General features: G+C 35.1%; 4 protein-coding genes across 6 annotated transcripts; 3 read left to right on the top strand and 1 right to left on the bottom strand.

The window, feature by feature from the left end:
- The first annotated feature begins 9,876 nt into the window (after positions 1-9,876).
- On the top strand, positions 9,877-20,125 carry LOC132500417 (amine sulfotransferase-like). The gene is made up of 6 exons (XM_060115414.1): positions 9,877-10,018; positions 11,866-12,074; positions 14,736-14,862; positions 15,800-15,894; positions 18,377-18,563; positions 20,004-20,125. The coding sequence occupies exons 1-6, from the start codon at positions 9,877-9,879 to the stop codon at positions 20,123-20,125; spliced, it is 882 nt and encodes a 293-aa protein (XP_059971397.1).
- A 32,850-nt stretch (positions 20,126-52,975) lies between these two features.
- RSPH4A (radial spoke head component 4A) lies at positions 52,976-70,378 on the top strand. 2 transcript variants are annotated; one of them, XM_060114664.1, is made up of 7 exons: positions 52,976-53,810; positions 56,242-56,476; positions 61,493-62,221; positions 63,277-63,427; positions 66,359-66,390; positions 66,814-66,931; positions 68,413-68,508. In XM_060114664.1, the coding sequence occupies exons 1-7, from the start codon at positions 53,137-53,139 to the stop codon at positions 68,433-68,435; spliced, it is 1,962 nt and encodes a 653-aa protein (XP_059970647.1). In that variant the 5' UTR covers positions 52,976-53,136; the 3' UTR covers positions 68,436-68,508. The 2 variants fall into 2 exon arrangements, with proteins under 2 accessions (XP_059970647.1, XP_059970646.1); XM_060114663.1 differs by lacking the exon at positions 66,359-66,390 and having other exon boundaries at positions 68,413-70,378.
- Positions 70,379-71,504: 1,126 nt separating this feature from the next.
- On the bottom strand, positions 71,505-94,242 carry ZUP1 (zinc finger containing ubiquitin peptidase 1). 2 transcript variants are annotated; one of them, XM_060114665.1, is made up of 10 exons: positions 94,155-94,242; positions 92,112-92,684; positions 89,091-89,201; positions 87,179-87,300; positions 85,172-85,340; positions 78,181-78,369; positions 77,728-77,893; positions 74,525-74,676; positions 73,203-73,423; positions 71,505-71,712 (listed from the first exon to the last, which is right to left on the bottom strand). In XM_060114665.1, exons 2-10 carry the CDS (start codon positions 92,668-92,670, stop codon positions 71,665-71,667), a joined length of 1,737 nt encoding a protein of 578 aa, XP_059970648.1. In that variant the 5' UTR covers positions 92,671-92,684; positions 94,155-94,242; the 3' UTR covers positions 71,505-71,664. The 2 variants fall into 2 exon arrangements, with proteins under 2 accessions (XP_059970648.1, XP_059970649.1); XM_060114666.1 differs by having other exon boundaries at positions 92,559-92,684.
- A 1,118-nt stretch (positions 94,243-95,360) lies between these two features.
- KPNA5 (karyopherin subunit alpha 5) lies at positions 95,361-134,555 on the top strand. Its single transcript, XM_060114495.1, has 14 exons — positions 95,361-95,505; positions 100,386-100,519; positions 101,900-102,001; positions 102,115-102,214; positions 106,983-107,077; positions 109,262-109,393; positions 111,307-111,395; positions 117,847-117,946; positions 120,567-120,730; positions 122,755-122,833; positions 125,210-125,335; positions 125,919-126,046; positions 128,793-128,971; positions 134,172-134,555. Exons 2-14 carry the CDS (start codon positions 100,391-100,393, stop codon positions 134,357-134,359), a joined length of 1,611 nt encoding a protein of 536 aa, XP_059970478.1. The 5' UTR covers positions 95,361-95,505; positions 100,386-100,390; the 3' UTR covers positions 134,360-134,555.
- Positions 134,556-144,179: the final 9,624 nt, after the last annotated feature.

Here is a 144,179-nt window from a genome sequence, read left to right as displayed (position 1 = left end):
AAGGGATTGAAGCCTTCCTTGGATCAAGTTTTTATTTAATGAAAGGTGACAATAGAAAAGATGAAACTATGAACTCCAAAGCTACTAAGAGTTGTTCTAAGTGAGCAATACAATGTGGCTTTGCCTGGAGCAGTGGCTACGGGACAGGAGTGAGGGGAAGTGTGTTAGGAAGAGCTTGAGTTACGTTCCAAACCAGATAGTGTGTAGTGGTTGGTGGACCAGATAGTGTGTAGTGGTTGGTGGAGTCTAACAGATAAGAAACTGGACTATAACTCTACTGTCTGTGTTACTGCATCCAATGTTTGTTTCTTAGCTCATCACCCTGTAAGAAAAACTGAAGTACCAAACCCCACAGAGAACTAACAGATATTTGGCTTGGGTTGGAGAAGAGATTAAAGTGGGTTGTAGGAAGTTTTGTCCTGAGAGTGCTACCTCCTCACCCAGGTGCTGTCCATGTGCTTATCCCACTAGGTACCATTGGACACTGGAAACATCACTTGACCATGGAGCAAAATTTGACAGAATTTTCCAAAGGAAGATGAAAGATTTTCCCTTGAAGTTCATCTAGGATATAAACGAGGAGTAGAATCAATGTGAAAGAATCATATAAAAAAATCTGCTAACCAGGGAGCATATTTTAATACACATATTAATTTGTGCTGCTCATACAAATGTTAATTATACAATTTCATTACAAAACAAAGTGAATAGACTGTGATTAGATTAGTTGTCATGAGTTTGATGAATACTTTGAAATTTTGAAAATTAAAATGATTTGAGAGATAGTTTGCATTTGTAACCTATATGATAAAGGGATAGACGAAAAGCATGCAACATGAATTGTAAATGTATGGAGAGAGTTTTCTGTAGTGTGTATATTTTCTTTATATGTGATTAAATTTAGGATCAATCAAACATTAAAAATCCTTTTATTCTTTTATTTAAACCTTAAGTCTTTGGTTTGAAATCATTGTGAATGTCAAAATAGAGAAATCTCATGTAAACACAATGCATCTATTAATAATTTACCAGATCACAAAGTTTGAAAGGCGATCAAAGGTTCAAAAATGGATTAATTATTTAATGGTTCAATTATTTAACTATTTGTTTGAAAATAGTAGTTGTGTAACCAAAAGTGGGGTCTGGCTGCTCGCCGCTCAAAAGCCAATAAAGAGGTAAGGTTGGTGGAAAGGAAAGTTTGCTTTATTTCCGAGGCCTGCAACCGGGGCGGGGGGAATGTTTGTGCAAGGCCAACTGCCCCCCACTGACAATCAGGGGGCAAGACCTTTCTTTTATAGATGGTGCGAGGTGGCTACATGCAGAAACAGCACAGTCAGCTCTGATGTCATCTTGAAATCGGTCATTGGTGGTCTGACCAGTGTCATCTTGATTGTTTTAAGTACAGTTAACCTTCAGTTCCAAGGTTGGTTTGTTTCCATTTCTTGGAGGCCAATTCTCGGAACTGTGGCAGCTTGTGTCATGGCTACAGCCTGGTTATCATGTAGTTAACTTCTTCCACCTGGTAGGGTTTCAGTATCTATAAGACAGCTCAGAGGACATGGCTCAGAATATTATCTACAGCCCTTGAGGGGGAGCTAAGGGGCCTTGACTTTGCTTAATGACTACATTATTATGTGGTCTCATTTGACTGTTTTCCTTTGTTTTTGCATTTTCTCACTTCTCCGATTAAACTTATCAGAGAAGTAAAAACTTAAAGTTTTTCCACACACAAAAGGCAGATGGAGGACACGGGCAAGGACCATAGGGTACTGCTCCATTTCAGCTGTACCTATAACTGTACCCAAAGCATATTACTAACTAAACTAATTCCACCACATGGAATTTAATTTTCACATTTCATATTTGAATATTTAAGATAAATTATTTTGGTAACTAGAAAAATATAGGTGAATCTGTTTATAATTCCCAAATAGAGAAAAACTCGTGAAGCATAAAAGCAGTGGAAGAAACTTAAAAGAAAAAACTTAGGAAATTTACAATCGTAAACAGTTTAAGTGCCACTGTCCTTAATAGTCAACAAATGGAAACAACTCAATGTCCACGTACAGTTAAAAAAACAAGTCAATTATGGCATTTCAAATAAGGAAACACAGTAAGGATGCATGCATTACGACTACATGGAAAACATACATGAACCTCAGAAACATAATATTCAGTGAGAAAAACCGGGCACTTGTTGAATGATTTGCTATGTAAGATTTAAAAAACAGCAAAGTTACTCTATCGGTTAGAAGCAGAGTTGTTAGCTTTGGGGAATGGTGTAGTATCTGGACAGGTAAATGAAGGAATTCCCGGAGTGTTGGTAATATTCTTTTCTTGAGTCTTAGTGCTGGTTCCCTAGGTGTTGTTACTGAAAATTTTCATTGGGACGTGCATGTACAATTTGTGAATTTTTCTTTATTTATGTCATAATTAATAAAAATTGTGAAATAATTCCTGAACATGCAAACATTTTGTGAGACCAGACAACTAAAAGCTTGCCATTTATAGAAAATGCAAAACATTTAGTCATAATTAACAAAAGTTTAAAAATGCAGAATGCTCAATGTTAGAAAGACTAGGATGAAAAAAACATTCTCATATAGTTTTGTGGAAATGGAAATCATTTCCAATCTTCTTTATAGTAATATTGATACAGGATCAATAGTCTTAAAAATCATTATGTCCTATTATCCTGTAATTTCATTTCTAGGAAGCTTCTCAACTCCTTTCAATTAACTCAGTTTTCTGTAATTTAAATTTTACCTTCACTCCAGTTTTTTTAAACTAACATTTTTTTCCATGTCCATACAATTGGATTATTTTTTTACACAGTTAAAACATCTATTTACATATCTGTGGGAATATGAATCTGAGGTTTTCTCTCATTTTAAAAATGATTTCCCTGGCATTTGGTCAAGCACATTGTTGCAAATAAGAATAATCTACTTCTGGGCCTCCCTGGTGGCGCAGTGGTTAAGAGTCCGCCTGCCGATGCAGGGGATACGGGTTCGTGCCCCGGTCTGGGAGGATCCCATATGCCGCGGAGCGGCTGGGCCCGTGAGCCATGGCCGCTGGGCATGCGCATCCGGAGCCTGTGCTCCGCAACGGGAGAGGCCACAACAGTGAGAGGCCCACATACCGCAAAAAAAAAAAAAAAAAAGAATAATCTACTTCTGACTAGTTTATGCATAATATGATTATGATTGATAAGACTCAAGGAATCAGAAGAAATTGTCTTACCTTCCTGAAGAATTAGAACCAAAGGGTATGAAGCCATTAGGGATTCATATATTTTTTCAATTTTTTTCTCTCTCTCATCTTGGAGTTCCGTGGTCTCTCATTTCTGTGTTCTTTATGTGAAGAAGACATTCATTTTTGTGTCTCTGAAGACTAGTTGTGCTTCAGCATGATTGTAGTCAGACACTAAGTCCAAATGAAATTAGTTCAATTAACAAACAGAGATAGGCTGGTGTTGTTGAATTCACATGAAAACTTCAGGGAGAGAAACTGAATGGTATAGGTTAGGTCATTTAGCTTCTGTGAGCAGTCAACTTACGGTCAAGGGAAAATGGTCATGGAGTATAAGCACAGCACATAAAACCTTGTAGCATCCTTGAAAGGATGAGATAGATATGAAAAAAAAATTTATTAAACTTGCTATAGCTTGAATTATCCCTAAAGGGCATGTTAATGTCTTAATCCCCATTACTTCAAAATGTAACATTTTTTTGGAAATAGGGTCATTGTACATATAATTAATTATATTCAGACACTGGAGTGGTGTGTGGCCTTAATCTAATAAAACTGGTGTCCTTTTAAGAAGAAGAAAGATATGGAGTGAAATGGCCATGTGATGACAGAGGCTGAGTTTGGAGTGATGTAAGCCAAGGAATGGCAAAGATTTTCAGCAAATACCATAATCTAGAAGCTACAAGGAAGGATTCACACCTACAGTCTTCAGAGGGAGTATGGCAGTGTTTAATTTGACTCAACATGGGAATTGCTTCTTCAATTCCAACTGACAACCCTCTAGGGAATATTTTGGCAGACTGGTCAACCTATAATTATAAACCTATAAATAAGGAAAAAATAATTTAACACTGTGTGGTCACAATATTCTTCAGACTCTGGAGAAAATTGTTGAGATGAAACTCTTTTGAAATTCCAAAACTGGTCCTTTACCCATGTGCAGTTATAGAAAGCTGGCTTGATAAAATACTTTTTTTCAGAACACTGACCCTGAGAGAACAAAAATATTCTTAGGAGAAAACTTGAAGTTAACTCTTATCATGTCCTTGAAGTACAAACACAGCCCACTTTGCCTGGGACTTCAGCCTTGGGTTAATTAGTAGAACTTCAGCCAAGGGAGGAAAAAAGGGAAGAAAAAGAAGCCTTTTAAAATCAAATGTGTAAATTTGACTATTCTGACTGTTATTCATAAACTGGTAAGTTTAATTGCAATGCCTGATTCATGAAATATAAAAAGATGAAACAAAGAGATCTCTGTTTGTTTGGATGTATGTATGTCTCAGTATGTGTCTTTGTCTTTGGATAATATTGCTGAGGCTAATTTGAAAATGAGCTTTATTTAATTGGCTTAAAGAAAGGTAAGTGCTTACAAATGAAACAAATCTAAATTTACCTACTTTTATCTTCTTGCAAGAGGGAAACTAAAGATGTTTGTGTTTATTAGACACATGTCTTGTGCCACTTTGAGAAAAGAAATTGTGCTTTGGGAAAATGCATGTTTTTAGAGGTTATAGAATATGTTCTTAAATTTGCTAATCAGAGAATGCCAAGCAATTCACAATTGCTTTCTTCTTAGTTCTCACTAGAGAACAAGGGTTTTTTTTTAAGGGTTAAAAATTATAATATGTAATGAAAACTACTAAAATTATATAGGAAACATTTCAATGTGTAATGCAAGTAGGAGATACATTGCCAGCGAGAGAAGATATAAAGACTGGAAATATTTTTGTTGAGGAAAATAATGATGCCAATAATTTTGTCCTACAGTTGGCTGTTTCTGGATGGAAAAAATAAGGGTCAAATTAATATGAATCCAGAAAGTGATAAAAGGTTGTGAAAAAGGCACTTTGAGAAAAGAATTTTGTACATCATTAAGACTGAGCTCCTCATTGTCAGACTTCTGCCATTCCGGTGACCTTATAGCATGGAAATGGTCTACTCCTAAATCAGAAAATTTAAAATGAATAAACAATAGCTGTATATTTTTAAAAATCAGGGCTATGGGAAGTCCAAGATGGCTACTTGACTTTTCCTGGCTCCCTGACAAACCTCATTTTCTATTCAGTGGGTTAAAGTTTTCCCTGGCTGCAGGGCTGATGCCCTCACAATGAAAAGGAAAAGGTTAGAAAATGTGTTTCCCACTTGGAGTGTACCTTCTACAATCTCCAGTGATCAAGACATCCACTTCACTGGACAAATCATACAAGCCTTAACGAAAACTTCATGAACTTCTTGAAATTATCACTGTCACTATCATCCTCAATCATCAGCCAAGGTCAATGAAACTAATGGAAAAACTGGGCTCAAACAGAACAAAGATTAATTATATGGGATTAAATGAACTACTAAATATGACTAATTTTTATGACTCATCTGACATACTACTGGCTTCTAATCTTTGTTTTTCAGATATAAAAAAGCCCTTTTCCTCAAGCTACTCATGATTTACAACAGTTTGGTAATTTACACTTGTGTTTAAAATTAAAATATTTTTCTTTTCTTGCTGCCTGGTTCCTCCAGAAATTGGAGACTCTTGGGTTCTGAGCAACCTTATCAAGTGAATGGAAAAAACCATCTCTTGGCATGTGCAGAAATCTAGATATTCTGGTGACCTGGAAAAGAGACAAATTTGCCCAATATATATATATATATATATATATATATATATATCACAGGCAGAATCTGAAAGCAAGCCATTGGCATGGCTTTCCTGGCCTTGAAAGGCCTTTTAAAAGTCCAAACTGAGATTCCTAATGAAAAGTTCCAGTGCAGCCAATTGAAAAGAGCCTATATGAGCAATTACATTTATATGAATAATCAGGCCATGTTTATTGAAACCAGACTTATTTTGAACAAATCAGCCCTAATTTAGCTGGATTTAGTAAAAATGAGGATAATCCAGACAGAAAAATTATGTTTCAATAGTATATGTTTGTGGATATTGAAGTTTTGTATTTACTGAGGCTTTGCATTTATTATCTATGTCCAAGATGTCTCCTTGTTGCTATGTTACATTATTATAAAGTTTAATTGAATTAGTAAAAGAATATTCTAAGCTTGTTTCTAAAGCAGATCACAGTAATCTATCTTTGGTTGAAGATCAGATGCCCTGTGACCTACATCTAAGAGGATATGCATACTGGAAAAGATATCATTTAAAGGACTATCTCCAAACTAAATAAAAGGACTGTTATCAGGTACTCTTAACTAGCACATGTACAACAGAACTGAAGGGAATTGACTCCTGAATTCGTATTTCCATTTAAGAAGGGTCTCTGCATTGGACTGTCTATAGAAAAGACTGCTGACCCCAAATGACACTCACACCAGGATGAGAAGAAGACAATAGCAGTGAAAGACAGCTGACATAAAAATCTGGACCAGACCTTTAAGAACCATCCAACTAATATTTTTTAAGGGTTAAAAATTATAATATGTAATGAAAACTACTAAAATTACATAGGAAACATTTCAATGTGTAATGCAAGTAGGAGATACATTGCCAGCGAGAGAAGATATAAAGACTGGAAATATTTTTGTTGAGGAAAATAATGATGCCAATAATTTTGTCCTACAGTTGGCTGTAACAATTGCACTGTTACCAAGTGTTTGTCTTCCTATCAAATGGAAATTTATTGTTTTACTTCTAACAATACTTTTGACCCCAATGTTCAGGATGAAAAGAAAATTCTCTAGTGAAGTTGTCACAGAGTATAACTATCCATGACATGTATCACTGCTTGTTTTAAGTGCATTGCTAAAAGCACATGTACAATGCTTGTGTGACAATTAAGTACAAGTGATAAAATGTATAGCCCACACAGCATTTCCCCATTAGCATACCTCTGAGCCACTTCATGATATCTGATTCCCCCCCAGTGTGGAGAACTAGGTAAACTAGTTTCTGGAGAGTTTTTTTAATCATAAATGGGTGTTTTTGAATTTTTTCAGAAACTTTTTCTGCATCTATTGAGATGATCATATAGTTTTTATCCTTCAATCTGTTGATGTGGTGTATCACACAGATTGATTTGTGTTTTGTACAGAATGCCAAAATTAAGTAAACAGGACTCCTGTGTACCTGAAGTTCTCTAGTATTTGACTCCTTTGCTTTTTCTGGAGTAACCAGATAAGCTTAATGCCAACTTCTTACCCAATTTATTTATCCAAATTGAGCTAGCTGTTTACACCCTGGAACACTACTCATTGGCCAAAACAAACTCTGCAGGGAATATTTCTTTCTCAACCACAAGTGGGTCACTATCATCCTTAAAGTTAAATCAGAAGTGGATTTTGCTTCCTCAGTTTATCTGTAACAGTGAGTAGAAAAAGGGTAGATTTAGAGCCTTTTCAAGTCTCACCCTCTCTTCAGCATACAAATGTATTTATTTTTTTCTCCTCAATTTTCTGTTTTTCTTTCTATTCTTTCAGACTTCAGTGAATGAATAAGAGGGAGACATTAGATGTCCTATCTCTTTATCCAAGCACTTTCTTCTATATTCATCAAGGAGATACAAACAATATATGATTTGCCAATACTGAGATCCTATATGAATCTAAACTCTTTTTCTCTTGTTTATGTGACACAAAGCTCTCTAATTTTCTCTCTTCTGAGACAGTGCAAGAGAGATTAAGCTTACAAATAACAAAAAAGAGTGATGTTCAGAATGTTTCTGTGGGCTGCCTGGCACTCTTTCCTCTCTTCTCAGCATTCTGAATTTCTGAAATTGGTGTTTTTTAGGGCCTGTTTGCGGTGGCTTTGTGGGGCATCAGGAGGTATGTGACAGTGACTCACACTGTCATCCTTGGCTTTCACTTCAAGTTTGATTGTTTGTAAAGGGATTAATTGTTTCTTGACATGCAATTTAGACAAAACCATAGGTACAGCTTTTTAACAAATTCATTTTCTTGGTGTTCACAGAAATTTTTAAAAGTGCATAATGAAAATATATGCTTGCTCTAAATCTAACGTTATTAGAACTTCTGGGATCCCTCACTTATTTCACATTCAACATTTCTCAGGCATGGCTAATAAAGAAATATTTGCCTGGTCCAAATTTAAACTTAAAAAAATTATTTATTTACTTATTTATTTAGGCTGTGTTGGGTCTTCGTTATTGCGCAGAGGCTTTCTCTAGTTGTGGTGAGTGGGGGGCTACTCTTCGTTGTGGTACGCGGGCTTCTCATTGCGGTAGCTTCTCTTATTGTGGAGCATGGGCTCTAGGTGCATGGTCTTCAGTAGTTGTGGCACGTGGGCTCAGTAGTTGTGGCGCACAGGCTTAGCTGCTCTGCGACATGTAGGATCTTCCCCAACCAAGGATTAAACCCGTGTCCCCAGCATTGGCAGGCAGATTCTTAACCACTGAGCCACCAGGGAAGTCTCTGGTCCAATTTTTGAACAGGTGTATCTTTAGACAGTTTGTTTCTGATTTTTGGCTTTCATTTTTAGATTTATTTCAGAATTCTGATAAAAAACTCCTTTTGGAAAATATGACGATTACCATAAAACATCTTGCAACTATATGAGGGAACATTTACAAAATAAATGCAATTAGTATTTCTCATGCAAAACATTTCCCAGGGCTTCCCTGGTGGCGCAGTGGTTGAGAGTCCGCCTGCCGATGCAGGGGACACGGGTTCGTGCCCCGGTCTGGGAGGATCCCACATGCCGCGGAGCAGCTGGGCCCGTGAGCCATGGCCACTGAGCCTGCGCGTCCGGAGCCTGTACTCCGCAACGGGAGAGACCACAACAGAGAGAGGCCCGCGTACCGCAAAAAAAAAATAAAAATAAAAAAAATAAAAAATAAAAAACATTTCCCACAATTCATTTCAAACAGTGTATCAGATCTCAAAGCCTCAGAAGCTTCTTTCACAGACAGCAGATTATTTATGCTCCAGAAAAAAAAAAAGAAATATAAATTGTATTAATTAAAGAATTTTATATTTCTGGAACAATGAAAAAAATGTAAGAATAAAAATATAGGGCTTCCTTGGTGGCGCAGTGGTTGAGAGTCCGCCTGCCGATGCAGGGGACACGGGTTCGTGTCCCGGTCTGGGAGGATCCCACATGCCGTGGAGTGGCTGGGCCCGTGAGCCATGGCCGCTGAGCCTGCGTGTCCGGAGCCTGTGCTCCGCAACGGGAGAGGCCACAACAGTGAGAGGCCCGTGTACCGCAAAAGAAAAAAAAAAGAATAAAAATATAAAGTATTAAGAAAATATGATAAAGTGATTAAAAGCATGGACTCTGGCTAAATTGTCTGGCATCACTCTTGCAGCTGGGCCACCTTGAACAGTTTACAGAACCTCTTGTGCCTTAATTTTCTCATCTGTATATTTGGAATCATGATTATAACTCATTCATGGGGTTTTAGGAAAAGATGTTTAACCTTTTAGTATCTTAGTTTCTTAATCCTTGAAGTAGTTGTAATAACAATACCTTTAGCAACTTTGGGTTGCTGTGAAGAGTAAATGATTTAATATAGAGAAGGTGGTTTGTATGCTAAATGAGTTGATACACGTGGGACATTTTGCACATACTGAACACTCAGGAAGTGTTAGTCGTTATTATGAAATACTCAGAACTTTGAAATAATTGTATCTGTTTTTACTTGTAGGTGAATAATTATGGACAACACAGACTCATATTTATTGAACTTTAAAGGCTATTATTTTCAACGTTCTTTACTTGATCTTGACCTTATAGAACATTTAGATGACTTTGAAATTAGAGATGATGATGTGTTTTTAATTACATATCCAAAATCTGGTAAGTTTGAGGAGTGGCCACCTGTTTTAGTCCTCACCGTGGTTTGGTAATTCATGTGGACAAACGTGCCCTTTTCCAGACATTGACGGTAACCCATCTACATTTACAGAACTGTTTAGGATCACAAAAAGTTAAATAAATCTCAAATCTCTATGCATTTGAAATGCATATATTGTCATTTCTGATGGAATATATGAAGAAACCAAATATTGAACTAAGAGGAGGTACTTGGTAAATACTGACCTGTTGGCTTGGTCTGAGAATGGAAGAAAATATATTTAAAAACCTAGGAAGATTTTTGTTACCATCATGTCTCAGTCAGAACTAATTCATAGTATTCTTTTCAGTTACTCTAATTGCTTTTTATTTCCCTAGAATAATGCAATAATTTTAAACTAAAATGAATTGCTCTTAACCTTACATTCCAAAAAAAAAAGAAGACAAAAACCCAACCTTATTTTTTATATTGCACTTTTCAGAACATAGGATGATAAGATGACTGGTGCCATTGAAGCAATGTTGTACAGAATATTTAATGTGGTTCAAAGATATACTGGAGTCTAAGGCAATAAAAAAAAGTATTCCTGATTTTCATGAAAATGCTCCAGTCCCTCCCTTTTAACCTACTTTGAAACTCATGACCTTGTTTACTTTCCTCAAATTAGTAACACATTGCTTTACCCCTGAATTCTTCCACTCTCAGAACTTATGAGCACATCTGATTGAGCTATTTTTTTCCTGCATTAGATGTTAGTGGTATCTCAGTTTGCTTAGTTTTAGGTCAAGCAATGCAGTCCATAAAAGAGTCTTTTCTTTCCCATTAATCCTAGTCTAGTGTTTGGGACACAACACACCAGTCCCCAGTGCAGCTTGCTGGAATCTTGCTCATCTTGGAGGGGAGATTAGTGAGTCTCCCCAGGATTCACTATAAATTGCATCAAATCTATCACGTAGGTACATTGGTTGCGTAGTGACATTGTGAGACTTTTAGCATCTCACATCCTTTTAGAACATTGATGGCATATTCATGGACAAAAATGCAAAAATCCTAAACACAATATAAGCAAAACACATTTAACAATGTTAAAACATAAATACACTATGACAAAAGTGGGTTTATTTCAAGAGTCAAGATTGGTTTAAAAAATTATTAATGTAGTTCACCCACATTACTGAAGTATAAGAGAAAGCCTGAATTATTGTCTCAATAAAGCATTCAAAAAATTCAGCAGTCATTCATAATGAAAGCCATTAGCAAACTAAGGAGAAAAGGGAACTTCTTCAACTTGATAAAGAGAATTTACCAAAATTTCCACAATATCATGTGCAACAGTGATACAAATAAATATTACATTTAAAATCAGGAACAAGAAAAGAATGCCTGCTGTCACTACTGTTATTCAATATTGTGTGGGAAGACTTATGCTACACAATAAGTAAACAAAAAAAGTAAAAGAGGACTTGAGTTCTTAACTTGTCTTCTAAAATATAACACTCTAAGAAAGGAGACTAAGGAAAGAGAAACAAAGGTAGTCAGAGAAAATCGTGGAAACAGACTTTACTTGAAGTACAGGAAAGAGAGGAGGTGAAAGATTAATCTGAATCACTGCTATCATGGAGTCATAACGATCACAGCTCTTCAGAGTGAAAAAGAAACTGAGTCCTTGATCTTATCTTCATTAATTTTAATGTAAATGCAGACAAACAAAAAATTGGGCAAATTATTGGCATCCTTAGAGTGATTAAAAGAAATAAAAGTTTCAAATAATTTTGAGGACAGCCTTACTGTTGACATTTATAATTAAAAATTAACTCAGTGTTGAAAGCAAGATGATCTGTTTTCACAGGTACAATCTGGACTCAGCAGATATTAAGCTTGATTTATTTTGAAGGACATCGTAACAGAAGTGAACTGGTGAACACATGTGATAGAGTCCCCTTCCTGGAACACAGTATAGAGAAAATAGACCATGTCAACAGACCATCCCCTCGTCTCTTCACTTCCCACATCCCATATTATTTAGCACCGAAAGGTCTCAAGAAACGAAAAGCTAAAGTAAGTCACAGAAATAGCTTATAGACATTTTTCACAGAAAAAATTACTTTATTCAGATATTGTTTTCCAGCCCCATTCATCCACATCTTTTCAAATGTGATTACTATAGTCTTTATAATCTTGTTTTACATAATAAAAATATATACAAAATTATAAGAATATATATAAATTGGGTCACCATACATCATTGTTTGCAGTATAATTATGTAACATATAGTAAAAATAATTTTATGTCAGCATGTATAGTTCTATTTTTTAATGGTTTAGTAGGATTTTGTTGTATGACTGCACAATATTGAATGTGTGTTGATGGACAGGTAGGTGGCAGCCAATGAACATATCATATAGCAATAAACATTCTCGTAGATCTTTGCACTTTTTTGTTCTGATGAAATGCTTTCCTAAAAGTAGAATTTTCAGGTTAAAGTGTCCAAAAGTTTTGTGTTGGTACTTATTATCTATTTGCCTTCTATAATGTATCAATTCACACTTCTCAAATAGCAAGAATGACTTTTTCCTCACACACTCACCAGAGATTGTGTGCTAGGTAAAAGCAATCTCATTCTTAAGTAACTGCAACCTTTTTGTTTTTAATAAGTTTGAGCACCTTTTTGTATAGTTTGAGATCTTGAAATATCCATTATATTCTTTGCCCATTTTTCTCTAGCTTGTCTTTTATTTACTGTTTTGCAGAAGCCTTTATATGGGGGAAATATTTTCCCAATTAACAATTTACCTTTACAAATTGTTGAATGATTCTAATATTATAGAATCAACCTATCAATCTTTCTTTCATAGCTTCTGGATCTTGTGTCTTGCCAAGAAAACATTTCCCCACCAAAAAAAGGAAATATATGCAAATATACTTCAGATTTTTTCTAATTAACTTTATGTATTTATTTTTTTACATTTCACTGTAAATTATATCTGGCAACACATGTGATTTGAAATACGACTATTGCATGATATTTGCTAGGGGGTTGGCCAGTTGACCATCTATGAGTTGTTAAGTATTTAGTCTTTCCTACTAATTTGAAGTCTGCACTTTGATATACTACGTTTCCATAGTTCCTCCCTCCGACCCTGCATTCTTCATACCAAAATTGGTACGATCTGTTTAATATGTGATAGTTCTTCATATTATAACTGATAAGGCAAATTGCTATCAACTTTATTTTTAATATGTTTATTCCCTCAATAATATTTATATATTGATTAGAATTGATCAATTATATAGATTAATTCTAGGACAATCATTAGCATTGCAGTACTCCAACATTTCATCCTGCATTATTCTGATGCTCTGTTTATCAGGTTTACTTTCAAACCCACCTCATGTGCTATGTTTTTCTCTGCATGTTTTTTACACATTTTTTTTTCTGAAGTTGCAGTTTTTTATTCCTATTTTATGGATATTATGAACAGGTAATTTTTTCACAATTATTTTTTCTGTTTAGTTATAAAGTAGATGGCACTGATTTTGGTACACTATTATATTTGGCTTCCTTAATTTCTCTTATTAGTTTTATTAATTTTCCCTATATTCTCTGGAATATATTTCTTCTTAAAATAATAATACATTTTATATTCCTTTATTTTCCAATATTTGCACTTCTATTTCCTTAGTTAAAATCTTCAGAAAAAAACAGAATAATGGAGGTGATGATGAATGTTGTTCTCTTGTCTTTGTAGCATTTTCTTTTTTTTTTTTTTTGCGGTACGCGGACCTCTCACTGCTGTGGCCTCTCCCGCTGCGGAGCACAGGCTCCGGACGTGCAGGCTCAGTGGCCATGGCTCACGGGCCCAGCCGCTCCACGGCATGTGGGATCTTCCCACACAGGTGCACGAACCTGTGTCCCCTGCATTGGCAGGCGGACTCTCAACCACTGCGCCACCAGGGAAGCCCTGTAGCATTTTTAATATCTTTTCTTGGTTTTCTTTTTTTGTTTTGCTTTGTTTTGCAATTGATTTTTGAGGCACATAATGCCGAGAAATAATTTTTTTCTGTTCTTAGTTTACTTGGAGTTTTACTTTTTTTTTCTTTTTGCTGTTCAGAAAAGGTCTACTCACATAAAATGCCTTTTTTGACAAATGTGACGGTACCATGTCTCCCCTCCTCCCCAAACCTCCCTTCAATTTATAGTGAAATGAAATTCATTAATAATTTACTAATGTTCTATTTTTGGAATAAATCCTACCTGTTCATAGTTTAGTACTTGTTTTAACATACTGCAAGAAGAGTTTTGTTTTCTTTTACTCAGAAATTTTTATCTGTAATTATTTAAAAATATACTTTAATTTTTTGCGATTGCTCTATATTTTAGTATTGCTTTTATTCTAGTCTTGTAAATAAGTTTAGAAGCTTTTGGTATTTTTGCTAGGTTATCAAGTAGTTATAAATGTAAATCAACAGAATTTTTTGAAGATTTAATTAAAGTCCATTATAAGTATATCTGACCCTGTTACCTTCATAATTCCACAACATTTTTCCTTTTTCTTATGCTTTTATTGAAATTAGTTGTCTTTCCCTAAAACAGTATTTTGATTTTCCTAGATAAAATAAATTATTATGCATTCATATGATGTAATACTATGTAGATATTTAAAAATCTGTTAAGATGACCAATAATTGTTAAAATTGTTTCACTCTTCCCCCTGCAGATTGTTTACATCTATAGAAACCCCAAGGATATTTTGACTTCATATTTTCATTTTTCAAATTGGTTACTTACATTTGAACCTTCAGATAACATAGAACATTTCATGAAAAGGTTTCTAGATGGAAAAGGTAACTATTAATTCATTTCTCAGGCAACATGTTTATGAGGCAATGTTGCTGTTTAGTCAACAATTCTCAAACCTATGGAAAAAAGTTTGGGGAGATGGAGAAGGGTAATCATACAAGGGGGAATTGCACGTAAGCGGTCACTATTGTCTGTCAACTTAATCTGTCACCCAAAGACTTTTCTATCCTCAGCAGGACCACTCTGGGCATTGTCAAGGTTGCAAAGATATATTTTGACCAAATGAAAAGAGATCTACAAATGGCCTAGCAATTCAAACTGGTTAGATCCAAAGTTAGATCCAGGTGTTTCAATATAGCTAATGTTTAGATTGGGTGAAGTTTTTGTTCTCTGTCATGGTGCTTGGGTAGGCCTTATATGGCAGCTGTGAAATGTTCATTCCAGCACTGAGGAGGATTAATTGATGCAAGAGGCTTGTGGAATGTGCAATCAGGGCTCTCACTCATTTCAAAAATTATATTCAGGTTAGATAAATACTGGGTTGGCCAAAAAGTTCCTTCGGGTTTTTCTGTAACATGGCGAAAACCGAAGGAACTTTTTGGCCAACCCAATATAAATAGATAGCTAAACTTGCTCTGAACAGATCTTAAAATAGGCAACAAGAGGGGAAACAAAGACTTATGTTTTCATGTGGAGGAAGTAGGAAAATGAAGGGGCTTACCTTAAAGAAATCTTCAAAATGAATTTTTTGATATTGTTTTTTCTGAATTTCCTATTCCTTACATACACAGAGTACCTTGCAAAGGCAGGTTTCTGTGAAAACCATGTACTTGTTTGCCCAAACACCATTTTAAAAAGGTAGCATAGATCTAGTCCAGTGGTTGGTGCTTTATTTGTCTTGATGATCCAGAAAAGAAAAACTGTAGTTTGCTGTTCAATTAGTTCAATATTTTTACCTTCTTATGTATTAATTTTCCACAGTGATGGGAAGCCTTTGGTTTGATCACATCAGAGGCTGGTATGAACACAGACATGACTTCAATATTTTGTTCATGATGTATGAGGAGATGAAGAAGGTAGGAGGAGTGTTTTGTTTTTAAAATTATTCCTTTGAGACCCTTTCTTATCTTGGTTAATGAACTGCATTCTCCTAGTTATCCTTGTATCACTGTATAGACTATAACCGAAACTATGATTGTGCATAAAATTGAGAGTGGGAAGGGAGAAAGGTAGAAAAAGAGGAGTAAGAAAGAAAGGGAGAAAGAGGAGAGAGAAAAAAAGAACTAGAGTCTGTAATTGAGAGACATTAAGACAAACAGTTTGGGTATGGAGAGAAAGCAGGTAACAGAAAAGATACTATCAGAAATGTAGCAAGGGAAGTCCCCTTTGTTGTACCCCTTTGAATTCTTGTGGGTTTATACCCCCAAGTGGAATTGTTGGATGACATCGTAATTATATACTTATTTTTTTGAGGAACCACCATACTATTCATACTATTTTCCATACTGACTGCACCGTTTTATTCCTACTAGTAGTACACGAGGTATTTCTAATTACTCCACATCTTCATCAACGCTTGTTATTTTATTTATTTAAATAATAGCCATTCTAGTCCTTGTGAAGTATCTCATTGTTGGTTTTGTTTTATGTTTCCTTAGTGATTAATAATGTTGAGTATCTTTTCATGTGCTTATGCATTTTTTATATATTATCCTTGGAGAAATATATTTAAGCCTAATTCATTTTGAGTTAATTTTTGTAAATGGTATAAATAGCATACCATAGTTATTCTTTTGCGTGTAGACATTCAGTTTTCTCAAAACTATTTATTGAAAAAGCTGTCCTTTCTCCATTGAATGATCTTGGTACCCTTCTCAAAATTCATTTGATCGTATATGTGAGGGTTTCTTTCTGGGCTGTACATTCTGTTCCATTGACCTATCTGTCTGACTTTATGTCAGCACCACACTGTTTTGATAACTGTGGTTTTGTGGTAAGTTTTGAACTCAGGAGTCTGATGCCTCCAACTTTCCTCTCTGTTTTCATGATTGCTTTAGACTTTCAGGGTCCCTTGAGATTCCACATAAATTTTAGAAGAAAATGTCACTGGGATATTGATAAGGACTGCATTGAATCTGCAGATCACTTTGGGTAGTATTGATATCTTGATATTATTAAGTCTTCCAATTCATCAACATTGGATGTTGGTCCAGTTATTTGTGTCTTCTTTAATTTCTTTTGCAGTGGCTTGCAGTTCTGAGTACACAAATCTTTCACCTCTTGGTTAAGTTTATTCCTAAGTATTTTTTTCTTTTTGCTGAACTTGTAAATGGAATTAAAAAAAATTTCCATTTGGATTTTTCTTTATTATTATATAGAAAAGCACCTGACTTTTGCCTGTTGGTTTTATACTGTGCAACATTTTAAAATTTTTATATTAGTCCTAACAGTTTGTTTTGCAGAATCTTAGGGTCTTCTATGTATAAAATCATATTGTCTGTGAAGAGAAATAATTTTACTTCTTTTCCAGTTTGGATGCTGGTTATTTCTTTTTCTTACCTAATTGCTCTGGCTTGGACTTCCAGTACTATGCTGAAAAAAAATGCATTGTTCTTGATCTTTGCAAAGTATCTTCCAGTCTGTCACCATTGAGTACAATTTTAGTAGTAGGTAATTCATATATGACCTTTTAGGTGGAGGTAGTTTCCTTCTATTCTTCCTTCATTCAGTGTTTTGTCACAAAAAGGTGAAGGATATTGTCAAATGCTTTTTCTTCATCAGTTGAGATAATCATGCCGTTTCTTTATCTTTTTTCTGTAAATGTGGTATTACGTTATTGATTATCATATGTTTAACCTTGCTTGCATCACAGGAGTAAATCCCACTTGATCATGGTATATAATTCTCTTAATGTGTTGTTGGTTTATTTTGCTATTAATTTGTTGAGGATTTTTGAATTTTTATCTTGCATGATATTGGTCTTTGATTTTCTTTTCCCATAGTGTTTTTCTGGCTGTGATATCAGGATAATGCTCCTTATTGAATGAGTTTGAAAGTATTCCCTTTTTTTTCAATTTTTTGGAAGAGCTTGATGAGTGTTGGTGTTAATTCTTTAAATGCTTTGTAGAAGTCACAAAAGAAGCCATCCAGACCTGGGCTTTTCTTTATTGTGCCCATAGTATTTAATTACTTGCTTGACTCTACTCCTCATGATACTGTGGATTCTTAATGAACCCAGATAGCATGTTATTATTCTCTTAACCTTCTCCAGCATCTTGCACAGTTTTTTAAACTTATTAGGTATCCTAATAGTGTTGGTTATTTGAATGAATTGAGGTGAGTTCTCCTTATAAAATCAAACAGTAGGATGCTCTAACAGCTGACAACCAGAGCACTCATTTTCAAAGAACAAATAAGGTAGGAATACATTCTTGTCAAACTTTAGACTTAGAATAACCCCAAGCACTTTCAGTTTTCCAATATGTGATAAAGATGTTGGTCTGTAATTCATGTATTCCTTATAGGTTTAATAGACTCTTATACACACAATTTTTTCAGGATCTCAGAAGTTCTGTGCTTAAAATCAGCAATTTTCTTGAAAAAGAACTGAGTGAAGAGGACTTGGATGCTGTTGTGAACCAGGCTACATTTCAGAACATGAAGCTGAATCCACAAGCAAATTACGATGATATTCTAAAATCTGTAAACTTGACAAGAACAAATGAAGGAGATTTCCTGCGCAAAGGTGATGCTCAGTGGTTAAGAGGAGCAAAACGTTGAATGTTTTCTTGACTCCTTGGCCCCTAGATTAATTAAGGAGTGCTTCCAACATTTCTTTCCGAGCACTGCCATCTGGGGCCTAGAGAGGACCAAAGATTCTAACTGAAAATAGCCTCTAAAAGTATCCCTGGAAACAGAACCATTCTGACTTATAAATATTAGGTTCTTTCCTTCTAGTACACGTGACCCTACTCTTGAAAATTTGTTAACAAGTCTTATCTGGAGGCAAAGGATATATGTGACCAGAATAGCTGCAAGTCTTTGTTTTATTTTTCCTAGAACACCCTAGAAGTAAAGTTAACATGTATTTTGTTTTGAGAGATGGGGTTTGAACTATTGTAATTTCCTCATGTGTTAGATTTCCTTCATTGTCAAAAGTAGACTGATACCTCATTAACCTAATCTGCTATTCAATTATTCAATAATGTGTGATACATTTTTATTGTGCTCCTATAATATGCCAGAAGTTGTTAAGAAAGAAAATATTTTCCTTCTGATACTCCTTAAGCTCAAAATTTTTTTAATTTAATCTTTTAATGTACATCATTCTAAAACATAATGGGTACTTCTCTAATTTATTCATATTTTATTCCCTAAAATATTCATAAGTTAGCATTATGTGATGGGCATTGATTGATCTTAATTATCTAAAGATCTTATTGAAATTGATGTAGATATTGATATTTTTAAAAGTTATTGTTTCTTCTTTTGTCCCATGTATTATCAGCTTTCACTTCTCATTGCTCAATCAGATTACATATAAAGCATTTTTCATGCCCATAAAAGCTTGCTTACTATTCCACATTCTAACAATAACCTTTACATAAGAAAATCTGATACCTTAAAAATGCCAAATTATTAATCTTCATTGTAAAATTGTCTGAATAATGATGGTTTCAAACTTTTGTCATATAAAACTGCAGCAATGGCAGCTCTGGCCACCCTCTGTGACTTTGATTTCATTACTTGAAAACATCTGGGTCCAATTTTTTAAATGAAGTAGTATTTACCTTGAAGTGTTGGTTAAGAATTATATTCATTATAGATGTAGTTTGCCAAATGTGGTGCCTGGCACTTACTGAAATATTTTTAAATATTCTAATCTCTTCATGTATTTTAGCTTTATTTTTCCTTCTAAGGAAAGGCTATAATTTAATGCAGTGGCTGGTGGAAGTCTAATACAGAAGGAAGTGGACGATAACTCTATTTTCTGTGTTACTGCATCCTAAGATTTTTTCTTAGCTCATCCCTGTATAAGAAAAAAGTAAGGTATCAAGCCCCATGGGGAACTAACAGATAGACATTTAGCTTGCCTTGGAGAACAGATTAGAGTGGGTTGCAGGAAACTTTTGTCCTGATAGTGCTATCTCCTCACCAAGTGCTGTCCATGTGCTTATCCCACTAGGTACCATCGGAGACTGGAAACATCACTTGACCGTGGAGCAAAATGAAAGATTTGACAGAATATTCCAAATGAAGATGAAAGATTTTCCCTTGAAGTTCATCTGGGATATAAATGAGGAGTAGAATCAGTGTAAAACAATCACATAAAAAATCTACTAGCCAGAAAGCATATTTTAAATATACATACTAATTTGTGCTGCTCACATAAATGTTAATTATACGACTTTATTAATAAACAAAATGAGTAAGCTGTACTTACATTAGTTGCCATGAGTTTGATGGACATTTTGAACATTTTAAATTAAAATGATTTGAGTAATATTCGGCATTGGTAGCCAATATGACAAAAGGAAAAATAGCATGCAAAATGAATTCTGCATGTCTTTTGATTTGAGATTGAGATTTCTCAAATGATTGAGATTTCCGTTGAGTGTATTTTTTTCTTTATCTATAATTACATTTAGAATTAATCAACATTAAAAGTCCTTTATTTCTTCTAATTAAACATTAATTCTTTGGTTTAAAATCAGTATGAGTGTTGAAATAAAGAAAACACATGTAAACATATGCATCTGTTAATAATTTATGAGGTCACGAAATCTGCACTAAAGATGGAAGTTTCAAAGGTGGATTACTTCATGTTATGGTGCAATGATTTAACTATTTGGATTAAAAATAGATGTATTCATAACATATCACTCAATAAACTAATTCAAAGTGTATATAATAGTTAAATATTTAAGACAAAATCATTTTGAAGAACTAGAAAAATATAGCTGAATGAGTTTGTAATTCCCAAATGGAGAAAAACCTGTGAAGCATAAATACATTGGAAGAGGAAACACCTTTTGAAAAAATACTGGGTACCCGTCGCCTGAAGCTCCTGGAGAATTTTGTGTTCCACAGTCTCCGAAGAAAACTTGGGCGGGTATTCATCCGCTAATTGTCACGTTTTCGAGGTAGTGGAAAACAAGGGTTGGGACATGGACAGCCACTTGCAGGAGATCCGGAAGCGGCAGAAGTTACCGCGACAGCTTCTCGCGCAGCAGTTGGGAGCTGAAAGTGCTGCCAGTATTGATGCAAAGACGAGCAGAGAGAAATTGCTGAAACAAGAGAAACTTGCAGGGCTTCCTATGATACTTCTGCTCCAAATGCAAAATGTTAAGTATCAGGATGAAGGAGAGAAAGATGAAGACAAAATGGAAGAATATAAGGATGAATTAGAAATGCAGCAGTAGGGGCTTCCCTGGTGGCGCAGTGGATGAGAGTCCGCCTGCCGACGCAGGGGACATGGGTTCGTGCTCTGGTCCGGGAAGATCCCACATGCCGCGGAGTGGCTAGGCCTGTGAGCCATGACCGCTGAGCCTGCGTGTCCGGAGCCTGTGCTCTGCAACGGGAGAGGCCACAACAGTGAGAGGCCCGTGTACCACACACACACACAAAAAAAAAAAAAAAAAAAAAAATGCAATAGGAGGAAGAGAATTTGCCATATGAAGAAGAGATTTACAAAGATTCTAGTACTCTTCTTAAGGGAACACAGAGTTTAAATCCCCATAATGATTACTGCCAACATTTTGTAAACACTGAACATAGACCTCAAAATTTCATCAGAGATGTAGGTTTGGCTGACAGATTTGAAGAATACCCTAAACTGAGGGAGCTCATCAGGCTGAAGGATGAGTTAATAGATAAATTTAACACTCCTCCTATGTACTTACGAGCAGATATAGAAGTCTTTGACATCAGAGACCTAACACCCAAATTTGATGTGATTCTTCTTGAACCCCCCTTTAGAAGAATATTACAGAGAGACTGGCATCACTGCTAATGAAAAATGCTGGACTTGGGGTGATATCATGACGTTAGAAATTGATGAGATTGCAGCACCTTGATCATTTATTTTTCTCTGGTGTGGTTCTGGGAGGGATTGGACCTTGGAAGAGTGTGTTTATGCAAGTAAACATACAGATGTGAAGATACTTGTTGGATTAAAACCAATAAAAACAATCCTGGGAAGACTAAGACTTTAGATCCAAAGGCCGTCTTCCAGAGAACAAAGGAACACTGCCTTATGGGGATCAAAGGAACTGTTAAGCGTAGCACAGACAGGACTTCATTCATGCTAATGTTGACATTGACTTGATTATCACAGAAGAACCTGAAATTGGCAATATAGAAAAGCCTGTAGAAATTTTTCATATAATTGAACATTTTTGCGGTACGCGGGCCTTTCATTGCTGTGTCATCTCCCGTTGCGGAGCACAGGCTCTGGACGTGCAGGCTCAGCGGCCATGGCTCACGGGCCCAGCCGCTCCACGGCATGTGGGATCTTCCCAGACTGGGGCACGAACCCGTGTCCCCTGCATGGGCAGGCGGACTCTCAACCACTGCACCACCAGGGAAACCCCTCTCTTAGGCTTTTAATATTTTCTTGTTGAAACAATAAAAAGAGACTGCTTTTTTCTTCCTTCTTGAAAAATCTTAAATAACTCATATAATTTGACCACAGAAGAAACTGAGAGACTTGGAACAAAATCACCTCCTCCCAAATCTAAATCTGACTGGGGAGGTGGAGCTCCCAGGGGTGGGCAGGGAAGAGGTAGAACCTAGTAGGCAGACTTTACAAAGAGAAAAAAAATACTCATTATAATCTCAGTTGTGCAGCTACTGATGACTGTTAATCATACTTCCTAAAAAGCGAACAAGGACAAATATCCAAGTGCTAGAACTTTGGTATGGACTTGATCTTGGATTGACTTTCAAAACAGTTTCATGGGCTTCCCTGGTGGCGCAGTGGTTGAGAGTCCGCCTGCCGATGCAGGGGACACGGGTTCGTGCCCCGATCCCGGAAGATCCCACATGCCGCGGAGCGGCTGGGCCCGCGAGCCATGGCCGCGGAGCTTGTGTGTCCGGAGCCTGTGCTCCGCAACGGGAGAGGCCACAGCAGTGAGAGGCCCGCGTACAGCAAAAAAAAAAAAAAAAAAAAAACAAAAAAAAAAAACAGTTTCATATTCCTTAACAAAATAAAAGAATTGGAGGCAACAGAGACACCTGGTTATCAGGTACTTGGTTTAAACATTTTGGGGAATAAAGTACTTGGTGATGAGGAAATGACATGCATCTTTAAACTTGTTATGGAGAAAACAATGTAAAACAAATTACAGAGGATCCTCAACTTAAGAAGAGTGCTTGGAAAATGGAACTACCGTTGCCTTTTAAGGGACTGTTTTTCCAGATCAGTTAGTTGTGTGAGACTTTATGTTGTCATTTCTCTTTCTATACTGTAACCCATGTATTAAATGAATTTGCTGAATGAAATATTGCCATTATTGTTCTTGATAAATATATTTTTTATTTTGCATATGATTTTTCTAATGAAACTTTAAACCTTTAAAAAAATTGGAAGATACTGAAAAGAAAAAATTTAGTAAATTCACAATCATTGATACTTGAAGGCACCATCGTCCATAATAGCCAACAAATGGAAAGAATCCAATGTTCGTGACAGTAAAATGAATAAGTAAATTGTGACATTTCATAAAAGTAGAAACAGTAAGGATGAGTGAATTATACTACTTGAAAACATTCATGAATCTCAGAAACATACTACTCAGTGAAAAAAACCAGACACTGATTTCATACTTCATTATATAAGATTAAAAAATAGGTAAAATTAATTTATGGGTTTAGAAGGAGAGTTGGTTTTCTTTGGGAGATGGTATAACTGGCTAGGCAAATGAGAGCATTCCTAGGGTGTTGGTAATATTCTGCTTCTTGATCTTACTGCTGGCTCCATAGGTGTAGACACTGTGACTATACATCATGCTATGCATGTATAATTTGTGAATTTTTCTGTATTTTTTCATATATTAATAAAATTTGTGAAATAATTCACAGGCATGAAAATTTTCTGGACTACCAGATGAACAAAACCCTTGCAGTTTGGAGAAAAGATAAAACATTGGGATTCATAACTGGCAAAAGTTTAAAACCCTAGGAATGCTCAATGTTAGAGTAAGGCAAAATGAATGTTGTCTCATATAAATTGTGACAAAACTAGTTCAAGTGTTCTTTATAGCAATTTTGAAACAGGATCAAAAGTCTTAAGAATGGTCACATTCTATAATCCTGTAATTTCTTTTCTAGGAAACTTCCAAACTCCTATCTGTTAAGTCAATTTTCTGCAGTTTAAATTTTACTTTCACTACATTTCTTTTTTTCAACTAACTACTTTTCCATGTGCATGCAACTAGCTTATTTTTATTGCATAGGTAAAACATCTATTTACATCTTTGTGAAGAACACTAAATCTGAGATTTTCTCTCATTTTTGAAACTTTCTCCTTGCATTTCGGTCAAGCTACTTCTAAGCAGCTTATTCAAAATAGGGTAGTTCATTAAAATGATTCACAGAATAAGAATTTTCTTGAACTTCTTGAAGATCTAGAACCAAGAAGTATGAAGCTGTCAGGGATTCATATCTTTTTGATATTTTTTCTCTCTCTCTCTTGTCTTAGAACTTCATGGTCTCTCATCTCTGTTCTGCATGTGAAGGACACATTCTTCTCTCCCTCTGTTTCTGAAGACTGGCTTTGCTTCAGCATGGTGGCAGTCATATACTATGTCCAAAAGTAGCAGAGAAGAACAAACTTGACTCCACATGGGAGGTATTCTTTTACCTCTAAACTTTGTGCTCTGTTGCCTGTGCTTAGTCATGCTGGCTCTGCACCTTTGTCTAAAAGAATGTTGCCTATAGCCTGAGTATACATAATAGCCTTTCTCAAGGCTCTGCATCCCAGGCTTGACATTTAAACACAAAACACTTTTCATTCGTATAGAGATAAAAAGATGCAGAACAGAAAATAACATTTGCCTTGTTAAAGGTTTATAGGAACATGTGACCAGACATCTATGGACAGCTGCAAGAGCAAAGGATTATCACGTCCTCTCTGGGGTCGGGTGAGCACCAAGAAGTCTGCAATAACCAGCTGCTCTTCCTCCCCTTTTAGTATAAAAGGAGCCTGAATTCTAACTTGGGTAAGATGGTTCTTTGGGACACTGGTATGCCAACTTCTCAGTCTGCTGGCTTTCTGAATATAGTTGCTATTCCTTGTCCCAACACCTCCTCTCCATTTATTGGCTTGTTATGTTGAGCGGTATGATCTTGGACTTTGCAACACAAATTTTCTCAGTTCAAACAACAAAAAAAGATAGCTGTTGTTGAATTCAAATTCAGGAAGAGAAACTGAATGGCGTAGGGTAGGTCACCAGGCTTCCCTAAGCAGTCAACCTATGGTCCAAGCAAAATAGCCATGGAGTACAAACACAGCATATAGAAAGCTGTAATGTCCTAGAGAGGATGAGATGGACAGGGGAAAAAATCTCCTATACTTATTATGGCTGAATTATCTTCAAAGGGTATGTGTAAGTCCTAAACTCCCTTACCTCAAATGTGACATTATTTGAAATAAGGTCATTGTAGATGTAATTAGTTTTTTTTCAAATACTGGAGTAGGAAGGGCATCTAATCCAATAATACTGATGTGCTCATGAGAAGAGGAAAGACACTAGGTTAAAGACAGTCATGTGATGACAGAGGCTAAGTTTGGCATGATGCATCTATAAGCCAAAGGATGCAAACAAATGGCCGGCAAACACCAGAACCTAGAAGAGGCAAGGAAGGATTCTCTCCTACAGGTTTTAAAGAGAGTATGTCCCTACTGACATTTTGATTTTGGACTTCTAGATCCAGATTGTGAGGCAATAAATTCCTCTTGCTTTAAGCCATCTGTACGTCAGTATTTTGTTACAGCAGCCCTGGGAAACTAATACAATACCTCAACTCAATTAAATAATTGCTAGTCTAAACCACAGCCATTAGGGCAGGTTCTGGAACAAAACCAAAGGAGTCAGTAAGGTAGCATACTGCTCAGTAGCTTTGATGCATGAGATAAATATCCAAACATATGTCAGCAAAACTGTAATAGTAATTGGATATTTAAGTCCATTCTCAACACTCCTATTCAGCATAGTACTGGAAAAGCCTAGCTAGGACAATAAAGCAAGAAAAGGCAAGAAAAGATATATAGATTGGAAAATCATGTCATTTGCAAATGATATGATAGTCTATGTAGAAAATTCAAAGGGATTAACAAATCTAGATGATTTTGAAATTAGAGATGATAATGTCTTTACTATAACATGTCTAAAATCTGGTAAGTTTGAAGAGTGGGACACCTGTTTCAGTCTTCACTCTGGTTTGGTAATACACATGTACAGACGTGCCTGTTCTAGACATTGACAGTAGCCTACCCACATTTATAGGACCTTTGAGGGTCAGAAAAGAGTTAAATATATCTTGAATTTCTATGATATAAGGCCATTTGAAATGCATATGCTGTCATTTCTGCTGGCACATATGAAGAAGCTAAATACTGAGCCAACAGCTGGTATTTCATAAATGTTTAGTAGGAGATGGAACAAAATACGTTTGAAAACCCAGCAAGATTTTTATTATCAGATTATCTCAGTCAGAACTGATTCCTAATATGTCTTTCAATTACTCTAATTGTTTTATATTTCTCTATAATAATTAAATAATTTTAAATTAAAATAAATTATCCTCAAATCTTACACTGCAAAAAAAAAACCCTTATTTTTAAATTGTGCTTTTTAGAACATGGGTTGATTAGTGCCATTGAAGCAATGTTGTACTCAGTGGTTAATGTTGCTCAAAGGTACACTGGAGTTTAAGTCAACACACACACACAAAAAAAGATTATTCCTGATTTTCATGAATATGCTGCAGTCCCTATTTTTACCACCTAGTTTGAAAATTATGACCTTGTTTACTTTCCCCAAAGTAGTAACACATTGCTTTATCCCTGGAGTCTTTTACTCTGTAAATTTCTTAGCACATCTATCATTGTTTTTTTTCTGCCTAGAAGTTGGTGACATCTCAGTTTGCTTAGTTTTAGGTCAAGCATTGCAACCATAAAATCTTAAATCTTTTCTTTACCTTTAAAACTGCCCAGGTGTTTGAGACATTGCATACCAGTTCTCAGTCCAGGCTGCTGGGTTCTTACTCATCTTGGAGGGGAGATTAGTGAGTCTCCCCTGGATTCACTATAAACTGTATCAAATCTATCATGGATGTAAATCAGTTGAGTAGTGACATTTGTAAGATTGTTGACATCACACATCTTTCAGAACATTGATGGCATATTAATGAAAAAATCCTAAACCAATATTAAGCAAAACAAATCCAGCAATGTTAAAAAATACACCATGACCAAGGTGGGTTTATTTCAAGCATAAAGACTGTTTTCAACATTTACTAGTGTAGTTCACTCTTATTACTAGAATATAAGAGAAAGCCTGAATTATCATCTCATTACTGCAGAACAAGCATCCAATAAAATTCAGCAGCAATTCATAATAGAAACTACTAATAAACTAGGGAGACAAGGGAACTTCTTTAACCTGATAACAGAGCCTACCAAAACTACCACAAATATCAAATGCAATAGACATTTATAGTGAGGAACAGGACAAGGATGCCAGCTATCACTACTTTTACTCAACATCTGTAGGAAGACCTATGCTATACAATAAGGGAAAACAAAGAAGTGAAAGGGGCCTTGAGCTCTTAATTTGTCTATACTTCTAAAGGTAAAGCTCTATGAGAGCAGGCTAAGGAAAGAGAAGCAGAGGAGTCACACAAAGTCGTAAAATGAAATCTTACTTGAATTACAGTTAACGGAAAAGGAGCTGCAGGATTAATTTGAATCACTACTATCATGAAATCAGAAAAAAACACAGCCCTTCGGTGTGACAAAGGAACTAAGAGCCCTGATTTTATCTTTACTTGTTTTAAGGTGAAAATATAAACAAACAAACATCTTGGGGAAGTTCACTGGCATCCTTAGAGTGGTTAAAAGAAAGAAAAAGCTCCAAAGAATTTTGAGATGGAATGCATTACTATTGAATTATTTATTAAAAATTAGTTCGGGTTTGGAAAAAAAATTAGTTTTACAGGTACCATCTGGACTTAGCAGATATTAAGCTTGGTTTATATGGGGGACATTGTAATAGAACTGAAATCGTGGAAACACTTTACAGAGTGTGTTGATAAGTGTTGCTTTGGTGATTCAGTAGAGGTATTGAATAAAAAATCAATATACAAAATTATGTTGCATTTCTGTTGCATTGCATTTGTTGTTGCACACAACAAACAAATTAACAGAAAGAGAAGTTAAAGAAGAATCTCATTTACAATTGTATCAAAAAGAATTTTAAAAAAGAATAAAATACCTAGGAATAAATTAAACCAAGGAGGTGAGCACCTATACATTGAAAACTATAAGACATTGCTAAAAGAAATAAAAAATGACACAAAAAAAAGATATTGCATGCTAATGGACTGAAAGAATTAATAGTTTCAAAACGTCCATGCTACCAATACAATCTACCAATTCAATACAATTGAAAACTTTACTTACTTTTTTCAGAAATAGAATAACATTTCTAAAATTTGTATGAGGGCTTCCCTGGTGGCGCAGTGGTTGAGAATCTGCCTGCCAATGCAGGGGACACAGGTTCGATCCCTGCTCTGGGAAGGTCCCACATGCCGCGTAGCAACTGGGCCCGTGAGCCACAGCTACTGAGCCTGCGTGTCTGGAGGCTGTGCTCCGCAGCAAGAGAGGCTGCGGCAGTGAGAGGCCCGCGCACTGTGAGGAAGAGTGGCCCCCGCTGGCCGCAACTAGAGAAAGCCCTCGCACAGAAATGAAGACCCAACACAGCCAAAAGAATAAGTAAATAAATAAATAAATTTATTAAATAAATAAATAAATTTATTAAAAAACACTTTTTTGGTATGAAACCACAATAGCCCGCAATTGCCAAAGCAATCTTGAGAAAAAAGAGCAAAGCTGGAAGCATCACACTTCCTGTATTCAAACTATATTACAAATCTCTAATAATAAAAAATTATGGTATTGGTATAAAAACTGACACAATGATCAGTGGAACAGAACACAGAGGTCAGAGATAAACCCAGATATATATGGTCAATTAATTTATGACAAAGAAGCCAAGAATATACAATGGGGAAATGGCAGTCTATTCAATAAATGGTGATGGAAAATTGGTCAGAAGCTTCTATTTGACTTTCAGTTTTCATTCAACTACCAAATTCAGTCAAATGACTGACATAGACCACTCTGTTGTAAAGGAGAATGGAACTGGCATGGGGATCTCTTGGATCAATCAGGATTATTCCATTATTGAGCTAGACACTATTGCCAGAACACCACCAGAGATCTCTCAGTAGGAAAGAAAAGAAAGATTGCAATGAAGACAAGAACTGTTGGCTTCCACCTGCTGAATTTTTTTTTTTTTTTTTGCGGTACGCGGGCCTCTCACTGTTGTGGCCTCTCCCGTTGTGGAGCACAGGCTCCGGACGCGCAGGCTCAGCGGCCATGGCTCACGGGCCCAGCTGCTCCGCGGCATGTGGGATCTTCCCAGACTGGAGCACGAACCCGTGTTCCCTGCATCGGCAGGCAGACTCTCAACCACTGCGCCACCAGGGAAGCCCTGCTGCCGAATATTTTTAGCTAGCTTTGGTTAAAGTCTGCCCTAGACTCTCCTTTTGAGTCCAAATCACTCACCAAAAAAAAAAATATTCAAGTATCTGGCTGGCTTTGCAACGCTCTCACAATATGGCCCCCTCCAGTTCCTCCAGCCACATCTCCCAAGTTTCCCATCCCACTCCTGTCCCCATCAAGCTCCAGGGATCCTCAACTTCTACCTTTTCTGTGACCAGGCATCTCACACTTTCCATGCAAAGACAGATTGCATATACTACTTCATTTCTCTAGACTATGTTCTCCAGTTTTGCCTAGCTAGAGAACCCCTGTTTTTCATTTAAGACCCAGAACACATTTATCTTCATGTTGGAAATTCTCTGAAATTCCCCATAGGTCCTCCATAGGTCCTTGAACACAACTTCCAGCAGTTCTGTCATTGTCATTCCTTAGTTCACTTGCGCCATTACTCAGGGTGGTGTCTGACAAATAGCAACTACTCCCAAAATGTTTCTGCAGTGAGCACAGATAAAATGATATATGAGCACCTTTAAAATATACCCAAATTAACACTGTAACTGTAGACAAATGAATTATACCTTGACAGGATAAGAAAGTCACTTCTAACTGTGTACCTCTGTATTTTAAGCCAGCACCTACATTTTGTACTCCGATGATGACGTTTCACTGTGCCATTTGTATGTCTTTCTTCTTATAATTTTCATAATTTATCATACTCTGATTTATTTAGGGATCTCAGAAGTTCTGTGTTGAAGTCTGCAAACTTCAGGGAAAAGAACTGAGTGAGGAGACGATGGATGATGCTGTGAGACAGGCCACATTTCAGAACATGCCCAAAGAGCAAATTACAAAAATATTCTGAAAAGCCAGCTTGGGATAAAAAGAAGAGGCCATTTCCTTCCCAAAGGTGAAATTCAGCAGTGTATGGTTGTCTTGGTCTGTGGTACAAACGAACCAAAGTGCAAAGTGCTGGGTTTCTTGCCAGTTTCCAAAAAGTGGAGCCCTCATGGTCCCCTTCCCTTCTCTAGACAGTTTATTTTCCAATATTTCTGCCTGGTGGTCTTCATGAGACTACATTATTTGCTTCCTGAAGGCATCTGATCAGTAACCTAAAATCACCTGGTCTACTGCATGGCTCCTGAAAATCTACCAATGCTTAGAGCCGTGCTGGAGGCAAAACTGTTGTTCATTTCCTGTTTACCTTGTTGCCTCACTGACATTGGCCACAGGATCTTTTGGCCATCACTGGCTGCTCTTATACCACCTCAATGGTGTGTCCTGAACCTCCGCCTGGGGAGAATTAACAGCAAAATTTGTACTTCTTTTCTTATTGGAAGGGGCTATTACATGTTTTTCATTACACCAGAATCTCGTATCATAGAAATTTATAGTAACAGCTCATTTACTTGGTAATTGAGTGTTTAGAATAAATTCGTTGTAAAACTGATAAATATGAACATGTTAAAATATTTTTATTATTTTATACAATCATTCTAAATTATATTATGTGATCTTCTGACTTAGTACATAGAAAATGTGTAATAATAGAATTATAGACATTGATATTGCAATTATAGGGTAATATGCCTTTTTGTCAAATAGCAATAAATGTTGACTTTGACTTCTCTAAGTTAGTATTTCTTTCCTTTCCTCTCAGGTTGTCTCTTTCCCTCTTCTAGAAAATATGAAGCACTGGTAACAATGCAGCCTACCTGATGAGAGCACATATTCTTTCCTGTTTGTCCCAGCACATTCTATTGTGTTCAGGATTCTAAGGCGATTGTCAACTGCTTTGCATGTTTTGGTTTTTGAAAAAAGAAAACTTTCTGTGTTTCTATGACTTTAACAAAACCTGAAAATTAGAGACTGAAATGGCTAAGAAGAAAAATATTGATAGTAGGAGCAAAATATCTTTGTGGAAGTGAAGCATATACCCATGTTTACTTTGCAGATACACAAACACTTCTCTCTTGGGGGTTACCTGGCTGAACATAATTTGCATTGGCTTTTCCACTCCTGCACTAGGTTTTTGTTTGTGTTTTCCATTTGTTCAGTGTTTCAGTTTATTTTAGTTGTTTATTCTCAATTCAGTGTGTTTCTAAAATCAGTGCTTCTTTTCTGGCCTCTCCTATCAGCTTCTATTTGTCATGGCAATTTTGTATCTCTGTAAGTTTAGTTTAAGTCTGTCTCATACTTAAATAAGGAAAAGATGGAGTGAATTCAAGTCTGCCATTATAAACTCTGTAAATGTGGGCTGCTTTTAATAACCTCTCTGACCACCCATGTCCTCATCAGTAGATATTAGCTCAAAGATATCTGGTCTTGTCCCTTGCTTGCCCTCATCAGTAAATGTTAGCTCAATGATACATGATCCTATGGAATTTTTAAAGGACTGTAAGATACAATAACCAATGTTAGCCTGGAAAAAATTTGTGATCCTGTTTTATTATTTTTGCTTTTTCCCAGGTGGCTGACAGCTGAGTAGGGAGGCTAATTAAATCTAACAATAGTATAACTCCAATGGTAAGTTTGCCTTATTGCCATAAGCTGGCAGAGCCATGGCTATGTGGAAGAGTAACTGGGAACTTAGTGGAAATAAAAATAAAAGCGGGAAAATAATGTTTTATCCAACACTAAGTTATCATGTTCCTGTTCCCCCAAAACTTCACTGAAGCCATCTCCTTGTTTTTCTTCTCATATTCAATTGGAGACTTTAAGATCACATGAATCTGGAGCAGAATCCAAATTTCACAAGCTTTTCCACAGGAAGATGAAAGATTTCCCTTAAGTTCACCTGGGATATAAATTAAGAATAGAATTCTAAGCTCAGCACAAAAAAATTCCTATATAGCACTTTCAGAAAAAAAATACATTTAATTACAGGCTTTAATCTTTAACTGTCCTTGGATCATTTCTGAAAAACCTCAGTGAATAATAAATATTAATATAGTGTATTTACATCTTTGGCATCTGTAGCCTGTTCATTTCCAGGGATTCCTCAGTTTCAGATTAAAAGTGTATTCCTCTTACTGTTTTGGCATATAATTATGGAATACTTTTACTTTACTTTTAGTAATTCCTGAGTTCTTGAGCAAAAGAGATCATAAAATCTGATGAATTCATTATCCTGAAATAGAATTCATGTCAATTAAAAAAACACTGGCTGTGATCTTGTTCATATTTAAGATTTTAATTTTCATATAGTCAAATGAATCGATCTTTTATTTTATGGCCTTTAGCTTTTGAGATTTAATTAGAAGGATCACTATTCAAATATTTTCATGTATTTACAAATCACATGCTTATTTACTCTGGATATTATTCTTATGTTGTGAGAAAACAATTTTTTGATATAGATAACAAACTGACCCAACATCATTTATTGAATGGTCCATCATTAACTTACTGATAAAAAGAGACATTATCATTTATAAATATGTATATGTACATAATTGACTCATGTATAATGACACATTATTCTGCTGGTATACTTTTCTTTCCAAGGAATTGACATTTTAATTTAAAATAAATTATTAAACTCTCATAAGGAATAATGTTGGAATTTTAAAAATACTGTTTTACACTTAAAAAGTAATTTAAAATCTGACATCATTACAAATGAGTCTTCCCAACCAGAAATATTGTATGCTCATAATTTATTTGTATTTTCTTTCAGATCATTTGATAAAGAACTTAGTTCTTATAAAAGCCTTGCTCATTTCTTAAGTTTATTCTGAAGCATGTATAGATAGTATTTCTAGCTATTGTGAATAGGATATTTTTTCAGTTACATTTCTAACTGCTTACTTCTGCTCCCGGATTTTTGCCTGCTCCTCTATAATCTGGGTTTCTGGTATTAAATCTGGTTGAAGGAGAAGCAATGCATTTAGTCTGAGGCCAGCAGTGGAGTGGATGCCACCAGCTCCAACCATCAGATTCTGCACTCACTTGTATCACTCTGCTGATTCATGGCCAACGTAGGAAGGCTGGCTGCCTCACTTGCTTTCATTTCAATTGCTCATCACTCTGTTTATCTTTCCTAAGAAAAACAATGATTTTCATAGGTGCTGCTTTAAATTAGGATATAAAGTGCTCTGATTCTTGCATAGAAAAGAATTTCTCATCCCTTGTGTCCCACCCCTGGTTCTCCACCTCCCGTCTTTCTGAACTCCTTTGATTGAAGTGCTCGTAACTTCCACAAGTGTTGGCTTAGGAATGTTATATGTCTGGAGAGAAACGTTCCTTTTCTCCTCCTTTCTCCTTTTTTCTTCTCAAACAGTGTTTGGATTAGCAATGGAAATGAAATCTTGTGCTTAAAAAAATAAATGTTTCTTAAATTCCATATATATGTGTTAGCATACGGTATTTGTCTTTCTCTTTCTGACTTACTTCACTCTGTATGACAGACTCTAGGTCCATCCACCTCATTACAAATAGCTCAATTTCGTTTCTTTTTATGGCTGAGTAATATTCCATTGTATATATGTGCCACATCTTCTTTATCCATTCATCCGATGATGGACACTTAGGTTGTTTCCATCTCCTGGCTATTGTAAATAGAGCTGCAATGAACATTTTGGTACATGACTCAGAGTGAGAGAGTGGCATGGACATATATACACTACCAAACGTAAAATAGATAGCTAGTGGGAAGCAGCCACTGGGAAGCAGCCGCATAGCACAGGGAGACCAGCTCGGTGATTTGTGACCACCTAGAGGGGTGGGATAGGGAGGGTGGGAGGGAGGGAGACGCAAGACGGAAGAGATATGGGAACATATGTATATGTATAACTGACTCACTTTGTTATAAAGCAGAAACGAACACATCATTGTAAAGCAATTATACCCCAATAAAGATGTAAAAAATAAATAAATAAATAAATAAATAAATAAATATTGGCACCTTCTGCATACCAGAATGGAGTTAGATTTTCACATGAATTATCTCCTTTATTATTAACAAAAAATGAATGAGGTAAGTGCCACTTCATAAATAAGAAAACAAGAGGTGTAGGGAGGTGAACTAAATTTCCCAAGGGCAAATATTTAGTAAGCATTAGCATTATGATGCAAAACCTGGTCTGACTGTAGAACTGAAAACTCTTTGATATTCTTGTCTTGCCTTTTAGTTCACTTTTAAGGATTAAGTTGTTTGGGGACTGAGTTGCTATTTTAATATAATTCAAGTCTACATTTGGTTTATCCTCCTTCCACTGACTGCCCAGTAAGTATCTTTCATGAGCCCTTAAAAATGGGAGTACTTAGTTCTCCTTTTTAGAAGTGCAGATTTTAGTTCTTCATAATCTCCTGCTGCCCTAAAGTTTCAAATTCTGGCCCAAAAGCCCAGAATTGGCACATGCACCCTGAAAAGACAACTAATGATGCCTCACCTACAAAAGGACTCTTCCTCTCTAGACCTTTAGTTAATCTAGTAATTATAGTTTCCAGAGATCTAAGGGTTTTTTAAATTTAATTTTTGTACTTTACCTGTTTTTTACTGGTTTTCACCATGGGAGCATTGGCCTCTCATGACCTAATATATCCTTCTTATTCAGGAAAGAAAGTTGTTAACCCAATTTTAAAGGATGATTTGTATTAAAGTGTATTACCATAGCTACCCTCTTAGCTGCTGTAATTGACCAATTATGGTGACCACCCTCCAACTCTGAAGAGTTCGCTTGTCTATCTTTCAACTGTAGCCTTAAATGCCAACTGACACTTTGGAGTTGGAATTTCACTCTTGCTATTTTTAACCCTCAAATACATTTGCAGGAAATCATGGGTCTTAAGTGAGAGAGTGAGTCACAACCTATATAATTAAATTAGCTAGTCCAAGTGCATGACCCTAAATAGCACAAGTATTTTACCTAATTATTTCCAAAATGTGACACACTTTGTCATATAAAATCATTTGTCTGAACATGTTCCTTAAGTGCTCTCCTGTTGTCCTGTTAACATAGAAAGCACTTTTATGTGTAATTTTATTGAACTATCATGTATTCCAAGAAGAGAGGTAAACTGATGAACCTAAATTCATCTGTGGAAAAACCAAGATTTCTGATATGTAACCCTGAACAATATTTTATTATATTCCAGTTGATTAACTGGTTTAGTTGTTTCACAATATATATATGTAGATGCTCCTGTCAATATGAAAAACATATTTCTTACCATTTTTTACACAAATCATCTGAGACTTTACCTTCCCCAAATGACCCTTTGTTAGTGAGACAAAGTTCTCTTCCAAACTAAATACACATGTACTGTAACAGCAGTTTTTTGAAATTTAAGTGTATAGAAATGTCCGGGTGAGTGTGTGAAAAGACAGATTTCAAGGCTCCACCCCACAGAGATTCTAATTTCTCAGGTTTTGGGTGAGGTCCCGAAGACTGAGATTTGTGGGGGGGTCTTCAGCCGCACTTTGTGACATTGATCTATGGCTTCTTTGTATTGATCAGAAGAGCTATCTGATGTGTGTGTGTGTGTGTGTGTGTGTGTGTGTGTGTGTCTCCTAAACTTTCTGTGAAAACAGTTAACATAGTTTATTTTTTAAAAGTTCAATCAGGAACCTATAAGCATGTTGTAAAACTAACTTTATTAGGTTATGACAAGGGCAGATTCATGTCTGGTGAGAATCTGCTTTTTTGGCTGTCTTCTCTCTGTACTTCACATGACAGAAGAGGCAAGGGAGATTCCAAGGCCTTCTTTTGTAAGGATTCTAATCCCATTCATCACTTCCCAAAGGCCCTAACACCTAACATCATCACCATGGGGGTTATAATTTAATATATAAATTTGGGGGGGGACACAAACGTTCAGTCCATAGCAGTAGACTTCTTTACTGTAATTTGGCTGTGTAGGGCAGGTGGAATAAGGTGCAAGTGGGAAAGGTGGGCTGGATTTGTAGACAAAGCCCTGTGAAGAAGTTCACTGTTAACTGACCAGTTTTGAATTTGTTTATTAATTTTCCTTTTTAAATATATTTTTCATATACAGGACTTTCATCTTCCGGGTGAGAAAACTGAGGATCAGAGGTTATGTGAATTTTTTTCAAGCTCCCACCGTTAGTAGAAGAACCTATTATTCTAATTTTCACCTCTGTTTCATCAGAGCCACCTCATACATTTTCATACTGAGAAATGTGTTAAATTTTGTGGTGGACTAAAATATTCAGGATTAAATATTAAATCTTCAAATTTCCCCCCTTCTGCTCAAGCTCCCTCTGGCAGCCTCAAATTGTGTTGATTCATTATGAATTGAGCACCAATGTCAGAAAGAGAGAAATCCCAACCTCCCAATGTAAAAAATTACGTGTACACAGAGACACTTCCTATCTCAAGTAGAATCCCATAAAACTAGTTGATAATAGCAAAAAAAAAAAAAAAAAAAAAGACAAGACATTAAATACATACCTTTGAGAATGTGCCTAACCCTTTCCTTTTGTGACAGTTTTAAAGACCTTAGCACTAATCTTTACCTTTTAAAGCAAATACATTTGGTAACAGGTCCTAATTTCTTAAGGGCCTTTAGATAAATAGGCATGAATTCATCACATGCTATAAGGACGAAATTTTAATGTCAGAAGACACATCCAAATTAATATTAAGAAGTTTTAAAAATATGTATTCAAAAGTTATAGGTGGTAAATGTTCTGGATCCATATTTTCAAAATAGTCGGAGTTCCACAAGAATCGATATATTAAAGATACAACCAAATAAAATGCTTAAAATAAAAAAAGATACCACCAAATTTGGAGTATACTTCATATTCATTTAATGATTATACCACATTAAATATGTTTACACTGCTATGGTCAAAGCCAATTACCTATTTTTTAACATCTTGGGCATGTGGTAGCAGCTCACATTCCAATAATTTTCAGGTTTCTAATTGTTTATATTAAGTATCTGGTTGAGGCTGTCAATAATATGGCTTCATTTTACTTGTCCATTGAGCACCTTCATTTATGCGAAAACGTTTCCTTACCTGAAAGCTCCATGTGATTCCACCTCCAGGCCTTTCTACCTAATGTTCTTGGTGATGCACGCCAGGTAACCCTGAGAGCCTTTTTGAACTACCATGGAGTACAGGGAGGTGACTGAGGCACTTACCTTAGGTGAAGATTTAAAGAGGCACCAAAAACTCAGCAATCCAGATAAATAATATTTTAATGCAATACTTAAAAAAATAAAAATTAATGTAAAATTGATGGTAAACAAATATCCAAATTTTAAATAAGTACTGACTTTCTTTCTTGCCTCAGTGTGGCTCTGCACAGCACTATTACTTAATATTTTGATTTGATAATCCTTTACAATATTCTTGAATCTTCTTCAGCACAAAGACATTCCATTTCATACCCCCATAATGTCTACAACAAAAAAGACTGATAATAACAAGCATCAGCAAAGATATAAGGAAATGGGAATCCGCACATATGGTGGGGATGTAAATGGACAGTCTCTTTAGAAAACAGTTTGGCATTTCTACTTCTAGATGTCTACCCAAAAGGAAGGAAAACATATGTCCTCTCAAAGACTTGCTCATGAATGTTCACAGCAACATTATTCACTGTAGCAAAAAGTGGAAACAATTCAAATGTCTATCAACTAGTGGATAGACAAAATGTGGTATATCCATACCTTGGCAGCCACAAGTCTGTTCTTTATGCCTGTGAGTCTGAGAAACTTTCCTTTTAAAGCACAAAGTATAATTGGAGCTGCCTTATTTACTAAACTGATATCAAGATTTTAAATTTTATTGGGATAATCCCCATGAATAAACCTGTTTTTATTTTTGCAATCTAAGGATTACATGGATGCTAATTTACTGAAAAGATCATTACAAGAATTTTGGCCTTTAAAATTCATCAGAAAGCTTAATTTCAAAAATTCATCAGAAAGCTTAATTGCCACTGACCATATAACAAAACAGTTATGGATTTAAATACAAATAAGACAGACCACAATGGGAAGATGTATTGCTTGGGCCAACAAATACTATGTAGCTGTAAAGCACTCTCAAATGATTAATTTACTTAAAGAAGTAAATATTAACATAAACTAGTATCACTTTAATTTTTTAATGATATGAAGAGAAAGTTGTTGAGAGAGAGGATATAGCACTGTAAAAAAATAACAAAGGAGAGTGTTATTTATTAACTCTTGGTAAAAGTCGAGGAAAAATCTTGTGGCAGTCATGGCTAATTGGCCAGTTACCACCATATCCTCAGATGATCTGCTCTTGAATAAGCAGATAATTGAATCTTTTGTTTATTATTGCTAATTTATAAGCATTATTCTGGTCACTGTTAAATTATCTGGATCCTTATTTAAAACAACGTAATTTCCCATCAGATTCTCTCCAGAACACAAGCAATGCTTGAAGAACTCCTTACAGTGAGTCATGGCGTTTCTACTTTTCCTAAAATGCAGGCAGAAAGCCCAGCAGGCACATGTCAGAGATCTCTGGCAATATTTAGCAGGAATCCTCAGGATTTTACTGCTGAAACTCATATTTGTGAATAATCCAGTCTTTCTGTTGTTTCCTATGCTAGCTCTCTTTTTTTTAAAAAAAAAAACTTGGCTTAAATTATCAAGTAAAATAAATTATCCAAGTTCATGACCATATGTGTATATAATAATGAATCTACAAGGTGAACATCAATGCAACCATCGTTCAAGTGAAAAAAAAGTAGCATTCAGGGTATGCAATTTTGATTTAGTTCATCTAGGCAGTCACTTCGATTTTTGTTTTAAAACTGTATACATTTTTACTGTTCAGATAATAAGATTTACTTTATATAGTAATATTCAACCCAGTATTTTTGGCTAGAATGTAAATCTCACTGAGTTCTTCATTTCTATTCATGCATTGGGATCTCTTGTAAATCTGCTATATTATTTTTTATAGTTTCCAGTTCTGTCAAATTTTAATTTAAATTTTGTCTTTGATACCTTGAATATCATAGCATAGTAATTGAATTATTTCAGATGATTGCAGTATGTGTAATATCTTCATTCATTTCTATTGTCTTAGTTTCTGCTGTTTTTGGCTAAATTTTCTTATATCTTCAAATACTTGCATGTCTTGATTGTATGTTAGTTACTGTATACAAACATTATTTGAAGAAGTAATTTGATAATGAGGGTCCTTTTATTTTTTATTTTTTAGGGTTATTTTACTCAGCCCATCACACTCAACCTTTTCCACTGACAACAAGGGAAATACAATCTACTTAAAATATAAATACTAAGGTACTCATCAGGCATAGAAGACGATTCATCTTGTCTTCAACCTGCATCTCCAGGCAAATTTCTTGTGAGTCTATCAAGTACCAAGGACAGTGAAGTTTAATTTTTGTTGAATATGGAAAATATTTCAAGTTTCTGTGGTTTGGGACTTACTTTCACATTTTCAAAGGAATTTTCCAGCTTTTTCAGGGACATTTCTTATCTTTCCACTTGAAGTGGAAGAAATGTTCTTTTTTCCTTGAAAATTGCTCTCTTTTCCAAGATAAATTAAATCTCTCTTTCCTATGAACTTCCATTGTTCATGGTGTTTCTCTTTCCAGTTTCCCCCCTCAATAGTTTTATTAAAAATTGCATCAGAATACAACATAAAATTTACTGTTTTAATCATTTTTAGCATACAGTTCCATGCCATTAACTACACATTGTTGTGCAACCATTACCACCACCCATCTCCAGATTTTTTTTTTCATCTTGCAAAACTGAAACTCGTACTCCAAATCAGTAACTACCCATTTTCCCATCCTCCTACCCCCTGGCAACCACCATTTTATCTTATGTCACTATAAATTTTACTATACTAAGGTCTCATGTGAGTGAGTATTTAAACGTTTTTGACTGGCTTAATTCAGTTAGCATAACACCATCCCGATTCATCCATGTTGTGAAATTGCCTACATTTTGAGTGGTGAAAAATATTCCATTGTATTTATATACCACATTTTACTTATCCGTTTGTCCATGGATGGACACATGGATTGCTTCCACTTTTTGACAATTGTGAATAATGGTGTTATGAACATAAGAGTGCAACTATCTGTTTGAGTCCCTGTTTTCTGTTCTTTTGAGTACCTACCCTCACACAGAATTATTGTATTACATGGTAACTGTATTTTTAATGTTTTGAGGAACCACCATACTATTCAAACTACTCTCCATAGTGACTGCATCATTTTGTATTCCCACTAAACAGTGCATGATGGTTCCAATTTCTCTACATTCTTACCAACACTTGTTATTTTTTTAATTTTTAATTTTAATTTTTTTGTAACTAGCCATCCTAACGGGTGTGAAGTGGTAGCTCATTGTGGTTTTTGACATGTATTTACCTAATGATTAGTGACGTTGAGTATCTTTTCATGTGCTTTTTGATTTACTGCATATTTTCTTTGGTAAAATATCTATGTTTAAACATATTCCTTTTTTGAGTTAATTTTTCGATATGGTGTAAGTAGGAGCCCAACTTTATACACTTTTCCATGTCGATATCCAGTTTACTCAACAGCATTTATTGAAAAGCCTGTCTTTTCCCCATCGTATGGTCTTGATTCCTTTGTCAAAATTCATTTTGCTTGATATTGTGAAAGTTTCTTTCTGGCCTCTGTATTCTGTTCCATTGATCTATTTGTCTGTCTTAATGTCAATACCACAATATTTTGATAACTGATTTGGTGGTAAGTTTTGAAATCAAGAGATCTAACGTCTCCAACTTTGTTCTTTTTCAAGAATGTTTTGGCTATTCAGAGTCTTTTGAGATTTTTACATGAATTTTATAGTAAATTATTCTATGTGCAAAAAATATTAGTGGACTACTGCATAAGATTGCATTGAATCTGTGGATCACTTTGGGTAGTATTCACATCTTGACATTATTATATCTTCCAATTTATGTACAAGGGATATTGTCTAGTTATTTGTGTTTTTTAGTTTTGTTTAGCACTATTTTGTAGTTTTCAGTATACAAGTCTTTAACCACCTTGGCTAAGTTTATTCCTAAATATTTTATTCTTTTTAATGCAATGTTAAATCGAACTGTGGATTTTTTTCTTTGGATTGTTCCTTGCTCATGTATAGAAATGCAACTGATTTTTGTTTGTTGGTTTTGCATCATGCAATTTTGTGAATTTGTTTACTGCTTCTAATAATATTTGTGTGGAATCTTTAGGTTTTACTATGTATAAAGTCATGTTGTCTGTAACCAGAGACAATTTTACTTATTCCTTTCCAACTTATGCCTTTTATTTCTTTTTCTAGCTTAATTTTTCTGGCTAGGACTTCCAGTATTATGTTAGATAGAAATGGCATGAATAGGTATCCTTGCTTTGTTCATGATCTTAGTGGAAAATCTTTCCGTCTTCAAACATTGATTATGATGTTAGCAGTAGCTATTTCGTATATGACTTTTTGTATGTAGTTTCTCCCTATTCTTTATTTTTTGAGTTTTTTTAAATCATGAAAAGGTGTTGGATATTATAAAATGCTTTTTCTCTATTGAGATGATCATGAGGTTTTCTTCCCTTTGTTCTGTAAATGTGGTATGACATTAATTAATTGATACATGTTGACCCATCTTTGTATCCCAGAAGTAAATTCTACTTGATCATGGTGCATAATCCTTTTAATATGTTGCTGGTTTGTTTTAAGGGTTGTATTAAGAATTAATATTACATGATAGATGTAGTTTGCCAAGTATGGTGCCTGGCATTTAGTAAAACATATTTAAGTTTTCAAATCTCTTCATATATTTTAAGGTTCTTTTCCCTTAAGAAATGTTATAATTTAATGGTAGTGGTTGTTGGAAATCTAACTGATAATGTAGTGGACTATAACCCTATTTTCAGTCTTACTACATCCTAAATTTTTTTCTTAGCTGATAACTGTAAAAGGAAAGTGAAGTATCAAAGCTTATGGAGAACCAACAGATATTTAGCTGGCTTGAGAACAGACTGAAGTAAGTTGGAGAAGAGATTAAAGTGGGTTGGAAGAACTTTTTTGCCCTCATAGTGCTATTTCTTACCCAGTTGTTGTTGGTGTGCTTGTCCTACTAGGTACCATCGGAGACTGGAAACATCACTTGAACGTGGAGCAAAATGAAACATTTGACAGAGTATTCCAAAGGAAGATGAAATATTTTCCCTTGAATTTCATCTGGGACATAAATGAGGCATAGAATCAATGCAAAAGAATCATAAAAATCTACTAAATTTGTGGGCATATTTTAATACATACTTCTCATGCTAATGTTGATTATAAAACTTTATTATTAAACAAAATTAGTGAGCAGTGCTTACATTCATTGCCATGAGTTTTGTAAACACTTTGAAATTTCAAACATTAAAATGATTTGGGAGATTCTCTGCATTAGTAGCCTGTAAGATAAAGGGAAAACAGAAAGCATGCAGCATGAATTGTAAATCCCTTGAGAGAGTTTTCTGTAGTGTGTACTTTTCCTTTATCTACAAATAAATTTGGGATTAAAAAGTAAAAATCCTTTCATCTTCTAAGTGAACTTTATTCTTTGGTTTTAACCAACATGAATGTCAAAATAGAGAACTCACATGAAACACATGCATCTATTTAATAATTTACCAGATCACAAAGTTTACATGAAAGAGCAGAGGTTCAAAGGTGAAATAATCATCTAATGGTTCTATCATTTAACTATTGGTTGAAAAAATACTTTTATCCATAACATCTCAGTCACTAAACTAATTCCATATGTATTTACTGGTTAAATAATTTAATATAAAATCATTTTGAATAACTAGAAAAATATAAGTGAATCTGATCATAATTCCCAAATGGGAAAAAACTTGTGAAGCATAAATCAATGGAAGAAACTTAAAGGAAAAAATTAGTAAACTTACAATCATCAACATTTCAAGTCACCACTATCCACAGCAATCAACAAAGGAAAGAACTCAATGTTTATGTACAGTGTACATTACTAAGGATGCATGAATTACAACCACATTGAAAACATACACGAATCTCCGAAACGTACTATTGAGTGGAAAAAAGGCTAGACACTTACTGCATGAAACATTACATAAGATAAAAAAATAGGTTAAAATAATCTATGGGTTTAGAAAAAGAGAAGTTACCTATAGGAGTGGTATAGTAACTGGTAAGGCAAATAACAGAATTCCTGTGGTCTTGGTAATACTCTGTTTCTTCATCTTAGTGCTGGTTCCATAGGTGTGGTCACTTTGTGAATATTTATCAGGCTACTGTGCATGTGATTAGTGATTTTCAATGTATTTTGTCATATATTAATAAAATTGGTGAAATAACTCATAAACATAATTACAATGATGTCATTATAAATAAACAGCCTTTTAGAGTATGTATGGCCATACTTCAATATTTTACTTTTTATTACCAGTACATGCTCTTTATGAAGAAACAAGAAAAGAAAAGTAGATTCGAATGTCATGCTTTTAAGGCACAGTGGAGAATGGATTACTTTTATTGAAGAATAGGTAAAGCATCATGTTTATTACACAATGACACTATAGCTAAGCTAAAAGAATAGGATATGCATTAATATAACCACACTAAGCAGTAATCACAATACTCCCAACTCAGAGGAAAGAAATGGACAGAAAAAATATAAAATTTTAAACAGAATATTTCATCTCAACAAAATCGCTTCATAAAAATAAAAGTAAAAAATGAGGCTGCAATCAAAATAAATATGCAGTGATTCATTTGTTAGCCAAGCAAAATAAGTTATTTATCGATGTTGGGTTGATTAGAGTTTGAGTAAAGCATCTAAAGAAACATGTCTATAGAAAATAAACATACCTAAGACTGTAAGCTGTCTCCCAACATCCGTGAGTCTACCCTTGTCTTTAGTAGACATATATTACAAAGAATTATTATAAATTATAATCTAGTTTGAATAAATTATAATAGAAAAGCTGTGGAAACTTTTTTCTTTCTTGTTATATAAACACATAATATTTGGGCCGCAAAACTAAAACAATTACTGGCCCATTACCGAAAAGTTTGCCTATGCCTTGTATTAGGTTCATGTATTCTTTTTTATTTAAACAGTACAATCTGTACTAACTTTATTTATTTTAATATTTAAAATGTCCCAGAATTTGTCAGTTGCAATAAGTCCAAGTTGGCTCTGGTGTGCTTTTGACATGTTTCCAGTATTCTTTCAGTTCTTTCTGATATAGGAAGATGTTCTAGGCTCATTTGTACTTTCCTTGCCCCTCCACTGCAATCAGTCATTGATTGTGACTGATTTAGGTATGCTTTAGGTATGCTCATTGCTCTGACTTCTTATTGCTTCCAGGTCCCTCAGCAGACAGACCTAGGTAATATAACATGGTACAATTTCATGTGATGATATGATGTGCTCCCAATTACTTCAATTCTTTGAGATCCAAAATGAAAAAAATGAATTGATTACTTGGAGTGAAGAAGAGGAACAAATTACGACATCACGATTATACAGGTCTTTCTAAAACGTTTCTCCATTTCACCTTTAGTTAAAATTTTGGGCAGACCATTATTGGAATAGGGCATCCCCTCCAACAGCTTAGGAAACTAAAACTTCACTGATCATTAAAAAGTTCCAAGGGCGGCTTCCCTGGTGGCGCAGTGGTTGAGAGTCCGCCTGCCAATGCAGGGGACACGGGTTCGTTCCCTGGTCAGGGAAGATCCCACATGCCGCGGAGCGGCTGTGCCCGTGAGCCATGGCCGCTGAGCCTCCGCTTCCGGAGCCTGCGCTCCGCAACAGGAGAGGCCATAGCAGTGAGAGGCCCGAGTACCGCAAAAAAAAAAAAGTTCCAAGGAAACAAAAAGTTAGTAGCATTCTTAGTTGCAGATGTACCGTATCTTTTTTTTTTTTTTTTGGTATAGAAATGAGGAAACTAAGACAATTCCTTTAATTGTAGATGTGGCACTGTCTTTTTCACTCTCATGTTATTACAGACTTGTCTAAAGAGAGATCTCAAGCATTTCTAAAGGCCCCTAAAGCATTCAATTCAATGAAAATTCCTGCTATGAAATCAGAAATTATTGGGTGAGCTATTCACCTTTGTAAGTGTTCTAATCTCTTTGATTTCTACTTTTAGGGTTGTCATTCTCACAAAATGTATTAGTGCCTTAATTCACGAACATTAGGTAAAACAAGAGATAAGATGAACATTTCCAAGCATAAATTACCCTGAGATTAAACCCTATTTCCTTATCAGTGCTGATTTGGACATTGAAGGGATTAAAGATCTCCCCTGGAATCAAATTCTGTGTTTAGTGGAAACCTGAAAATCATTATCAAAGAGAAGCTTATGTAAACATGATGACTGAGGAATGAGGAAATGTCCAAAAGAGATGTTAGGACAGATCTAAGACAAATTTCAGTTATTGCTGAATTCAGAAAAAATGGGCTGGGAGTGTGATAATTCCAACTATGTTTTTATTTCTCAATATTGCTTTGGCTATTTGAGGTCTTTTGCTGTTTCATGCAAATCTTAAGATTATGTGTTCTAGTTTTGTGAAAAATGGCTTTGGTAATTTGATAGGGATTGCATTGCAGCTGTAGATTGCTTCGGGTAGTATGGACATTTTAAAGATACTGATTCTTCCAACCCATGAGCACAGTCTATTGCTCCCTTTTATCTGTCTTCAATTTCTTCCCTTAATGTCTTATAGTTTTCAGAGTACAGTTTTTTCACCTTCTTCATTAAATTTATTCCTAGGTATTTTATTATTTTTGATGAAATTGTAAATGAGATTGTTCTTCTTCACTTTTCTTGATTATTCATTATTAGTGTATAAAATACAACAGCTTTCTGTATATTAATTTTGTATTCTGCAACATTACTGAATTTATTTATTAGTCTAATAGATTTTTGGAGCCTTTGGAGTTTTCTATGTATAATATAATATCCTCTGAAAAAAGTGAAAGTTTTACTTTTTCCCTTCCAATTTGAATGACTTTTATTTATTTTACTTGCCTAATTTGTATGGCTAGGACTTCCAATACTGTGTTGAGTAAAAGTACCAAGAGTGGGCATTCTAGTCTCATTCCTGATGATAAAGCTTCTGTAATGTCTACTTTAAAAAAAAGATAAACAAATTGGAAGGGCATCACTTAGGATCGACAACCCTGGATGTTTTTGAACAAATAATTTAAATATCAGTGATTTTATAAGACCCTTGGTACATTCCAGGGCCATAGCCACTTTTACATAGGATGGTGCAAATAAAGACATGAAAAATAAATATCAGCCCTGTGAGATAGGTATAAAAGATCTCACTAACCTTATTTCATGCCCAAGGAAGTCACTGCTGTAGCTTTCAAATACATCTTGTTGTGTGTTGGAGAGTTGCCAAAGTTAAGTAAGTATGACTACTGGTTACATGCAGTTTTCTTTAGTGTACCCAACAGTTTTGACTCTTGCTGTTTCTGGAATAACTGGATATCGTTTTCCTAATGTCAGCAAAATCTTACCCAATTTATTTATCCAAACTGAGTTACCTTCTTACACCCTAGAACAATACTCATTGGCCAAGACAAACTCTGCCGGGGATATTTCTTTCTCAACAACGAATTGATCCCTATCATCCTTAAAGTTATATCAGAAGTGGATTTTGCTTCTTCAGTGAACCTGTAACAGTGAGTAGTAAAAGGGTAGACTTAGAGCTCTTTCAAATCTCACCCCCTCTTTAGCATACAAATGAATTTACTTTTTCATCAGTTTTATATTTTTCCTTCGCTTTTTTTGAACTTCAGTGCAAGAATAAGAGAGATACAAAAGATGTCCTTTACACAATCACTTCCTCCATATTAATCAAGGAGATGCAAACAATATATATTTTGCCAGTACCCACATCCCACATGAATCTACCCCGTATCCCACTCTTTTTCTCTTGTTTCTACGATACACCAACACTTATAATTCTCTCTCTCCTGAAACAGTGCAAGACAGACTAAACATAATAAACAGCAAAAATAGAATGATGTTCAGAGTGTTTGTGTGGGCTGGCTGACACTCTTTTCTCTTTTCTCAGCATCCAGATTTTCTGGAATTGGTTTTTAAAGTCTGTGTGTGTGTGTGTGTGTGTGTGTGTGTGTGTGTGTGTGGTATTGTGGGGTGTCAGGAGGGATGTGATAGTGACTCACATTTTCATCTTTGCTTTTCTCTTCAACTATACTCCCAACTTATGACTTTTGCATTGTCCATGTTCTTCAGTATAAGTCCTTCCCTACCACATTCCACCGACTAGTTTCTCCAAGGCTTTTCCTGGAAAATTTGTGTACTAGTGTCATAATCACTCTCCACCTACCTCTATTGAAACGGTACTTGATGGCTTATCAGCCAGTCTGTTCTAACTCAGTTCTCATTAGTAGAAATTGCCTGGATTTCAGCTTGAGTGAGGAAACTCTGGCAGGTTAGTAGGGCTTAATTGGATCTTTTAACTGGGAGTCAAATAACATCCCATGAAGCCTTCTCTGGAGGTTGAGATAAAACATTCATGGAAACCAAGACAGTGCTTTATCACTTATTTTTTTGATTCTGAATTTTTAGTGTGAATGTTTGGATTGTTAAAATGCAGATTTTCGATCACAAAGGAATTTGGGAGTTTACTAGAACTGGCTTAAGAAAATAAACAAATAGAGCCAATATAACAACAGATTATCAAAGTAATGTCAACCTTGTATGATAAAAGACAGAGTCCATAAAAAACAGGGCAGTCTCCCAGAAACAGTTAGTTAGGGGGAGGCAGATGAAAGAGAGAGGCTGAGGCAACCCACTGCGTGGTCAGGCGGCCGTTGGGTGGGCGCCCTGGCCTCGACGCCTCCGCCCTGTGTGGCAGCGAGCAAGCTCCCCACCCACTCTGCTGGTTATGGTGCCCACTCTCACCAACGTGTCTGCTGGGATCCCCAGCAGCAAAGTGAAATACTCAAAGCTCTCCAGCACTGACGATGGACACATTAACTGTCAGAAGGAGACTTCACCTGCCGAAGCGAGCTTCAATCGAAAAAACGTCCAGGTGTCCTGAGATCTCCAAGTTCAAGAAAAGCCCTACTAACATTCCTTATAAGGCCACTGCCTGCGCCTCCTTACAGTTTTTGACTGGTGTTTTTCCCATTATTATGGGTTGCCTCCTGCTGGCAGGCTACATCAGCAAAGTTGGCGCCAACCGAGCCTTTCCAGTTCTGACTGTTGGCATCCTGCTGTTTCTCCCCAGATCATACCAAGGCTGTCAGGGCTACTCCTACGGTGCTTTTCCAGACTGTGATGACTAGGCCCCGCCGCAGCCAGAAGAGTCACAGATGGGGGTGAGCAGAGTTTAAGGCATTTGGAAGATGCTGTAGAAATTGATGCCTAAGGATTAAGGAATTCTGCTGTTTTGCAAATGCTTGGCAAAACTATGCATTTTTGCATAGTTGCAAACTATGCATTTTTGCATGGATTTTATAAATCCATCCCCAAAATGTTAACTGAGTTTACAATTAGCCAAACAGGAAGTTAGGAGAGGACATGCTCTATTTTTATTTTTCTGGCCCTTGCACAAGCCCATGACAAATTTTTCCACTTGGATATGTATGAGGAGGAATAGCAATGTTAATTGTATGAGGAAGTGAAAAGTTACTATGCAGAAGAAAATGTTGCCACCACCTATTTAGAGCTGAACAATTCTTTTAAATAGTCCTCATCAATAATTTTATATTGTGGAAAATGGAAAAATGCAGTACATTATGTTAAATTTCTTATTACCAAGTAATTTATTTGAAAAGTTTCTGAGTATCTTATCCCTCACACTTATCTCTAGCTTTGATTCTATGAATGATCTTGGTGAAATCAAATATCAATTTAGGAAAAATAAAAAGAACACTACAGCTGTGTTGTATGGAGGCCCCACGAGCTCTAGAGTCAGTCAGAACTCATTTAAAATCCCAGATGCAAACTTTCCAGCTGTATAACCTTGGACAAATTACTTTAATACTCTGAGATAGAGTTGGGGACTGTAATTCCTACAGTTTGGGGTTCCAGTAGGGGTCAAATAAAATATTCTATATCAACAACATAGCACATATGTGTTTTCAAAAGTGTTAATTTCTCACTGTAAAATAGGGTTCTATAGAAGACTGCACATAAAATTAACTAAGTCATAAATGAATTACATCTATTCACCTCAAGCTAACATAAGAGAGCTGGTCACCCAAGAGAACTAGACTGTTAATCTGTAAAGTTATCAATTTAAATCAGGACACAGGGTTACTTTTTATTTGTATGAGCTTCCTCTTGATTCCTATACAGGAATAGGGCAGATCCAGGCTTTGTGGTGCCTAAAGCTTATATAATTTGGAGGGGGTCTCTTAAGAAAAAGACTGCAAATTTATGAATTCAAAATTAAGTAGAGGGCATGGGAAGGGGCCTATACAACTGTGGGGTCTTGAAGCATGTTATCTACAAGAAACCCACTTTAAATATAAAGACACATATAGAATAAAATAAATGGATGGGCAAAAATACACCATGCTAACACTCATTAAAAGAAACTAGGGGTGGCTATATTAATTTCAGACAAAGACAACTTCAGAACAAGGAAAGTTACCGGAGATAAAGAAGGTCATTACATAATGATAAGGGATCAGTTCTCCAAGAAGACATAACAATCATTAATGGCTACACACCTAAAAACAGAGGGTCAAAATACATGAGGCAAATACTGATAAAGCTGCAGGGATAAATAAATGAATCCATTATTGTAGTTGGAGACTTCAACACATCTCTATCAGAATGGACAGATCCAGCAAAGAGAAAATCAATAAGTACATAGTTGAATTCAACAATACCATCAATCAACTGGCTGTAATTGACATCTATAGACTACTTCTTCCAACAATAACAGAATACACTTTCTGCTCATATGGAACATTCACCAAGATAGACCACATTCTGGGCCATAAAAGCACTTCAACAAATTTAAAGGATAAAGAAAATAAACATTAAAATCATACAATGCCTGCTCTCAGACCACAATGGAATTACACTATAAATCAATAACAGAAAAATAGCTGAAAAAATCTCAAAATATTTTGAAATAAATGAAAATGAAATTGTAACATTAAAATTTGTGGGATACAGCAAAATCAATACTTAGAGGAAAATTTATAGAATTGAATTCATATATCAGAAAAGAAGAAAGATCTAAATCACCTAAGCTTCAATTGTCTAAGCTTCCACCTCAGGGCGCTAGAAAAAAAAGAGCAAATTAAATCCAAAGTAAGCAAAAGAAGGAAATAGTATAAATTAGAGCAAAAATTAATGAAATTGAAAACAGAAAATCACCAAAACCAAAAGCTGGTTCTATGAAAAAGTCAGTCAATTAATAAGCCTCTAGCCAGGCTAAGAAAAAGAAAAAAAGGAGAGAAGATGCAATTACTAAATCGAAAATTAAAGATGTATCATCACTAGAGATCCCACGGACATTAAAAGGATAATACAAGATACTATGAACAAGTCTATGCTTGTAAATTTGATAACCTAGATAAAATGGACCAATTCCTTGAAAAACACACTCTGCCAAAACACACACACACATATATAGGCATATATATGAGGAAATTGAATCAATAATTAATCATCTTTGAAAACAGGCCCAGATGGGTTCACAGGTGAATTTGATCAATTCTCTATAATTTCTTCTAGAAAATAAAAGCAGGGGAAATACTTCTTAATTCATTCTATGAAGCCAGAATTACTCTAATAACAGAACCAGACAAAGACATTGCAGAAAAGAAAACTATTGACTAAGATCTCTCATGAATATAGATGCAAAAAACTGTTCCTTATCATGCCTTTCTTCTGGTCCTACCACCCTGCTCTGGCTTGTCAGTCCAAGAAAAAAGCCTCCATCATATCTTGTCAGCTTCAAGGGTGGAGAAAATAGAACTATGATGGGGAAAAAATGCTATCCCCCCTTCAACCCTTGTATCAATTACAAAAAATCTCCAATTTATAGTTCCAGTTTACCTTTCATTTTGTTTTTCCGAGTCTTATTCCAAGAGTTCTAATCTGGGACTCTGACTTCAAGGAGTCCCTGAACCAGAAGAAATTACATGCAACATTTGGTGTGTGCACACCCATGTGTATTTTGGGAAGGGTAAATATCCACAGCTTTGAACAAATGATTGAAGAGTTCTGTGCTTCTCCCACCAAATTGGGGGTGGGAGGTAAGTATGATGCTCTTTCATGAAATTAGAATTTATGACCAACATGTTGCTAATTGGAAGTTATATCAAGTATTAATTGGCTTATTTTAAAAGAGAGAGAGATACAGAATAGATTAACATTAAAGACTTTAATTAGGGAATTCCCTGGTGGTCCAGTGGTTAGGACTCTTCTACTCTCACTGCCCATGGTCAGGGAACTAAAAATCCCACAAGCCACGTGGCCAAAAAAATTTTGTTTTAATTGTAATCTTAAAAAAAAAGACTTTAATTTACAGTTTTTAGTCGAGGCCAGATATGGTTCCATCCGCTATACCTTCTTGATGTTGGAGATGGAATAATATGAATGAATAGTCATGATCTTAAATATTGCAAAATTATGAATTCACATTCATATTATCAAATAAAGGTTACACTATACTAATATAGCTTTAGGGTTAATTTGAATTTCAATTATTAGGAAACAGGTAACCCATGAATTGTCTATTTATATAGGGTAAGCTTCTGCACTGCCTTCTCCTTGAAGGTAATTTTCTGCCTACTCATCTGGCAGATTCCACATGAGGAAGAGCAAAAATAAGGACTTCCGTGTTTATTGTTCAAAAGTTGCCCAAGTTTGGTTGGCACAGATGAGACACCTTTGCCCTCTAAGTGAGTCTTGGACTCTGATGTTCTGCAAACTAGAGTCTCATTGTCACCTACACCTCAACATTACCAAGGTCTCCCCCTCCCTCCGTCCCTCCATCCCTCCTTTCTCTCTCCCTCCCTCCCTCTCTCTCTCTCTCTCTCTCTCTCTCTCACTCACACACACACACACACACACACACACACACACACACACACACACAAGCTCTGTAAATGTATTGTCCCTCCACTAATGCAGGACTCACTCCTCAACGTGCAACTTGAATCAAACTATCAGACCCTGAAAATCATTCCTCCGGGTCGCGGCTCCTCCTCTCTGCGCCCGACCAGTTCTCAGGTTTCCAACCGCGACTGATGGGCTGCAGATTGGATTGGCTGAGCCAGGTAGAGGAGCAGAGGCTCCACCAAATCACACATCTAGGATTTTCATCTTTCTTGGTCTCCTCCCTAGAATCCTGGCAACAGATGTGTGTTATTTCTCTTAGGGGAACGCTGCCTGGTGTTGCTATGGAGATAGGACGCTGCGACTTGCTGAGCAACTAGGACCCAGAAATCGCCTAGCAGACCTAAGCAAAGCCACTGCCTTGCGTTGCCTCCTTCCATATCTGCACGCCCCCTTCATCCAGAACTTTTTTTCTCTTGACTCCTTCCATGGAAGACTCGACCCCCCTGAAACAAAAAATAGAACACCAAGAACTTGGGGAAACAAGGCGGCCGTGGGAAGAAATGGTAACAACCTCCCAAGATCCTGAACCTGGGTTATCCGAGGCCTCAGAGTCGGAGCAGGGGCTGGAAACTGGACCTCAGTCCAAGAGCAGCCCTCCTGGGATCCCCCAGTCTGGAGCCAGCGCGCCTGTGGATGACCTCGTAGGACCAGGGGTGTCGTCTCCACCTTCCCCATCTCAGGAGCCCTCCTCCACTCCTTCTCCCCTGGCTCTGGCCGCGCAGGACCTTATGGCACCATGGCAGTCAGACAAGACCACGAGTGTGATTTCTGAAGCTGGGACAGCTCACTTTGACCATTTGGAACAATCATCTGATAAAGAAGAATCAACTCCTCATCAAACCTGCCAATCAGAGGGAAACAATTTTCATCAATCTCAGCAAACCAAATGTCACCTGTATGGACCGAGGGAGGTGAGCTACAACAACTCTAAACGGAAAGAGCTGAGATTTGACAGTTTTCAAGAAGACTCAAACAGTAACTATGATCTGGATCAGCCTGAGTCTGGGGCTTCTGAAGTGGCCCCCAGCATGCTTGAGATCGCCGTTCAGAATGCTAAGGCTTACCTACTAAAGTCCAGTAGCAAGTCGGGCTTAAATCTGTAAGTCTTGGAGGAAGGGGGCTGGGGGAGAAATTTGGCAAAGGAAAGGGGGTATGAGTATCTCTGTGTGGGGATGTGTTTCTGTGGGTGAATGGAAATATATCTGAAAAGTCTGTATGAGTGAGAGAGTGACTTAATAACTCTTTGTATCATAGGACTCAAAATAAGTCACTGGTGGAGATTCTTCTAGCTTCTTTAAAGACCCTAGGTGCACAGACATAAAATCTAGGAATTATGGAGTCTGGTGTTTGAAAGAAACCATAAAGACAGTGAAGTCCAAGCATCTCTCCAAGATGCTTGTAAAAAAGGACTGTCTACCAAAATCTAAGCATTCTAAGTGCTTATATGGCTTGGTTTTGCGTCCCCACCCAGGCCAGTGCTAGGGTGATAAATTACCTGCGTTAACCTGGAACTGTCCTGATTGAGCACTGAAAGTTCTGCATCCTGAGAAACCTCTCAGTCCTAGGCAAACCAGGAGAATTGGTCGCTACACAGGCCACCCAAAAATACATGCCATTTTATCCAGATCTCTTAAAATGTGGTGATCAATGGCCCAGGAATGTTCTGACCATCCCATTATAGCTAAAATTCAGATGTTATGGTTGAGTATAGATTTCTAGAGATTCTTGTTGCCAGGGTTACATAACAATAGAGTCAACAGAATTTTAGGGCTAGAAGGGGCTTGAGAAAACATCTAATACAATCCACTTGTTTTTTAAGTGAGGGGACTAAGTCATGGAAAAATTAATTTGCTCAAGATTTCTCTGGCTTACAGCACTCACTGACTCTTTCCTTTCCCTCACTATGCTTTAGCCACATGGCCTCTTCAGTTCCCATGCTGCTCCCTCTGCCTGAAAGGCTTCTGCCCTAAGTCTTTCTAAGTCTTTTCCTGGCTGGCTTCTCATCTTTTAGAAGTCAGCTTCCACAGAACTCTATTATAACTGCCGGTTCTTTCCTTCATAGCACGTAAGGCCATTTATAATTGTACATAGACTTATAGACTTATATTTAATGTCTGACTCTCTCACTAAAGTGCAGGCCTTCAGAGTGCAGGGACCATGTGAGTTTTGTACACCACTATATACTTAATGCCTAGCACAGTGCTATCAGCTATTTACTGAATAAAGAATGAATTAATGAATGGAAGTACAGGAAACACAGCCTGGACCTTTTGAATCTAGTTAATCCACCATGTAATTTGCTGAGATGCCTCCTGATTAATCAGCAAACATTAAATGAATGCCCACTCAATATACAGTATGTGGCAAATGTTTGTAGCTATTACTTGGCTTTTAAAAATATGAGGTATAATTTTAAAGTTTGAAGAATAAGAAACCAATGAATGTTTGATGTGAGAAATCTTCACAAAACCCAAATTAAAATATTATTTATAAATTACTGTTTTGAACTACAATTTACTTACATTTCAGGGATGTGATTTGCTGCTTAGCAGTGGATTCTATTTGAATTACTGATATAAACTTCTTGTCACAATTCCCTGGGTTAAATAACAAGCATGAATTTACAAACTTTGATAAAATGCCAAAAGAGCTCATTATAAACACTTGAAAGTTCACAATTTAAAACTGAATACAAAACAAAAAACGGGAAAATTTCATTTACTGAATGATTTTGTAATTGACCTTACTTAAATAGCTAAATTTAATTTAATTTCCAAATATTGAGTCTCTGAGGTAACAAATGAATACCTTCCATAATATTCACTATTATCTTCTAAGTGCTTTAGAGCCTGTAGTTAAAAATGGCTTTTAGTAAAGGACAACTTTAACTCCATCTCCTATATGCAGACCTTATTTGACAGCCATGAAAGCTGTTTTTTTGTTGTTGTTGCAATTAAAACAATATTTGCCTAAAATATAATATTTCACATGTTGAATAAAAAGTCTACAGAAAATAATTGCTTGCTTCTTTTTTGCCAGTCATAATATTTCTGTTCATTTATAAAAATAGCAATATTTTGAGAAAGAATATGATATTCTTCATATATAATATTTGTAAACTGGCCTTCACATTGGTTGCCCATATAATCTACATATTTTTCTCTGACATTCTTAAGATCCGTTAGATAGATACAGATATTAAAGAAAAAATAAAATAACTAACCTGGCGGTCCAGTGGTTAAGACTTCGCCTTCCAATGCAGGGTGTGCGGGTTCAATCTCTGGTCAGGAAGCTAAGATCCCATAAGCCATGCAGCACTGCCAAAAAAAAAAAAAATAGAGAACTTGCTTTGATTTATCTTATGCTCAAAGTTTTTCTTGGCAGTGGTAGAAGTTACTGTGATTTTCCCACTAAAAATCTCTGAAGTCTTCGAGTTCTTGAAGTTTCCTAAAAACCCACCGAGAATGCATGAAATGTTTTTCAAATGCTTTTGACAGGGTTATTATCTGGAATTTTCTCTTTTTGGGTAGATATGATCATCTTTCTGAAATGCTGACCAAGGTCTTAGATAAGCGTCCTGAAAATGCTGTGGACATCATTGAAAATGTTAGCCAAGAGGTGAAGATGGAACATTTTAGTATAAAACTGGATACACTCCAAAATGAGAATGAGATGCTTCCAACCTATGAAATAGCAGAGAAGCAAAAAGCTCTTTTTCTCCAGGGAAATTTAGAAGGAGCTGACCAAGAAATGGAAGATGAAATAGTAAGTCACTCCTGTAAATTTGAATAGGTCAACCTTAGGGTTTTGAGGTGAGTGGGGTGTGGCTTTAAATTCATATCCACTGCCTTTTATAGCTTACTAAATAGTATTGCAGCCTCATTTCACACCACTCATTTCCTTGGTTAGAGTTTCTTATGTTTTCACACAGTGTTTTAGTATTTCAGAGGCTTAGCTGTTTTATATGTTTGTAGGGTTAAACTGCTTGATATCAGAAAAATGTTTTCTTCATCTTTTATATTCTCCAAAGTACCTGGTACAGATCTGAGTGTGTAGCTGTTTCTTATTAAATATTTGCTGAATGACTGAATAAATGTCACATAATTTAAAATTAGGCTTTAAATCAAGTTGCATATTTTCTCCTTTAATTTACTGGAAAAATTAAAAGAACTTCTAATGTCATTTGCATTCTCTTCCAAGGCTACTTCTTCATATTGTGTCTTGACAGTATATATATTACATCAATGAGACATAATAGAAGAGGAGAGAAATAAAATATTTCTTTTAATCCCCATAGATAAATTGCTGAAAATATTTACAAAGTTGGTGACAGAGATAAAAAGGTATCATTCGAGAATAAAATCAGCTGTATTACTGAAATTTTACCTCCAAATATTTCAAATCAGTATACGCTACTGTTTCCTAAATGCCTGAATATTTGCAGTTTATTCTACTGAGTAATTTATACTGTACATCTACTGAGCTTCTATGTTCTGTTACTACTAGACTATTTAAAACTGTCCTCATACTTGCAAGTTTGATGTTTGGAGTAACATATGTTCAGAAAAGGACATGGAGTTCAGTCAAAGAAAGGAGGAGGAGTAGGGATATGCACAGTAGCTTTACCCTCTAGAGCGCCTTAGCTGTTATAGGGAGACACAAATTGACACAGTGAGATATAGAATACTCAGAAGGAACAAGTGATAGGTGTCAAGGATTTGATATTGGCTGACCTTTTCTAAAAATATCTTACTCCAAACACTTGATCATGTAGCCACATATAGTATTGACAAGTCTGGCAGCAAACAGCATGTGGGGATCCAACAGAAGGCAGGCACTCTTATGCAGGAGTTTATCAAAGAAGGTTAGACTCCAGTATGAGAATAGGGCACTGCACTATCTATAGGCATAGTATTACAAGGCAGGGGTCTGTGTTCTGAACTAGGTTTTGGGATGAGAATACAGATAAGCTGTTTTGATCCTGGAACCTGAGCCTCTTAACCAGACTCCATCAATTCCTCCTAATAAAGAGTAGGATTGGTTTTAGAGAAAGGATGAACCAAGTCATCAGATGAAGATAAAAAGTTCTACCTCAGAGAGTAGAAAGATTCAGGAACAGGAAGACAGGTAGGTCTTGGAACTCTGTCCCAGACTGATATGTTTAGAGTATTAATATTTCTATTATATTCATGTCTTTGACCACACCAGAATTCCTGTTCTTAGTCTTCAGCAGTCATTTATTCCTTCACCCATTGATTTGCAAACATACCTACTGCATGCTAGGTACTGAGATATACACATAGAAAAGACTTTTCTAACTTTACGTTGGTCACAGTCTAGTGAAAGAGGTAAAAAAGATTAAAGTTATTTGACTACTGCAGTAATAGAGATATGGTGGAAAAAACAGGGGCTTTTGAATTAGATCTGAATTTGAATCCTAGTTCAATCACTTATTCCCTGTGTGACTCTAAATGACTAAACATTTCCAAGCCTCAGGGATAATCACATGGCAACAACTTGAGGGGTAGAGGTCCTATATATAAAGGATCTGGCACATCCTAGAAACTTAATGAATAGTAGCAGTTACTACTGTGTTGTTCTGACAAGCTATGAGCAACGAACTCTGCTATTAGGATCTGGGCCATGCTGTGTAATGGCAGTGATATTTCATTTGGATCATGAAGGATAAGTAGAGGTTCACCAGGTGAAGACTATAAGGCATAAAATTCTGGGACAAAAGCACAATAAAATGTCAGGAAAGACTATTTAGCATTTGGGAAACTGACTTCAGATTTGAGGGATTTTGAGTGAAGGAAATGAAGCAAGCAAGGTGCTTTAAAGCTAGACTGCTCACCGTGTATTGATAAGAAATTGATCTCTTGCATACAGTGGGAAATTAATAGAGGTTTTTAGTAGAGAAAGCATGGTCTGACTTATGGTTTAGGAACATAACTTTGGTAGTAATGTGGAGCAGAATGAAAGAAGAAGGGTTTGAATGGGGACAAGGAAGACAGTATTAGAAGACTTCCGTGACAGGACAAGTAGTCTGGGTGGAGACTAGCATGTTAAAGAGGAGGGGATAATGCCAACAGCTTTTTAGGTGGTGGAATCAATAGGACTTTAACTAAATATGAGAGTCAAGGGAGTCAGAGGGAGCAAGGATGACTGAACTTTCTAGTTTGGGAAACTGAGTGATAGTGATATCTTTGGAAAATGTTCAAATTGAAAGTTCTCGTAGTTGGCTAGGAATAAGGTTGTGAAATGTAGGAGAAAAGTCAGAGTGAGAGAAGTAGATTTTAAAAACCACATATCACTTGGGTTGGTGTGGGAGAAATCTTCTAAGCATAAAGTGCTGAGTGATGAGATGACTGAAATTTTGAGGACACCGATATTTAGGCCTCAATTAATTAAAAAGACTAAGAAGAAATAGTTATAGAAGACAAGAGTAGGATCAGAGCGCATGGTGCAATAGATCCCAAAGAAACAGTCTTACAATCAGATGAGATTAGGATTGAAAAAAGTCATTATGATTATTTTGACACTCTATTTTTTAACTCAAGTTATAATACAAATAAGAGCAGATCATTTGTAAGAATAGCAAAGTGCTCTTAATTTCTCAGGTTCTAAAGGTTGTCTTGCCAAGTTATCCCTAGCTCAGTTAAGGTTATTTTCTACTTTCTCAAAAATGTTTTTCTAGAGTTCACTTGAGACTCTGTTTTTATTTTCCTGTACTTCTTTTTTGGAATTATTTCTGCTTTTCTCATTTTAAATCCAAAATTATTTATCATAAGTAGAAACAAGCATATAACTAAATTATGTCTTCAAATGTAGTCATGCCTGAGCATTTATCTTATCATACATTCCTTTTATTTATCCTGTATATTACACCCATATTGATTTTTATTTACCCTATATCTTACCATATCCATATTATAAATATTTATTAAGTAAATGTATGATAATATATAAAAACAAGCATAAACATATATTTATAAAATTTTTTTCTAAATATCTGTAGGTAGGTTTTGCTATATTTATTTATTTACTTGGCAAATATGGCTTTTTATTTTTAAATGTTTTCTGAATTTTATTTTTTTTTACTACAGCAGGTTCTTATTGGTTATCTATTTTATACATATTACTGTATGCTATATTTTATTATTTCAAGATAGTAAAGGGGCCACTTAAATATTTCTTATAAGGAGAGGATGTTGGACTTTTTTTTTTCCATGATAGGTTATTACAAGATATTGAATATAGTTCCCTGTGTTATACAGTAAATCCTTGTTGCTTGTCTATTTTATGCATAATAGTTTGTATCTGTTAATCCCATACTCTTAATTTATCCCTCCCCTCCCTTTCCCCTTTGGTAACCATAAATTTGTTTTCTGTGTCTGTGAGTCTGTTTCTGTTTTGTATATAGATTCATTTACATTAGTTTTTAGATTCTACATGTAAGTGATATATAATATTTGTCTTCCCCTGTCTTACTTCACTTAGTATGATATTCTCTAGGTCCATCCATGTTGCTGCAAATGGCAATAGTTCATTCTTATGGCTGAGCAGTATTCCATTGTATACACATACCACATCTTCTTAAACCAGTCGTCTGTTGATGGGAACTTGGGTTGTTTCCATGTCTTGGCTATTGTAAATAGTGCTGCTATAAACATCAGGGTGCACGTATCTTTTGCAGTTAGTGTCTTTGTTTTCTTCAGATACATACCCAGGCATGGAACTGCTGGATCATATGGTGGCTCTATTTTAAATTTTTAAAGGAATCTCCATACTGTTTTCCATAGTGGCTACATTCCCACCAACAGTGTAGGAGAGTTCCTTTTCCCCTTGTAGATTTTTTGATGATAGCTATTCTGACCAGCGTGAGGGGATACCTATTGTGGTTTTGATTTGTAGTCTCTAATAATTAGAGATTTTAAGCATCTTTTCATGTGCCTGTTGGCCATCTGTATGTCTTCTTTGGAGAAATGTCTATTTAGGTCTTCTGCCCATTTTCTGATTGGGTTGTTTGTTTTTTGATATTGAGTTGTATGAACTGTTTGTATGTTTTGGATATTGACCCCTTGTCAGCAGCATCATTTGCAAATACTTTCTCCCATTCCCTAGGTTGTCTTTATGTTTTGTTAATATTTTCTTTTGCTATGCAAAAGCTTGTAAGTTTGATTAGGTCCCATTTGTTTATTTTTGCTTTTATTTCTTTTGCCTTGGGAGACTGATCTAAGAAAATATTGCTATGATTTATGTCCAAGAATGTTTTGCCTATGTTCTCTTCTAGGAGTTTTATGGTGTTGTGACTTATATTCAGGTCTTTAAGCCATTTTCAGTTTATTTTTGTATATGGTTTGAGGGAGTGTACTAATTTCATTGATTTATATGTAGCTGTCCAGCTTTCCCAATACCACTTGCTGAAGAGACTGTCTTTTCTCCATTGTATATTCTTATCTCCTTTGTCGTGGATTAATTGGCCATGGGTGTGTGGGTTTATTTCTGGGCTCTCTATTCTCATGCCAAAACCATGCTGATTTGATTACTATAGCATTGTAGTATTGTCTGAAGTCTGGGAGGGTTATACCTCCAGCTTTGTTTTTTCCTCAGGATTGCTCTGGCAATTCTGGGTCTTCTGTAGTTCCATATAAATTTTAGAATTAATTGTTCTAGTTCTGTGAAAAATGTCATGGTTTTTAAAAATAGGGATCACATTAATGTAGACTGCAAGCAGTTCTCTTATGGATAAAATATTAATCACAGCAATTGTATTCTCAGGCAGAACACTCTCTTCCAAATGTAATGGAGTCAGCTTTTTATTTTGAACAAGCTGGAGTTGGTTTGGGCACAGATGAGACTTATCGCATATTTCTTGCCCTCAAGCAGCTTACTGACACCCACCCAATCCAAAAATGTCGTTTCTGGGGTAAGATCTTAGGTCTGGAAATGAATTATATTGTAGCTGAAGTGGAATTCCGTGAGGGAGAAGATGAAGAGGTGGAAGAGGAAGATGTACCTGAAGAGAGGGACAATGGAGACAATGAAGCTGATGAAGATGAATTACCAAGGTCCTTTTACAAGGCCCCACAGGCTATTCCAAATGAAGAAAGCAGAACAGGTGCCAACAAATATGTCTATTTTGTTTGCAATGAACCAGGAAGACCATGGGTGAAGTTACCAGCAGTTACACCTGCACAAATTGTTATTGCAAGAAAAATCAAGAAATTTTTCACCGGGCGATTGGATACCCCCATCATAAGCTACCCACCCTTCCCAGGAAATGAGAGTAATTACTTACGAGCACAAATTGCCAGAATTTCAGCAGGGACTCAGGTCAGCCCTCTAGGATTCTATCATTTTGGTGAAGAAGAAGGAGAAGAGGAGGAAGAAACAGAAGGCAGGCGAGATAGCTTTGAAGAAAACCCCGATTTTGAAGGCATCCAAGTGATTGATCTAGTGGAATCCCTATCCAATTGGGTTCATCATGTACAACATATACTCCCTCAGGTAGGGGCTTTGCAATTCTCAATCTATCATCTAGTCAGCAAATATTTATTAAATTCTGTCTACAATGCATACAATATATACAAGACAAAGGCCTTCAGACTCCAGACAATTAAAAAACCTAGTGAAAACACAGAGTACTGTATAATTGCCAAGTAGTATAGATCTGTGATTCAAATGTAAATAAAATAAATATTTCTATGGAGTATTTGACAAGTTACATAAGGATTTAGATTTAGGTGTGTTGTGAAATTATTTTTATATGTTAAATATAGATGGTACATTAATTTTGGTAGTTCTTTTATTCTATTTTTATAATACAAGGAACTTTTTTTGCCAAGAATGATAAAAGATTCTAACAAAAACAAGTAAACAGTGTTCTATAAGTTATATAGAACCTATTCTGCCAGTTGTTCTTAATAGCACTCTATATGTATTATCTCATTTAAAACTCACAACTGTATGAAAGACTAATATCCTTATTTTACAGATGAGGAAATTAAGGCAGAGGGTTTAAGAAATGTCACAGGGGGAATACAGCTAATAAACAACAGAGTCAGATGTGAATGGGCAGAATGGATTCAGAGTCCATACTCTTAATCAATCTGTTAAACTGTCTCATCTGTAGGTAGAAAATCTTCAATATACTTTGATGTACATAAGAGATATTCTTAAATACCTCTAGATGAGTTAATTAAATGAGAAATTATAAGCCCCAAACTCCATACCTAATCTTATTATCACATTTTTGTTATTAATAATAATAATAGTACCTTACCTTCACATAAATCAGTAAAATGATACCTTCTTCACAAAGGTTCTAATGATTTTAATATATAAATGTTCTGTAACTTCAAGAAGTGGGCAGATTCTTGAAATAGTACAGTCTTTGCTTAAAATAACATTGATCAAAACAGCTTTTGGTAAATATATGTTGAATGAATGATCAATATGCCACATAATGGGATGTCATGCAGATAATTACTTCAATCCAAAAGAATATTTTGATATTTTAAGGTCCTTGTTAGACTACTAAATCTTCCAATATTTATACCCAGGGTCGCTGTAATTGGTTCAACCCCATGCAAAAAAGTGAGGAGGAAGAAGCAGCAGAAGCAGAAGAAGAAGAAGAAGAAGAAAGAGAAGAGCCTGACTACATAGAACAGGAAGTAGGGCCTCCTCTCTTGACACCAATCTCTGAAGATTTAGGTAATTTTACACACTATATGTGTGTGTGTGTGTGTGTATAGGCATACATAAGTATGTACACATGTACATACAAGCAAACTTTGGAGGTATTGCGGGATAAATTCCAGACCACTGCAATAAAGTGAGTCAATAATTTTTTGGTTTCCCAGTGCATATAAAAGTTTTGTTTACACTCTACTGTTGTCTATTAAGTGTGCAATAACATTATTTCCCAAAACATGTACATACCTTAATTAAAAAATACTGTATTGTGGGGGGGATGAGAGAATTAGGTGAGGGAGATTAAGAGGTACAAACTTCTAGTTACAAAATAAATGAGTCAAGGGTATGAAATGTACAGTGTGGGGAATATAGTCCAAATAAAAAGGTCTTTGTATGGTGACATACAAAGTGGCTAAACTTGTCATGGTGATCATTTTGAAATGTATAGAAAAAAATCACTATGTTGGGGCTTCCCTGGTGGCGCAGTGGTTGAGAGTCCGCCTGCCGATGCAGGGGACACGGGTTCATGCCCCGGTCCAGGAGGATCCCACATGCCGTGGAGCGGCTGGGCCCGTGAGCCATGGCCACTGAGCCTGCGTGTCCGGAGCCTGTGCTCTGCAATGGGAGAGGCCACAACATTGAGAGGCCCGTGTACAGCAAAAAAAAAAAAAATCACTATGTTGTGTAACAGGAACTAACGTAGTGTTGTAGGTCAATTATAGTTCAAAAAAAGAAATATACATGCAAACTCAAAGAAAAAGAGATCAAACTGGAAGAAAAAAATATTGTATTGCTAAAAAATGCTAACCATCATCTGAGCCTTCAGCGACTCATAATCTTTTTACTGGTGGAGAGTCTTGCCTTGATGTTGATGGCTGTTGACTAATCAGGGTGGTGGTTGGTGAAGGTTTGGGTCTTAAAATAAGACAAGGAAGTTTACCACATTGACTCTTCCTTTCACAAACGATTTCTCAGTAGCATGCAAAGCTGTTTGATAGCATTTTACTCACAGTAGAAAACTGAAGTCAATCTTCTCAAACTCTGCCACTGCTTTATCAACTAAGTTTATATCATATTGTAAATCCTTTGTATTTGTTTCAACAATCTTCACGGCATCTTCACCAGGAGTAGATTCCATGTCCACGTCAAGAAACCACTGTCTTTGTTCATCCACATGAAGCAACTCCTTATCCATTCAAGTTTTATCATGAGATTGCAGCAATTCAGTCACATCTTCAGGCACCACTTCTAATTACAGTTCTCTTGCTATTTTCACCACATCTGCAATTACTTCCTCCAACTGAAGCTTTGATCCCCTCAAAGTCATCCAAGAGGGTTGGAATCAATGTCTTCCAAACTCCTGTTAATGTTGACATTTTGACCACTTCCCATGAATCATATATGTTCTTAATGGCATCTAGAAAGGTGAATCCTTTCCAGGTTTTTAAAATTTTTATTTGTTAAATTCTCCCATTTATTTATTTTTTCCTTCCAGTTGTAGTGATATAATTGACATACAGCACTGTATAAGTTTAAGGTTTAAGACATAATGATTTGACTAAATTACATCACAAAATGATAACCACAGTAAGTTTAGTCACCACCCATTATCTCATATAGTTAAAAAAGAAAAAAGAAAAAAAATTTTCCTTGTGATGTGACAAGAACTCTCAGGATTTACTCTATTCACACCTTTCATATATAACACACATCAGTGTTAATTATATTAATCATGTTGTACATGACATCCCTAGTACCTATTTATTAAGATGTTTGTACCTTTTGACCACCTTCCTTCAATTTCAATTCCCCCTCCAACAACCCACCATCTCCGGTAATCACAAACCTGATCTCTTTTTTTATGAGCTTTTTTGTTTGTTTTTGAAGTATAATTGACCTACAGCACAATATTAGTTCCTGGTGCACAACACAATTCACCATTGTTGGAGCAGTCAGAACACACACAATATTTATAGAATTAAGTTCTGTTTTACATGGGCATGGTTAGTGGTACCCCAAAACAATTACAATAGTAAGATTAAAGATCACAGATCACCATAACAAATACAATAATAATGAAAAAGTCTGAAATACTGAGAGAATTACCAAAATGTTACAGAGACACGAGGTGAGCAAATGCTGTTGGAAAAAATGGTGTCAACAGACTTGCTTGATGCAGGGTTGCCACAAAATTTCCATTTGTAAAAAACTCCATACCTGTTAAGCACTACAAAACAAGGTATGCCATACTATGTATGTATACAATGTAACACATATTTTTATATATATACCAAATACTCTCTCTATATTGATACTATGTATGTATATATACACAGGTATTTCCTGCTTTCAAAAGATAGCCTTACACCACTTTGCTTTTATGAGACAACTACATTAGTACCTATTTTCACTGATAGAAATCCAGAAGATGTTCTCTTTTACGAAGAAAAAAAAAAGGCAAAAATAGCGTTCAGCACTTGTTTTGCAGTGAGCAGTTATAGAAGCAGCACACACTTCAATCTGTCAGAGGGGCACCTCCAAGCTCCTTCTCCAGGAACTACACTCAGCATCTCAGCATCAAGTTGCCATAGCTTTGAACTGTGCTTGTGAGCTTCTATGCTTTATCTCAGTTAATCTTGTCAATCCATTAGCAAGATGCGTCCTAAAGTAATTGCTTCTTCGCTCTATGTCATTTCAGCTTACAAAAGGTTTCACAGGAATGCTCTACTTTTGGATAGCGGGGGAAACCTGTGTACACACACACACACACACACACACACACACACAGTACATGGTGGGAATAAAGAATGTAATGTAGCTGGCCCCACCAAGAACTGTCTAGGACAGAGGTTGCGGGAGTGCACTGCAGAGGAAGTATAAGGTGGCTCTACCTCTTAGTGGAAATGCTGATAGTTATCTTTGTTATCATTCTTGTTTTGCATTCTACAGATCATAAACACGTGACACAGTTAAAATATGAGGTACTGTTTTTGTTTTTTTTCTAATCTACTATTGCTTTCATATTCTTTTTTTCTTCCTATTCAGTTTTGGAGCATTCGTGCTTATAACCCCAGCTCTCTTTCATAATAATGATTTGGTCATCACGTATTTTTCCCTCCGCCACATAGGCCTCCTCTTGTAAAACTTATTTTCTCTGCTTTACAAATGTACACACACATATAAACACACACAAATATATATACAAATGTATACACACTTTTCTTTTCAAATTTCATTTTTCCACAACGTTCATATAATACCCTCCTGATCTTATGTTAAGCTGCTAATGTTTTAACTTTATGTCGTGTGTACTTTAAGATTTATAAATACAGCTTTTCTGTTACACAGTATATCCTTGTCTATTTAGGAGTTAAGTCTATTTTGAATTTCTCTTTGGTTTACAGAGATCCAGAATATACCGCCTTGGACAACACGGTTATCCTCAAATCTCATTCCTCAATATGCTATTGCAGTCCTTAGATCCAACCTTTGGACTGGAGCATATGCCTTTTCCAATGGCAAGTAAGTATGTAACAACTTACAAGGCTATTATTTTGATTATTTAACTTCTGGAAATTATAAGTTATCACTGGAATGTCAAGTGTGTATGGCATAAGATTAATTCAAACAACATCCATCTTATACAACAAAGCATCAAATTTAGAACATTAGAGTAATTCAGACTTCTGCCTTTTCATCTGAATTATCCAATTAATGGGGCTAAAATATGTTTTTTCTTCTGTGATTATTTGAGTAATTGATATTCATTTCATGGAGGTAATTCTAAGCAGTATTTAGTTTAAATCTCTTCACTTTTGTTGGATATCTTGATAAAAGATAATTTAAAATATGTATGATTTAGGCTACCACTTTCAAAAGAATTAGGATAAGTCCTTTAATTCCTCACCCAGAGCATACACTTTCATTTGTCTTATGCTTCCGTTTCGTACTTAATAACCTAGTGTCAGAAGCTCGGGATCTGAGCGGTCAAATGTCAGAGTAGCCATTAAAGCAACAAGCCAGAAATGAAAATGTTAAGCCTTTATAAAATCACTTACTGTGATGGTATAACCAAGTTGAAGGACTGATTCCCCCCCTCCCCCCACCCCGTTCCATTTGACCCCATGGAATGGTGGAAGGTCAGATGGGTCAGCAGAGTTGTGGGGTCATCTCAATGACAAGGAAGTCCCCACATAAGGCTCCTGCAGTTTTAAGGACCTGTGACCAGAGAAAGGTGGGGAGGGCTAGGGAAAAGTACTGGCTACTGAGTCAAGAGTAGGGGAGTGTGTCTATAAGGTCTCCCCTTCTCTCACCCAACCCTCATTAGGAAGCCTTGGCAAAGGGGCCTGAAGAAGACCTCTGCTGAAGGCCTCAGATGAAGAGGCCTGGGAATGAAGGCACCTGGGCCAGGAACACAATTGTGTTAAGAGCATGACAGGCCAGAGGGGACAGAATCCTTGACCACAACGCTCTCTTAGAGATTGCAGTGCACTGGCTATGCACCAAGTCTGAGGTGGAGAGGGCAGTTTTCCCCCAGTGAGGCCTAACTAGGTAAAGCTTTTGTAATTGCTCAAGGATGGACCTGAAAAATCACACATAGGTTGTTAACCACAAGTCCGACTTCTCACCCAGCCAAGAGTTTTCAAGGTTGGCAACTTCTTAATCCTTTCTAACTCTAAGGAAAGTATGTAATTTTTAACTTCGTTGCTTTGTTTTTTCTGAAAATAATTAAAAGATGAAAGGCTGTGGTCCAGGTGTTGGGTACATTTTGACAGGGTCTGGCCCTATGTTTTCTTAACCAGCTTAAGCAGTTTGGATCATAGTAATTCCCTGTGGTAAAAGAATCATTTAGGGATATTTCATCTCTAATGCATTTAAAATATACTGTACTGTTTTAACATTATGGGACTATGATACTCTAAGTACCTTATCCTTAGAGAAAAGGATCAATTTTTCTTACTGAAAAATTATATAATGACCTACATTTTTTTTTTAACTTACAGAAAGTTTGAAAATTTCTACATAGGCTGGGGTCATAAATATAGTCCAGACAGCTATACACCTCCAGTTCCACCACCAGTTTATCAAGAGTACCCCAGTGGACCAGAAATTACAGAAATGGATGACCCTAGTGTGGAAGAGGAGCAGGCTTTCAGGGCTGCACAAGAAGCTGCTGTAAATTCAACAGAGGAAAATGAAGAAACTGAGGAAGATGGAGATGAGGAAGATGACTATGACTAATAAAAATAAAATTAGCCCAGTCTTATGAGACTGATACACACATACTCCTTATTTGGGACTGATATATATATATATATAGAGGCAACTATTGATGTGCAAAATATCATTCCTTGAAAATATAAAATTTGGAATTTTGTATGTAGAACTATTAATATGTACTTTTAGAAAGATACTCAATGGATCTTTCAGAGGCTAAATGACATTTTCTTACATTACTGTTCTGATGGCTGCAGCTAATGGAATATGTGCCTCTATATTTTTTTCTTTTTTTTTTTTTAAGTCTCAGGTTGAATTTCTAATATGGCAAACATGGAAATACGTAACCCACAAAAGCTCCTTGGGAACTTAAATATTTTTTGAGCATCAAGGAATACTGAGACCAAAAATATTGATAATAACTAAATTAGAGCATGTGTTCTTAAGCAATCTGTGATATTGTATGCAAATACTGTGTGTATGTATATACATCTATATATATATACCCCCACTGTGGGGATAGAGTATGTAACTCCACCACCTGCTCAAAGGCTGTGGGAACATTCAAATTTTTTAACTCTTTTACTTGTTGCTTCTTAAAGAAATGTCTCAATGTAACTCTTCTTTCATCCTACAGAAATTGGTTTTATCTGATTTCAGGGAAAACAATTTGCACAGAGATGGCTAGCTGGGACATCCAAAGACTTCAAACTGATATTTTCTACCACTGCTTTTCTAAAATTAGTTATTTCCATTCACCAAAATAGTATTTTTAAGTTCTATATGTGATGTGCCAGGCACTGTGGGGCTACTGTTAAAAACTAGACATTGCTCCTGAAATCTTAGCACTTACATTCAAGGAGGGAAACATATAAAGGTAGATAATTAGAATAGCAGGTATTGTGATACAAATATTATACCATAGGACAGTGTCTTGTCAAACTCTGTGGTGAAGAACCAATTTAAAAAAAAACCCTGCTAATCCATGGCTATTATCTGTGTAAAATAGAATAAAAGTATGTCAGCAATTGTAACTTCTATAATTATCTTGTCACAGACTGGCGGTTTGCAGCTCAGCAATCTATACTTTGAGAAACGTTGCTTATCAAACACTTAGAAGGTGCATTTAACCCAAACTTGAGCAGTTCAGGAAGCATTTCTAAGTGGAAGCCCTTCTAAGAGGAGAACTAAGGGGGTAAGGGCCCTAGGCAGCACCAGCTGTGTTTCGGCGAAGGTCTTTAGGCTGAAAGGAGTGAAACTTTGAGAGTGGTGAGAGATGAAACTGGAGAGGTATGCAGGGCCCAGATTGTGTGGGATGTTTGGATTTTAACCATGAGCAATGAAGAGGACTGAACTAGAAGTCACAAAATTGCATTTGTATTTTAGAACGGTTTGGCTTCCGTGTAGAAGATGGACTGACAGAGGATCAAGACAGGGAGACCATTTAGGAGGTTATTACATTGTCTAGGTAAGAGATAATGATGGCAAGAACGAGCGTAACTGCATGGGGATAGAGTAGAAACCTGTTTACCAGTCTGGATGACAGAATATTAGAAACGATGGTTTCCAGAATTTTCCAGCTGGCAATACTATTATTATTTTTTAAGAATATGAAGTTTATGGTTTTGTCAGTTCTTGCTGTTAATACACACTAACTTTTTTTTTTAACATCTTTATTGGAGTATAATTGCTTTACAATGGTGTGTTAGTTTCTGCTTTATAACAAAGTGAATCAGCTATACATATTATTCATTCTTGGAGTGCAACTTTCTGTATTTGATGCCATAAATAATATAGAACTTCTTTCAAATAAGTTGTTCTTTTTTTTTTTTTGCGATATGTGGGCCTCTCACTGTTGTGGCCTCTCCCATTGAGGAGCACAGGCTCCAGACGCGCAGGCTCAGCGGCCATGGCTCACGGGTCCAGCCACTCTGCGGCATGTGGGATATTCCCGGACCAGGGCACGAACCCGTGTCCCATGCATCGGCAAGCGGACTCTCAACTACTGCGCCACCAGGGAAGCCCTTGTTCATTTTTTCACGGGGCAGTAGACACTTACTGCTTTTCTTTTTTGTTATTTAATATCCATTTCTTCATCTACCCGGATTTCCTTTTGAGAAATTGCCTCTGTCCCATGGCATACGGTCACATGATAATTAGATGTGCCCTCTCTGGAATCTGAAATTTGAGCAGACATTCTACCTCTGCTCCTAACCTGATTGACCCTGCTGTAAATTATGCCATATTCTAGCCCCTACTGTTGCCTTTGTTCTGGCAGAGTTCCCTAGTTACCTATGGATTCTGAGAGCTTCTGATAATTTGAATGAATTCTCTTCTGCTTAAATTGGCCAGAGTAGGATTCTAGCTTGCAACCTTACATGGCAAATCCAACATGGATCTGAAAGTTTCTTTCCTACAGGACACAATAAACACAACACTCTACATCACAGTTGTATAAGTACGAATGTAAATATTTAACAAAAGCAAATCCCTCTTTTTAGAGCTATGCCTATTAAATATTAAGGTTATTTCTAAGTAGTGAGGAGGGAATTTCATTACATATATAATAACAGAAGAAAGCAGAATGCTATAATGCTAAGAGCCTGGCGGTGAGCAGTCTGGGTTCACACTCTGGATGATGACCACTTTCTTGGGCAAATTACTAATCTCTCAGAGTTTCAGCTTCCTCACAGGCTAATAACAGTATTTGTCTCACAGAACTATTTTGGAGATTAAACTAATTAATACACACAAAATATTGAGAATACCTAACACAAGTAAGAACCCAATAAATAGTCATATGACTATAATACAAAACCAGTTTCTGAAACATGGATAAGAAATATAAAACCCACAATGCAAACAAGATATTTTATTGGAATAACTACTAAACAATGGAGTACTAAAGGTAGAATTTAGAATTTTAGAAATTAAATTATAAATGGAGTATTTAGATAATTCGTATGTTGTATTAGAAGTTTAATATCTGAATTTGGAAAATAAAGTAAAATTCCACAATCACTGAAATGCTTACTTCTTCAAGGGATCTTCTCGGCTGTAAAGACTTGAGAAGCTTGTCTCCTGGCCTTGAAAAGAAATTTTAAAAAATATTAATAGTAAGGGAGAAGTCAATTAATTAAAATATGTATTAATTTTATAATACAAAAAATCTGGAATTTTTTTCAAGATAATGAAAATTCCTTAAGGAATATTACAACTTCAAATTTAGGAAATTAGGAAAAACATTTTTAAAGCCAAGCCATTAAAAAATTAAAGAAAATTCCAGATAAAGACAAAACACAAAGAATTAAAAAGAAAATATCACCTTTTTAATGGAATAATGAATCAAAATGAAAAATCCTGGCTCAAAGTCAGAGAGGTAAAAACAGAGAGAAGGAGAGATAGAGATGGGGCTACAAGCAGAGAAACACCACCAAGGTCTCACTTTCCAAGACCAGAAAGCTAACAGCTAAATAAAATGTGCAGCTACTCCATGATATTGGGTCAGCCAAAAAAGTTCACTTGGGCTTTTCCATAACATCTTAACCCCACCTATGATGTCAAAAGTTATCTGTATATTGGTGAACAAGCATTTTGGTATTTTATAACAGTTAAAATTAACCTCTAACTTTATTCAGCCAAATTAATGATAGGGTGAAAAAAATGAATGTAGTTTTGGTATTTAAGTCATTGCAAAGAAACCTCTAATGTATCATAATTAAACTGAAGAACCTCTTCAACAGTCCTTGCCTTTATATCCCAAGTTGTGATGCTGAAAAGATTACTCTAGCTCTATCTCTCATTTCAAACAATTTTAGTCATTTCCCTCATGATCCTATTGTTCTTCATAAACACTCCTTTCTACAGCTCTATCTCTTCTCTTTAGAGGGAAACAAATGTGAAGTACTCTAATAGGGACATTTTTTTTTTCTTTAAGATTCGAGAACTGTGTATTTTCTAGACTTGATATGCTACCACATAGCTTCAGTTTATACAAGTGGAGGGTTTCCAATTCCTAGGAATTCTTCTATAATGTACTACTCATCACTTAAATGCAAGGGATAAAGAGGTAACTGTACTGAAGTTAATTTCTGGAATTGTATATATCCAATAAATAAGTGTATGTGCCCTATTAGAGTACTTCACTCTCTCAATAGTGTGATATATATATCTCCAATAGTTCATCCAACATATCCAAGTGCCTAACACAGAGCCTCAGGAATCACTAGAATCACATTTAATAAACAGTAATTATGAGACCAATATGAGTTAGAACTCCTCGGATTAAATTACCTTTTTCTTACCATATATGTTGCCATTTTTCATTACTCACCTGACATTAAAAATTAAATTATGTATTATAAAATTAAATATTTTTGTGAAGCTCCAAGTAAAATATTTGACAAAATTAGGTACCATTTGAAATTTAAAGATGTCCATTCCAGAAATTAAATGACATACAAAATATCTTTGCCAACCTAATGTTACAGAATGAGGTGTTAGGAGTTAGCTAAAAATTTTATACTCTGAAGTTCAACCTGTCCAAGCTTCACATAATAAATATTTAGATACTTACAATTTTCTCCTCTGAAGAAAGAACACCCTCTACTGCCACTATCTGGTACTGTTTATGTTTTAAATTCCCCACAAATTTCCGAAGTTGCTTGACGCTGCTAGCTTCCATGTCTTGTTTTAAGAGTTTCTGCATTTCTCGAGAAGGACATCCAGGATCAAATACTAGTAAACATAATGTTCGGTTTTTTCTCTCTTCAATTCCAACAACTGTTTGACTATGACCTATCAAAAAATCAAGTAAGAGCTATATATATATATATATGTGTGTGTGTGTGTGTGTGTGTGCGTGCATGTGTGATATCTACCTATATGTAGAGCTATATACAGATATAAGTTACTATATATACACACGCACATATATATAAAGACACACTATATACACTTTCTATATATAGTGTGTGCACATGTGTGTTTAGAATATAAATACAGTCAGTCCCTCTGACATATAGGTTATCTGAGTTCTTTCAGTTCTAAGACACTTTCAGTTTTCTTTGTTCAATTTTAGTTTTCTAAAGGCTTCATGGCAAAAAATTCTACTTTCACTATGCCATATATTTTAGTTTTTCTTTCCTAATCCCATAGTCCTTCTTATTCAAATTACCTCAGATGAATGGATTTGAAATTTACCTACTGAAGAACAAAAACTCTCATGGTTCCAAAAGGTAAACAAAAGTCAATTTATATATACTAGAACTTCAATGGGAAGGGCTTAAACTTTCTAGCTTGTATCCTAAACAATGAAATTCCTAATATTTACTTCTCCTTCCTCCAGTCAATCCAAATTATCCATTCAACAAATTTTATGAAATATCCATATGCCAGGCACTATTCCATGCAGTTAGCGATACAAAAGCAAACAAAACAAACACTTCTGCCCTCACAGAGCTTATATTCTAATAGGAAGTAATTCTTCATAAACAAGGTAAATAGGTAAAGTTTATATATATCATGTTAGATAAAGAAAAATAAAGCAGGGAAGAGGGATAGGAAATGCCATTGTTGGAGGCGGGTAGAATAATAAGATGAAATTTTTAAAAAGATGGTCAGGGAAGGCCTCACTCAAGTGAGGTAAAGCCTTGGAAAATGTAAAGGATGAACAATAAAGGGAGAGTGAACCAGGTAGCCCTGAAGATACCAAGGATATCATCCATTACTGGAATGTATTATGATGACAATATAGCTCTAAAAATCAGAGTAATGTCACAATACTCCTCTCCTCCCATTATCAGAATCTTAACATATCCTAAAGCAAAAGCCAATTACCTGTCTTATAAAAATAAATTGTCTTATAAGTTATACTTAGTATCTGTAAGTTATACTAACCTTGATGCTGAAGATAGATAGGAGGTTTAGATGTACACAGTACTTTTGGACTCCCTTCTCTCTCTGAAGAATAGTAGCTCAATATCCATTCGAATAAGCGAGGGTGTGTACCCAAAGGGCCAGTTGACTTGTGAAAGTCAACAATACGACACCTATAAAAAAAATTGACAAAATTGATTATTTAGAAATTATTAAAAAATTTTTTTTCATCAATGGAGTTATAAAACACCAAAAATTCTTGATTTAGAATTAATTTCATCATCATTTTCTTAAGAAGAAATAAAAATTATATTATTTATCTGAAAGCTGTTATTTTATGAGGAAATTATTTAAATAACTTCTAAGGTTGATGACAGATATAAAAGTTACAAAAATTTTCTGACATATAAAACTTCCATTAGTAGTAAATGAGGATCATACTTGATTTTTAAAAGTCTACATATAACCTGAGACATAGGGACTTTTACTCCAAAGTCTCTAAACCCGATGATCAATTAGAAGCCGACCTCTAATTATAATTCCTCAACAGCCATTTGAAGCTATCAAAAATATCCTAAATCTTTTTCCTGTCAGTTCTCTCAAATTTCAATAATAGACAAGAAAAGAATACCTGTAAAGATCATAAAAAACCTGTATGTACCCCCATCTATATATCTATCTATCTCTTATTTGGCAACAGACCATGGTGGTATTGCTTCCTCAAGAGGAAGTCAACCATGAATAAACCAAACTATTTTAACCAGGAGCACTATTTACACTTCTCAACAACTATTTTAAAAAAGGTCGAATATAAGTAAAAGCAATTAAAAGCTTTATTTTCACTTTAAAATATAGCACAGATATCCTATCCTTGTTTCTCTTGGCCATAAAGTTTCCAAATACACCAAGTTTAATGTTGATAACTTTCAAATGATTACTACTGAGCTTTAAATGTTGAAATGAACTTCTGGAAAAACTATCAAAAAGAACAGTGCTTTTGAGTTAGCAGTTGACTGCAGGCTTAGATTTAGAATGTGAATAGTATCCTACAGATTATAATTCACAGAGAGCAAAAGAAAGACATTTAAATAACTAGTAAGCAAATTCAGGGTATAGTAGTAAAAAGGCTTTACAAAAAACTAAACTTTTTCAGGTGCCAAGAAAACAGTTGGATACATCAGGTACTTAAAAAAAAATTTTTCCTTTCCTTAAAAATTACTTAAAAGCTCAAAACATGATATAGTATATATAATCTGAAGGTGTGAACAGACTGGCAAAAAGGAAAAGAAAAAATAAATTTAGAGGGCATTAAAATAGTCCTTTCAATTTAATAATTCAAGAAAGTTATTATATACACATTCATTTTTCTATTTAAAATTTAAGAAATATTTTAACTTCTGAATCAATTAACATGATAGAAATGATGTAAAACACTGGCTAAATTACTTAGAAACAAACATAAAAGGAAATATAGAGTCATGAAGCTTAAGGCAAACTTTCCATTAAAGACGATCATAAGCATCTATCTCCGATGCCTCTTGAAAGCCGAGGTCTGCCAATCAGCTTTTTAGTGCCTCATTCTTCACTTTAGGAACAGACAGCTAAGGATTTTTAAAAGTTAGAAGAAAGCCTTCCAAATGGAAAAGACTAAAATAAATAGACATGAAAACAATTTAACATGGAGGATACACAAAAATGCAAGGAATAGAAAAAAAGAAAATGTTGGAAAAAAAATTTACAACCATAAAAGAATATGATGCTATGAAATTACCCCTTAAAATTAAAAACATGATTGTTAAAATAAAAATTTCAATAGAGTAGTTGGGAGATAACGTTGAGTAAATTTAGATAGTAAAACAAAATCAAAGAAAGTCAAAGAAGTTCAGTGGCCAACTAACAGGAGTTTCAGAAAGAAAAATAAAGAAAATGGAGGGATCATAATTATCAAACAACAGTTAACCTCTAAGCTCTTACTACATGCCAATCATAGTCCTAAGGACATTATTATCTCATTTAATTATCACTACAACTCTATGAAGCAGTAACTATTTACATGTTCTTTTATCAATGGTGGGACTAGGACAACAAGTTAAGTCATAGAGCTAGTGGGCAGAAAGCTAGAATCAATTGTAGGCAATCTTACTTCAAAAAGTCTAAGCTCTTAACCACTATACTGAGATCTTATAGCCTACAATTCCAGATTCAAAAGGAAAAACAAATGCCCAACACAATGAATCAAAGCCCCATATCCAATGGTGAAATTTCACAGTATCAGGACTAAGAAAAGATGCAAAAAAACTTCCAGAGAAAACAAATAGGTTATACACAAAGGAACAAAAATCAGATGGCAGCTTACTTTCTCTTTAGTAATACTGATTGCTAGAAGTCAACAGAGTAACAACTTGATCTGATTTGAAAATGATTTTGAGTTAAGAATAATACAGCCACACAAACTATCACTTAGTAATAAGACTAGGTACCCTTTCTTAGAAGGCTAATAAAGGAAGTGTTCAAGCAAAAGAGAGTAATCCAAAAAAGAGAAAGACATGGAATCCAGGAAAAATCCAGGAGCCAATTCAAGAAAACAGTGAAGAAATACAACATGATTAGAGCTGTGGAAGGGATCTAGACGGCAAATAATCCAGACTAGAGCAGAGGAAAGACAGCTTCAAGAAAAAGGTGTCCAGGAATAAGGAGCACCTCAGATTTCATGTTAAGTGTAGTTTTTGGAAAAATTTGACCATGATGCAGCCAAACTGTAAAACGGAAAAGGAAAGGCAATTCTTAACTCAAAGAAAATTTTAAAAAGTTTTTCAGGAAAGATATAAAATCAGCAATGAATAATATTTACACAGTCATGATGTAAACTCTGATTTTAACTTAATAAAAACTGAGATTTAACCATATTACAAAAATTGAGGGGAAACAGATGGGAGATATAAGGAGAATGCAATAGACCATGTCTAAAAGTGACAAACCAAGAAAAAGCCATGAAAGCATATTATTTAAAAACAATGGAAGTGACAGCTGCCTCTGAGAGACAGGACTTGAGAATAGAGAAGAGCATGAAATGGGGAATGAGTTACTGGTTTTCATTTTAAGTCTTTCATTTTAATGCTACTTAAATTTTATTTTTTAACTATCCCTTTGATTAAAAAAAACCCACAATAACAAAAATTTCCCAGATATGACAATAACATTAACTTGGTTTTTTAGTGACATACTTTATCCTTAGGGAGGTCAGAAGTGTATATACTTCACATGCTCCAATCCAGGCCTTTGTTCCCTGTAACCTGTTATTAAGTTGAGAGGCACCCTGGGGATCAAAACCTTCCTTCCATGCATCTTCAATCATAGACTGAATTTTTGGAATGCAAGGAACCGACATACCTAAAATTATACAACGCAAATATGTAATATGACATTAAAGTACTGAATAATATCATTTAGCAGTACACCATACATTCTACAGGAACCTACAGTTTTTAAGCAATTATTTCTGACATCTTCTACTGTATCATTTTCTCTTCCTTCAACCAGAATTCAGGTTTTTAATGTAAATATCCACTAAAATACATCTTTATTAAGGCTATTAATTGTGCCTACTATATATTAATTCATTCCACATCAAATGTACTTTATCAGATGATAAGTTGAGTGTATCTTATTTCACATACCTTTCAAGCAATCATCATAAGCATCATTTTGCAATAATGATGAAAGCAGCATTTGGAAATTTCTGTAACCACAACCCCAACCTTTGTCACCAAAAGATGAATGAAAGTGATCCACTACTGTAGAAAGCCACACACGCCTCACATCTGTGGCAGCATTCTGATAATACCTATAAAGTGCTTCCATAATTCCTAAAGTGAAAAAGAGATTTAGAAAGTTTAGAGGGATATCATCTTTCTATGGCTGTCTCATATATTTCTAATATCAACCTCTTTCTCAAGGGCCACATCTAAATCCTGTCGATTCCATCTTCTTTATCTTTTTACTGATATAATCTTGGTTATTGTCCTGCTTATTCACTACTATGCGAGTTTCCTAATACTAGCATATTACTTATTATACTGAATTGAAACTGTTTGTTTCCTTCACTTCTGCATCTGCAGGGCCAGCACATAAAAGTACACTGCTGAATGAATGTTCTTGACCTCCCATTTTATTATACATTCTGCTAGACATCATTCTTTCTGAACCTCAGTCCTAGTCAATTTGCTCTCAATTTAAAAACTTCAATAGCTTCCTATTACCCATGGAATAGTTTTAATCCATGGTATATGAAGCCCACAGCAGGCTATCCTCTAACTTACCTTTATTTCAAACCACTCTTCTTGCCACAATTTTGGCTGTGGCCTAACTGAACACATTAAACATGATTTTGACCATGGAATTTTCATTCAATTACAATATTTACTAAGCACTTTTAATATACTTAGCACTATGCTAAGCATTGAGGATACAATATATTATGACAATATTCCTTAAAATCTCCTGGACCCAGATTATAATAAGTGCTACAGCATGAATAACAAGGTGTTAGGACAGGGTACATCTGATTCTATCCCTTTCCTCCTTCTAGTAATTCTCCCTATATTTCAAAATCTTACTGATACCTTCAGAAGCAAATGCTACAGTCTTCGTAAACACTTTTCCTGATTCCATAACCCCAAACATAAAGGTCCTCTTTTTCTGAACAATCACTACATTTTACTTGTTGTGCCTCCTAGGTACTGGTCATATTTCATGGCAGAATACTACAGTTCTTTGTGTATACTTTACAGACTCTGGGAAGCTTATTGGCAGGAAAATCTTATTTGGATAGCCCATACTTTCTCACATAGAACATGGCACCAAAAAGGCAATCACTAAATGCTTTACTTGAATAAAGATTATCCTATAGGAAAATGGGTTTTTGTCTTTAAGAAGGCAGAGTCAATAAATCAAAACAATTAAAGGAACCAAGAGTTGTAGCTGTGCCTACACTATGAAGGACAGAAATATAGACCATTATAACCATTTCCAGGGAACTTAAAAAGATGAGACACACGGTCAAGAAAAAGAACAATTAAAACGCTATATAACTGAGTACTAAATGTTGTAGCATGGAATGGGTACTCTAGGAATTCAGAGAAATTAATGTGAGATTCAGTATCATAGACTTTGATAAAGAGATCAAGATTTGAGAGACATTTAAGAGTGAGGTGGAATAATAGAAAAATAGAAAAATAAAGTAATGTACATTCTAATATACTTTGGCATAGTTATTACTAACTCAATGGTGCCTCATTGCGTAGGTAATACTGTCCTAGTAACCACATCATAGCACTTGCTTTTAAAGGAAAATTTCCGGGCTTCCCTGGTGGCGCAGTGGTTGAGAATCTGCCTGCTAATGCAGGGGACACAGGTTTGAGCCCTGGTATGGGAAGATCCCACATGCTGCGGAGCAACTGGGCCCGTGAGCCACAACTACTGAGCCTGCGCATCTGGAGCCTGTGCTCCGCAACAAGAGAGGCCACAATAGTGAGAGGCCCGCGCACCGCGATGAAGAGTGGCCTCCGCTTGCCACAACTAGAGAAAGCCCTCACAAAGAAATGAAGACCCAACACAGACAAGAATAAATAAATAAATTTAAAGGAAAATTTCCTCATAATTAAAGTTTTTTATTTCTTAGCACCTAAATGTCTTTAGATATTTTCCAAGATGAATCTACCTTCTGTTATATTCTATTCTATATAGAATATAGAATGTTAACATAATGAGACTCTTCAAATGAGAGCAGCTTCTATTAACATCTGCATAACTAACAAAAAATAACAATTTTATTTGGAAGTCTGGATTTCCTGGATCTGGATTTCTTTTTCCTTCCCAAGGTTAGGGAAGTTTTCAGAAAGCCAGTGTCTCCTGGAGGGGAGCCTTACACACGGCTGGTGTCCTGGTTTTTACGCCTGGTACCCCAGCTTTCACAGCTGCCACGCTGACGGCCTGATTCTGGTGGCCAGGAGGGCTTGCATTCCTGGGTCTCACAGGACTATGGCAATCGGGAAGACGATTCTTAGAAGGCCGTCACCTCCAGGGCACTGCACAAAAAACTGAGGCATATCCCCAAGTCCTTCTCTGAAGGCAGCCTCTTTCTTTCTCTTAGAGCTTCAGCCTGGGGGGCAAGCTTCAGGATTGGCACATATCTAGTGGACTAGGGAGCTGCTCTCAAGGAACGAAGGCTGTGGATGCCACCTTGGCATTCTCCCTCTGCCTTACTGCAGCTTACCAGTGACTTCCAGAAAAGAGCCCAAACACTTGTGTGCAACCCTGATTTTTGCGATTGTCACCCAGGGGACACTGCCATATCACCTGGTCAGCAGGCCTTATACTAGCAGTCCAATAGGACTGTATATATTTACATACTTTTGAAAGCTGTTGCAGCCACTATTGAAAACAGTATGGAGGTTCCTCAAAAAAATAAAACTAGAACTACCATGTGATCCAGCAATTTCACTGCCATATGACACAGCAAGCCAATCTGTTATCAGAAGAAAACAAAAACAATAACTTGAAAAGATATATGCACCCCTATGTTCACTGCATAATGGTTTATAATAGGCAAGATATAGACCCTAAGTGTCCACTGAAGGATGAATGGATAAAGAAATTGTGGTACACATACATACATGCAAAGAAATGTTACTCAGCCATAAAAGAGAATGAAATTTCACCATCTGCAACAACATGGATGGACCTGAAGGGTAATAATGCTTAGTAAAATAAGTCAGACAGAGAAAGACAAATACTGTATGTTATCACTTATATGGGGAATCTAAAAAATAAAACAAATGAGTATAACAAAACAGAAACAGACTCACATATATAGAGAACAAATCAGTGGTTAACCAGTGGGGAGAGAGAAGGAAAAAGGGGCAAGATAGGGGTAGGGGGTTAAGAAGTACAAAGTACTACGTATAAAATAAATAAGCTACAAGGATATATTATACAGCACAAGGAATATAGCCAATATTTTATAATAACTTTAAATAGAGTATAATCTAAAAAGTATTGAATCACTATGTCGTATACCTGAAACTAACATAATATTGTAAATCAACTGTACCCCAATAAAAAAAAATTAATGTAACAACAAAAAAAAACCAAAATGAGAAGAGATAACACACACACACACACACATACATACATACAATGGAATATTATTTAGCCACAGAACAGAATGAAATCTTGCCATTTATAACAGTGGAGGGACCTTAAGGGCATTATGCTAAGTGAAGTAAGTCAGACAGGGAAAGACTGATACTGCATGATCTCTCTTACATGTGGAATCTAAAAACACAACAACAAAACAACCACCAGCACAACAACAAAAACAAGCTCATGGATACAGGGAACAGACTGGTCTTTGCCGGAGGCAGGATGTGGGGGGATGGGAGAAATGAGTGAAGGGAGTAAAAAAAATCTTTAGCACAAAATCGATTACGTCTAAATTTCAAGGTAGCTTATAAAAAGGACACAGTATGTTACAGGGCAGTGTTCTTCAATCTTTTACAGATATATTTATTTTAAATTATACATACACTACTATATTCTCCAGTAACTCTAAAACATATGCATAAACAGAAATTAAAGGATACCATAAATTAAAGACAAGTAGAAGTTCTAATATTTTCTTCCTATATACCCTAATGCATCATATTACACATCTGCTGGGAAGTCCTATCCCGTATGGAAACTTTCTGCAGGGAGACCCTTGAAGTATAAAGACAGCCTTCAGAAACAGACCTATGGATATATGAAAATATGACATATATGTTACAAATACATGGAGACAGTACAGATTTGCTAAGTGGTACTGAGATAAACAAGCAATAACAACTTAGTATCCTAAGTATCACTATAAATAAGGGGAAAAATTAAATCCATACCTTCTCTTTCTCTCACTCAACTTTTTCTCTCCTTCCCTCTCTCTCACACAGACATATGCACAAATAAATTCCAAGTTGATTAAAAGTCAAAATATGAAAAGCAAGGTATAATTTTTTTTTTAAGTAATGGCCACTTTATTTTATTTTATATTTTTAGCAGCGCCGCTTGCGGGATCTTAGTTCCCCAACCAGGGATCAAACTTGTGCCTGCAGTGGAAGTGCGGAGTCCTAACCACTGGACCACCAGGGAATTCCTGAATATGAAAAGCAGGCATAAATTTTTCTTTTGTTCTATTTTTTTAAAATTTTAGTTTATTTTATTGAAGTACAGTTGATTTACAATGTGTTAATTTCTACTGTACAGCAAAGTGACTCAGTTATACATATAATATTCTTTTTCATATTATGGTTTATCACAGTGAGTTGATTTTTACGTGCTATAATCACTTCCAGTTGGCATAAAAAAATACCATGATCTATGTGAAGGAACTACCTTTTTAAAAAAATATATACTTTTTAAAAAAACTTTTTATTTTATATTGGAGTATAGCTGATTAACAATGTTGTGTTAGTTTCAGGTGTACAGCAAAGTGATTCAGTTATACATATACATATATCTATTCTTTTTCAAATTCTTTTCCCATTTAGGTTGTTACATAATATTGAGCAGAGTTCTCAGTGCTATACAGTAGGTCCTTGTTGGTTATCCATTTTAAGGGTATAAATATTTAAAGACAATATAAAGGGATATGTTTATGATCTCAAAGATGGGGGAGTTTCTTAAACAAGACACTTAGAATACAAATAAAGGGAAAGATTGAGAAATTCGATTATATTCAAATTTAAAATTCTGTTTAATTGAAGACACCATGTACAAAATTTAAAGGCAAATTATAGATTTGAAGAAGATATTTGCTCCTCATATAATCAATGAAGAATTAGTATCCTGAATACTTAATGGACTTCCAAAAATCAATAAGAAAAGGACAAACAACCCAAGAGAGAAGGGAAAAAGGAAGGGACTAGGTTATTTACAGAAGAAACTAACTCAGGAGTAATCGGAGAAATACAATTAAGAGATGTATCCTCCTCTCATGCCCTATTAAATGGCAAAAATTAAAAAGTGTCACGATACAAAGTATAAGTCAGAACACACTGATGCTAATGTAGATTACAACCATTTTAGAAAACAACTCCATAATACCCTTAACAAAGTTAATTATGCAAATACCCTTTAATCTAGTATTTCCAGTCTGGATGTTAGAGAAACTCTTGAGGGAGAAACCTGTTCACAAGTTTTAAGAATAAAACACTGGAAACAACCTAAGTAATACAAGGAAATTCTATACAGAAATCAGAATGAATGAAGTACAGTTATAAGAATCAATATATTTAAGCAAATCCAATTAAAGCATACATATTGTATACCAATTTACATGTAGTTTAAAATATAAAAGATTATGTATTATTATGGAAACCTACATATAAGATAAAATTATTAAAACATATGAGACTGATAAATACCAAATTCAGGATAATGATTCCCTTTGTGGAGGACAGAAATCAGAATGAATGAGGGGTACGCAAGGAGATTAAAATACATATGAAAGGGTTTACAGCTTTAAAACATTAAATTTCATAAAAACTGGGTGGTAGGAACAAAGCTGTTTCCATATAATTTGTTTTTTTTTTAAAACCATACTAATAGATATGTTAAAAAAATGTTAAAAACATCAGGAAAAATGGCATTCTTTGGAACGAGGCAGATCTGATTGTGAATACCAGCTGGGCCAATAACTAGCTGTGTAACCTTACCTTGGGAAAGTAATTTAACCTAAGTCACAATGACCTCATCCAGAAAAATCTAACAGTACACAAGATTTTTCTTTTGAGAGTTACATGATACGATATATATAAAGTATCTAAAACTGTACTGAACAATATAGTAGAAACTATTTACACGTGGCTATTTGAATACCTGAAGTGTGGCTTGTCCAAACTGAGATGCCCTGCAAAGTAAAATACACATTGGATTTTGAAGAATTGCAAAATATCCCATTAATAGTTTTTTGTTGTTGTTGTTGTTGTTGTTGTTTTGCGGTACGTGGGCCTCTCTCTGTTGTGGCCTCTCCCGTTTTGGAGCACAGGCTCCGGACGCGCAGGCTTAGCGGCCATAGCTCACGGGCCCAGCTGCTCCGCGGCATGTGGGATCTTCCCGGACCGGGGCACAAACCCGCGTCCCCTGCATCGGCAGGCGGACTCTCAACCACTGCGCCACCAAGGAAGCCCCCATTAATAGTTTTTAATACCTATTACATGTTGACATATTATGGACATGCTGGAAAAATATTAAAATTAATTTCAACTAGTCCTTTTTACTTTTTCTAATGTGACTACTGGAAATTTAAAATTATTTATGTGGCTCACATTCTATTAGACAGCAATTGTCTAGAACATAGTAAGCACTTAAAAACTTTTCTAAAAGGTTTGTTTTCAAATGTCAAATAAATTGACACAATATAAAAGTGAATTATTTTTAAGTGAATTATTTACTGTAAAAATAAAAGTTCAGGAGTTTTAAAACAACAAACAAAAAATTACTTGAACACACAGTCTCACCTAAAACTATACAAACTATGGGTTTTGAAAATTAAGCAAAATTCAAATAATTCTGATTATTACTTCAGTGATGTATGGAATATTAAAACCATAATTTGGATGTTTAAATACTCACCAGAAGTTTTTGTTTTTCCATCATCAATACCAATAGCTAGTGATTCCATCATATCAGCTTTTCTTCTATGAAATTCAGATGGATGCATTCTTCCCCTATTTACTTCTATCTCCATATTTCGTAGCTGCTGTTGTTTGTACCCTCCAGAATTATTTAAACCATATTGTCTCTATTGAACATAAAAACAAATGATTTAATTTTTATGTCCCTTTACATTAATGAGGATGGAAACTTCCCACTATTTTTTATATCTGGAAATATATTTTGAAACATTCTGGTTTATAGACTTTTATACAAGTCAACTTAAAAGATTTTTATGAAAAATAAATCACACACACAAACATCCCTAAGTTAATAATAGCCTTTCTCTACAAACAACCATCATGGCAAGAGACTTGTTTTCCTTGTAGTAGGGAAAGTATAGAATCCTGTCTTCCTACTAATGGTACTGTGAAAAGCAGATGAGTTCTGACCATACTGCTGATTTTTTCAAGACAACCTGTCCGTACTTGTTATTTGGTTCCTAGGCTAGCCTACAAAGGCCTACTTAATCCATAATTCGTTCAGGTATTCATTCTATGTAGTGCATGAACTATGTTTTTGCACACTGACAATAATATGTTAAAACAGCCCCTATGGAAAACATTTCTGAGATCTGAACAAGTAACCTGCAAACTTACATAATAAACTCCCTTAAACACTGAAAACTTTTTGTATTGATAAACGTTTCAAAATTATATAAGGCAAAGAAGACTTAGGAAAAGCCAACTTTCTTTTCTCCTCTGAATCCTGGTGGGAAAATAATTTTGCAAATAAATGAATCATGAATGAGAAAAATAGCCTAAATTAGATATTCCAAAGGAAGAATAGCCATGTCTAAGATACTGGAGAAAAAAAAGTCAGAGGTCAAATAAGTTCAGGAAGATTATGATATGTACAATGCATATTGGTATGTTAAAGGCTTTGAGAAGACCCCAAGTACACAAACCTGTTTAACTGGACACTTTCTAACCTATTCAATCATAAACCCTTTTTACTCATACATTACCCTATTAGCACATAGAAAAAGAACACTTAAAAACTCTATGAGCATTATTAGCACAGAGGACATCATAGTCTACAGCAAATTAGCTCTGAAAAAAGTAGAAAAAGCTGTTAAAATTTTTAATGCATTAAAAATATAGCAGATGCTACCAGTTTAGTTCAACAGATACCACCACTCACCTAAAAAAAATGAAGTCTCAAACATCATCAAAAAGCATTTTCCATTAAAAATGGTTCTTTCTAAATGCCTGAATTACAATCACTAAAAGAATTTAAGACTCAGGAGACATTAATTCTAAGTTTCTGTTTTAAGTACCTATACAAACACTTAAAATTCTGAGTCTCAATTTCCTAATTTTCCCCATCGACATAGGTTTATATTCAGGCTTTACCATTTATTTATTTATTTATTTTTTATTATTATTTTTTTTTCTTTTTGCGGTATGCGGGCCTCTCACTGTTGTGGCCTCTCCCGTTGCGGAGCACAGGCTCCGGACGCGCAGGCCCAGCGGCCATGGCTCACGGGCCCAGCCGCTCCGCGGCATGTGGGATCCTCCCAGACCGGGGCACGAACCCGTATCCCCTGCATCGGCAGGCGGACTCTTAACCACTGCGCCACCAGGGAGGCCCAGGCTTTACCATTTAATACTGCCAAACCCTGAGCAAGTTAAGCTACTTAAGTACTTTGTGTCTCCATTTCTTCATCTGCTGTTAAAAAAAAAAGTCTAAAATAACTTCATGGAGCAGTGAAGATTTTAAGATACTTTATACGAAGTGTTCACCCTAGTACATGACCAGAATGAGTACTTAAAAATGGTGGCTGTTATGAACTATAAAACATATATGTAAAAAAATATTTTGTATAATAAAGACAAAAATAATAGACTGAAGGCTTGATAGCATGTTTGAAAAATAAGAACTCTAACCAAACCAAAATAATATAATTGCTATTAATCTTTGTACCTGCAGGTTCTGAAATTCTTCCATTTCTTGTCTTGATTCTTCAGATCTCCTCTTTCTGTCTTCTTCTTGTTGAAGCTGTTGGGCCAATTCCAGATCTCTAGAACACTGGACTCCATCCGTACCTATTATACATTGTTAATGTTTAGAATAAAATAACTACTGAAATAAAGTCTCACTTATATGTTAATACATATTTTTTTAAAAGGAGTAAATGCTATTATTTTGCCATTTATTCATGACTATATTGTCACAGAAGCACTGAGAACAAATCTAGCAGAACTTGAACTGCTTCTGTAAGGGTATAACCTCCACTTAAATCCCTAATACTCACTGAGTGTTTAGGCTGTGACAGGCACTTCTCATTAATTATCTCATTTGGATCCTCATAACAACCTTAGGAAGTTAGGTATTATTATCTACTAAGGAAACCAGAACTTAGAGAAATTAAGTAGCACCCTTGAGTAGTGCCCCTCATTAACAAAAATAAGGCAGATTGGTTTTTAAAAGAAATACTAGGGGGGGAAAAAGGAAATAATAAAGAGGGTAAAAATATAAGTTTGCAAAGTACAGATATTAGATTGTAACTTAATTACAGTCTGACCCCCAAGCAAATAGTACAACTACGGAACATCTTGCCCTTTTTCCTCTCTACCCAGTGTCCCACAGATCCATTAGTGAGTGTCTTCTGGCCAGCATCTCCTTGACCTCCCAATTTGATGGTTTACTTATGTATCTGAATATTCTTTCTTTCCTTTCAAATCTCTCAGCCTCTGCTACATCTTCCTAATTCGTCCCTACTTCCACTGGTAGAAATATGCAATTCAAAACTGATTCTTAGCATACTTCTGAAGCTATCAACAGTGATTCACTCAGACCATATCTTTCTCTCATTACCCACTACAGGCTTACAGAAAAATTTATGTACCCATACAAAGCTTATCATAAACAAAGTAAGAACTATTAGACTCTCAACTTCAGAGATTTATTCTTCCACAGTAATTAGTAAAGAACCACCACAGTAGAGGACTGTTCCATCTTTACTCCAGTAATTCTCATCTTCGTATTAGGCTGAGTGAGCAGGTAATGCTGTCCCTGGACATCACTAAGTGGTACTCTAGGATCATTGATAATGAACACTAAAAAGATAGTGTTCATTATCAATGATCCTAAAAGATACTGATAATGAATCAAACACTAAAAGATATCTCCCTGCATTAACAGGAGATATCTATGTGCCTTAAGAAACTGAAATCCAGTAGAACACAATTGGTTTCTCTTTAGGTCTACATTACATTTCGTTTCAATGGAATTGTGAAAATCATATAGGACCTTTCCACTTCTAAGGCACCCTCATGATTACTTAATCAATGACACTATTAAAAAAATAGGGGACAGAGGAAAACTTTAGAATCTCTTATAAAACTAGTAGGTGGTAATAAAGAAACTAGAAGAGTATCTGAAAATGCACTTGAAAAACTTTTAAGTCTCATAGTTCATATTCCTTTTAAAATTATATGTGCCATATGGCAGCTTCCTAGTTCATAAACAATTTTTACTGACAAGATGCTAAATTCAACTATTTCCAGTTGCTGAAAGAATGGCCTCAACTTATAAATCAAAAAGATTTTTTAAATTGAACAATATTTCACTATCTTCTAAATACTGATGTTCTAGGTCAAAACCCTGGAGTCACACCCCTAGTTCAGTTGTTGGTCACAGTAGTTCATCCTTTATAACTTTTCTGTGAAAAAACTTCTTAAAAAAAGTTGAAGCGGTATTAGAATTTTTTAAGGGACAGATTTATTTTTAACCAGTGTGGGTTTTTTTTTTCCCTCTATAACACTAATCTAAAAAGTAGATAGTATCCTAGGAAGTAGAAATTAAATCATGACATTCTTATCTTTAAACATACCTTGTCCAAAGCTGCTTTCTTCCAAATGCAAGTCAACATGTTCTTGGAGAATATGGTAATTTGTACAGATGAGCCCACACATAGGGCAGTCATAGAGTGGTTGATTACAATCTGTATTAGAGATATAATTTAGTTGGTTTGATTTTTAAAACCTTTAAATTTTTCACCCCAAGTCAAAGACTCTACTACCCACTAACTTTATTAAATAAGTAAAAGCTCTTTGTAGTTGGATTTAAAGCAATTTTTCTACTTCTAGGGTCAACATGAAAGCCTGAGCATAAGCACAAACCTCTTACAATAAAAAAAAATATTAATAATAAACATTTAGTTCCGTAGTCAAAACAAGAAAATAAAAGTAAAAAGGAAAATCAAATGGTAAGTAGAGGCCAGTTCAGATATGGACTTTGGGGGCTGGATTCTCAGTACCCTCCAAACTGCATGGTGACGTGCAGAATTCAAGCATTCAACATAAAAGCAGGACACTGGGATCAAATGCCCTAGTTGGGAGCATGCCCAAGACAGAAGAAATGGTACCTCTACAAGACCAAGACCTGGCTGATACTGGGTACAGAAAATGTTATTATGTTATTAGGGAACTGCAAATTAAAACAAGATAACACTACACATATATTAGAATGACCAAAATCTGGACCACTGACAACACAAAATGCTGGCAAGGATGTGAGCAAGAGGAACTCTCATTCACTGCTGGTGGGAATGCAAAATGGTACAACCACTTTGGAAGGGTTTGACAGTTTCTTATAAAAATAAACACATTGTTACCATATGATCCAGAATCATGAATTCCCTTGCATTTACCCAAATGAATTGAAAATTTCTGTCCACACAAAAACCGGTACATGGACATTTATAGCAGCTTTATTCATAACTGCCAAAACCTGGAAGCAACCAAGATGTCCTTCAGTAGGTGAACAGATAAATAAACTGTGGCACATCCAAAGGAATATTATTCAACGCTAAAAAAAAAAAAAGAATGAGCTATCAGGCCATAAAAAGACATGGAGGAATCTTAAATGTACATTACTTAGTGAAATAAACCAATGTGAAAAAGCTACATACTGTATGATTCCAATTATATGACATTCTGAAAAAGGCAAAAATATGGATAGTAAAAAGATGAGTGGTTGCCAGTGGCCAGGGGGAGGGAAGGATGAATAGGTGGAACACAGAGGGTTTTTAGGGCAGTGTGACTATTCTGTATGATACTAAATACTAAATGGTGGGTTCATGTAATTATACATTCATCAAAACCTGTAGAATATACAACACCAAGAATGAACCCTAATGTAAACTATGGACTTTGAGTGATATTGATGTGTCAAGGCAGGTTCACTGATTTTAACAAACATATCACTTGGTATGGGTTGTTGAATAATGGAGAAGGTTGTGAGGATAAGGGGACAGGGGGTATATGGGTAATCTCTGTACTTTCTACTCAATTTTGCTGTGAACCTGACATTTCCCTAAAAAATAGCATTTATTAAATTTCAAAAAATGAATCTATGTACTCTCCTTAACCTTTTATAGAAATTAACTCAAATGAATCAGACTTAAATGTAAAATTCAAAACTATAAAAGTTCTAGAAGATAACGTGGGAAAGGTGACCTTGGGCCTGGCAAAGAGTTTTGATACAACACCAAAAGCACAACCCATGAAAGAAGAAATCAAGTAAGTTGAACTTCATTAAAAGTAAAAATTTCTGGGCTTCCCTGGTGGCGCAGTGGCTGAGAGTCCGCCTGCCGATGCAGGGGACATGGGTTCGTGTCCTGGTCCGGGAGGATCCCACATGCCGCGGAGCGGCTGGGCCCGTGAGCCATGGCCGCTGAGCCTACGCGTCTGGAGCCTGCGCTCCGCAGCGAGAGAGGCCACAGCGGTGAGAGGCCCGCATACCAAAAAAAAAAAGTAAAAACTTCTGTGCTGTGAAAGACACTGTTAAGAGAATGAAAAGACAAGCCTCAGACCAGGATAAAATATTTGTATAACACATTATCTGATAAAGGACTTGCATCCAAAATATATAAATTACTCTTAAAAACTCAATGGTATCAAAGAAATACATGATTCTAAATGTGTATGCACCAATAAAAGAGCCTCAAAATACAAGAAAAAAATCCTAATAGAGCTGAAAGGAAAAACAGACAAATATACAATTATAATTAGGGACTTCAACTCCCTTTCAAAAACTGGTAGAACTGCTAGACAGGAAATCAGCAAGGACATGGAAGATCTGAACACAATCAAACAACACACCCTAATTGACAAATATAGAACACTCCCCAACAACCGCAGAACACACATTTTTTCCCCAAGTGTCTATGGAACATGTGCTGAGATAGACCATATACCATACCTTAGGCCATAAAACAAGTTTCAAGAAATTCAAAAGAACTTAAACCATAAAGTTTGTTCTCTGATCATAACAGAATCAAACTAGAACTTGGTAACAAAATCAGAGTCCCAGACAGTTCAGATGCCACTGGGCTGGTGGTAAATAAAAGAATGGCCTCTGCAGGGCTTCCCTGGTGGCGCAGTGGTTGAAAGTCCGCCTGCTAATGCAGGGGACACGGGTTCGTGCCCCGGTCCGGGAAGATCCCACATGCCGCGGAGTGGCTAGGCCCGTGAGCCATGGACGCTGAGCCTGCGCGTCCAGAGCCTGTGCTGCGCAACGGGAGAGGCCACAACAGTGAGAGGCCCACATACCGCAAAAAAAAAAAAAAAAAAAAAAAAAAAAAAGAATGGCCTCTGCAAACTGTACTCTGAGTGTATTTCTCCTCAGAAAGTTCCTATAACTATTTTCAATGTAGCTGAAACATTTATTATTTGCATCAAAACTCTTTTCCATTATTGTATTTTCATATTGCAATAATGGCAAATGAACAATGTTATAAACAAATTGAAAACACATTTGTAGTGATCTCATTTACAAACCAACTTTTGGGACACCACATATTAAACTGAGACTATTGCTACTTACTTACTATATAAAACGAATACTTTACCTTCTAATGGAGTGTCTAAAAGATCGGCATGCTCTGTTTTCACATGAGTTTCCATATCTTGACTACAACCTTCTATTTTTCCACAGAATGGACATTCAGGAGGACTATACATTGCTTCATAAATTGATCCTTTAATTTTGGTTCGGTCAGACTGTTTTTCCTTACTTTTCAGGAATTTTCTAGATTCAGTTAAGTTATCTGAATAAAAGCCTTTATGTTTTAAAATACCATTGTTAGGCGGGTCTTGAGCTGAAATTTTCGGATGATTAGATGCACAAGCTGAATGAATACTTGAATTAACTTCCATTCTACACTGTAGGGTGCTGTCCTTCCTGCTATTGGAAGTTCCATACTGTACTGTATTAATCCTCTCAAAGTTTTTTTCTAGTTCATTTTGCTCAAAATGAGCAGTTTCAATATGAAAACACATTTCATCGTAATTCACACCTGACAACTTGCAAAATGGACATGTAACTTCATTTTCCATGTGAACAATTAGGTGAGCCTTCATGTCTGGTTCTGAGGTTACTGTTTCACCACATATATTGCAAGATAGCATGGTACAGCAGCTAACTAGAAAAGAATACAATATTATTTTAAGTTAGAAAGTAGGAGTTGAAGAAAATACATTTTGTAAAATGATTTCGAGCACTTATATTTGTTATTTATAACTGGATTATTTAGATGAAGAAATTTTCAATGTACTTACTGTTCCTCAAATACACAAATTTATTTATAAATCTCAACCAAAATTTCACTACTGTATTTCAAGTTTATGGTTTCGATAAAACAAAGGCGATAATAATGCAAATTAAAGTAAATAATTTTTCAAAAATTTCAAAAAGTGTGTCTCTGGACTGAGGTAGAGAAAAAATAACGTTTATAAACTTGCCCAGGTAAAATAAGTCAAGTAAGAGAAAACAAAGAGAAGAAACCTTATCAACGGATATATCTAAATAAAAAACTTTAAAATTATTAACAATGAATTGGGTAGATAAACAAATCTTTATAATAGCAGTTAACAGTTAAAGAGCTTTACATGCATCAAACCAATTCAAGCGCCATTATTATCATTCTATATGGAGGAAACCCTAGCTCCGATATGTCACCAGCGCCAGAAAATGGTTAGCCAAAATGCTAACCCAGTCACGCTCCAGAGGCTGTACTCTCCACCCAAAAAAATAAAGGCAGAGTGAGCATAATAGAAAACAGCACTGCTTCCAGAGTCAAAGAGAACTGGATTATAATCTCAGGTTTCATAATTTTAGGTGAGACATCTCATCTCTTTGAGGTTCGGTCTACAAAAAGAGTTGTACTAAATCAGCAGTCATTTCTGGGTTTTACGGACAAATAAAGTACTGGCTACTGACACAAAGGGGATTTTGCTAAGAAGTAATTTTCAAAAAGCAATCACCGTCACAACCTTTCTGCTACAGACTATCGTTCAGCTAAAAACTACTCAGAAAACAAACAGGAAATGAAAAATAAGGAAACTATTCCCATCATTTAAATAAATGTAGCTTTCTAAGAACTCCCAACTTTGTTCTTTTTTCCATTTCCCTTCAGATAAGTGAAAATAGTCTCTGATTTTAGATGAAAATTCACCCAAACCCCTAGTGGAAAGAACGTCACACGCAGAGAAATTCTACGTTCCCCGGGCTGGGACACAGCTGGACGCAGAAGGATGCGCTTCAACTCCCCAGCACTTAGATCACAAGGGGATGAGACTTACGGAGGCCGGCGAGAGGTGCCGGAGCCTACGCAAGGGTCCATGCCAGCGTCCCGGGCCAGGACAAGAAACCAGACCCGATACTAACTGGGTCAAAGCGTTGGGCCCAGAGAACCAGGGCTGGACGGTCACTTCCTACCGGCCTGGACAGCCGGCCACAGGCCGGCCACACTGCCCTGTGCTTGGCTTCCTCTTCGGATCCCGCGGCTAACGCCGTCTGGCTTGCGGGCAGAGGAGTGCGTGCGCGGCGTCGATTACCTTTCCCGGCCTAAAAGACTGAGGCAGGCCCTCTTTCTAGAGGGCCAGAGACTCACCAGAGACTCACGGTGAACCGAGAAGAGAACCAGGGACTCCGAAAAGCGTCAGCCTCCAGGAACGAATTCAAAAAAGCTCTTCTTCTACTCCCCGGAAGGGAAGGACTCCCAGCATGCACCGCCCCACGCTAATCTGGGTTGTAGTGCATTCTGGGAGTCGTAGTCTTTTTGCACCTTCCCGACAAGGTTCCAATGCCTAATTTACGAGGCGAGGGCAGGTCCTAGGGTATTACACGAATCCACAATACCCACTATCCAGGGCCTGACTGAGTAGCACTCTATTACGTTATCAATAAAGGGTTTATAATGCTACAGCGTGCCAAACTCAGAACTATGGAGGATGACAAAGACACGTTCTTGCCTCAAGGTTACAAGATAACGCTGTCTTGATCCCTGAATTAAAATTATGAAACAGCTCTTGGGATTTAAAAAATACAATAGCAGAATTTTTAAAAAGACATCAATGGAGAGCTGTAGGATAACCCAAAAAATTTCTCAGAAAAGAGAACAAAAAGAACAAGAGATGGAAAACAGGAGTTTCTTCGGGGAAGGAATCGTGTTATTTATCTTGCATATTCTGTGCCTAACACAACATGTAGAAAACAGTCTGTTTTCAATACTGCTGTGGATTACAAGGCTATATATATGTTATAATAATTTAGAGTACTTTATCTGGAGTTATTTATTTCATATATCACTGACTCCTTTTTTGTCAAAAAATCCACAGATGTTACAGAATCCAAAAATTTAAATAAATAGCTAACCGAAACGCTTGAAACAAATGAGCAGAGAATGTAGGAAGGAAGGAAATAAAGCTCCATGAGGTTAAGATTTTTATCCGTTGTGTACACTGTTGTACCTCCAATATCAAACAATGCCTGGCACAGATTATGCCCTCCATCAATATACCACGTTGTAAAATGAACAAATGAATGGGTGGATGGATGGATGGGTGAGCAAACCAACGAATGAGTGAATGAAAGACTGAGAGCTGGCACGGAGGACTAGGGCAGTAGGACACACTCCTGCAACAGCAACCGCGCCGGGTTAAAATCCCGGAGTCCGGGCAGAAGCCGGCTCCCCCACCGGTGGGTGCCGCTGGAGCGTCCGTTTCTCTCCGCCCCCTCTGCTGGCCAGTGCCGCCGCCGCCGCCGCCGCCGCCGCGTGCAAGGGCTTCTGGGAGGCGAGCCTTGGGGTCTCGGGTGAGGGGCGCAGGAAGCCGCCATCTTGAGTTGCGAGCCTGGTCTCTAGACTCATCGCTAGGGGCGGAGTGGTGACCCCGCTGTTACCGCAGCAGACGCCGCAGCTGGGGACTGGAAAGTCAGAGCGCCGGATAGTGCCACATTAATAGGTAAGTAGGAGTGACACTGGACAGGTTGGGTGAGCCTCGGGTTTGGTCCCTTTGGGAGCTATTAGTTCCTGAGGCCACTGTTTTGATCTACCCCTTCCCCTACAAAGGGTTCAGTACCAGGCCAAGGCGGGATTTTCTCAGCTTCCCCAGAGGGAGAGAGCGGTGGCGGGGGCGTGGCAGCCGGACCTTTCTCTTGAGGAGGCGAAGTCGCGGGGAGCACTGAGCCTCTCCGAGAGCCGGGCTGGTCCTCTGAAGGAGCTTCAGGCAGAGGATCTCATCCTCTCGCCAGTCTGCTCCACTGTTTCTCGGTAGTTCCTTTTTTTGGTACATGGTCTTGTCAAACGTTGCCTGTCACTTCTGGGGCTCAGCAGTCTGTCCCGCGGCTCAGCTTATTAGAAGTTTCACCGTGTCCAGAATAAGGCAGGTTCGGTCCCAGGGGCCTACACATGTTAGGTCGCACCCTCTACCTCCACGAGCTGCCCTCCACCTGGATGCAGGTGCCAGGTAGGGCTCAGTCCTGACGCGGGCGAGCGTGGCTTAGATGCTTCTCTCTAGTAGTCGGCCAGCTCACTTCCAAGATGAAAATTTAATCGTGTCTCCTCGATAATGCATAAGAGATGAAAGGAGTTGAAAGCTGTTAAACGGGATAGTGATACTTCAAAAGAATATGACATGGGCATTAACTCTTCGGCTTTTTTAACACATTTTTTTAAAGCCTTCTGATTTGAGGTCTCTTAATTACAACATTCAGTGATTTATTTTGTAATAAAGTGACTTTCCCTCTTGGTAATAAAGTGACTTTCCCTCTTGTCCTTTAGATCTTCTGGTTGGTGCACTTTCCCATTTGTACTGATCTTGTAATCTTACTAGCAGCCACCCCAGCCCCTGGAAATGGAGGCTTTATGGAGACAAGAAATTCCGTTAATATATATTAGAAAAAGTTCGGATTCCAGTTGTTGCCCAACGTAAGCAGTTTTTCAAAGAGCAGAGTGAAAAAATATGCTTATGACTGAAAAAAAATTCCTCTGGCAACTTTACAGTGTTTACAGTGTTTGAATAGCATTTCGTATATTTAAAATAACTTGTATGAGACAGCAACCTTTGAAGTACAGTAGTCTTTTAAGCTATAACCCAGAGAAAGAAACAATCCCGTTGGGTGAGGCCCCTTTAAAGATCATTTTCCTTGAACTTTACATCCCCTTTGAAGCAACTGCAGTGAGGATGCGGATGTTAAATAAGAGACAAGAAGTTAGTACTACAGAAGAAAAAGGAACAAATGATGTATGAGTTGTTGGGGCTAGATTTTATTTGGTTAACATTTATATTGAAAGGTTTTAATGTCATTGCCTAGACTGATGGTATTAAGGAGTAGTGTCTGCTGCGTGTTGGGAGGCACAAGGTGATTCAATCAGATGTGGAGAGAAAATATTAGAACTTCTGTTTGTTTACCTTTTAAAACTACTCTGTTTTTTTAAAAAATTTTCTATCTGTGAATTTATAATGGGATAGTTTATTAAGCTAGTAATACATGTATATAAATAAACATATTGAGGATGAATTCCCAAATGTATTTTGTGTACATGGAATTCCCAAACGTATTTTGTGTACATAGGATATGTGATCAAAAAGTTAAGAGGCCAGTGGCCTAGAAGATGCCTAATGTATAGGTGGTAAGCATATTAAAGAGGTTTATTGCTGCAAACATTTCATTTTGCTAAGATATTTTATACTGTTGAACATAATTCAGCAACTAATGTTGAAGCCCAGTTTGCTCTGTCATGGACTCTTATCTCTGTTTTTCCCTTACAAGAGCCTAAGGTTTTATTACTGTGACAGAATTTTTATATATGAAGTAGAGAATAATGCTAAACATTGTTATTATTAAGAAAGTTAATAATAAAAGTTCAGAGGCACAAAGTTTTAAATCCTTGTGAAGTCCTCAGCCCATTCCATTCAACCTTTAGCTCCACCACTAATGAAATTTCTCTCAATGTCTTTACCAGTGACCTAATTATCAAATCTACTGCTTCCTTCCTATGGTACTTGGCTTATTGTAGGCACTTAAATTTGCTGGATAAATCAATGAATGAACAAATTGGGTGACCTGTTTTTAGTGCTACTACAACTGAAATACTCCTTTATCTTTTGAATTCCCTTCTTTTTCATTACTCTTATTTTCTTCTGATCCTCCTATTTATTTTTGGTTTCCTTTGCTCTTTCCATTTTCCACTGAAATGTTAATATCCTTAAGATTTCTCCTTTGGGCATCTTTCTTTTATAGCTCTAATGCTCTTGGATTATCATTCTGCACTCTTTTCCTGAGTTTTGACTCATATTTTTAACCATCCATAAATAAAAACCTTCTGTTTGTGCCCTATGTACTGTAAATTTAACACATTTAAAATTAAAAGTCACTGTATACCATTAGAATGGCTACAATTAACAATAACAAAATTCTAACAATACCAAGTGTATAGCCAGGATACAGAGTAACAGGAACTCTTATATGTTGCTAATGGGAATGCAAAATGTTATAGTTACTTTGTAGTTTGGCAGTTTCTTATAAAATGGGAAGCATACGCTTGTCGTATTATTCATCAATCCTACTCCTAGGTATTTACCTGAGAGAAATGAAAACTTACTTTTACACAAAAACCTGTACATGAATGTTTATAACAGATTTATTCGTAACTGCCCTAAACTAGAAACAACCTAAATGTCCTTCAGTTAATGAATGGATAAACTGTGGTATATCTGTACAATAGAATATTACTCAACGATAAGGAGGAATAATCTATTGATACATGCCAACAACATGGATGACTTATAGATGCACTATGATAAATGAAAGAAGCCAATTAAGACTACATGCTGTTATTATTTCATGTATGTGGAAATAGGAAAAGGCAGATCTATGGAAGTAGAAAACAAATCAGTGGTTGTCAGGTTTTAAGAGTGGGAGAAGGACTAATAGGAGCAGCGTGAGGAAGTTTTGGGGGGAGTTATGAAGCTGTTCTGTATCTTACTGTGTTGGTTATATGCCTGTGCATTTTGTCAAATTCATAGTTCTGAAAGAGTGATTTTTGCTGTATGTAAATGAAAAGTAAAACAATTGAATTCATTATTTTCATCTCAAAAACATGGAGGCAAGAAAACAAAACTACCACTCTGTTCCTCTATCGGTATTCCATATTTTGGGTTATTTTGTCCTTATACTGAAATGGCTCACACTAAAAACCATGGAGTCATCCTCAACTCCTTTTTCTTCCTTACCGCATATTCCTTACATTCATTTGGCCTCTAATTCTTATTGAATCAATTTCTGAAATGTTTCTGGAATCAATCTGTCTTCTATATTTTTCATCGCAGCTACTAATTTAGTTTAGGTCTTTATCATCAAAGCTTGAAACAACCTTCACTTTAATTTCTTTAATTCTATTCCTTGGGATCAAGTCCAGATTTCTCAACCAGATTGCAGGAAGCATATGTTTTCTTACCTACTTTTCCAGCTTTATCTCCTGCCCCTTCTCCCATGCATCCTCTTGTTCAGGTACACTTGATTTCTTACTGTTCCATGTTTATGCCAGGCTTCTTCATGAATTCTGTGTTTACATATATTCCCTCTGTCTGAAATACTTGTTCCCTTCCTTTTCCCCTTTCATCCACTTCCCTGGCAAATTCTTGCTCATCCTTTAAGACAGGATAACTGGGAAATCTTTCAGAACTCCCTAAGGCACAGTTAGTTTCTGTGTCTTCTGTGCTCTCGCAGGATTTAATGCTTATGTTTTAGTGTACTTTACTACTTAAAATATAATTTGTCATTTCATTAATCTAGCTCTTCTATATCAGGGATGGCATATAAATGCTCATCTCTCCTTCTCTACTGTTTACTTCATAAGTGCTAATTGATTACAGCATTCTCTCTGGCTATACATGGGTATGTCATCAGAATTTATCAGAATAACATTCTAGATAGGCATTAATTATCTCTCATATTAAATTCAAATTGAAACCCTGCTTTAGACTGATTTTTTTTATGTGTAAATGCAGGATAGGTTATAGTATTAGTAATTTTGTATTTGTTTCCAATAATACCAAAATATTAATGTAATACTAAGAAGTGTTTATAATTCTTTTTCTAAAACTATTATATATATTCAAATATACAGTTTTATATTTATATAAAATATATATTTTAAATATACTTATAAAAATGTTTATATAAATGTTAATTTTTAAAAAACATTTATAATAAAACTACTTAAAAATAAAATAGAAGTATTTCAGTATTTTAAAAGAACTAATTATACTCTAGTACTGAAAACTGGTAAGGCAGTCATAACTCAGGTCATGACCTGTGTGGCTTTAGTTCTTTAGGCAGTGCCTTAAGTAAATGAAAGAAGACAGACTCCAATAAATATGTGAGGTGTGCTTACTGAAGCCTGATACCATATTTTATTGAAAATAAGACAATTCATTGCTGGTTATTTCTTGATCTTTCCATAAGCTGTAATTTAGAAGTTTTTTACCCAACTATTTCATGATTAGTTCCTGGCTGACAGTAATTTTAAGATGCATCTCACTTACAGAAACTTTAAAATACCAGGGATGGGGGAGTGCATCTCAGAATCAGTGAAATTAGGGTAATGACTTTGTGTTTAGACCAAAATCTATTATTTGATAGTTAAGTTCTAAAATATTTGGTCATTTTGCTCCAATTTTGATATGGCAGTGAGGAAATGTATTCTTTGTACATAATTTTCAGAATGGGTTTTGTTGGTCTATTTAATCCATGAGCCTGAAGTTAATTGCCCTAGAGTAAACATCTTGTGTTGTTTTGAGAGTTATCACTATCTGTTTTCTTCTCTCCTAATCTTAAGATGCCATGGCTAGTCCAGGGAAAGATAACTATAGAATGAAAAGTTATAAGAATAAAGCCCTAAATCCCCAAGAGATGCGTAGACGAAGAGAAGAAGAAGGAATACAGCTTCGAAAACAAAAAAGGGAAGAACAGGTAGGTGTTTTAAAATATTTAATTGTGTTAACATAAAAACATTATATAAAGAGTTTAGAAGTAGTATTATTGCTGCTGATCTTTAGATAATTTTAAATGAAAAAAATGTTTTAGGAAAGTAATTATGGGTAAATATATTTTTTAATTTATTAGGCTCCAGTAATAATATTAGCAAATTCACGAATCAGAATCCTGTGCTATTTTTAATCACCGACAAGAATGGCTTTTCTGTTCCATTGATAAACCTTTTACATTAATATTTCTGCTCCAGTGCTAAGAAATTTTTACTCTTGAGCCTATTTAGATCACTTCTACTTGTCACTGTAAAATTTGCCCCCTAAAAAACATTAATTGTATTCATTTGTTGCTTTATGATTTTCATAGCTCTTGCCCCTAAATTAATTATAATCGTTTTCCTATGCTATTCATACTGTTCCTCCTATAGTCTATCAGGCAGACCTCTTAGCCTTCTCTGTTTGAACTTTACATATGTGACATAAGGAATAGAAAAATTAAAAGAATGCATCTCAACATTTTTCATTCCAGGATATACCTAAATTTAGAAGTATTCATAAATAATTAGGAGGGTATGGTCCTCACATACATGAATTAAAACTAATGTGTAAAAGGGACTAGCAATGAAGAAAGTAGAAAAAGGCCTGTTTTAGAAATATGACTATTTGTCGTTCCCCTATTTGTAGTAGCTAACATAGTCTCTACTATATTACAGTAGGTACTCAAAAAAAAAATCTCTTGAATAAATGAATAGAAAGAGAACTGTGTACAGACTGAGGAACAGCAGAATTTATTTAGCTATCAAAAAGTATGTGATACCAGATTTTTTCCATCAATTTTGATTTATGAGATGTACCTATAAATCTTTCTCAGTGACCTGACCATGTCTCTTTCCTCCTCTGTTTTTTTTCTTTATATTCACTCCTGAGTTAATAAGCATAGGGTCCTCTTTCCTGAGAGCTGCTCTCTATTCTTTGTTAATCTAATATACCAACTCTGTTAATATAACACATTATCTCACTCATATAACAGATTTGCTTTTCAACTAAGATTTTCTTCTTAGACATCTCATAATTTAGTATAGGCATATGTGGTTTTCCAAGTGCTGTAAAATATAAATGTGTACTCTGCTTATGCTACTAGACATTGGACCTGAGATTAAGCAGCAGTCTATAGGACAAGAGCTAATTTAGCCCCAAAACTTCTCATAAATTTGTTATGGTATGATGATTAAGAAATACTAAAATATTCAGAATTTTGAATGATAAAATTATTGTTTTGTTCAGTAAAGGAAAAATATAATTCTATGGGAATTTAGTATTTTATGGAAAGCTCAATATATTAAGTTATTTCTCTTTATTACAGTTATTCAAACGCCGAAATGTCTCTTTGCCCAGAAATGATGAATCTATGTTAGAAAACCCTATCCAGGATCCGGATATCAGTTCCACTGTACCCATTCCAGAGGTAGATATTACAAAAACGTATTTCAAATTATATTTCAACAGTATTACAGAGCTGATACAGCAGCATTACTAATGCAGAATATTTAAATAACAATTGTATTTTCTGTGTTTTAGGAAGAAGTTATTACCACAGATATGGTTCAGATGATTTTTTCTAATAATGCTGATCAACAACTAACAGCAACACAGAAATTTAGAAAGCTGCTTTCTAAAGGCAAGAATTATTTTCAGTATGCTTATTTGATGTTACAAGAATTTGTAGTACAGTTTTATTTATTATATTTTTTTATTTTAAGGCACTTTCTTTGCCAGTAGGTCTTAATTTTTCTCTAAAATATATTTTTAAATAACATCTCTTTTTTAAACATTATATTATCAAAGTAACGCATGTTGATTGTAGAATATCTGCAAATATAAAAGGATCTAAAGAAGCAAATATAGTCCCAAATTGGTCCCATTGCCAAGAAAGGAAGTTAGAAATAACATATTTTTAAATTCTTGTAGAAATATTTTTCAGACTTTAAAATTTTTTTATTTTATTTATTTTTTTAAATTGAAAGTCTAGAAATAAACCCATACATCTGTGGTCAAATTTTTTTTAATTTATTTATTTATTTTCGGCTGTGTTGGGTTGCAGCGAGCAGGGGGCTACTCTTCGTTGTGGTGTGTGGGCTTCTCTCTGAGGTGGCTTCTCTTATTGTGGAGCACAGGCTGTCGGTGAGTGGGCTTCAGTAGTTGTGGCGCATGGGCTTAGTTACTCCGTGGCATGTGGAATTTTCCTGGACCAGGGCTTGAACCCGTGTCCCCTGCATTGGCAGGTGGATTCTTAACCACTGTGCCACCAGGGAAGCCCTCAGACATCTTTTTAAAATGGCAGCAAAACATCAGAGCATGACTGTAAAATGGATAATCAATCAATCAGATTTTTTTTCCAAACTTTTAAAAATTTAATTTGTATTTTATATTGGGGTGTAGTTGATTTACAATGTTGTGTTAATTTCAGGTATATAGCAAAGTGATTCACCAATTTTTGATTTTCATAAGCAAAGCTACATAAATCCTTGTATACCTAAAGCTTCCTTAGTATGAATTTGTAAAAGTGAAATTGTGGGTCAAAGGGAATAAACAGTGTATTAATTTACATTCCCACCTTTAGTTTGTGCAGATATTCATTTCACTATATTCTTACCAACACAACTATCTTTTAAAAAGAAAAAGATGGTTATATAATAGTGCTTATAGTGTGGCAGTTTTTGAGCACCTAAGTTGAATATTTTTTATTATTGACCTTTATAATTTGCCTATTTATGTTATTTATCCAATTTTATATTGAGTTTATAAAAATTCCTTATTAAATAAAAATTTAACCCTTAGTCTATCTCGTCTTTCATACATGGAATTTATAGGATTAGTAATTCTAATTATATTGAGCTGTATATATGAACTGATAAGATTTTGAAATTGCCCTTGGCTAGCTGCCGTATCTTCCTGAAAGACAAAATTTAGTAACGTACGAGGAATAAAAGAAATCTTGTGTTCAGTTCAGCACAGATTACAGGCTATTACCTTTGCTTTCTTATTGTAGTTCTTTTTCATAAGTACCTTTAATTTTCCTTTTCCATCCCTTATCTTCCAAGCAAAAGTAGCTTAGCAATGTTAGGAGACCCTATAAAATCAAGAGAAGTTTCCTCTTCCTCACCATATTCCACAGCTTTTGTTTTTTTAATTTGGATTTTTTTTAGTCAGATTAATATTTTTAAATTAAAACATTAATTAAAAAAATAAGTTAAATGTATTAATAGTAACACATCAATAATTTTTACATTACCACATTCTCTTTTAAGATTTCTTTTTGGCATATGTATTATGTTATAACCAATTAACAGAATTAATTTAGATTTAATTGTATTTAAGAATATTAGAGTTTGCCACCAGTTTTTATACCACAACTTCCCCATTATTGAATTCTTTAGTCATAAGATTTTATCTTCATTCCTAATTCCTCAGGGTGTTCTGTATCTTTTAAAATATAGTATCTTTTTCATAGATTCAATGATTTTTCTCTTTCTTGTAGTGGGATTATGTTTGCCCAGGTTGGGCATATGTCAGGAATTATAGATACTTTCTTTTGCTGATTGATGTGAGTTCCTGCCAAATATTTTAGGTCTAGAAGAATATTAGATTTACTATAACTTTCCTTGGTCCATCACTGTAGGAAATATGGGGAAGGAGCTAGAACTAGAACTGGAGCTTGGAATAGAAATAGAACTCCTCTGATTTAAGTCATGATAGTGACCTTTTGCTAGAACCTGTTATTTACTTCCCTATCATGGCCACTCTTATAGATGTAAATCACAAATTGTTCTTTTGTTCAATCCCAGTTTTGTTTCTCCAAGGCTTTTTTGTTGTGGATGACTCTTGATTAGTCTTCAGTGCTGAAGCAGATATTCCTCTATTTTACTTATGTTTTACATTGCCATATTGACTAAGACTTCTCTGTAATAGTTCATCACCTTTATAAGATAAGGTAGGCTATTCTGTCAGTATAATATCAATGTAAAAGTTAAAAGTTCATGATACTTATTAGATTACTTGATGATCCAAGCATACTTTAATTGCTTTCTTTTAGATGAAAGTAACTGTAAAGTAATTCCCCAGGAAGAGGTCATATTTGGGTTCTTAAATCTATATATGTATCTATGTCTATATTTCTTTATCTACATATTCAGGTAGTCTCAATACCGACAGTCTCAATACCCACTTCTCCCAACCCTCTAACTAGAAAACCAATATTCTATGCTTACTTCCGTTTCTCAACCTCCCCTTTCTTCTCTGCTCAAAAAGAGCAAGACAAAATTTTGTCCTGTACAAAAATAAGGGGAAAGTAGATTTAGAATTTTCTTTTGGGAAAAGAGAAAAAACTGGAAGGTAAAGATGGTAACCACAATTTAATTATTTTGTTTTGATTTTTTTTAAGATGGGAATAAAGGCATTAATAATATATATTATTTTATCTTGTTGATGTTTTATAACTATAAGAACAGTTTAAGCTATGGTCTGGAATTTACATTTTGAAGCATCCAGACTTTTCATTTAGAACACCCAAACAAAACTTTATAGTTTTAACTTTACTAATTTTGCAGAAATCTCCCAATTTTTGAGCAAGTTAGAAAGCAGATTTGTAGAAAAAAAGAAGAAAAGGAAGAAAAAAGTCCATTCTTTTTTTTTTTTTGCCACACCATGCAGCTTGTGGGATCTTAGTTCCCCGACCAGGAATGGAACCCATGCACACTGCAGCGGAAGCATGGAGTCCTAACCACTGGACCGCCAGGGAATTACCAAGAAGTCCATTCCTAAATAAATCTTTCTTAACAGTTGAGAACACGATTTCTAAGATTTAAACTGACTTAAAACTTAATAATAAGGTTTTTCTATATCAAACAAGCAGGATTTGTAGATCTTTTATGGTTATCATTCATTTATTAATTCTACTGATTAAACATTATTTATGATCAGTAACATACTCAAACAGGAATTAAGAAAAGGAAGAGTCAAAAGTGGAAATGAGATTTCTCTCATGTAACCAGGCGGACAGATAGCTCAGACAAATTTGTGTGGTGGGTATAGGGCAAGGGGAAGGAATAAGCATAGTGATATTATGAGTTTGGTTTTGTTTATGCTACATTTTAAAGAAGCTGTGGGGGGAAAATGTAACCATAAGCACTTAAAAATGTGGGACAGAATCTAGGAAAGAAGAATTTACGGGGGTTAGATTTGTGAATGATAAGTGATAACTGAATTAGCAAAATAGAAATAAAATAGAAATAGATTTTCTAGGAGGGGATTTCCTAAAAATAAATTTTCTAGGAGGAGAATAGATAACGGAGAAAACTAACTCAAAGGAACAACAGTGAAGAAGTTCCTGGAGAACCACAAGAGTGTACTTGTTGCTGAAGCCAAGGGAGGAGAAAGAATTCTTGGTACTTATATTATTGGGAGCTGAAATATCTTTGTTTTGTTTTGGCTGTGCCCCGCGGCATGTGGGATCTTAGTTCCCCGACCAGGGATCGAACATGCGCCCCCTGCATTGGAAGCACAGAGTCTTAACCTCTGGACTGCCAGGGAAGTCCCAGAAATATCTTTGTTTTCAATTAACATATCTTTGTTTTCAATTTACATGTCTTTGTTTTAAAATTTCTTAGAGATTTTATGATTCTCAAAAGTCCTCAGCATTTCATGAGAATTTATCAAGAATTCTAGGTAGGGGCTTTTCTGGTGGCGCATTGGTTGAGAGTCCGCCTGCCAATGCAGGGGACACGGGTTCGTGCCCCGGTCCGGGAGGATCCCACATGCCGCGGAGTGGCTGGGCCCGTGAGCCATGGCCGCTGAGCCTGCGCGTCTGGAGCCTGTGCTCTGCAACAGGAGAGGCCACAACAGTGAGAGGCCTGCGTACCGCAAAAAAAAAAAAAAAAAAAAAAGAATTCTAGGTAGTTCAATAGCATTTTTGTAAATAATAAATAATACCCTGACAAAATAGAACCTATCTAGCTGAAAGACATTAGGCAATTCATGGTTAATAGTGAAAGAGACATCCCTGGAAATTGGAGTATGGTTATGAAGAATTAGAAGACACATTATCCTTCGATTGGTATTTTGAGTATTGGACTGAAATATTCCCATATTGTGAAGGTGACCTCCCAAATAGCATTCAATTTATGAATTATAAATATTTGTATAGGAAATATTTTAAAATTTTCTTATCATTATGGTAATGAAAAACATTTAGCTTTTGTTTTTTTTTTTCAGTAAACATTGCAATTATGAGAACGTTTATTTTCTTCAGCTACATCCAGCTAAGGGTTTTAAACTGGATCAGTGAAACCTAGGAAAGAGTTATTTTATGTGCCCTGTTAATTGGCATAGGGTCCAGATCATTGTGTTTTTGTGTCTATGTAATAACTTAATTATTTTTTAATTTTCAGAACCTAATCCACCAATTGATCAAGTTATACAGAAACCAGGAGTTGTGCAGAGATTTGTGAAATTTCTTGAAAGAAATGAAAATTGTACATTACAAGTGAGTTCTGTAGTTTACTTTCTTAATCTTTTTCCAGAAATGACATAGGATTAATGTGTCTAGTGAAAGCAGCTTCTACAGTACTGAGTATATTGTAAGCATTCAGTAAATACTTGGCAATTAAAGGTGGTGCTACCTGTCTTGCCTTGGTCAAGGTTGCAATGCTAATTTTTTCTAGGAACTGTTATTTAATTAAACAATTTTGGGAAAAATATATAAAATCATTCCTAATGTTAAGAAAAATTTTGTAGTTGTCAACCTTTAATAACTTTTGTTTTAGAAAACCATAAACCAAAATGTTAATTTAATGGTTAAATTTTTTTTGGCTCTTAGCTAACTAAAGTTGTAACTTTTTAGTATAAACTCATGTACCTCTTAAAACATTTTTATCTGATGGATTAGTTCTCTTTTTGAAAAAAGAACGAATCATTATAATCTACTTAAAATGTGACCAAAGTTAAGTTTGTCCTAAAGAGCATTGCTTCTCAGTTATACTATAGTGAAAATTTTAAGATGTCTTCCAAATAATTGGCTACTAATAGTAAATTACCGAAGTTTGCAGGTATTTTACTGTTTAAGATTGTTCTTCCTGACTTTCATTGCTATAAATATTCTTAAGTAAGTGTACAGGGTGGAATTATATCTATCAGTAATTGCACAAGACCTACATCTAATTTCTCAATGCTCTTGTTGGTCATGGAGGACTTTTACTAGTATTTGAGTAATAGTTGTTGAAATTACAACTTAGAATTGTGTTCCACTTATCTGAGTAATTTGGGAAAGGTCCTCACATCTAGGTATAAGCAAAGGAATGTGTTGAACCTGTGACTATTAACCATCATGAGCTTTATGCTGAAAAATTGTTGAGAATGTTTACAACAAGGGTGTCTGAGGAAAAGACCCTTTTATCCATAGTATAGTCTTATTGTCAATTAGTGTTCAGAGTCTTTAGGTGATAGTGCTGAAAGGACCGGAGATCATGATCTAGTCCATTTGCCTTATTCATAAGCTCTGAGTCCAGACTAAAACCTAAGCCTCCTGATAACTAGTTTATTATTTGGCTCTTTAATTCTAAGTGATTGAAAGAAGAAGTGTGTGAATATGAATGAATAAAATTGAGTGTTAGTTTAAGCAATACATTGTATAAGGCATTGTAGTTAAAAAATTGAGTAAGATATTGTCCCTTTTTGCAGAAATTCTTCACTCTGTTGGGGGAGACAAACACATAAAGCAGACCTGTGATACCATAGTACAGTTAGTGCTAACAAAACAATATACAGAGTGCTTTGGGAGCACAGAGAACATGGCAACTTATCTGGGTTTTTTTTTGGTTTAGTAGTGTCGCATGGCTAGTCTTGAGGGTGAATGAGAGTTTAACAGGCTGAAAAAAGGAAAATTAATTTCAGGTTGTGAGAATAACATGTGCAGAGAGCATACAGTATTCAAGAAGAATATTGGGGATTTGAGTGTTTATTAATCATTATACTTGAAACCTAATGAAATTCAGCAGTATGCTCTTGGGGCAGCTATATGCTGTGCCATATTATCCAAGTTCATATGAAATATGCTACTTCGAAACATTGATCTAATAGAGAGGCCTCAAACTGGGGGCCTACATGCCAGATTGACCCACAAACAAATGTTGTTTGGCCTGCACATGTTTTAAAAGCTATCTGCTAATAATGAACTCTTTGACCTTGAACAAATCACCTAAATGTCTGGACTTATAATTTTCTTATTTCTTAAGTGAGGAGGGTAGGACTAGATGATGCCTAGGGAAACAAAAATACCTTTTATGAGTCTAAGTTCCATAGATATACTATTACTCTATTAAGTAGTGTCTCATTTATTTTTACACTGCTTGCTTTAGAATACCTGGCTCCCTAATTGTAAACATTAGGAGTTTTATGAATTATAAATTCAGATGTGTTCATTTATTGCTCATGATTTGTAAATTTTTATTATATTCTTCTCAGTTCTTATTTTTCCAGATTGAAGAGTCCTTTTTTTAAAATAAAGCATTTTTACCTATCAAATCTGATTTCACATTAAATCTTATTAATCGTAAGTCAGTCTTTCTCTCCGACTTGTTCAGCTAAGTCTTTACTCCCTCTCTTCTTCCTTTCTTCTCCTTTCTGACATTTTTTGGGTGCTTTCATTTATTCTACTTTTATTTTTCCTTAGTTTGAAGCTGCATGGGCATTAACTAATATAGCATCTGGAACTTTTCTACATACCAAAGTAGTGATTGAAACTGGGGCTGTTCCAATTTTTATCAAACTTCTTAATTCAGAGCATGAAGATGTTCAAGAACAGGTAAGTTTCTAATTTGACCTATTATATCTACTAGATTTTAACTTTCTCTTGAAAGTACCATTTGCGATTATGGTTTGAAATTCAGTTTTACCAAGTCGCCTGTGCATTACATTTATTAGAATACAATAATTTCTATTTACTGTCAAATTAGAAGGAAGGAAGAATGAACTGTCTTAGGCATAATCCTGGGTTTTGTAAACATGGGATCTCAGCTATTGGGAATTACTATTCCCATTTATAAAAGAGCATACTGAGACCCAGAAAAGTTAGTAATTTACCCAAAGTCACAGTGAGTGGCTGAACCAGGTTTTAAACCTGGGCCAGTCTGATTCCTTGTTCTTTGCATGTATGTAGATTATTTCATTGTTTCTTTTTAATATATCACATTATTTTGAATGAACCATTTTAGATTAAACTTTCTCATAGTTGTTGTAACAGGGAAAATTTAATCACATATAATTTGTTCCATCCAGAGAAAGTCAAATGTTTTTATATTTTCGTTTTGGATCATTTTCATGCAAATTGATCTGTAGATCTCTCTACCATTCCATCTGTTTGTTTATATTTTTATTTTTATGTGTATATTTTTTTCCCACTTAACACTAGTATTGAGAGCCTTTGCATACGGCATTAATTATTCTTCCAAGAAAATTTTACTGATTACTCATTATCCATTCAGGTAGGTACCATAATTTATCTGTTCCTCAATAGTTGTACATTTGAGTTATTTCTAGCTTATTAGTGTTAATAATATTGTGATGAACATCATTATATATCGGTCTTGATATTAATATGTCTTGACATATATATGTACCTCGATTATTTCATTAGGGAAAAATGACTTTACTCAGTCAAAGAAAAAATTTTTAAGTTCTTATTATGTATTTCAAAGTAGACTTCCAAAAATGTTAACGAATTTATATCCCCACCAACAAAATACTTAACAGGTTGCAAAATGTCATCACTTAAAAAAATTTTTCTTAAAAAAATAGACAATAAGCGTAGGTCTAGAGTAGATGTTAAAAATATTAACGCATATTTTAGATGTTAAAATAAAATTTTCCCAATTGAAAAAGTAACTTAATGTCTACTTTCATGCTTATATGAAAAGCTTGAAATGAGAATATAATGATCATTTGCATTTGTGTAATTTCTCATCTAATTGAAATTTAATATTTGAATAATCTTTTACTATCATTTATTTAAGCTGGACTAACTCTGAACTTATTTTCAAGCATCAATTCAAGCCAATTCTCACATTAGCTTTACCTTCCTTTTCTATGCTTTGTCTGTCCTTCCTTTTTTCTTTTACAAGTCAGTCCCTTCCCAGTGAGTGGATTCCTTGTCATAGGAGCAAACCTCTAGCATAGGGAATTGGAAGATTCACTAAATATAGATATACAGTTGACCCTTGAACAACAACAGGTTTGAACTGCGCGGTTCACTTCCACATAGATTTTTTGTAATAAATACGTACTACAGTACTGTGCAGTCTGAGGTTGGTTGAATCTGAAAATGCAGAACCTTGGATAAGGAGGGCCAACTGTAAAGTTATACATGGATTCTCGACTGTGCAGGGCTTAGTGCCCCTCACCTGGTCATTGTTCAAGGGTCAACTCTATTTTGTCTCTCCATGTAGATTCAGAGTAGACAAACTATCTCTTTGTTGAACAGAATAAACATTTCATTAGCATGTAAGAAAAAGTTTTTAAATGCCCTATGCTTCAATTTGACTAAAAATATTATTAAAGGTACTTTTAAATTTTTCCTTTCTTGTTTCCTACTAGCATGTTTTGTTTTAACATCTTGAAAACTATCACTTTTTTCCTTTTACACTAAAATCTCATTCTTAAGGGAGAGCATCTTATTTAAGATCTTGCCATAAAAGAATCTTTTTTTCTTATTTTTCTAAGGCTGTTTGGGCACTTGGTAATATTGCTGGTGACAATGCAGAATGCAGAGATTTTGTTTTGAATTGTGAAATACTTCCACCTCTTTTAGAGTAAGTACTTTAAGTTTATCATGATTAAATACTACTTTGGGAAAAGCAAACTGTTTTCTACACTATATTACTACATACACAATTAAGTTCTTCAGTGATACTTTTAAATTTCGCTTATGTTTATCCAAGCCTGAAATAGCTTGAAAGTATGTAAAACTAACAACAAAAAAATTTTTCCAGTTGTATCATATCTGTCTTTTATGTTCTCTTAAGCCACACTTCACAGTGGTCCTTGCTTACTTGATGCTTACTGTGCTAAAATAATTATTCTACAAAACAAGGATAAGTAATAGTTTTTAATACAATAAAAATTTAAAAGTTGCTAAAGCTGGGAGTATTTACTATATGAACAGATGATGTATTGAGGATGTCAGGTTTTCATATTTGATTTTGAAATGTTCAGAGAACAAAGAGTTTTCTTTCAGAATTAGAATTTTACTTAAAATGACTTAGCTATCGTTTCTTTTTCAAATACCTTATACTTTTTTTAAAAAAGAAATTACCCTATAATGTAAGGTTCTTTACAGAAATGACATAAAATTATTTGAAAGACAGGTTTCTTTATCTATGTTGGTTATCATTTACTAAGAGGATTTTTATTTAGGCTAAATGCCAGTGGTCAATAGTGAAAAAGGAAAAACTAATTGAGGAGATGATTGAAAGGGAAAATTTTACTCATCATTTCTAGGCCATTCTCCATCCTTTCCAAGCTGAGAAATTGGATAGGAAGAATAACTTTTTAGATACGATTTTGCAAAAGATATTTTATTATTTTAGAGAGCATAACTTTCCATGGACAAAATGGATTTCTCAGCATCATTTCACTCAACTGACATTGAGTACCTACTATGTGGATGCCACTGAACCACTTGTGATTTCATTTACTTTGGGCTTATCCAGAGTTAAGCTTTATGGTATTTGAGAATTTAGTTGAGCCATGAAGGAAAACACTGATTCAGGGTTCAATATCAGAGTTATTTTGGAGTTCATACTATTAAAAACATCTCTTAAAATTTCAATTTGAGACTTTTTTGGCCTGATTATATGGTTTGTAGATTAACTGTGAGCACTTTGTTTCTCTTTTCACTTTTGCTCTCTGTCTCTAGCTCATTTTATTATTTGTTAATATCTCAAGTTAGTAATGGTTTATGAAATAGTAAGTACGTATTTATTAGTTCTAATCCCTTTAAATGTTCTAAGGAGCTTTTAATTATGACTAAAGAAACAAAACTAAAAAATAAAACTAATGAAAAACAAATAGTACCCAGCTATGTAGTCCTGGTTATAAACATAATAAATTTCAGAAAAAGAGTAGGTTTAGAAAGTTTCAAAGGTTCATTAAAAAATTGAGAAACGTCGTAAAAAGGAAGTTATGTCAAGTTAGCTGCCAGGTGTTCTCACTGTAGTTGGTCAAAAGGAAAAATGGTATTAACTTAAAAAAGATTATGGATAATCTGTAGTTCACATTGAAATTCACATTTAGCTAATGCTTAAGTATACATAAAATTTCTATTAATATAATATGGTTTTATCAATTCTGCCTTGGGGAGTTTCAACTTGTTTTATTCTCAGTAAATATAAGCCTTTTGCTACTATGGACTTTCTATACTGATATAGCTTTGTTGTTTTAATTTAATTCAACTTTAATTTATAATACAGCAAATCTGGACAAGAAAAGATTTGTAATTTCTCATAATAATCCCATTAATACAAGTGAAGAAAAATAGTATACATCACAGCTTGGCCAACTACAGTCTTCAAGCCAAATTTGGCCTGTCCCCTGTTTTTGAAAATTAAATTTTATTAAACACAGTCACATCAATTTGCTTACTTAATGTCTATGGTTGCTTTCATGCTACGTCAGCAGAGTTCATAGTTGCAACAGCGAAAGGCCTGTGAAGCCAAAAGTATTTACTGAAAATGTCTGTCAACCCCTGATATAGAAAATCAGTGTAACTAATTTATTTCTAAATGAGTTATGGTTTTAGGAGGCTTCAAAGACTGTTTATAGGAAAACATTTAGAACATTTTTTTGTGTGTGTGATAAAATATACACAGTATAAAATTTGCCATTTTAAAGTGTACAATTTACTGCCATTAAGTACATTCATAGTGTTTTGCAATCATAATCTCTATCTAGTTCTAGAACTTTTTATCACTCCAGACAGAAACCCCAATACCCATTAAGCAGTCACATCCCCTTTTTCCAGTGCCTCAGTCCTTGGAAACCACTAATCTGCTTTCTGTCTTTATGTATTTACCTATTCTGGATATTTCATATATATGAAATCATTATAGTATGTGACCTTTTGTGTCTGGCTTCTTTCACTTACCATATGGTTTTCAGGGTTCATTCATATGGTAGCATGTATCAATACTTTGTTCTTCTTATAGCTAAATAATATTCCATTGTATGGATGTACCACATTTTGTGGTACATTCGTCAGTTGATGGTCATTTGGATTATTCCCACCTTTTGACTACTGTGAATAGTACTCCTATGAACGTTTGTGTACAAGTTTTTGTTTGAACACCAGTTTTCAATTCTTTTTATGTATTACCTACCGGTGGAATTGCTGGGTAATGTAGTAACGCTATCTTTAACTTTTTAAGAACCACCAAACTTTTTCCACAGTAGCTGCACCATTCTACATTTCCACCAGCAGTGTGTGAGGGTTCCAGTTTCTCCACTTTGTCACCAACATTTGTCTGTTATTCTGATTTAGGCCATCCTAGTGGATGTGAGGTGGTATCTCATTTTGCTTTGATTTGCATTTCCTAATGACACTGAACATCTTTTCATATATTTGTTGGCTATTTGTGTATCTTCTTTGGAGAAATATCTAAGTCCTTTGCATATTTTTAAATTCAGTTATTTGTCTTTTTGTTGTTGAGTTATAAGAATTCTTCATATATTCTGGATAGATTCTTGTCAGATATATGATTTTTAAATATTTTTTGCATTCTCTGGGTTGTCTTTTCACTCTTGATAATTTCCTTGATTCACAAAGTTTTTAATTTTGATGAAGTCCAATTTATCTATTTTTTTCCTTTGTTGCTTATGTTTTCGGTGTCATTTGTAAGAAACCATTGCCAAATCTAGGGTCATGAAACCCTTTTGTTTTCTTCTAAGAGTTTTATAGTTTTATCTCTTATATTTGCATTTTTGATCCATCTTGAGCTATTTTTTTTTATATGACATGAGGTATATGTGGACATCCACTTGTTCCAGCATGATTGGTTGAAGAGACTGTTCTTTCCTCATTGAATGGTCTTGACACCCTTGGTGAATATGAGTTGACCATCCATGTGTGAGTTTATTTCTGGATTCTTACATTCTGTTCCATTGATCTGTACGTCTGCCCTTATGCCAGTAACTGTTTTGATTACTGTAGCTTTCATGGTAAGTTTTGAAATCAGGAGGTGTGAGTCCTTCAGTTTACCTTCAATTTTTTTTTCCATGTTGTTTTAGCTATTCAAGGTTCCTTGTAATTCCATGCAAATTTGATGCCTCACTTTTCCATTTCTAAAAAATACCATTGGCATTTTGATAGCGATTGCATTGAAACTGTATATCACTTATCACTTTGTGGAGTATTTCTGTTGTAACAAAATCAAGTCTTCCATCTGTGAACATGTGATATCTTTTAATATAATTAAGTATTCATTAATTTCTTCAACAATATTTCATAGTTTTTACTGTACAGGTCTTGGTTAAATTTCATCTTTAAGTATTTTATCCTCTTTGATGCAATTTTAAATGCAGTTATTTCTTGGATTTTTTGACTTGTTCAGTACCCAATGTATAGAAATACAGTTGATTTTTGTGTGTTGATCTTGTATCCTGCACCATTGTTGAATTCATTTATTAGCACTATTAGTTTTTTGTGTGGATTTTTTTGGATTTCTATATATAAGGTCATGTCACCTGTGCATAGTGATAGTTCTTCCTTTCCAATTTGGGTGCCTTCTATTTCTTTTTATTGCCTGATTGCTCTGGCTAGAGCTTCCAGTACAGCATTGCATAAAAGCGGCAAAAGCAGGTATCTTTGTCTTGCCTTTTATCACTCTTTCACCATTGAGAATGATGTTAGCTGTGGGTTTTTCATAAATATCCTTTATCATATTGAGGTGGTTTCCTTATATTCCTAGGTTGTTGCATGTTTTTATCATGAAAAGGTGTTGGGATCTGTTAAATGCTTTTTCTGTGTCAACTGACATGATCACATGTTTTTTTCCTTCATGCTATTACTGTGGTGTATTATATTGTTTACTATTGTTCACTGAATCATCTTTACATTCCTGGGATAAATCCCATTAGTTCATAGTGTATAATCCTTCTAATATGTTGCTAGATTCAGTTTCCTAGAATTGTGTTAAAGTTTTTTCGTATCTACTAGGAATATACATACATACTTGTGATGTCTTTGGCTTTGATATCAGGGTAATGCTGGCCTCATAAAACAAGGTAGGAATGTTCTCTTCTATTTCCTGGAAGAGTTTGAGAAGGATTTAATTCTTCTTTAATGTAGAATTTACCAGTGAAGCTGTCTCGTGCTGGACTTTTCTTTATTGGAAAGTTTTTGATTACTGGTTCAGTATCTTTGTTATATATCTATTTAGATTTTCTGTTTCATCTAGAGTCAGTTTGGTAGTTTATGTGTTTCTTAGAAATTGTTCATTTCTTCTGGGTTACCCAGTTTGTTGGCTTACAATTGTTCATAGTATTCTCTTATAATTATTTGTATTTCTGAAAGATAAGTAGTAATATACCCACTTTCATTCCTAATTTGTCTTTTTTTCTTTGTCAGTCTAGGTAAAGGTTTGTTTATTTTGTTGATTTTTCTTTCAAAGAATCAACTTTTGATTTAGTTCATTTTCTTTAGTGTTTTTCTCTTCTCTATTTCATTTATTTCTGCTCTTTATTATTGCCTTCCTTCTGATAGCTTGGGGTTTTGTTTGCTCTAATTTTTTTAGTTTCTTAATTAAGATGAAGGTTTATGTTATACTTTTTTGAGATCTTTTTAAATGTAGGTGTTTTCAGCTACAATTTTCCCTCTGAGCTTTCACTGCATTCTGTAGGTTTTAGCATGTTCCTTTACATCTCTATCCTACAATAAGTTACTGTTGTCACAAATTACATTATTAAACATTGTGTGCCTGTTAACATAGATTTGTAATTATTGCTCTATGTATGTATCTTTTAAATCATAGAAAAAAGAGAAATTATAAACCAAAAATAAAATAATAATGCCTTTTACATTTACCTGTGTAGTTATTTTTAGTGGTGTTATTTCTTCATATGGTCTTGAGTCATTATTTATTGTCCTTTTATTTCAGGACATTTTAGTTATTATAGTTATACTTATAAAGCGGATCTACTAGTGGTGGAATTTCCTCAGCTTTTGTTGTTCCTTCATTTTTGAAGTGTAATTTTGCTGGATATAGAATTCTTCTTTGACAGTTTTCTTTCAGCCCTTTAAATATATTATTGCCTTCTGTCCTCCATGGTTTTTGATGACAAATCAGATATTGATCTTAATGAGCGAGTTCCCAGTTAGGCAAAACAAAGGCAAGCCCTTCATTGGTCCTTCAGGGAGTACCCAGACAGGTCAAAACCGAGAAACACAATTCCTTGGAAACAAAGTCTCCATAGCCCCTTTTGGAACCAGAACTCACAGTGGGAACTCCAGCTTTTGTCTTCAAGGCTGCTTCCAGGCCGGGGAGGGGATTGGGCAAAGGCAAGTTATATTGCCAGAAAGCTCTCCTACCACATTTCAGCCCCTGATTAAAAGTTTACTTGCTTATTGTGAACTTTTACTTTCTTGGAGAGTTCTGATAAAGTTGATTCTGACAGAGTTTGCAAAAATTTTTTGGTGTTTCGGGGAAGGATAGGCCCCCAGAGTTCCCTTCTCTACCATTTTTGCTGAAGTCACTCCAGAACAAGAATTTTTTTTAAAGCTAGGTTCTCTGTACTTCTAGCAGGTTGATAGCAGATTGCAGATGAAAATACTAAGATAGGCAATCTGTTTCAAACAAAACAAAAGAAAACAAACTATCTCTTCTCAACAGCTGATCTTCATTCAGTTTGACTCTGTAGTCCTTACTTCATGAATTTGTATAGTGTATTATTTTCACGGTTAAAAAAGTAATCTAATAATATATTCTTTTTAAAATAAATAGAAATTAATGTCAGTTTACCATGGCACTCTTTATTTTGAACATGTTTTATGTCTTATAAGAATCCATTCAAGTCATATTTTTTAAATTTTCAAAATAGAGCTGTGATATATTTGTTTTTGAATTTTTAAAAATCCCTTTTCCTATTTTACCAGGTCAGTTTGAATTCCTTATAAAATATATTAAGAATTTTTATGTTATGATAGTAGAAAATAGCTAAAGAGGAAAAATGAATGTGAAGTGACAATTCCTTTTTTCTTTTTCTTGGCAGGTTATTAACAAATCCAAACAGACTTACAACAACCAGAAATGCAGTATGGGCCCTCTCAAATTTATGTAGAGGAAAAAATCCTCCTCCAAACTTTAGTAAGGTATTTGTAAAATATACAAATTAAGGAATCTGTCTACATAAACTTTTAAGTCTCCTTATTATAGATTTTTAGAGATTAAAGAGACTTTACTCTTTTTTTAGTAATTATTTTTTTTATTGACTAGACAATATTTGCACATACATAAAATCAAAAGATATACAATGGAAAGGCTCACTTTATTTTCCAAAAAAAAAATGTCTGCCAAATATCTAAGACTGAATAATGATTAACAGTCTTTTAAGTAAAAATGGTATTCCCATGGGAAAAAATAGCTAATTCAGCTTGTAATTCAAATGAGTGTTTTTCCTGGGGATCACCATCTTACTTTTTTGATAATGCAGAAGTGCACTATGTGTATTTCCCATTTTATCTCACAATATATTCAGAAGACATGTATTCAAGGGTTGAGATTTAATAAAATTAGTAATTTTTACTGCTTCTTCAAGGTTATTCTTCCTCCCCACTTTTAACTACAAGTGTGTGGACATGAAGAATACAAAGATCTGTGGTACATTTGGTATCACTGCTTTGATTTGTGCAAATGTGCTGATAGTTTTACCCACCTTTTTTTTTTTAATGTCTTTATTGGAGTATAATTGCTTTACAATGTTGTGTTCGTTTCTGCTGTATAACAAAGTGAACCAGTTATGTGTATACATATATCCCCATATCCCCTCTTTCTTGTGCCTCCCTCCCACCTTCCCTATCCCACCCCTCTAGGTGGTCACAAAGCACCAAGCTGATCTCCGTGTGCTATGCGGCTGCTTCCCACTAGCTATCTATTTTACGTTTGGTAGTGTATATATGTCAGTGCTACTTTTTCATTTCGTCCCAGCTTACCCTTCCCCCTCCCCTTGTCCTCAAGTCCATTCTCTACGTCTGCACATTTATTCCTGTCCTGCCCCTAGGTTCATCAGAACCATTTTTTTTTTTTTTTAGATTCCATATATATGTGTTAGCATACGGTATTTGTTTTTCTCTTTCTGACTTACTTCACTCTGTATGACACCCACCATTTCTTTTATACTTTTCATGCAAATGTCAACAAAATGAAAAAGGCCAATTATGTGTTAGTATAATTATGAAAATAGTTTTGGCATTAAAGACCCCCTAAAGTTTTCAAGGGGGTCCATGGACCACACTTTGAGAGCCACTGCCCTATGACATTGCTTAATATCTACCTGATTAATTCCCTCATCTTTAAGTCTTTGCTTAGAAGTTACCTGTTCCATGAGCTCTACCGTAACTACTGTATTTAGTGTAATCTATCACTATCCTCCAGCCACGGACCCCCACATTTTACTCTCATTTTTTCTTAACACCTTTTAACATAATATGTGTTTATTATTTCTATTAACTTAAAAAAAATCTTCCTCTAAAGTGTAAACTCTTCAGAGTTAGGAATCTTGGTCTTTTTTGTTTACTTATGTATTCCAAACTTACAGTGTAATATCACAGTAATAGGGCTTAAGACTTTTGTTAAGTAAATTTTTTGTGATTTTCTGAGATTCCTTTATCATTCAAATTTTTTTGAAATTTTATTTCCACAATCATATTTTATATTCTCAACAATAATTTTGTTTGTTCTTTGATTGCTTGCTTATCTTTCTGTAGAATTTTGTTCTTTTATTGTTTCAGCAAATTTTCTTACCTGTGGATTTATAATTTTTGAAGTTTTCTTTTTTCTATGTCTCTCTTTCTACATTTTTGTTTTGTTTATGGTTTGTTTGTCTTGATCTCTTTCATACTGGAGGCTCTCCTCATATATCTGGTGATCCTTGACACGCTGGAAATACTCAGGAGGCAGGCACTAAAAAGCTGATTGGAAGATGGGTGTACAGGCTTGTTATCTTATGGGCTTCATTGTAGAATAATTGGGCAGCAAAACCATATTTTCTTTGAGGAACTCAAAATTTCAGTATGTTTTCTAAGACTGTTTTGTTTCTCTAGAGACAGATTTTCCACTCTCCTGTTGGAAGGTGGGTAGATTGGGTTGACTAGGTAATACCACTGGAGATCTGGGAGCTGGGAATTGCAAGAGGGCTGGAAGTTTTCAATTCAATCAGTATGTAACTTTTACTTAATCTCTATAGTTTCCAATCCAGTGTTTAATTTCAACCTCCTCTATGCTTGATACCCCAAAGTTCAGTTTCTGTAGTTCACCAGTTGTGGTCAGGTATAAATGTCTACTGGACTCCTCAAAGATGAGATTTGTATTGCTATTTCTTCTTTTCCTTGTTTCTGAGAAGCCAGAAACAGAAATGTTTTTATTTTACTCTCTTAAAACTAGAACTCTGTAGGACTTTGTTTTTTAAATCATTGAGGGGGTGTGTGTATGATTTGGACATAGACAGGGCATCCCAAATACATACTTAATTATTTTTAAGAACTTTAAATTACCACATATCTTATTCAATATAAGATAAATTGGAATCATAATCAGTTTCATATTTATATATAGTTTTCATGATCATAATTTAAAACAATAGAATGTCTTAATTTCTCTGGTATTTTTGTAGCATTAAATTTTCACTTTAAACAGAGTAGAAATGATTTTCCTAAAGAAACTTTGTTTCAGATAGAGAAAAATTTTAAATACTGGCTCTTTCTTCCCTTCCAGGTTTCACCTTGCTTAAATGTCCTGTCACGATTGTTGTTTAGCAGTGACCCAGATGTATTAGCAGATGTGTGTTGGGCCCTTTCTTATCTCTCAGATGGATCCAATGATAAAATTCAAGCTGTCATTGATTCTGGAGTCTGTCGAAGATTGGTGGAACTTTTGATGTAACTATAATTTATTGTTAATAAGTGTATGATTGTGTTTTAAGTTTAGCAATTAGAGTAGTGGCCTTCTAAACATCTCAAGATTCACTATCTTCAGGAAGGATTGAAAAGCTACCAAGTCCACTCCACAGAATAGCTATAATACTGAGAATTTGACCCTTAAACTATTTGGAACTAATCAGTTTGTTAATGAATTTTACTAGTTTTAATCTTTTACTAGTTTTAATCTCTTCAGGAATGGGCGGGACTTAATTCAACAAGTATTTATGGAATGCCTATTACCTGCTACTGTTGTGCAATGTATTAATGATGTATGGAATACAGTTTCTGCTCTCACAGGACCAATAATCTAGTTAATTGTTCATTACAGTAATTAATTTGTGTATAAGTCCATGCAGTGAAAAACTTTAGTATTTCACCTGTATTAAAGATCATGTTTCTCTTTGCTGGGCTATTATTGCTACCTTCTTTAAAAAGAACAGATTTGCTTTACAAAGAAGTTAAAAAGTTGTAAGAAAACTTGTTTTAGAAAGATATTGAAGTTTCCTCATCCTCTTCTTTTAAAAAAATGTATTATCTTTCATCCTTTCTTCTTTTGTCAGAAAACCATTAGGTAGGCCCAAACAAGGTAGATGGTAGAAAAAGAGAGGTTCGATAAGGGGTTGTAGCCCTAGCTTGAGGACATCTGAGGAGGATGGGAAGGCAGATCCAACAGGGGGATCAGATCAGGATCTAGCTTAAGGATGGCACCCACTAGAGCAGAGCAGATAAGCAGGCTGGAGCAGGGGTTGGAGCCAACACACTACGGGATAGGATAGCAGCTTAGCTGGATCAGAAGACTGGTCATATATAGAGAGATTATGATAATAGAGGCCAGCTTCTTATTCTTAGAAAATGGAGATATACATATGAAAAGGAGAAAAGCCAGAATAATCTTGTGGTATTAGATCTGAAGTAGAGGTATCAATGTGAACTCATGGCTTTCATCATAAAGAGATAGATATAGAAAAAAATGTATATGTAAATATATGTGTATGTATGTTATGTGTCCTCTTAGGGGCCTGAGAGCAGTGACACATCTGTACTAACAAGATGAGCACACCAAATGCATAAATCTTGGTTTTTAAACACTATTCTCCACCACGTAGAGTTAACAGGTTCTTGAAGAAATGGCTAATTCCAGGGCTGGGACTGAGAAAAAAATAAGATGAACCCAGAAAGTAATGAGTGCTCAAAGAATAGAGAAATGTCAAAAGGACACAGAAGTCCACTTGAAGGGACTCCTATTGCTTAAACCTGGGATGATTTGAGCATTGAAATAAATTGTAGTAATATAACTTATTGAATAAAATAGGAATCCATGAGTCCACACTAAAATAAGTAGATAGATCAATAGATAGAAAAGACACATAGTTGAAGTGATAGTATTAGAAAATCATCATGGGCAACAATACTAATAATTATTAATAATTCAGACAATAAATATCAAGATATGCTAAAACTCGTGGTGAAAGCAGATTAAGTAATGGGATTTTACATGGTCTAAAAGTAGTATTTCTTCACAAAACAATTATAAAGGGAAAAACAGTAATGTTAAAGTGAAGAAATCTGGGAGACACCATCTTAAGTGACCAGAGGCCAGTGCCACTATAATGGACAAAATAGATACCATATGCCATCCAATACTATGTAATGAAAAGACTATATAGCATTTGTGACATCTCAGCCAAAAGCATATAACTTGGTCTTAATCACTGAACAACAACAAAAAAAAACAAATAACTAGCTTGTGATTGTCAAAGGGAAAACTAAGGAACTGTTTTGAGTTGAAAGAGACTAGAGAGACATGGGTGCAACACATGATTCTGGGTTAGATTCTTTGTTATAGGAATATTACTGAGATAATTAGTAAAACTTGAATGGGATCTCTGGGTAGAGAGTATGCAAGAATTTTCTGTACAATTTTTGCAAATTTTCTGTAACTTTTAGTATAGTATGTAAGTTCATATTTTTATTACTTTTAGGCACAATGATTATAAAGTTGTATCACCTGCATTAAGAGCAGTTGGTAATATTGTGACTGGTGATGATATACAAACACAGGTGAGTTCAGACTTTAATGTGATGAACTGGTGACATAATGAACTTTAAGAAGTTTATCATGTTTCATATCACTTGATTACATATTAATCAAGATGTTAGCATTACCATAATTATGCAGGCATCTACGGTGTGACAGTAAGCATATTTTTTTTTTTTTTTTTTTTTTTTTTTGCGTTACGCGGGCCTCTCACTGTTGTGGCCTCTCCCGTTGTGGAGCACAGGCTCCGGACGTGCAGGCTCAGCGGCCATGGCTCACGGGCCCAGCCGCTCCGCGGCATGTGGGATCCTCCCAGACCGGGGCACGAACCTGCGTCCCCTGCATCGGCAGGCGGACTCCCAACCACTGCGCCACCAGGGAGGCCCCAGCATATTTTTGATAGTAAGCAATTCATCTCAGATACCTCTATCTGAAAGCACTATCCTAGACCTACATCGATGTAAAGAAGTACAAGATAGGAGTTCGGCTCTTCAGGGGTTTACAGTTCAATTGAGGAGAAAATATATATTGAAACAAAGCAAATTACCTGAGGTAGTATGTTTGCTGAGAACTGATTTGTCAGTAAATAGTATAAAAATTTTAAAAAGAGATCAGTGTGCTGAGAAATCTTTGTAGATTCCATAAAGGAGTTGGAACTAAAGCTAAATCTTATAAGTGGAGAAGAATTTCAGCAGACTAGAAGAAATTCATGTGACTGTAGGTACAGAGACAGACGTGTGAGTTATGTTTAAGAAGCGTTAAACTTGACTGGTAAAGAAACTGCTAGTGAGATGGTGATTGATTATAAATAGGTTAAAAGTGGGGTTGGAGGCCTCCCTGGTGGCGCAAGTGGTTGAGAGTCCGCCTGCCGATGCAGGGGATACGGGTTCGTGCCCCGGTCTGGGAGGATCCCATATGCCGCGGAGCGGCTGGGCCTGTGAGCCATGGCCGCTGAGCCTGCGCGTCCGGAGCCTGCGCGTCCGGAGCCTGTGCTCCGCGACGGCGGAGGCCACAACAGTGAGAGGCCCGCATACCGCAAAAGGAAAAAAAAAAAAAAAAAAAAAAAAAAAAGTGGGGTTGGAAATGGAAGGGCCTTTTATAGTAAATTGTAGACTGATTATGAGAATGGAAGGAAGGATAGCAAGGAAACATTTCCAGATTAGTAACTCACTCTGTGTGTGTGTGTGTCTTTGTCTGCCTTTGTCTGCCTGTCTTGGAGGATGGTGAGGTGTCAAAAACAAAAGGTGTGTTGTCAGATTGACTTCAGATGTGGGGTGGTCTTTCTTGAAGACAGAAGCTTAAACTCTGAAACATTAAATCCTCCTTTGTTTGCCATCATAAAGTAACCTTTTTATTCTAATCTACATTCTTTCAGTTTTAATATTTTAAAGTCATATTTAGGTACTTATTTAGGTACTTTAGTTATCAAACAGTAGATCTTTAGAAATTGATAGTTATTAATTTAAAATAGCTCTTTAAAATAAAATGCACTTCTAAACATACACTGTTTTCAGCAGAATTTTGGTGCACTGCTTCATATGTTTTTCACCAAGTAAACTTAATGTAAATCATTGTGGGTACTGTGAAAATGGAACATAGTTAACCTTGCCATGGAATAACGAATGTAAAGAGACAAAGCAAACTATACTTACTTAGAAAAGGAAAATGGAAAATGGAACAGTAAAAATTTTAATGAAACAAACAGACTTATACACATTAAGGTTTCGTAACAGTTATGGAATTAGATACTTTCAGACTGTTTGAGATATGTTGATAGATAGATATATTTTTCCCTGTATATTTTTTTCATTTGGCAAAACTTAGAGGATGGTTGTTGACCAATCACTAAATCTCTCTTCAAATAGTTGTATCAGTCGAACTCTGAATGTATTTGTAAACTTGAAGGACACGCCTCTGAATACGCTGCTTTTATTTGCAGATGAGTGGATTGAGAACAGGGCACTTCACTACACCAACATTGAACAACTTTTGGCAAATTGGGAGGGTAGAAGACAGCAAGTGCTTAAGTTTTACTTTGAGAGGAATTGCTTTTTTCTTTTTTCTCAATGCAGTTAATGATTTTTAATGCAGAATGATTTTTGTGTTTCTAAATAGTATTTTTTTGAAGTTTTGAATTTTATTTTTTATACAGCAGTTTCTTATTAGTTATCTATTATATACATATTAGTGTATCTATGTCAATCCCAATCTCCCAGTTCATCCCACCACCACTACCACCCTCGCTTTCCCCCCTTGGTGTCCATACGTTTGTTGTATACATCTGTGTCTCTATTTCTGCCCTGCAAACCGGTTCATCTGTACCAAATAATTAGTATATTTTTGTGTAGTTTTTCTCCAATAAAACTTTCTATTTCCATTTTTGTTGTTGTTTGTTTTAGGTAATTTTGAATTGCTTTGCATTACCCTATCTCTTACACTTATTGTGTAGCTCAAAGGAGTCAATCAGAAAAGAAGCCTGCTGGACTGTTTCAAACATCACTGCTGGAAATAGAGTTCAGATTCAGGTAAATACCTTTCAGATCTGAAAAAAACAGGAAGATCTCAGGAGTCATTTTGGACGAAAGTCAGCATTTTATCGGTGATTTTTTTTAGTGAGTTACTAAAAAAACGTTCTTAAAAGATTCTTGAAAAGTGTTTTAAAGAACTGGACTTTCCTCCTTTAAAATAATAACATTTACTTTTACTAGGCATTCTAGTACGGTGCCTGACACATAACATTTAGTCTTTAAAAAGGGATTGAATTTCATTAGGCTTAAATATAAGTTAGGCAATGATCTTCCTCTCAAAGTTTTTAAATAATGATTTATTAGTGTCCCATCAAGCTCCTTGAGTCAGTGATTACTAATGCATTTTGATCAATCATATGCTGGTGCTTTATCATCTTTAAAATTTATATTCTGCTAACATATTCTCCAGTCTTAAAAAGAAAGTATGTGAAAGTTTGTTGGAAGATTGGAAATAAAAATATTTCCAAAGGTGTTTCCAAAAAGTCTGACATTTTAAAGCCAACAAGTTTCAAAATTCATCTACTTCCTAATATTTTTAAAATAGTATTTGTATTGATTATGATTATTTTTTTCTCCTCAGGCTGTTATAGATGCAAATATTTTTCCTATATTAATCGATATTCTTCAGAAAGCAGAGTTTCGCACCAGGAAAGAAGCAGCTTGGGCAATAACTAATGCGACATCAGGAGGCACTCCAGAACAGATAAGGTGTGAAACAGATTTTTTAAACTGTTTAACAAATGTAAATAGGACAAAATTTCAAATAATACATATTTTTTATTTGTTGATGAAACTAAAACATTATTTCTAAGTTAGTTTCATAAGCATTTCTAATATGAAATGACAGCATTTGTTATATCAGTTATTCATTCACAGTGGTTTATTTTTTTCATTTAAAGTATAATTAACATCATTCTCCTTGGCAGACTACTTATGAAAAATCAGAGGTTAAAAAAATCTGAAGAAGAAGCCTGTGTTAATTTGAAAAATATACTATCAGAGGCATTAAGTATTTTTTAGGCCATTAAAATCACATGCATGTAATTTTATAAAATGGCTAATAAATTTAAATATCCACTTATTTAAAATAAAATTGAAATAGACATTCCTAATTGGTTGTTAGCTTTACCTATGGATAGTATCTCACTTGTATTTTTCCATAAATTATTCTTTTTTTTTTTTTAGGATAGCTTTTTGATTCTAGCCTTTTATTGTTTATTTATTTGTTTCTTTTACTAACAATATAAATAATAGCTATATGGGCTTTGAAGTCAGCCTGCTTTCAAATCCTGTTCCTTCAGTAAAAGATGTGTGACCTTTACAAAGTCATTTAGTCTCTCTAATCCAGTTTTCTTCATTTTTTAAATGGATTCAATAATGGATAGTACCTTGTGGTAGTATGTTGACAATTAAATGTAATTCATACATTTAAAGTGCTTTAGCATGGTGCCTAAACATTAAGGTCTGTACTAAGATTAGCTATTATCATTAGTATAATTTATTATAATTTTTGTTATCACTTCCTAAATCTCTTTTCATCTTCTGCGTTCACTCTTTTTTTTTTTTTTTGGTTGCACCTTGTAGCTTTCGGGATCTTAGTTCCCCAACCAGGGGTGGAACCCATGCCCTCTGCAGTGGAAGCACAGAATCCTAATCACTGGATCGCCAGGGAATTCTCTGCTTTCACTCTTTTTTCCTTGATAGCAAAATTCTACTTTACAATTCTATAAAAGCCTGACTTCCTACAGAATCTTCTTGTTCTGAGGATCCCTTCATGAAACTCGGGACTTTTTAGGTTTCTTGAAGTGACTATTTAGGAAATATTTTCTAATGCATATTTGATTTATTTCTTAATTTATAAAACAAGAAGTCAGGCTGCTATACCATTTTACAAATCACGTAGAGGATTTTGAAATCTACTTATTGGGAGATCATTGTCTATTATTGCCTTCATTTGTACTGTTATCTTCTTTTCTCAGATTCATATCTCTACATGTTGATAACATCTGTCTCTGCTTTTTATTTTCCATTCCTCTTCTTTGATTTAATTAGTATTATTTCCATTTCATTTGTGTCATGAATACAAGCAGTAATAAAACAAGGTCTTTCATTTGTTCTAACTTGTATTTTTTTTAATGCTGGTGTTACTTTTATCTGCTTAGGGGCCCAAAGTTTGTCCACCTATAAACAGTTGTATTTTTTTCAATTTATTTTCGTCTTTGTGTCTGTTCTGTATATTATTCCTTAAAATGTATTAGTATGAATCAGGTGTCCAAACTGAGATCATTATTTTTCTAGCCAGTTTTCACCATTTCATTAACTCTACATATATGGGAAGAAGTCTTGATCTCACATAAGGTTCAGCATGCATATCACTAATATTTACTGAGTGCCAGTTGTTGTGCTAAGTCATTTCAATTATTGAGCATCAGCCGTGCATCAAATACTTTCAAGTATTTTATTTACTTTAACTTTATAACTCTGTGAGATAGTTATTCATTCAGCAATTATATTTGATCAGTCACAGTAATAATAGTATATGGCAAGTGAGTGCTCCAGTGAAGGTATGCACATTTAAAAAAGCCAGGGGGTGGGGGGATGGAAACTGTTACTGAATACCTGCAGTATTCTCACATCAACCTTCTGAGTTTGGTACTATTATTATTCCCACTTAAGATGTGCAAACTGAGGCACAGAGAAGTTACTCAAAAATCAAACAACTAATAAGGAGTGGAATTAGGACTTGAAGCCATGCAGCCTGGCTTTAGAGCATATTTAATATGGACTTCAGGACATGCTTAATGTGGACTTTTTGCCAAGTGAACAAATCAGTTACTTTAAGGAGCTAATAACAACTAGAAAAGGAAAAAAGCATTAGGAAATGAGTAGAATAGTTTTTGTGATCATTATTTATTAAAATTATTCACAACATGGCCTGTTTTGCTCCTAGAAGCCTTCTATGCTTCTGAAACATAGCAGATGTTTTAGAACATTAACTACAATTGTTTTTGTGGCAAATTTCCTGAAGTTTGATTTAGATGTCTCTTCTCCATCTTCATTTCTACCTACCCCCATATGACTCCATGTGTTTCATGGGCTAACTAACCATAAAAATCAAAATCAAAAATAAACCTTGAGCCCATTATTCTTAGTGCGCATATGCTATGCAAAAACAGGTGTAAGTACAAGTTTGCTTGCATGTATTTTTTTGTAATATTTGTAATACTATTTATTGCTAATTATGTTAAATTATGAAACTAGGAGAGTAAGAATTTTCAGGTTCCTATGTAAGTGAAGATTTAAATTTTTTTGATGTTTGAGATTGTATAGGAATACTTAATTGTTTATGTAGCATTTCGCTGAAGAATATTTTCATGTCATTGCTATAAATAATATTTATTTAAATCTTTTAAAATGTTTTTTCTGCACTTTTCTTTTTTTAATTACTCTGAAGGTATTTGGTAGCCTTAGGCTGCATTAAACCACTTTGTGACCTGTTGACTGTTATGGACTCTAAAATAGTCCAAGTGGCTTTAAATGGACTTGAAAATATTTTACGTCTTGGAGAACAAGAATGTAAGCAGAATGGAATAGGCATTAATCCATACTGTGCCCTCATTGAAGAAGCATATGGTAAGCAGTCAAAAATTTATAATTACTATCAACTTTTTAATCGAGATACAAGTGATATATTACATTGGTTTCATGTATATAACATAGTGATTCAATATTTGTATATACTGCAAAATGAGCATAATAATTTTAGTTCATGTCATGAAACATAGTTAAAAATTTTTTTCTTGTAATGAGAACTCTTCAAATTTACTCTCTTAGAAGCTTTCAAACATACAATACAGTATTATTAACTATAGTCCCCATTGCTGTACATTACTTCCCCAAAGCTTGTACAAACTAGAAGTTTGTGCCTTTTGGCAGCCCCTTTCACCCATATAATTCACCCCCCACCCGCTGCCTCTGGCAACCGCCAATCTGTCTGTGCCTGTGAGCTTGTTTTTTGTTTGTTTGTTTGTTTGTTTTTTTAGATTCTACATATAAGTGAGATTATACAGTATTTGTCTTTATCCTATGACTTGTTTCACTGACTGTAACACCCTCAGGGTCCATCCAGGTTGTTGCAAATGGCAAGATTTCCTTCTTTTTTCTATGGCTGAATAATATTCCACTGTGTGTGGAATGAATATATATATATATATAATGTTTATGTATATATATATATATATACATATACATTTTCTTATCCATTCATTCTTTGATGGATTCTTAGATTGCTCCCATGTCTGGGCTATTGCAAATAATGCTGAAGTGAACATGAGGGTTCATATATTTTTTGAGTTAGTGTTTTCATTTTCTTCAGATAAATGCCCAGAAGTAGAATTGCTGGATTATACAACACTTATATTTTTAATTTTTTGAGGAGCCTCTGTACTGTTTTCCATAGTGGTTGCATCAGTTTACATTCCCACCAACACTGCACAAGGGTTCCCTTTCTCCACATCCTTGCCAACACTTGTTATCTGGTCTTTTTCATAATAGTTATTCTAACAGGTGTAAGGTGATATCTTCTTGTGGTTTTGATTTGCATTTCCCTGATGATTAATGATGTTGAGCATCTTTTCATGTACCTGTTGGCCATCTGTGTATCTCCTTTGGAAAAATGCCCATTCAGATCTTCTGCCCATTTTTTAATTGGATAGTTTGGTTTTATGCTATTGAGTTGTATGAATTCTTTATATATTTTGCATATTAATCCCCTACCAGGTATATGATTTGCAAATACTTTCTCTCATTTCATAGGTTGTCTTTTCATATTGTTTGTTGATGTTTTCCTTTGCTGTGCAGAAGCTTTTTAGTGTGATGTGGTCCCACTTGTTTATCTTTGCTCTTGTGGTCTTTTCTTTTGGCATCAACTCCAAAATTCAAAAAACCATCACCAAGACCAATGTCGAGGAGCTTATCGCCTATATTTTCTTCTAGGAGTTTTATGGTTTCACATGTTACATTCAAGTCTTTAATCCATTTGGAGTTAGCTTTTGAGTATGGTGTAAGATAGTGGTCCAGTTTCATTCTTTTGCATGTAGCTATCATTTTCACAGCACCACTTATTGAAAAGACTGTCCTTTCCCCCCATTGCATATTCTTGGCTCCTTTGTCATAAATTAATTGACTATATATGTGTGGGTTTATTTCTGGGCTCTCTATTCTGTTCCACTGATCTGTTTATATGCCAATACTACACTGTTTTGGTTATTACAGCTTTATAATATAGTGTGTAAATCAGGGAGCATGATGCCTCCAGCTGTGTTCTTCTTTTTCAAGATTTCTTTGGCTATTTAGGTTCTTTTGTGGTTCTATACAAATTTAAGATTAATTGTTATATTTCTGTGAAAAATGCTGTTGGAATTTTGATGGAGATTGTATTGGATCTGTAGATTGCTTTGGATAGTATGAACATTTTAACAGTATTAATTCTTCTAATCCATGAGCACAGAATGTCTGTTTATGTGTGTCTTCTTCAGTTTCTTTCATCATAGTTTTCATTGTACAGGTCTTTCATGAACCTCCTTGGTTAAGTTTATTCCAAGGCATTTTATTCTTTTTGATGGAATTGCAAATGGGATTGTTTTCCTTATTTCTCTTTCTGATAGTTTGTTATTAGGGTATAGAAATGCAACAGATTTTTGTATATTGATTTTATATCTTGTGGCTTTACTGAATTCATTGATTAGTTATAACAGTTTTTTGGTGGGGTCTACAATTTTCTGTATATAATATGCCATCTGCAAATGGTGACAGTTTTACTTCTTCATTTCTGAATTGAATGACTTTTATTTCTTTTTATTGCCTAATTGCTCTGGCTAGGACTTCCATTACTATGTTGAATAAAAGTGATGAGAATGGACAATCTTGTCTTGTTCCTGATCTTCGAGGAAAAGCTTTCAGCTTTCCACTGTTGACTATGATGTTACCTGTGGGCTTGTCATATATGGCCTTTATTATGTTAAGGTACATTCACTATATACCCACTTTGTTGAGAGTTAGTTCTTAATTATCTACCATAGGCATTTCCCCCCTCTAATTCTATAAAAATATTTTGTGTAAAAGCAGTATAATATTTTTGATATCTTTTTTTTACAGTTACCCTTAATTCTATTATCCTAACAATTTCTTTTTATTATTTACCATCCTTTTTACATGGTCCTTATGCAGAATTAGTTTACATTGATATAATTGCAGTCCATGTATAGTTTGGTGTTCTACTTTTAACATTTTGGAGAAATTTTACATTTTCTCCAAACAATACATAATTTCTATGATTTGCATAATTTTCTGTGATTTGCAATAGCCACATAATGTTATAAAAAGAGAATGTTGCATGCTGTTTTAGCCATATTAAGTGGGGTTTTAGCCACACTCTTGTAGTTGACCATTAGTTTGTTTCCAATTCGTTATGTACTTTACATATGCCAAAATAAACATCTTTCTGGTGCTTATTTTAAAATATTTTTATTAAAATTATATTATTAATATATTTTAATATTTATAATATACAAATATACAAAATAATAATATACAAATAATACAAAATATAATATTAATATTTTTTTTCTGTTGAGTTAATATTTGGGGATAAAATTTCAGGAATATTATTGCTGAGCTTGGGCACAAACTTCTTTTTAAGTTTTTCATATGTTTCTCATTTTGCTTTCTGAAGGCATGTTACTCGGCAGTGTCACTGCCTCTTACTTGTTTTGTTGATTTTGCTAATTTAGCCAATGTAAAATGGTACCACCAAGTTGCTTTTATGTGTTTCTTGTTTCATTTCATGTAGAAAGTGGTGTGTATTTTCTGTGTGTTAGTGTATTTCCTTATCTCAATTACATCTTTATTATACTTTGTCCAGTTACCAACTCGTCTTTTTTTTGGTAAAATATTTTAATACAGCTTTTCTCCCATCCTTTTTACCTTTTTTTGCGGTACGCGGGGCTCTCACTGCTGTGGCCTCTCCCGTTGCGGAGCACAGGCTCCGGATGCGCAGGCTCAGCGGCCATGGCTCACGGGCCCAGGCGCTCTGCGGCATGTGGGATCTTCCCGGACCGGGGCACGAACCCGTGTCCCCTGCATCGGCAGGCAGACTCTCAACCACTGCGCCACCAGGGAAGCCCCCTTTTTGCCTTTTTAATTTAATGAGATAAACCGTGTTCTTTTTTTTTTGCGGTACGCGGGCCTCTCACTGCCGCAGCCTCTCCCACTGCGGAGCACAGGCTCCGGACGCGCAGGCTCAGCGGCCATGGCTCACGGGCCCAGCCGCTCGGCGGCGTGCGGGATCCCCCCAGACCGGGGCACGAACCCGTGTCCCCCGCATCGGCAGGCGGACTCTCAACCACTGCGCCACCAGGGAAGCCCCAAACCATGTTCTTTTATAATTAATAAATGGTTCAGCCTAATATTCTATTCCTTCAAAGTTTATAAAGTCATTGTCCTCACAGAGATTTGATGAAAATTATTTTATTTATTGGCTAGATTTTTCTGATTGGAGTCTTAAAATATTTAACTTAACTCACATGGAATTTATTTTAGGATAACACATGAATCTAAATCAGTATTTTTTCCTCTCAATATATTTCCATTAAATATTCACTTTCTGTCTTAAGCCCTATTATATTATATAGTTGAGTCAAGCTTTTATTTGTGATTCTTGAACCAAGCCTGGGAGACCACTTTGCCTTTATTTCAAATTATATAATGTCAATGGTTAAAACATCATATAAATAAAAGATATCAATCACTGATTTAAGAATATTTCCTTACTACAATCATTATTTTAATCCCAAGTTATACTAGAGTTTAGGCTATTCTATGATTGTATATAGATATGACTACTTTGCTTATTCCTTATATCCTGCAATCATATAATTGAAGAGGTTTATCTGTAATAAGTGAAAAGGATTTTTAGCATCACCCAGACTTATATGTAGATTATTTTCTTGTAAGCAATAAAATAGAGCACTGTAGATTCTCCTTATACTATCGAAATGAGCTTTTTCAGTTTCACTTATAGGCTGTATTGGATTTGCAAATAGTATTCATTTATCCTTATTGATACCTTTTGGCTCATTCTGTGAGAGAACTTGTGTGGTAGCTTGCTTGTATTTTAGTTTTTTAATTTTTATTTTGTTGCTTTCCCTTTTTGTGCTTTTTATTTAGCACAATTACTCTGGAAACAACTTGTGGAGTTACATAATGTAAAACTGTCATTTTAAAATTCAGAAACTAAAGTACAGAGGAACCAAACTTATTTGGGAAAAATCACACAACTAGAAGGGTGGAGTCTATGATCTTCCTACTCCCCAGCCTGTGCTTATTCTTCATACCACATTGTGCCATTCTTTCATTCTTGAAGTATAGGGCATAAGTGTTGGCTATCAGTATGTGCAAAAATTAGATAAAAGTTATGATATCACTTATATGTAGAATCTAAAAAATACTACAAACTAGTGAATATAATAAAAAAGACGCAGACTCTTATAAACTAGTGGTTACCTGTGGGGTTGTGGAGTGAGAGGTACAAACTATTGGGTGTAAGATAGGCTCAAGGATGTGTTATACAGCACAGGGAATATAGCCAATATTTTGTAATAACTGTAAATGGAAAGTAACCTTTAAAAATTATATTTTAATCTTTTAATTAGATAAAAATAACAGTCCAACTGCCAGTGGACTGATGGATGCTATTGATTCATTATTTTGACTTAAATATATGTTGAAATTTGAGTAACAACTTTGTTTTTGTACATATGCTTTGCATTAATAGGCCTGTATAAAATCGAATTTCTGCAAAGCCATGAAAATCAGGAAATTTACCAAAAGGCTTTTGATCTGATTGAACATTACTTTGGTGTAGAAGATGACGACTCCAATATTGTACCTCAAGTGGATGAAAACCAACAACAGTTTGTATTTCAGCAGCAGGAAGCACCAATGGAAGGGTTTCAACTTTAACTTGGTAGGAGGAAAAATTAATGGCTAAAAAGGGTAGCTTCAGATATCTCCCCTTTCTTGAAATGTCATTAGGAATATTTGATGTGTTTTTATGTAGAACAAAAAAGAAAGACGTTAATGCACTTTTAAAAAGCAAAACAAAACAAAAGTTTCCATCCATATACAACCTTTTATTATAGTTTTGTTGTTATTTTGGTGTGCCTGTATATATGTCTTTCATTGTTTTATCTTTTTTTGTATCTATTTGTGAACAGTTAAATACATTATGAGATTATTTAATAATATAAGCCTGAAAAGGAAAACTTTAGTAAAGTATTACAATAATGGTTCTGAATTTTTCTAGCATTCTTGGAAACTGCACATTAGCAGTACAGCTGTTGATAATTGCATTTTGGCAGTAAGTTTGACATGCCCATTCTTTACTAAATCTACCTCTCAAAGCAAAAACAAAAGAGCTTCAGAAGCATGAAACAGAGAAAAAGCTAAATTAGAATGTGAAAATAACTATTACCTTAAATTAGAAATCACTGTGCTATAGGTTATACTTTCCAAAAAAAAAAAAATTACAACAGAATACCTGTAAAAGTCACTTATAAAATACAGAAGAAATATTGTACTGATAATCAATTAAAATGTGGCAATTGTGAAGAGAGAAGCTGTTCTTCATGTTGAACACATTAAAATGATTATACAACATTTAAATGTTTGTGTTTTTAACATATAAATGCTATTATATTAGTATATTTTGTATTTTGACCAAATATGCTAACATTTTTGAAATAGTGTTTTATTATCTTTTCACTGCTCATTTTAAAGAGCATCATGATAGAGATGCCATCATGAATCTAAAGTAGTGCTGCATAGCAAAAATAATACTGTATTCCTTTCTCTGATTTTTCAGAGCAGTAATTGAAAAGTTTCACTTTCTATGTAATAATTAACTTAGGTACTTGAATGGCAAAATTCTCCTGAAGAAATCACCTTGTTATGTGTTAAATTTTATTAAATGCACTTAATGGTTTGGACACAAAAGGATGATATTCATGAAAATTACTAAGGATTCTTTAATTGGTTGCACCCTATATTAGGATTTTTTTCCCCCTTTGGTGATCCTCAGAGGGTCAAACTGCTGCTTGTTAATGAACCATCGTATTAGATTACATTTGTATCAGATTCGTCAATATAATGTATGTGTTTATGTATTAACAGCAAAAACCTCTTCATACTGTGAAACTTTAAAAAAAAGTTTCAATAGAAAATTATATATATATATTTATTTACAGATACATATGTATGTGTGTATCTGTGTGTTTTTCTCACAGTACTATACTTGATAGTTTTCTAAGCAGATATGGTACTGTTGAATCAGTCTTTTCATTATTATAGTTATGTGCAGGCTATTTACGTTTCCAATTGTATACCTAAAATACTTGTTTAAAAATTAGTTTACTGATGTTTTAAGATGGGAACTAAAAGCATTTTTGATATGATTCATAGTCTATTCTGTAAAGAAAGATTTCATTTATGATAGCATTTATAATGTTTCTGCTGGAAATCAGAGGTATGTTACAAGAAGAAAATGTATATAGGAGTACTTTTAAATAGTATGACACTTTGTAAATTAAATATCATGAAACTAAGCTTTTGGCAAGACACTTAAAAACCTACAAGCTATAGAATACAGGTTTAAATGGTGTCCACAATGCTGACTGCATCTGCCAAACCTCTTTTATATTGTTAAGTAGAAGATTGTATCTGTGCCCTTTTTATTGTAGTAGAAGTTATGAAGTTCAGTATATGGATATTCAAAAGAACAGGGTAGTTATATTAAAGATCACCAAATTGATGGTGAATTTATCAGATAAACACTTTTTTGTGATGCAGATAGTCTAAGTATCAGGTGACAGGGTGTTCCACTCTTTCTAATCAATTGAACTTGTTAATGCAGCGTAATTCATAAACTAACCAGCTGTGCCTACTTTTTTTTTTGAGGACCCTGTAGTCACATTAATAAATCTCTAAGCTAAGTCTTTCAAACAAAATAGTTCTTACAGAAGGAAAAATAATAGAAATAATAGAATGACCTTTGAGGGGAGGATTTTTAAATTTTTGCCAGTGAAACAAGCATTATATCTCTAAGTATAGAATTTGACCATATTTTAAGCTTTATATATAAAATTATATTTAATTCATTGGATCTGTTACTTGGGTAATTAATTTGATTAGATTTGAATGCAAGGGGTAATATGTAATAGTTGGTGTGGTGATGACTTTATTGAACCAATACTAGCAAATACTTTGTTCCTAAAAATTTTTTTAATATGACTACTCTTTTCAAATGTACTATTTTAAATGCTCCAAAATGTATTTTCATTAATCTTCACTGACCCTTGTGGGAAAAATTTTCTTTTTTCAACTTGCTTTCCTAAGATTTATTATATTTTAATCCGAGAGAAACTGTGCCAAAAAACAAAAGGAAAACATGTTGTAAGAGGGCAATGCATGCAACATTAATGTAAAAATCAAGTGAGTACTTGAAAGAGTCCTTTACATTTATTTAATTAAATTCGGTATTTTATTTTTGTCTGAATTTGAATTTTTACTAGCTAATCTATGCAATTATGCTTACTTGTTTTATATTTGTAAGTACTTGACTCAATGCCCTGGAGTTTTTTTTACTCTAAGTTTTATTTTGAAAATTGTTACTAGAACTTAATTTTTAGTGTCATTTTGTTCACTTGCTGGTAGCACTAGAACAAGAAAGCAAAAAATAAAAACCAAAAAAAAGTGATAAAATCCGTTGGCACAGAAACAGCATATCATTTGGTAACTGTAAAACCTATTTGCAGATAAAGATTGATTTTTTTGGATAAAGGACTTTTGTTGGACAAAGCATTACCTTTGCCTTCATATTTTTTTTTCTCTCAAGAAGGAGCATTATGGAAAAAGTAATTATAATACAAAGTCTTAGTGGATTTTTGTTGCTGTTCTAAATTCAGCAATCTACTGGCTGCTTTGTGAAACTGTGAAATCAAAGTAATTGTTGTTAACCTTTACTCATTTTAGTTCAGAGCATTACTGTTTTATGAAATGTAACATATTAGGAGCCAATATGATGGATCTCTAAAAGGATAATGCATCTTTAAATTCTAATTGGGAAGTGGGATGAGGGGAAGATATTCTTGCCAAACTAAATAAACCAACATTTGAGTAGTATGCAATATTATGAAATGTTACAGCACTATATTAAAAATAATAAAATACTATTTTACAGTTGCATTTATATAAGTGTATCTGTTTCATTTGTTTTCACTTATGATTGTATATGCCTAATAAAGCAAAAATAGATGCCCTGATTCATTAAAATTCCATCCCCTTTCTAAAACCAGTAAGATTTCATTGGTAGCATTATCTGATAAAGTAGTATGTTGCTTTTATTTTACAACTTGTATATTCAGCTGTAACGGGGAACATATCCAATTTATCTTTGTAGCTCAAGTCTTGGCAGTTAGTGGGACATTCACATATTTCAACTGAGATTATTTTTCCTTTTCTGTTATTTTAATGCAATACAATGCATTTATTTAAGGCTTAGAGTTTTAAACCTAATAAATAGGAGGGAATGTCTGATTTAACTTTCTTAATGTACTGTGAAACACAAAATCACACAGTAGCCAAGCTTAGGCCCTCCTAGCTTAGTGTTTTTATTTTTTTCTTCTTCCATTACCATGGTTTTCTGTTGTTCATTTTTTTGTGTGGGGGGGTGTTTGTTTGCTTTGGCTGGTGTCATTTCCTTCAGTATTTGAAACTATGTTAATCACAGAGTAGTGAAAGTAATTGGATCAATTATTTTTAGGGTTTCTTGCTCCCAGTAAAGTGGTTGGCAATTTTAGTGGGAAATGAATTCCTGAAAATGTATGAAAATATAATGTACAGGTCAAACAATAGATTTAAACACTAAGTGGAGTTCCTATCCCAGAAGTCCTTAAGTATACCCTTTAATTATGTGTTTGCTCAGTTGTATATTTGTTTTCATTTTTTTCCTTTCATATTTGAACAGTTTACCACTGAAATTAAATGAGCATATGATTCCCCCCTTTCAGGACATCTAATGATTTTCATGTTTGCTTCAGTAGTTTAAGTTTTAAGAGACACTTACATCATATCATTATTAGTAGCACTTTAATATTTCAATTTTCCATTCTGTTTTGAAATAAAAATTTCAAGTAGTTTCACTTGCAAGCACTGCTGTATAGCACTACCAGAACTAAAATGTTGATTGGGAGCAACCCCACCAAGTAAAGAGCTTGGAAAGTTCACTAGTTTATGCACAAATATTTAAATTTGGAAACAGTAGGCAGTTTAGGAAATTTAATGTGCAATTCCCCAAAGTACCTGTTATTTAAAAATTGGGAGTTTTAAACTTTGGACATTACTTTTGAGGGATCCCTCCTGTTCCCTTTCAGTTATGGTTGTTTTTTTTAACTGTTCTAAGAAAGCATGGCAACATTTAATATTCTTTGTTTAGGGTTTCAGCATGACTTCTGAGCATTCCATCTTTTGAATTGTTTTATTATAAAATATACAAAAAGAATAATGTGTAAGACACCTTGAATAATAACATGAACACCTGTATATTCACCATCCAGCTTAATTACTATCAGTCCCTTGTAGATATTACTCTGGATTTTATTTTATTTTTTTATTTTTATTTTTTTTAAAGGAGATTTTTGCCCTATAATTTCCTCTGCCGGCATTTTTTTTTTTTTTTTTTTATGTTCGGGGTAGGAGTTTATTAATTAATTAATTAATTTCTGCTGTGTTGGGTCTTCATTTCTGTGTGAGGGCTTTCTCTAGTTGTGGCAAGCGGGGGCCACTCTTCATCGCAGTGCGCAGGCCTCTCACTGTTGCGGTCTCTCTTGTTGCGGAGCAGAGGCTCCAGACGCACAGGCTCACTAGTCGTGGCTCACGGGTCCAGTCGCTCCGCGGCATGTGGGATCCTCCCAGACCAGGGCTCGAACCCGTGTCCCCTGCATTAGCAGGCAGACTCTCAACCACTGCGCCACCAGGGAAGCCCCTACTCTGGATTTTATTAATAATCCCTGTGCTTTTTCCTCAGTTTCATCTCATGTGTATGTATCCCTAAGAAATACAGATTCCCCTGCCTGTTTTCTAAATATGTAAACTGGAATATTTTTTGTATCTGTGGCTTTTTTGTTTTGGCTCAATGTTAACATTTTTTGAGGTTCATTCATATTGATGCATGTATCTGTGGTTTGTTCATTTTCCTTGCTGTATACTAATCCATTTTGTGACTACGTCATGATGTCTGATAGGGAAAGTTCTATTTTGCTTTTGTTCAGGATCGTCTTAGCTCTTTGCATTTCCATATAAATGTAGCATTTACTTGTTTAATTCCATGAAAAGCCCCTTAGGGATTTTGGATGAAATTACATGTAATCCATAGGACAATTTTGGAGGAATTAACATCTTAATGATACTAACTCTCCTATCCATGAACAAGTTATATAGCTCACCATGTATTTAGATCTTCCGTACTGTATTTCAACAAAATTTTATAATTGTCTTCATAAATGTTATCAACAAATAATAATCTATAATAGGAATAGAAAAGAGTTTTATTTAAGGCAAACTGAGGACAGTTATTTGCTAAAATAATATTTTGGACATTGGATTAAGTAAAATATTCTATTAAAATTAATTTCACTGATTATTTTGACTTTTTAACATGGCTATTAGAAACGAATTACATATATGGCATTATTTTTCTATTCATTGACAGTGGTATAAGAAGCTTAATACAGTAAACTTCCTTTTTCTCCCTCTCTGCCTTTGTGCTACTGTCAGATTTTTCTACATGTTATAAACTCCACAATGCATTTTTTAAAAATTTTGCTTTAAACAGTCAACTATTTTTAAAAGGTTTAAACAAATTATAAAGGTTTTTAAAAATATATTTGCCCACATAGTTACCATTTCTACTATTCTTCAGTTCTTTGTGTAGATCTAGATTTCTATCTGATATCATTTTCCTTCTGCATGAAGGACTTATATTTTTGTATTTTAAGTTGCTGGTGATCAATTGTTAGCTTTTGTATGCCAACATAAACCTTTATTTCACCTTCATTTTTAAAAGATATTTCTATTGGGTATAGAATTCCAAACACATTTTGTTCTTTCAAGATGTTGCCCCCACTGTCATCTTACTTGCTTTGTTTCTGACAAGAAGTTTGCTATCATTCTTAATCGTTGTTCCTTTGTGCATAATGTTAACTTTTCTCTGCTTTAAAAAATTTTTTCTTTATCACTGATTTTAAGCAATTTGATTATGATGTAACTTGGTATGCCTTTTTTTCATGTTTCTTGTTCTTGCAGTTAGCTGAGCCTCTTGGGTTTGTGAGTTTATAGTTTTCCTCAAATTTGGAAACATTTCAACCATTATTTCTTCAAATATTTTTAAAATTCCAATTCCACTTATATTAGGCTGCCCAAAATAGTCATGCAGCTTACTGATGCTTTGTTCTTTTTCAGTTGTTTTTCAATATGTGTTTCATTTGGGATAATTTTCCTTGCTTTGTCTTCAAGTTAACTAATCAACAAGATTAGTGTCTAATCTGCTCTTAATTTAGTGTATTTTTCATATGATACTTTGTATATTTTATTTCTAGAAGTTCTATTTGTGTCTGTTTTATATCTTCCATGTTTTTCTTACCATCCTCAAGCTTTCCTCCACTGTGTTGAACATAGCAAGTAGAATTATAGATGTTATGTTATATTGTCGTTGTCTGCTAATTCTATCATCTGTGTCATTTCTTGGTCTTTCTTTTTATTGATTTTTCTCCATACTATGGGTTGTATTTTACATTGGCATGCGTTCTGTGCACATCTGGTAATTTTTTATTGGATACCAGGTATTGTGAATGTTACTTTGTTGGCTATTAGATATTAGATTATACACACACACATATATATGTATATTCTTGAGCTTTGTTATCAGAAAAATTAAGTTACTTGGAGAAATTTTTATTCTTTACATAAAGGCTTGCTTTTGAACTTTGTGAGGCGAGCACAGATAGCTTTTTTTTTTTTTTTTACTGAGACAATAGTATTCCTAGTACTCTGCTACTCTATGAAACAGCAGGGTTTCCACTTTGTCTGGAAACTATTCTTGGCCATGTGTGAGCTCCAAAAACTGTTTCTCCTTGTTCTTTCAGGTGGTTCTTTTCATGGTATTGGGTAGTAGTCACATGTGGTCATCAGTACTCAGCTGCAGATCTCTGGAGCTATCTGTGCAGCTCTGTCACCTTGATACCCTACCCTGTGAAATCTGGTTGTCTTATCTCCCCTGGCCTCCCAAGTCTTTCTCCTCAACTCAGAGAGAATTCTAAGTTCCACATGGGTTTCCCTTCTATGTCCTGCAGTCTTGAACTCTCTAGGCAGTAAAGTGGAGCAATCATAGGGCCCAACTAACTATTTCCTCTATTTTACAGATGACTGTTCTTGAGTGCCTGATGTCCAGTGTCTGGAAACTGTCATTTCATATTTCTGTCTGATTTTTTAGTTGTTTGTGGCAGGAGAGTGACTCTTGTCCCTATTATTCCATTTTGGCCAGAGGGAAAGATGACATACAAATTTATAATGTTCTTTTGGCTTTTATCCCTTTTATCATTTCTAATTTTGTTTTCTTGTACCTTTTTTCTTTTATCTTGATGACATTTGCCAAATTAGGTTATAGTGATCCTCTAAATTCTATGTTTGCATTTACCTCATTAGTTTCTGCTCCTAATGTAACCGAGCAGGATGCTATAAGACCTTCCCAGGACAGACCCCATCCATGTCCTCTGCCTGCCTTTTGTCTGTAGAAAGAATTTAGTCAAAGAATAAAATCAATCAGAGAAGTGAGAAAATGCAGAAAGAAAGGAAAACAGTCAAGCAAGACAAAATAATAATACTTTAGCCATTAAACAGAGTCAAGGACCTTTAGTTCTTCCCCAAGGGCTGTACATAATATTCTGAGCCCTGTCCTTTGAGCTGTTTTGCAGATACTGAATCCCCCACCAGGTGGAAGAAGTTAACTGTCCGCTGCCCACAAGCATGTAGACTCCAGACCAGACCAGTTGGAACCAGAAGGGTCATGATGCTGACTCCCAATTACCTCACCACCAACCAATCAGAAGAATGTCCACAAGCTGATCACACCCTGCTCCTTGAACACTATAAAACTCACTACCCCCTCCAGGGGGGACACACAGTCTTGAGGGCATTAGCCCATTGTGGCCCCCTTTGCCTGGCAAAGCAATAAAAGCTACTCATTTCTACTTCACCCAAAACTCTGTCTCCACGTTTCTATTCGGCACCGGTGAAGAGAGGCTGAGTTTCAGCAACAATAATTTTATAATTTCCAATATTTTATTTCCTTTGGATTTATTCAATTTTTTCTAATTTCTTAGGGATGTTTACACATTTGTTTAAACCTTTCTTTTCTAAGAAAAGCGTTTTGTGAGGCTAACAATTTACTTTGAAGTACCACTTCAGCTGCATTCCACAAACTTTAATATATAGCTTTTTCTTATCATTCAGCTCTAAGCATTTTAAAACTCCCATTATGGGCTTCCCTGGTGGCACAGTGGTTGAGAATCTGCCTGCTAATGCAGGGGACACGGGTTCGAGCCCTGGTCTGGGAGGATCCCACATGCCGCGGAGCAACTAGGCCCGTGAGCCACAACTATTGAGCCTGCGCATCTGGAGCCTGTGCTCTGCAACAAGAGAGGCCGTGATAGTGAGAGGCCCACGCACTGCGATGAAGAGTGGCCCCCGCTTGCCACAACTAGAGAAAGCCCTTGCACAGAAACAAAGACCCAACCCAGCAAAAATAAATTAATTAATTAATAAACTCCTAACCCCAACATCATTAAAAAAAATAATAACCCATTATGATTTACTCTGGCTGAAGAGTCATTTAGAAATGTGTCTTTAAATCTTCAAACTTTAAAAACATGCCCTTAATTTCTAAGTTGTGATGTGATTACATGTAGTTCAAAAGTTGATGAAATGTGCTTCGTGACCTAGTATGTGCTCAGTTTTAGTGAAATGTTGCATGCGTGCTAGAAAAGAATTTATTAATTGATTCACATAATTTATATCTTTACTATTCAGCTTAATTTGTCAGTTTCTAAGAGAGGTGTGTTAAAATTTCCCAAGATGATAGTGGGTTTATTCATTTTTTTCCTTGGAGTTCTGGCTGTATTTACATGCTACATTATTTTGTGCATACAGATTTAGAATTACTATATCATTTTTTCAGGTTCAAATGAGAATCTGTACATTTATTTGCTAAAAGAATAGAACAATAGTTATTACAAAACTGATATTTTCAGATTATATGATACGTGAATTTAAATAAAACAAACTAGTTGAAACTTAATTGAAAATATTTTCCCTTTCAGTGTTTGTGGTGGGAAAAATGGACTTCCCTCCTGAAGGCTGAAGATAGAGCAGTGTTATGTCAAGATGAAAAATATGATCAGATCAAAAGGTCAGGCATGGCTTTACATGATGAAATCTTCTGTACCAGTACACCAGAGTATGGCCACCATCCAAAGAGGCAGACAGCAGATGGAATGGAAGAGTATGAAACCTTTGATCTAGGATTTACTAATGTTAAAAAAAATAAGTGAAAGAGAATAGGTTGGTTAATAAAATGACGTACCTTAAGGGAAAACAGGATTCGTAACAACAAAAAAACCCTGTTCTCAATCCCCTACTCCCTGCAGCCAGAACTTCAGAATAAGAGCATATA

This window comes from Mesoplodon densirostris, chromosome 12 (genome assembly GCF_025265405.1).
Source record: "Mesoplodon densirostris isolate mMesDen1 chromosome 12, mMesDen1 primary haplotype, whole genome shotgun sequence".
NCBI classification, from domain to species: domain Eukaryota; kingdom Metazoa; phylum Chordata; class Mammalia; order Artiodactyla; family Ziphiidae; genus Mesoplodon; species Mesoplodon densirostris.
This window is presented reverse-complemented; position numbering and strand designations above follow the sequence as displayed.

Bases quoted from the DNA above. Each gene is read 5' to 3' on its own strand.
- LOC132500417 (XM_060115414.1), top strand. From the start codon at position 9,877: ATGGACAACACAGACTCATATTTATTGAACTTTAAAGGCTATTATTTT. The intron at 12,075-14,735 runs GTAAGTCACAGA...TTCCCCCTGCAG, and splicing joins TCAAGAAACGAAAAGCTAAA to ATTGTTTACATCTATAGAAA. The intron at 18,564-20,003 runs GTGATGCTCAGT...TTATCCCACTAG, and splicing joins AGGAGATTTCCTGCGCAAAG to GTACCATCGGAGACTGGAAA.
- RSPH4A (XM_060114663.1), top strand. From the start codon at position 53,137: ATGGAAGACTCGACCCCCCTGAAACAAAAAATAGAACACCAAGAACTT. The intron at 62,222-63,276 runs GTAGGGGCTTTG...ATTTATACCCAG, and splicing joins TACAACATATACTCCCTCAG to GGTCGCTGTAATTGGTTCAA. The intron at 66,932-68,412 runs GTAAGTATGTAA...TTTAACTTACAG, and splicing joins TATGCCTTTTCCAATGGCAA to AAAGTTTGAAAATTTCTACA.
- ZUP1 (XM_060114665.1), bottom strand. From the start codon at position 92,670: ATGCTATCTTGCAATATATGTGGTGAAACAGTAACCTCAGAACCAGAC. The intron at 78,370-85,171 runs GTGAGTATTTAA...TTTTCACTTTAG, and splicing joins TGGAAAAACAAAAACTTCTG to GAATTATGGAAGCACTTTAT. The intron at 71,713-73,202 runs GTAAGTATCTAA...TTTCTTTTCAAG, and splicing joins TTTCTTCAGAGGAGAAAATT to GCCAGGAGACAAGCTTCTCA.
- KPNA5 (XM_060114495.1), top strand. From the start codon at position 100,391: ATGGCTAGTCCAGGGAAAGATAACTATAGAATGAAAAGTTATAAGAAT. The intron at 109,394-111,306 runs GTAAGTTTCTAA...TATTTTTCTAAG, and splicing joins ATGAAGATGTTCAAGAACAG to GCTGTTTGGGCACTTGGTAA. The intron at 122,834-125,209 runs GTGAGTTCAGAC...TGTTTGTTTTAG, and splicing joins GTGATGATATACAAACACAG to GTAATTTTGAATTGCTTTGC.